Below are 144179 nucleotides of genomic sequence, written 5' to 3'. Positions count from 1 at the left end.
GTGCACCTGAATGTTTGCTTGTAATTTTTGTGGGATGGCTTGGGGATTAGAATTATCAACAGCACCGGGTGCTATCTACTTATCATTATCAATTATTCTCATGTTTATTTTTTTACATCCAGCTGAGAGGACAGGTAGACCTTCGGTTTCACATCTTATTCAAGGTATTTGGTACTACTTAATAGGTGAGACCCTGATGCTCAAGTCTGGGATTCACATCATGAAAGGAAGGTCTGCCCTTTCCCCTGGCATCATCATAACCATGTCTACTAACACTGGCCCGTCTTAATCTCGTTCCCAATTTTCCCAGCACAAAATTCCCCTCAAATGGTGAAATCAAGTAAAAGGCCAATGTGATGACGGATGCAGGAGGCAAGGTAACGTACCAGTTAACACAATACTGCTGCGGCACCAGAGGCCAGGGTTCAATTCTGTCAGTGTCTGTAAGAAGGTTGTATGTCCTCCCCACAACTGCATGGGTTTCCACCGGGTGCTTCAGTTTTCTCCCACATTCCAAAGACATACGGGTTTGAAGATTAATTGGTCGCATGGGTGTAACTGGGTGCTGTGGGCTCAATGGGCCAGAAGGGCTGTATCTCTAAATAAAAATAAGTAAATAAATAATATAAACTGTGCTGCTGCTGTTGAGAATGCATGACCCTATGTAATGTAACTCCTGGTATGTTTCCTCTATATCTGTGTGTGATTATACGTATTTTGAAATCAATACACTTTGCAGCTGTTGTTGGGTTGAGGATATCTGTGCACTGAGAATCATACGTAAGGAAGTCCTTTAAGGGAGAAATCTGATATGTAGAACCTCTTGAGGCTCAAGCCTGTGTCCGAATTGGAACATGATCAGGGTTTGGAACTGATCATGCTCCTTGAGGAAGGATGAACACCAAACTCTGAACTGGATTGGTTCTATTGAAACACTCTTTGATATGCCCTGCACAAAAGGATTGTCTATATCCTGACATTATGGGCATTTTGGCAGCCCGTACATTGGAAACCAATTGTTCTTTTGTCTGAAGTATATTTTCAGCACTTTGAGTTTTAACAAAGCTGTGGAATCTGGGAGGACTGGCACAAATTAAACTGAGGCTTTTGGAGAGGGTACATTCTCCTCGTAGACTGGTTCATAGAAAATATTGCAACACTGCTGCAAAAAGAAGCAAACTGCTGGGAGAGTCAAGGAGTCAGTCTACATCTGTGTAGGGAAATGGACAATTAACATATTGGTCGGAGGTCACTCAACTGGACTGAAAGAGAAGGAAGGTAGCCTACAAAGAAGTGAAGAGGAGGGATGGGGCAAGAGAAGCCAAGTTGTAGGTAGATGCAAATGGAGTGGCGGGGGTTGATTGACAGGTGGAGTCAGGTGAGGGAGGAAAGGGTGGGGATAGTGACGGAGGCTGAGAAGTCATAGATGGAGACAACAAAAGGCCACAGGTGGTGGAATCTGACAAGGACATGAAATGGAGCATGGAATCAAATATGGGAGTTGGGGTGGGTATTGACCATAAAACCATGAGATATAGGAGCAGAATTAGTCCATTCAGCCCATTGGGTCAGCTCTGCTACTCTATTGTGTCTGATGTACTTTCCTTCTCAACCCCATTCTCCTGCCTTCTTTCCTTCACCTCTGACACCCCTACTGATCATGAACCTATCAACCTCTGCTTTCAATATACCCAATAACTTTACCTCCATAGTCATCTGTGGCAGTGACTTCCATAGATTCATCTCCCTTTGGCTAAAGAAATTCCTCCTCATATCTGTTCTAAAGGGGTGTCTTTCTATTCTCTGATCCTGGAGTCCTCCAGTATAGGAAATTTCTTCTCCAAGTTCACTCTATACAGGTCTTTCAATATCTAGTAAGTTTCCATGAGGTCCCCCTTCATTCATCTAAACTCTAGTGTGTACAGGCCCTCATTCTTGTTACCCCCACCCCCCCGACCCTCTCCAATGCCAGCACATTCTTTCATCAATATGGGGCCCAAAACTGCTCACAATATTCCAAATGTGGTCTGACCAATATCTTGGAAAGCCTCAGCATTCTTTCTTAGCTTTTATATATTCTTCCTCTTGAAATGAATGCTAACATTGCATTTGCCTTCCTCACCACTGACTCAACCTGCAAGTTAACTTTTAGGGAATCTTGCATGAGTACTCCCAAGGCTCTTCGTGATCTCTTCGTCTATGCTTCGTCTCACTGATTCAGAAGAAGCGCTGTGTTTGGTTAATTATGTGTGTCTCCAGAGCACTGTGAATTTTAAACCGGAGGTGTGGAGCTGAGTTTTTCAACGCAAACCTAATGTCTCATGCTCTGAAGGTGGCAGTGAGACCAGAATGTCAGAGTGATCTGCAAGGTTGAAATCACCACGTTCTGGTGGTGCATGTGCAGACTAGACCACTGGCCACATTGAATGGTGCATATGAAGCTCAGCTGCATTCCCCTAAATTTCCTCTCTCTACCAGAGCACGGCTGAGTCCTAAAGCTCTCTGTCCTCAAACCTCCACTATCCACAGTTACTTTAAACTTTCAAAAGGTATCAACACATCCGGTCAAGAAAGTGTTTTTACCCTGTCCTTTCTTTTTCCCACTCTCATGCTATTCCTGATTGAGGAAGGAAGATGTGCTAAATATTGTTCCAGCCTAATGTTATTTCCTATATTAATTCTTCAGCAGAGGTTTGAGTGTGGTTTGATGAGGGGGCTGTCCCGGCAACTTCAAGATGGTTAAATAATGCTCAATGTTACGTCACTGATGACTCACTACCACAGTGATATCTTGTATGCAGTCAGAATTTTATTTCAACTTGAGAGTTAACCAGTTTAGACAACCTTATTGAAATAATGATCATTAGTAGGCATTTGTTGACTAGATTAACCCTTGAAGTCACACTTATGAAAATGCATATATATTAGCATGGCAAATTAATGAATTGATTTGGCAAATGACTCAACAATTCTGTAAAATTTCAAGAGCAGGTTATTGTTAGGACCATTAATCTTACAGTAATTAAAACCCCCAATGCTTATCACTTTCTTTCTGGGATTGGTTGGTATTGGTATTGGTTTATATAATAAACAGTGAAAAGTTTGTCTTTCATACTGCTTCTGCAGATCAAGTCATTACACACTACATTGAGCTAGAATAAGGTAAAACAATAACAATGCAAAATAAAGTGTAAAAGCTACCGAGAAACTTGAAGATCATTATGAGGTAGATTGTGAGGTCAAGAGTCCAAGAGGACCATTGAAGAGTCTGATAGCAGTGTGATAGAAGCTGATCTCACACTTTTACATCTTCTGCCTGATGAGAGAGGAGAGGAGAGAGAATTCTGGACTTGCTGGGATCTTAGGCTATGCTGGCTGCTTTACTGAGGCAGTGAGAAGCATAGGGAGAGTCCATAGAGGGGAGACTGGTTGCTGTGATGCGCTGAGCTGTGTCCACAACTCTGTAGTTTCTGGTGGTCACGTGCAGAGCAGTTGCCATACCAGGTTGTCGTGCACCCAAACAGAATGCTTTCTCAAAGTTCAAAGTAAATTTATTATCAAAATGTGCATATATCACCACATACTAACCTATGATTCATTTTCTTGGAGGCATTCACAGTAGCAGATACAATAGAATAAATGAAAAACTACACACAAACAAACATTGAGAACCAACCAATGTGCAGCAGAAGACAACTTGTGCAAATAAAAAATAATAAATAAGTAAATAATACTGAGAGAATGGGTTTTAGAGCCCTTGAAAGTGACTGTATGGATTGTGGAATCAGTTCAGAGATGAGGTGAATGAAGTTATGCACGCTGGTTCCGGAGGCCTGATGGCTGAAGGATAATAACTGTTCCTGAACCTGATGATGTGGGCCCTAAGGGTTCTAAACCTCCTTCTGATGGCAGAAGCAAGAAGAGAGCATGTCCTGGATGGTGAGGGTCACTGATGATGGATGTGCTCAACGGTGGGGAGGGCTTTACATGTAATGGATTGGGCAGTATCCACCACTTTTTGCAGGCTTTTCCATTTTTGGGCATTGATGTTTCCATACTAGACTGTGATGCAACCAGTCAGGTTACTCTCCAATGTGCACCTATGGGGGTTTGACAGAGTTTTAGATGACATGCGGAATTTTCGCAAATTGTGGTGCATTGATAAAAGTTAGTAAGAACCAATGGGAACATGTCTGCTGAGGAAGTAGAGGCATTGGTGAACTTTTATGGCCATGATGTCACAGTGATTGGACCAGGACAGAGTATTGCTGATATCCACACCTAGGAACTTCAAGCTCTTAACTCTCTCAACTCCAAAGTCATTGAGCATGTGCACCACCTCCTTTCTGAATTCAATATCCAGCTTTCTCTTTTGTTGTCATTGAGGAAATGATTTTCTTGACACTATGTCACTATGCTCTCTATCTCCTTCCTGTACTCCAACTCTTCATAGCCTGAGATGCGCCTCACTGCAGTGGTACAATATGTAAGCTTGTAGATGGAGATAGGGTTGAATCTGGCCATGCAGTCGTGTGGAGTAGGGAGCTGAGGGACTTCAGGGAACATCAGTGTTCAGAGTAATCATGGCGAAGGTGTTGCTGCTTATCTTTATTGAGTGCAATCCGTCAGTCAGAAAGTCAAAGATCTAGTTGCAGAGGGAGCTATTAACCCAGAGTTTGGCGATGACTTTGCTTGGAATAATAGTACTGAGGAGGGAGCTGTAGTTAATAAAAAAAATAGTCTAATGTGTGTGTTTTTACTGTCCAGATGCTCCAGAAATGAATGTAGGGCAGCAGGTGAATCGCAGTGGGTCAAGGTCGTCAAGGAAGCTAGAGTTGATGTGTACATGACCAGTGCCTGTCGAAGCACTTTATGATGGTAGATGCTGGAGCGATTGGGTGGTAGTCATTAAGGCATATTATCTCATTACCAGGATGATAGTGGTCTTCTTGGTGCAAGAGGTAACCACAGCCTGAAGCAAGGTGAGGTTAAAAATATCAGCATAAACCCCTGCCAGTTGTTCCACTCAGGACCTAAGGATACAGCCAGAGATTCACCCTCCAGAGGACTGATCTTATGTTTGCAATGATAATGTAGATTCGGGGGCACTGCAGACTGTCAGAGTGAATGATGACATACTTGTTCCCTTCTGTTTAAAAGATGCTGAGCTCATTGGGAAGGGATGTGCTGTTGTCCTTGATGCTGCCTGCTTCATCTTGTAACCTGTTACTGTATGTAAGTCCTGCACAGCTGACGGCTGGGTTGACACTCAGTTTTGGACTGATAATGTCTCTTAGCATCTCTGATAGTTTTACAGAGGTCGTATCATGATTTCTTATAAAGCTCAGGGTATTCCGATTTAAATGCTGCAAACCAAGACTTCAGAAGCGAGTAGATCTCCCTGTTCATCCGTGGTTTCTAGTTTGAAAACACCCAGATTGTCCTCTTTGCTACACAGTCCTCAACACACGTGCTGATAAAGTCTGTGGCGGTACTGACGTAATCATCTATGCTGCAGCTAAGTCTTTAAATATGGACCAGTCTACCGAATCAAAGCAGTCATGCTCAGAACAGTACTTTCTGACCTTCTGTTCTGGCTTCTCCCGTCATTGCTTCTGTTTGCATGCAAGGAGTCTGGTGGATTGATTTACTGAAGTGTGGACTGGGGATGGCTTGGAAGGCACCCTTGATGGTTGTGTAATGATGGTCGATTGTGTTTGGGCCCCTGGTGGGACAGGAGACATGCTGGTAATATTGTAGTAACACACCCTTGAAGTTGGCCTGGTTGATGTCAGTGGTAATGATGAAAAGGTCCTCTGGGTACCCCATTTCAAGGTGTTGACAACTAAGTATAGTTCATTGAATGAATTGAGAAGCTGTCAGGACGAATGGTGCAGTCAGGTGAAGTGGATGTAAGCCACATTTCAGTGAGACATAGCACAGGACAATCCTTCAGTTTTCTTTGGTAATTCAGTCCTTTTCTTTGTTCATCAACTTTGGTCTCAATTGCCTGGACATTAGCTAGTAGTATGTTGGGGAGGGTGGGGGGGGTGGTGGAGGGTCTTGATGTTTCAGCCTTAGCCTCTTGCCATTCTTTCAAGGTAACTGCTGGCTCCAAGGATCAGGTCTCACATTGGGTTCGGCCTCAGCCCCTGCCCCCTTGCTGTGGATTAAGCCACAGACAAAACTGATTATCCAGGGAACCTGGGGGTTCATTGGATCTAGAAATCAGGCAAGTTTGAAATTAGCTCTGTGAATTTTTAAGCACATTAATCTTCAGCAATATTTGAATGGGGCAAGGTTTAATGAGGGTTTCATGACACTAGTGGTTTGCTGGATGATATGATTCCTCAGACTGGATTCTATCTCTCAAGACTGCTTGGTGAGATGCTTTGTAATTCCGTGCTGAACATGTCCCAGGAGATTCCATGGCTGGTATTGCAGCGGGTGGTGTTTAGAAAAGTGAGAGTGGACTTGAGTAAACTAGCTCCTGTGAAATCTTGGTAAGTGGATCTAGATTCTTGTAGGAGAACCCAGAGCTGGGGATTGCTGTGGTTTTTTTTTGTGTTGAAAGGTCACCCATTTAGGGAAAGCAAGTTTTTGGTTTCAGATGGTGGTGAGTCTTTGGATCTTTCTTTCTGATGGGGCAGTGGAACGAGAATCTGAATATTTGTAAGACAGAGGCAGATAGATTCCTGATAAGCAATGGGGTGGGATGATGGTAAGCAGCATCTCATATTTGGCTATGCAATAAAGGAGGCCATTTGGTTAATTAAGTCTGTGGCAGCATTTCCAACAGTCACCTTCTCCCAATTAAGTTTCCATTCCATTAAGCTTTCATAGTGTAGCGGTTAGCATAACACTATTGCAATGCTAGGGACCCGGGTTCAATTCCCACCAGAGTCTGTAAAAAGTTCTTACGTTCTCCCTGTGACCACATGGGTTTTTTCTGCGTGCTCTGGTTTTCTCCCACATTCTAAAGACGTAAGAGTTAGTAGGTTATTTAGTCACGTGGATGTAATTGGGTAGTGTGGGCTCATTGGGCTGGATGGCCTGTTACTCTGCTGTATCTCTAAATAAAAATAGAAGTAAATAATTCACGTTAACCTCCTTTCCGACTCCCTTGTCCACCCTGCCACGCACTGATCCACTAGGGGTAATTTAAAGCAGCTGTACGATTTGGGATGTGGAAGGAAACTGGGGCATCTTAATGAAGACATGCAATCACAAGGAGACCATGCAAACTCCACACACAGAGCACGGGAAGGCAGGATTGAACAGGAGTCTCCGGACCTGTGCGGCCTTGGCTCTAAGATCTGCACCACCAGGTCTAGGCAGGAGTGTGGAGTTCAACCGGCAATTAGATCAGCCATGAATGCAGGACAGGTTCAAAGCATCCAGTGACTTCCTCCTGCCCTGTTGTGTTACTGGTGAAGGTAGGGACACTGTTCAGCAGGAAGAGACAGGAAGAGTTGAAACGACCCTTTTCACATTAAGAGCATGCTGCAGGCTTGATGGACTATCTCATTCCTCCTTGACATTTTCCATAACTAACCATGTCATGTAACTAAGTGTCAATTTCAATCATTTCAGTCCTAATGCAGGATTTTGATTCGAAACATTGATAATTCCTTTCCTCCCACAAATTCTGCTAGACCTGCTGGGTTCCTCCAGTAGATTGTTTGTTGACCGATTTCAATCTTAACCCCTCCCTAACATTTCAATTACGTCATGATGATCTCGGTCTTGTGAACTGTTATAGGCACAATACGTGTGTCATAGGGGGCACATCCAATCACTTCTGCCACAAGGGCAAAGACTAGTGAACAGGTCAAACATGGAATGGAAAGTACAGTAAGCAGCCAGTTTCTGTATTGCAAGAGAAAGTCATTCCTGAGAACAGCTGCACAGCAATTATATAGAAACTTCATTTGCAAGGATTCCCAATGGAACTCAGAGAGTTTTGAAACCCTGGATGGATGAGGATTCCTGGCTAATTTTGATGGGACCCATCTCATGTTCTGCCAAGCGAGCAAGTGTTATTTCAGGAATCAAGGGATTTCTATCTCTGCCTAATCCACCACAGCTTTGACTTGCTCTTGCTGCAGTGGCTGTAGATGACAAACTGACATTTCCAGCTATTTTGGGTTTTTCTGAACCAGAAATTAATGCTGTTCACCCAGCGGGTTGTGACAACAGAATGATGGGTTGAATCGACTCCCTCTCAGTGGGTAATGCCATTGATTCTACGAACCTGGTGAAAATCAGCTGCCCTTCAGTACATGAAAGAAGCAGTTATTGTAAAACCAAAGGCAGCAAGCACATCAGATCCAATCTGCTTGGGGAGAAAGCTATCTATATACACAGAATATAGAGAGTGATGTATAGAGAGAGCTGTAAAGACAGATACTTCCTGTACCTAATAAAGTGACTATTGAGTATATGTTTGTGGTCTTCTGCAGATGCAGCCAATTCACTTCAAGTTTTGATGTGTTGTACATTCAGAGATACTTCTCTGCACACCACTGTTGTAATGTGTGGTGATTTGAGTTACTGTCGCCTTCCCATCAGCTTGAACCAGTCTGGCCATTCTCCTCTGACCTCTCTCATTAACAAGACATTTTCACCCACAGAACTCAGAACTGTCGCTCACTGGATTTTTTTGTTTTGGTTTTTCACCATTCCCTGTAAACCCTATTGACTGTTGCATGTGGAAATCCCAGGAGATAAGCAGTTTCTGAGATACTCAAACCACCCCATCTGGCACTAACAATTATTCCATGGTCAAATTCACTTGGATCACTTTTATTTTCCATTCTGATGTTTGGCCTGAACAACTAAACCTCTTGACCATGCCTGCATGCTTTTATGCCTTGAGTTGCTGCCACTTGATTGGCTGATTAGGTATGAGCATTAACGAACAGGTGTATCTAATAAAATGGCCACTGGGTGTACAGTATATTTACTGTATATAGGGAGATAGAGATAGATTTACAAACAGAGAGAGAGAGAGAAGGAAATCCACTCAAAATGCTCATTAGTGTCAGACTAGAGAAACTATGGTCACCACTCCATTTCTATCCATGAATGACCCACTATCATTTTAGTTTGTAGAGCAGCAAAGAAGCAAGGAGTTGGAGACATTCATATATGCTAGATATTGGAGTTCTTAGGAAATGAAGTTAGGGAAGTAGATGAAGTGTAAATTGTACTGAGAACATGAGTTGTAAAGCCCTTGAAAGCGAGCCCATAAATTGTGGAATCAGTTCAGTGTTCAGCTAAGTAAAGTTAGGCATGCTGGTTCAACAGCCTGATGGTTGAGGGGTAATAACTGTTCCTGAACCTGGTGGAGTGGGAAATAAGGCTTCTGTACCTCCTTCCTGATGGCAGAAGTGAGAAGACAGCATGGCTTGGATGGTGGGGTTCTTGACGATGGGTGCTATTTTCTTGTGACAGCATCCCTTGTAGGTGTGCTCAGCATTTCCTGTGATGGACTGGGCTGTACCATCACTTTTGGTATGCTTTTCTGTTCTTGGGCATTGGTGTCTCCATTCCAGACCATGATGCAACAAGTCACGGTAGTCTTCACTGTGAATTGATAGAAGTTTGTCAAAGTTTTAGGTCACATGCCAAATCTGTGCAAACTTCTAAGAAGGTTGAGGCACTACTGTGCCTTCTTTATAATGGCACTTGTATCTGGTCCCAGGACATATCCTCTGAAAAGATAATGCCAAGGAATTTAAAATTAATGACCCTGTTCACCTCCAGTACCCGAATGAGGACAGGCTAATGGACGTCCACTTTCTTCCTCCTGTGTTCACTAGTACTGAACAACAAAGGTGTTGCTTTTTCTGAACACTTTTAGGTATACCTCATGGATTTTGGGCTGCTGATCATGAAAATCACCATGAAATTTCCTATCACACACCATTTTTTAAAATCACCTTATATTTTTTATTTAAATTCATAATTCAAGTCAATTAAAGTGTAGCCCTCAATGTAAGCTGAAAAGGTTTCTATCCTGTGCGGGCATGCTTGGGGATGGCTAGGCAGGGTGGATGCTGCATGGCAGGACAGGATTTACAGAGGCTATAGAAGTATCAAACACACACACACACATACATGTTGTTTTATGCACTGCAATTGCATGCATATTGGTTTGTGATCACATTGATATGCATGTTTTATGCACATAGCGTATTGTGTGCACTCATAATAATCAAGTATTCTATTTTCAGGAGTATTGCGACAGCAAAATGTCTCTTCAATGTTGCAACAGCTGCGATTTTTTTTGTTATATTTGTGGTGAGCATACACTTAAATCTCAAAGGTGGAGCATAACTCCTCTTATTAAAATTTTGGATGTAATCTTGGTGACCAAGACAAAGCCTGGGCTCTTCACATTTGTTGTGCAATATGCACTGTCAATCTTAGAGCGTGGCTCAGAGGTACTTGGAAGTCAATGCCGTTCATTGTCCTGATGATATGGCGAGAGCAGAAGGAGCACGTGACAGACTGCTACTTCTGTATGTCCAGTGTATCTGGGTTCTCTGCTAAAAACAAGAAATCCATTGAATACCCCAATCTCCCTTCAGCCACGAGACCTGTGCCACATGATGATAGTCTTCCAGTACCAAAGCCACCAGAGACATGGAGTCCAGAGGAGGCAGATGAAGATGCCATGATGCATGAGCCTGAAATGGAAAACAACACTGCACCAATACAGATATTGAATCCTGTATATCGAGTGAGTCTCATCTGATAACCCAATCTGAGTTAAATGACCCGGTCAGGGACTTGGGTTTGTCAAAGGCAATAGCACAATTACTGGGTTCAACACTGCATGGATGGAATCTACCGTCATCAGGCACATAAATTAAGATAAAGGATTTTGATATTTGAGAGAGATGTTTGCCAGAATAATTGAAGCCAATACTGAGAAAGGCATTTTTGTTGGTCCACAAATCAAACCAGTCATCAATGGCAGCCAATTCGAAGAACTTCTAGTGGGATCAGAGAAAATCATATGGAAGGTATTCAAGGATGTTGTTGAAAATTTTCTTGGCAACTACAGAGCACCAAACTACTTGCAGCTGGTTGACAGCATGCTTCAAGTATACAAAACCGTGAAGTGCAACATGTCACTAATGATTCACTTTCTGCATTTTCACTTAGAATTCTTCCCTGTAAATCCTGGCACTGTCACCAAGACATTGCCGTCATAGAGAAACGGTTCAAGGGCAATTGGGATCCATCAGTGCTGGCTGATTATTGTTGGACACTTAAGCGAGAGGTCTCAGTACAAATGAAAATCATCAACAAAACATTTTAGCTTCATTAAACCATTGCAAAGCATCAGCACCGTTATGTAATTAAATGCATTATATTCAATAAAAGTTAATTTCTTGTTCTTCAAAATCCTATGTGATAGACGTAGCCCAAAATTATATTAGTGTTCAGCTTCAAGCAGTCTATCATAAACAAAAGAAAATTTCTGAGGAAGCAACAGTTTTGAAAAAAAAAAATTGTTGTCCAGTGTAATCAGCTCTTTGGTTTTACTGATGCAGAGTGAGAGATTGTTGTAGCTGTGGCACCATTCAACCAGGTTTTCAATCTCCCTCTTATATGTCAATTCGTCACCACCTTTGATTTGGCTACAACAGTGATGTTGTCAGTAAGTGTAAGTGTCCTATTGGAGCTGTACTTAGCCTCATAGTTGTAAGTATAATGTGAGTAGAGCAGGAGGCTAAACACATGATCTTGTGGTATACCTGTGCTGATGATGATTGTGGAGGAGATGTTGTTGCCAATCCAAACAGACTGGGGTCTGTCTGTAAGTGAGGAAATTGAGGATCCAATTGCGTAAGGTGGTATCCTTGATTAGTTTCAAGGTGATGATGGTATTGAATGTGAGCTATAATTAATGAAATGTATCCTGATATGTGCATCTTCACTGTGCTATTGTTCCAGGGTTGAGTGAAGTCAATGAAATGGAATCTGCTGTTGACCTGTTGTGACCGTAGGCAAATTGGAATGGATCCAAGTCACTTATCAGGCAGAAGTTGATATGTTTCATGACCAAACTGACAAAGCACTTCATCACGGTGAATGTAAGTGCTGTGGACAACAGTTATTGAGGCAGGGTATTAAGTTCTTCTCGGGCATCGGTGTGGTTGAAGCCTGTTTGAAGCAGGTGGCTACCTCAGACTGCCAGTGAGAGAATAAAGATGTCAGTAAACACTCCAGCCAGTTGATTAGCACAGATCTTCAGGTACAACATCTGAGCCAGATGCTTTCTATTGGTCCAATAGCAGTTGAATATTGTGAATAGTTCTGGGCCCCTTATCTGAGAAAGGATGTGCTGACATTGGAGAGGGTCCAAAGGAGGTTCATGAGAATGATCCCAAGAAAGAAAGGGATAATGTACGAGGAGCATCTAATTGCTTTGGGCAGGTACTCCCTGAAGGAATGAGGGGGATTCTTATTCCAACCAATGAGAAGCTTAGATAGAGTGGATATAGAAAGGATGTTTCCACTAGCTGGGGAGTCTAGAACCAGGTGGCACCACCTCAGAATACAAAGACATCCCTTCAGAACAGAGATGAATATGAATTTCTTTAACTAGAGGGTGGTGAATCTGTGGAATTCATAGCCGCAGATGGCTGTGGAGGGCAAGTCACTGGGTATATTTAAAGCAGAGGCCGACAGGTTCTTAATTAGTAAGAACATCAAAGGTTATGGGGTTAAGACATGAATATGGGTTGAGAGGGAAAATAAATCACCCATGATTGAATGGTGGAGCAGAATTCATGGACCAAATGGCCTAATTCTGCCCTTTCACCTTATGGTCTTATGGTCTAAAATAAAGCAGGAATATTGCTGGTTCTTAAGTAGGTGATGCCCTTTTGGAACATTGAATATATAGTATGACTCTGAATAAAAGATTTGGCCAGATTTGGGAACAGCTTCTTTCCAACTGTGATGAGACTGCTGAACGGATCCTGCCCCGGATCTGGGCCGTACCCTCCAAACATCCAGACCTGCCTCTCAGTTTTTTTTGCACTACCTTACTTTCCTTTTTCTATTTTGTATTTATGATTTATAATTTAAATTTTTATTACACATTTGTATATTTACTATCGATTTGTACTCCAGGGAGCGCGAAGCGCAGAATCAAATATCGCTGTGATGATTGTACGCTCTAGTATCAATTGTTTGGCGGCAATAAAGTAATAAAGTAAAAGTAAAAAAAAAGGAGGACAAAGAGGGACTAGAAAATATCACCATCAGACAGAATTAAGGAAAATCTCAAGGGATTTCTTGAAGTATATTAGGAGCAAGAAGATAATGAAGGAAAGGATAGGACTCAGTAGGAATCAGAGACAACCTATAAGGAAAAACACATTAACTTTGCAAATTTCAGAGAGGGACAGGGATACTTTAGAGCATGTTAAAAGGAGGATGTAGTAGATATCTTAGTGGGTATAAAAGTCAGAAGATCCCCCAGGTCTGTTGAGATGCACCTCAGACCATTTTGTAGGCAAGGGAAGAGATTTCTGCAGCTCCACCTGTTGGATGTAGTAACTCATGTCTTGTCAAGTTCAGAATCAGAATCAGAATCAGAATCAGGTTAATTATCACTGGCATGTGTTGTGAAAGAGAGTTCAATGCAATACATAATATAGAAGAAAAAAGGTAATAAATATATAAGTAAATCAATTACAGTATGTGTGTATTGAATAGATTAAAATCATGCAAAAAGCAGAAATAATATATATATATATATAAAATGAGGTTGTGTCCAAGGGTTCAATGTCCATTTAGGAATCGGATGGCAGAGGAGAAGAAGCTGTTCCTGAATCGCTGAGTGTGTGCCTTCAGTCTTCTGTACCTCCTACCTGATGGTAATAGTGAGAAAAGGGCATGCTCTGCGTGCTGGGGGTCCTTAATAATGGACACTGCCTTTCTGAGACACCACTCCTTGAGATGTCCTAAGTGTTTTGTAGGCTAGTACCCAAGATGGAGCCGATTAAATTTACAACCCTTTGCAGCTTCTTTCAGTCCTGTTCAGTAGCTCCCCGCCCACCCTCCCCAATACCAGACAGGGATGCAGCCTGCAAGAATGCTCTCTACAGTACATCTATAGATATTTTTGAGTGTATTTGCTGACACACCAAATCTCTTCAAACACTTAATAAGTATAGACGCTGTCTCGCCTTCTTTATAACTGCATCGATATGTTGTGATCAGATTTGGTCCTCAGAGATCTTGACACCCAGGAACTTGAAACTGCTCACTCTCTTCACTTCTGATTCCTCTATGAGGATTGGTATGTGTTCCTTCGTCTTACCCTTCCTGAAGTCCAAAAATAGCTCTTTCATCTTACTGACATTGAGTACAAGGTTGTTGCTGCGGCACCACTCCACTAGTTGGCATATCTCACTCCTTTATGCCCTTTCGTCTCCATCTGAGATTCTACCAGCAATGGTTGTATCATCAGCAAATTTATAGATGGTATATGAGCTACGCCTAGCCACACAGTCATGGGTATAGAGAGAATTGCACAGTGGGCTAAGCACACACCCTTGAGGTGCACCAGTGTTGATCATCAATGAGGAGGAGATATTATCAGCAATGCATACAGATTGTGGTCTTCCGGTTAGGAAGACAAGGATCCAATTGCAGAGGGAGGTACAGAGGCCCTCCATGATTACAACTATGGTGATGAAGTGCAGTATAATGAAAAACATGCTTACAGCAACAGCACAGAAAGAGAGGGTCAAACAACACGGTATATAAATCATGACTCATTTATATATAAAATGATATCATACAGTGAAAAGAAAGATAGTGCAAAGCAAGGCCCTCATGCGAAGTTAACACACATAGTTGAACAAGTCCTGCCGAAGGGTTTTGGCCTGTCACGTCAGCTGTACTCTTTTTCTAGATGCTGCCTGGCCTGCTGAGTTCCTCCAACATTTTGTGTGGTGCTCAGACATAGTTGAAAACAAGTCCATGGATTGTGCAAGAGGTAGTGTTCTGTCACCGAGGTAGGATTAGTGTTGTGCACGTTGATTCAAGAACCTAACCATGGCAGGAAAACAGACATTCCTAAATCTGATAGAGTGGCACTTCAGATTTCTGGACCTCTTGTCTGATGCAGCATCGAGAAGAGGGCTTGATCCAGATGATGGGTTTCTTCATTTTAGGTAGTGTATTTCTGAGGCAGAGCCTCCTGTAGATGCTGTCAGGAGGGTTGTGTCTGTTATGGACTGGGCTGAGCTCAGCTGTTCTCTGTAGCCTCTTGCATTTCTGTGAATACAAAGTTGTGAAGCAACCAGTCTTTGAAGAAGCAAGAACGTTTGTTGATATGCCAAGTCTCCTTAAGCTTCTAATGAAATTCTCCGTCTACCTTTGTCTAATGATAAATCAGCCTTCCCCTAGGTCAGTGCCTTCATTTCTGCATCACAATTATTCTTTTCCTCAAAAGTTAGATATAATTTTTAAATCTCTTTTAGCCACAGGTGAAATAGCAAATGCCAGCTTTATTCAAAAGGGGCAGCAGGAATAGTTGAGGCAATTATAGCCCTTAAGTCTAACATCAGTAGTAGGGAAGCTATTGGGAAGGGTAATGTACACTTGGAAAGAAAGGATGCAAGAAAGCATAGTGTTGTTGGTGGCAATCTGATCTGACTGATGTCACCACCAGGTTCAAGAGCAGTTACAGGTACTTCCTTTTAACCATTCAGTTCTTGAACCAACTGGCAAAATCCTAATGACTGCGGTTTAACAACACTATGCACTTTGCACTAAAATGGGTTTTGATTTTTTGTTGTTCAAATAGTGTTTACTTAGAAAAATGGTGCATAATTTATGTTTTTCTTGTCAATGTTGCTTTCATGATACAATGTTTTAACATTGTACTTGTGCATATGAAAATATCCTCAACTTTGACTTCTGAAACTTACAAGAAAGTAACTATATATTTATAAAATTGTCCTTATTTTGATTGAAATACTAGCAGGTACATTAATGGTGGAGAGGTGATGGGATTTGCAGAGGGAATTTGAAAGTTCAATTCATGGCCATCAACTGTATATCACTCCTTGGCAGGATTAGACCCAGATTTTCAATAGAATGCTACTTCTTTCAGCTGATCAGTAACTTCCCAGCTGCTGAGCACTGTAGTTTTAAAAGTGCATTTGTCATCAGTGACTGAGCCACAGTGATGTTTTACAAAATGTACTACAGTTGAGCTTTGATGAAATCAGAGAGGATCAAGTTTCAAGCCATCACTCCTGCCAGAGGCCAGCCCAAGTAGAGTCCCACACCTGACATCATTTCTAGAAAATAGCAATCAGGAGTTTGCAGCTTTCTCATTGACAAATCCTGTTGAGTGTGAGTGGGCACAATGACCAGGAAAGCACACCAGTACTTCTACTTCCATAGAAAGCTAAGGGAATTTGGCATGCATCCAACAGCTCTCACCAATTTTTACAGATGCACAATAGAAAGCATTCCTTCCAGATGCAGTATGGCTTGGTATGGCAACTGCTCTGCCCTAGACCACATCATTGCAGAGTTGTGGACACAACTCAGTCCATCACAAAAACCGGTCTCTTCTCAATTGTCCCCCTCCACACTCTCAGTGCCTCAGGAAAGCAGCTAATATAATTAAAGACCCCAGTCATTCTCTCTGCCCCCACCCCTACCACCACCAGGCAGAAGGAACAAAAGCACCAGTCAGCTCAAGATCAGCTTCTATCCCACTGCTATAAGATCCTTGAACGGATCTCCTGTATGTTTAAGAAAAACTCTATCTTTCAGTCTACCTTGTCATGGTCCTCCTATCTTATTTAAAGTTTCTTATATCTTGTATCTTATTTATATCTGTGTTACACTTCATCTGTAACTCTAACACTGCATTTTGTTACTGCTTCTCTCTTGTAATACCTCAGTCATATTTATGATCTGTCAGGATGGCAAGCAATATTACACTCACCAATCAAAACAGTTACCAATTAGATTGAAATAACTTTCAGATCATGGTATAATTTGAAGTATTTATGTTGATGTGAAGCATTTTTAAGGTGAAATAAGCACAAAGGGCCAGATATTTATGTTATTTATTGAGATACAGCATGAAATAAGCCCTTCCGGCCATTGAGCAAAGCCACCAGCAATCCCCTAATTTAATCCTAGCCTAATCACAGGCCAATTTAAAATGATCAATTAACCTACTAATCGGTATATCTTTAGACTATGGGAGGAACCCAGAGCACCCGGAGGAGCCCCACATGACCATGGGGAGAACATACAAAATCTATACAGGCAGCAGCGGGAATTGTGCCTGTGTCACTAATACTGTAATCACTGTGCCAACACCCTGTGAATTTCCTTGTACCATTTTACTGCATTAATGCCATTGCAACTATAGTTGGCTTTCAGTATTGCTGCTTACACATCTGTGCATTGCATTACTAAGTCTTGACTATCTTCCTAGTGCCACAATACATCTTGGTGTCTTAACACAGGGCCAATAAGTTTTACCAGTTACCAGCTACATTTAAAGACAGTATTTGTAACATGATTGGATACCATGAACTCTCTACTTTGATTACTTTCTACATCTTTGTGCATCTCTTCCACTTCACTTTGCATCTGCACTCCTGCCCAAGCTTTCTGTAGACATTTGACCACTTCTTTTTCTGACTGTTGCTTCTGAAGTAACAAAAATATTTCCTCTGACTCTCCCTGGATCACCTCAAAGGCCGTCAACTTTCCTATGACTGTTTTCAGTCTGTCTTGTTCAACTGCCTTAGGCTGACATTATTTCTGTACTTGCTGAGACAGAAGGCCCACAAGGGGCTTTTGGAGTTTCTGAGCTGTGTCCACATTGCAATGTAGTTCTCACTTCAAGCATCCCTCTAAAAACTGCTTAAACTGGGCCTCAGGCTGGATGGCTTGGAACTGGAAGGTGGAGGGAAGCTGAGGAAATGGAGAGGGTTAGACAAGCTGACTGGAAGTGGAAGAGGATCCAAGAAGGAAGGTAGTGAGTGTAGCAGGAAGAAGTTCTACACCAGCTTGAACTCTGGGCTGAGGAAACTCACTTTAGTGAAGTCACACAGGGTGAATCTGAAACCAGAGTGTGGGGTGGTCAGATGCCAATGTGTGCCAATTGAGAGTCCACTTTAAATAATCACTGAATGCAGAACACCCATACCAGACACAACTAACTTGACAAGTTTAAACAAAGCACAAGGGCTTAACAACTCTAATTGAGAGAACAATGAACAAATACAGGTGCAAAGCCAGCAGGGCTCATGAGAGAGTTTTCTTGCTTCAGAGCCTGATCCCCAGGTATCTGGCACTCCTCACCAAGAGACACGTTTTGTTGGTTGTTGAAGTTCAATGGCCACCATATGTCATAAGAGGTCACATAGTGCACCTCTCATTCCACAATGTGAAGTTTGGAACATGAAATTGTCAGGACCTGGATGGACAATCCTCACAGCAACAGTCCTGAGCTTTATCCCCATTGTACTCAGATACTTTAACCTTGTAGCCCTGAGTAAGACATGACAGGTGGGAGATGTCACATCTCAAGAAGGATAAGTTGGTAGGTACACTATACGGTAGGAGCATTCATCCAGAAGGGACTTTTGCCATTATGTGGTGACCTTTGCACTCAAAAATGAACTAGCTAGGTATCTCAACTACTCCTCCCCATGAAGAGTGAGGACTCCAACTCAGAGGACTGTACAAGACAGTCAGCAGTGCATATACAGATGAGGCCAAAGGGGACATTACCTCACCCTTGAGGTAATTCTAACCTGCCTCCCACAGGGAGACAACTCGTTCTCTTGGGTCTCTGCAGTGCCAGAGAGAACACAACCCTCTAGTTTGGTGTGATCAGCAAGCAGGCACTAGGGAAAACTAACTCAGTGATGTTCTCCTCCTGATGAAAAACAAAAACTGAAGAACCCTAGCCAACTCTGTTTTGTCAGAAAGATAGGCAAAAGAACCTAGGGTAACAATGCTGGTCCAAACTCTGTCCCTCATTTGAATGAGAGTTCAGAAGTGTGTCCACACATCTTCCCATGGTTGTGCCAGGTAGTGATGACAGTGGGAGTGACTGCTTCATAACTTGCTCTGTCATCTCCATTCGAATAGCTCTGAAACAGCAGTGGCATTGAGACTCTACTGCAAGGAAGTCGATGTTGAGGGTCCCAAGGACATTGGAAAGATGGCTCAGCTCAGTCAGCGTGTCATTGACAACATATTGACCTCATCAACCTACAGAAACTGCACCAATTCCACAGCAATTGGATCAACCTAGTTCCACCAACATTAGCACCTATGAGGAAACTCTTGCCTTCTTTGCTAGAAATCTCTAGAAAGGCTTGATGAGAATGGCTAAGATATGCAGGAGCTAATTAAAGCCAATGCAAGAAGTTCTTTGAATGAAAATTCCACCATGCTTCAAGGGAAAAGAAATAGCTTGACAGTCACTTTAAAGCAATGGTTCAAAATAAAGGCTGTGATCTCAACAGGTGTAGAGTAGAAAGAGCATAGGAAGTTCAACTACTCACTAGCAATTGTAATGTATGGGTTCTCTGGTGCTTTCAGGAAAATCTAGTCGTATAGCCAACCTTATACAGAGTCAAGAATATGGCGTTTCTGATTTATCATTAACAGTGGCTGCTGGTAGTCACAGGTTCTCTCTCATTTGAGCACCCTCATAGCAAAAGATCTAGTTCAGCCTCACATCTATCTGAATGACAAGTCATATGTCAATATCTCTGTTGGAAGAAGTTCTAAGCCTTGCAGAGAAGTTGGGTCTTCAGCTTGCACATCTAAGAAGAGGACACACCAGGGATCTCGGAAATACCGTAATTGTGACTCTCTTCAAGAAAAGACAAATCCAACTGCATTAACTAAAGGGCTGCCCTCTTCTCTACCTCGGGTAAAGTCATCATTCTGGTTCTTCTCCAGTGATGGTTAGAACTGCTCCTAGAGTCTGTGCGCAGTTTCCCTCCAACTAACGGACATAAATCACATCAGCTCCCAGACATGCAGGAAGAAAGTTAAGAATTGAGAAAGAAATACAGTGTTGAAAGAAAGAGATTAACCATGGATAGAGATTAGTGCAATGACTAATGTAGAAATAACAGCAATGTTAAGCAGGGGTTGGGTGTTACAGAACAATGGTTACCCACTCAATTCCTGATTTGTAAAATTCTCACCCCACTTCCATCAAATGATACCAGACTTAACAGCTTACCTACATACAAGGACAAACTTATAACAGCCAATTAATTTATCAACTTGCACGCCTTGAGAGGAAACCAGAACAGTTAGGAGAAACTGATGTGTTTACAGGGAGAATGTGCAAACTCTGCTTCTTCGGTCCTGGATGTCAGGATTGAAACCTGGTTGGAGTGGCGAGGCAGAGCTCTACTAACTGTGTCACCACACTGGCAATTGTGGTGGCTTGTAATTTGTCTCAAGTAGTATGGGAAACATTGAGCTCACTTGAAGTCTTAACGTCAAAATATTGGCAGCAATTGATTACACTAAAAACATGGAAACCGCATCTGATTCCCATCTCTGGTGAGACAGCGCCACCTCCAGGCCAACCGAACCAACTACAAGCTCGAGATGCCCATGGTTGACACTTGGTTTGAAACAAGCGAAGTTAAGAAGATTTAAATGGATATCTTTGTAAACTTGCCAGTGTCATCAAAATAGCCCACAAGGAACACAATACCTGTAATTAAAGTAAAATATTGCCCTGAAATCACATCTTCAGCTGTTAACACTGGATGGATCATCTTCAAGTTATTTCAGATAGGACCACTTCTGCATGCACAGTACTGCACAATATAATAACTTACTGCACCATCTAGAGTTAACAAATGCATCTGAACTAAGCTTCCATGTGTGAGATTTGCCGTGAAATGTCAGAGTTCCCAATAAAAATAGGATAACAAATGCATTGGAACTAAGTTTCTTCCGTGTTAAAAATGAAAAATACTTGGGTTAAACAAAGTAACTTTTGTTGATTTCAGACTAATGTTAAATTAAATGCATATGATGATGCCATCCATGTAGCATCCAAGCAGTTACCACCATTCAATTACATGTGCACTAATGATTCCAATCCACATTGTTGATACACCAAAGTTTCTCATAACTAGAAGGGAATTGGAAGAGATACCAACACATCTCCCTTCATTCTCGGCTGGCCTGAGGAGGTTGTACAGCACCAAGCAATCTTTCTTGCATATAGATGAATTCCAGAATATCCACGTACCCATAACTCAACAGCCTCCCCATCCCTGGAGAATACCAATGAGAAACAACTTCACTTTACCGCAACCACTGCATTCATTAATCTAAGGAATGCTGGTTTGAAACTGATAATAGGTGTTTATTATTAAGGATGAAGTTTCAGGGTACTTGGAGATTAATAATAACTTAAGTCAAAGCCAGCATGGTTTCTGTAAAGGGAAATCTTGCCTTACAAATCAGTGAAGAGTTTGCCAAGAAAGTAACAAGCAGGGTGGACAAAGGAGAGGCAGTGGATGTCATTAACTTAGATTTTCAGAAGGTATTTGATAAGATGCCACACAGGAGGCTCCTTAACAAGATCCTATGGCATTACAAGAAGTACACTGGCATGGATAACAGAATGGCTGACAGGCAGGAGGCAGCGAGTGGGAATAAAGGGGGCCTTTTCTGGTTAGCTGCCAATGACTAATGGTATTCCTCAAGGGTCAGTATTGGGACCACGACTTTTCACATTTGTCAATGATCTGGATAATGGAATTGATGGCTTTGTGGAAAAGTTTGCAGATGATAAGATAGGTGGAGGGGTAGGTAGTGCTGAGGAAGCAATGCGATTGCAGCAGGACTTCAGACAAATTGGAAGAAAGGGCAAAAAAGTGGCAGATGGAATACAGTGTTGGGAAATGTAAAATAATCTGCACTATTGTTCCTTTTACCAAAATGCATTATCTAAATGGGAGAAGATTCAAACATCAGAGATGCAGAGGGACTTAGGAGTCCTTGTGCAAGACTCGCAGAATGTTAATTCACCAGTTGAGTCTGTGATAAAGGCAGCAAGTACAATGATGGCGTTTATTTCAAGGGGAATAGAATATAAAAGCCTTTATAAGACACTAGTTAGGTCGCACTTGGGAGTATTGTCAACAGTTTTGGGCCCTGTATCTTGGAAAGGATGTGTTATCATTGGAGTCCAGAGGAGGTTCGCAAGAAATGATTCTGGGAATGAAGGGGTTAACACGAGCAGCATTTGGCAGCTTTGGGAGGATTACTTTGTAACCGACTGAACGTTGAAAGGACTAGAGAGGGTGGATGTGAAGATGATGTTTCCTGTGGTGGGGGTATAAAGAATTAGAGGGCACAGCCTTAAAATTAAGGGGCAAGCTTTTATAACAGAGGCAAGGAGGAACTTTTTAGCCAGAGTTGTGAATCTGTGAAATGCTCTGCCACAGACTCCAGTGGAGGCAACGTTTGTGGGTACATTTAAGACCGAAGTTGGTAGTTTCCTGATTGGTCAGGGCATTAAGGATATGGCAAGAGGGCAGCTGTATGGGGTTGAGTGGGATCAGGGATCAGCCATGATGGAATGGCAGAGCAGACTCGATGGGCAGAATGGTCTAATTTTGCTCCTACATCTTATGGTCTTATGGAAAAGGTAACCCTTTATCCCATTTCAAGGATTCCCAACCCACTTTTGAAACAGCACTGTGGTCAAAAGAAATCAAAATACTAAACATTCATATGCACATCATAGAAAACAAATAAGCTCAGGAATCATTTGTCTAAAAGTTACCCCGGGCAAATAATTTAAAATGTGCTGGTGTAAAGCAGCGGTCCCCAATCACCAGGCCATGGACCGGTACCAGGCCGCAAAGCATGTGCTACCGGGCCGTGAGGAAATGATATGATTTGGTGATAGGAGTCAGCTGCACCTTTCCTCATTCCGTCACGCCCACTGTTGAGCTTGAACGCATGCGAGGTCATTACACACGCGTCATCCATGTCAGTGCGGGAAGGAGATCAACTCCTCGAGCTTGCAAATGACAGCCGGCTGAAAAGCGTGTTTGACATAACATCTCTGCCGGCATTCTGGATCAAAGTCAAGGCTAAATATCCTGAGATAGCCACGAAGGCACTGAAAACGTTGCTTCCATTTCCAACATATCTCTGCAATGAATGCAACGAAAACTAAATTGCAGAATAGACTGGACATAGGGAACCTCCTTCGAGTATTGCTGTCTCCCATCACCCCTCGATAGGACCATCTTGTTGCAGGGCTCCCACTGATTCAGCGATATTGGTGCGTTGCAATGATTTAATATGTTCATACGTGGAAAATATGTGCTGTGTTTAATATCCAAACGTTACTTAGAATGTTATGATGCTATTGACTTACATAACCATATAACAATTATAGCATGGAAACAGGCGATCTCTGCCCTTCTAGTCCGTGCTGAACGCTACTCTCACCTCCTCCCACCGACCTGCACTCAGCCCATAACCCTCCATTCCTTTCCTGCCCATATAGCTGTACAATTTTTCTTTAAATGATAATATCAAACCCGCCTCTACCACTTCTACTGGAAGTTCGTTCAACACGTACTTCAAGCTCCCCTGATAACTGGCTTATCGCTATATTCATGCGAGGAAAATATGCGCTGTGTTTAATATTAAGTTCGTTAGATAAACCCTTTTAGAAACTAAATTAAGTGTATTAGCCACTTATCACCTGTATTGCGTTCGTGATTTATACCCCCACCCCAAACAGAATCGCCAAAAACGATTTGTAGAGAAAAGTCGGCACGTACACGCATGCGCACTGGTGCCCGCGCAAGGCTTCACGGTCATTGTAGACTATTCTCCCCCGGTCGGCCGCTCCGCAAGAATATTGTCAATATGAAACCCGTCCGCAGTGCAAAAAAGGTTGGGGACCCCTGGTGTAAAGGACTTATTATAAATCTGGCACATTGGATCTACCAAATGCCCAAATGTGGAAGTCAATGAAGAACATGTTAAACCTCACTTTCAACTTGGGAAGTTACATTCATGATTCACTGAGGCTTTATTAAACTGGAAGAGTCACTGAATATTTTAAATTGCTGTAATATACAGATATTAATAAACTATTGCACAAGGTAATTTTATTTGACACACCTTATATTCCCATTATAACTTCAATTTTACTTGCTGAAGAAAACAAAGGAGATGCAAAGCTGTTCTAAGTCAACCTAATGTCCCACAAACAATAGATATCTCAGCTGAGGTTTAACATCAACTCCTTTTGATTAGGTTTATTCCACTGGTGATGGGACACAAGTACACTTCACAGGAAGTCATCCAACTTCTTTCCCGTTACTTCCTTCTGTTTGCGCCACTACTTGACAGTATAGTTGCTACTCGGATGAAGATGTTTAATGTATCCACGTAAATCCCCATGCATCTGTAATAAAGAATAAGTGTTAACATCAACAGACAAAACAGATTTAAATCAGGGTGTTAGTATAGCCTAATCAAGGAAGGGATAAAGGGATCAGGATAGGTTTCTATTTGTTCAACATCTGTTAGCTCTGCTTGGGTTTTCCTGACATCTGGCCAGGTTTCTGTAAAGTCAGCATGTGGGCGTCCAAAAATATCTGGATGCACCCCAGGTTAGTTCCTGTAGACCCATCTCCTGAAAGTATACAAGTCCAACATCTGTTGGATTTGCCTGGGTCATCCCAATATCTAATAACACACCAACAATGCCATGACTGAGCACCAGTGATCACAAATCAAGGTTCAATTCCTGCTGCTGTCTGTAAGGATTTTGCACATTTTCACCTGACTGCCTGGGTTTCTTCTCACATCCCAAAGACGTACAGTTAGGATTGGCAAGTTATTGGTATGCTACATTTACGCCAGAAGTGTGAGGAGATTTGTGGGGTACCCTCAGCACAATCCTCGGACTGTGTTGGTCGCTGATTTCGCTGCATGTTTCGATGTACATGTGACAAATCAAGCTAAAAGATTACTAGGTAAGAAGCCTGTTAAATCAATGTCTGGCTTACTTGTGAACCAGGCCTCTTGGATACAATGATCAGCAATCCTCCTGAACTCAAAGATCCTCTCAGATGTATCAAAAGATACATCCATTTGGTAACCATGCAGTTAGAAATAAGGTCAGCGTTAGCTTACAGCTGTTATACCAATACTCCAGTTTCAGAGTTGAATCACGTCTGAATAGTTGCTGCCTCTGTAGCCAACTGATTGTCCAATTAAGAAAATCCTCACTACAGTACCGGGGGTGGGAAGCACTATACCCTCATATTAACCATAGTCTCACACTTACCCAAGATATTCACTTTGTTCTTACTCTTTCCCATTTCAACAGTCTTCAACCTGAAATGGTAACTCTTTCTTTCCACAGATGCTACCTGACCCACAAGGTATTTCAAACACTGTTTTTAATTCTAGATTTCTAACATCTGCATTTTCATTTGTGTTGAATTCTCTCCCAAAAATGCAGAACTTTAAGTTCTCTTCTGGTCTCTGGCAGGATTTCCCTGTCTTTTTTGTCACGTTCACCCTCAGCAGGCATCTCAATGACAACCTTGGTCTCACTTTCTCTGCAACTAATAACCAACTTGTTTTGTGCCTTAATGGTTCTGATGAATATTCTTTGAGCTGAAAAACCTTCTTTCAAAAGATACTGCCTGACCTTTGGTGTATTTTCAACATCCGCAGCTTTTGGATTCTCTTGGTGCTTAGAGGTTTGACTGTTACAGGGGAAAAAAAACAATATATTTTTTTTTTAAAACCTTTATACATAATCACCTGAATCCAAGGGGGACCAATATCCTTGCAGGCAGGTTTGCTAGTCATTAGGGCAGATTTACAGTAATTTGGTGGGGGGGGGGTTGGGAATAGGGCAGAGGGCAGTTAGTATACAAGTCATGGAGTATGCAGTGAGACTGAGGAAGGACAGGCAGATGATGAGGCAAAATTGCAGTCTATGGGATGAGTTGGTGTAGCATGGGGTAAAATTAAGGGTGATGAATACAGTGCTGATGGTGTTATATTTCAGAGTAAGAGACAGAGTGGATATTGCACAGTTGGAAAATGATAATGGAGACGCAGTAATGGGGGATAAAAAAAAAAACCCACTGGTGGACAAACCTAGAACACAGAACAATACAACACAGGTACAGGCCATTCCGCCCACAATTTTGTGCAAAATCAGCTAAAAGGTAAATCAAAAACACCCAAATACTAATCCCTCCTACCTACATGTTCATATCCCTCCATCTTCCTTACATTCATGTGCCGATCCAAACATCTCTTAAAAGTCTCCAATTTATTTGCTTCTACCACTATACCAGGCATCCACGACTATCTTGAATAAAAACTTACCACTCACATCCCCATTGAACCTACCCACCCCCTCACCTTCAATGCATGCCCTGGGAAACAGATACTCTCTGTCCACTCCATCTGTGCCTCTCAATCTTGTAAACCTGTATTAGATCTCCCTTCAGCCTCCAGCACTCCAGAGAAAATAATCTAAGTTTCTCCAGCCTTTCATGATAGTATATGCCCTCTAAACCAGGCAGCATCCTAGTAAACCTCTTCTGCACCCTCTTCAAAGCCTCAACATCCTTCCTATAGTGGGTCAACCAGAACTGTATGCAATACTCCAGATGTGGCCTAATCAGAGTTTTATATAGTTGTAACCTAACTCCTTGACTTTTTAACTCAATGCTTAACTAATAAAAGCAAGGATTCCATAAGCCTTCTTAACCACCTTATTGACCTGTGTAGCCACTTGCAAGGAGCTATGAACTTGGATCCCAAGATCTCTCTGCTCAGCACACTGTCTCCTTCATTTGCACTACCGAATGTATGGTGCAATGCCTTACATTTATCCGGATTAAACTCCATCCTGAGGGACTTAAAGTAGCTGAAGAGATTGTGGAGGCATTATTAATAAACTTCCAAGAACCAAGAGATTCTGGAACGGTACTGGAGGACTGGAAAATTACAAATGTCACTCCACTCTTCAAAGTAGGAAGACAGAAGAAAGGAAATTATAGACCAGTTAGCCTGACTTCAGAGGATGAAAAGTCTATTATTAAGGATCAGGCACACGATAAAATAAGCTGTAGTCAGCATGGTTTCAAGAAGGAAAAATCTTGCCTGACAAATCTGTTGGAATTCTTTGAAGAAATAACCAGCAGGATAGAAAAGGTGAATCAGTTGATGTTGTGTACTTGGATTTTCAGAAAACCTTTGACAGGGTACTGCATGTGAGGTTTCTTAACAAGAGTCCATGGTATTACAGGAAAGATTGGCTGACTGGCAGGAGGCGAAGAATGGGAATAAAGGGGGTGTTTTCTGGTTGGCTGTAGAAACTAGTGGTGTCTTGTTGGGACCGCTTTTCTTCACATTATATGTCAATGATTTGGATGACAGAATTAATGGCTTTATGGCCAAGTCTGCAGACAATACAAAGGAGACAGAGGGGTAGGTAGTGTTCAAAAATAAGAGGTACAAAGGAACTTGAAAGCCCTCATTCAGGATTCTGTAAAGGTTAACTTGCAACTGGAGTCAGTAGCAAGGAAGGCAAATGCAATGTTAGCATTCGAGAGGACTAGAATATAAAAGTAAGGATATAATGCTGAAGCATTGGTTAGACCACATTTGGGAATATTGTGAGCAGTTTTGGGCTTCGGTTCAGAGGAAGTTCAAAAGAAAGATTGTAAGAATGTTAACATATGAGGAGTATTTGATGATTCTGGGCCTGTACTCTCTGGACTTTCAAGAATGAGGTGGGATCTCATTGAAACCTATTGAACATTGAAAGACCTACATAGAGTGGATGTTTCCTATAATGGGGGAGTCTAGGACCAAAGCACACAGCCTCAGAATTGAAGGATGTCCACTTAGAACAGAAATGAGGAGGAATTCCTTTAGCCAGAGTGCAGTGAATCTGGAATTTATTGCCACAGGCAGTTATGATGGTCATTGGGTGTACTTAAAGTGGAAGTTGACTGGCTCTTCATTAGTTGGGGCATCAAAGGTTACGGCAGAATGCAGGAGAATAGGATAATAGATAATAAATCACCCATGATGGAATGGCAGAGCAAACTTGATAAGCCAAATGGCCTCATTCTACTGATGTGTTATGGTCTAACATTCCTGAGAAAGCTTAGACTGAATAATCATTAGATGACACCTATTACCAACACAATGTCCTCATTGCAAATCCTACCAAAAACAGGCTATTCCAAATGCTAATCAACTGCAGTAGGAAACATTTAAAGGCACAAAGAATCTAAAAGACAGGATTGTCATTCAGTTGAAAAACTTGCAGACTTGAAAAAGAATTTGTAACAATGAGTATAACCAAGTGCTGTGGCCTTCATTAACCTTGTGTCAATTCATGGTCTAGAGATTAAAATGAATTTAGGTGAACACCATGCATTTATACAATCCCTATAAAATGTCCTTATCATATGAAGGCTGTTGTAAAGTCAGAGGAATGAAATTAGCTAAACGACTGAAAATTCAGTTCTAGATGGATTTAACAGAGTGGAGTAGAAAGGTTTCAAGGATTATCACTAAACCAAATTTGTAAAGATACCAGTGGACAAATGGAAGGTGATACAAAAAGGCAACAAATTTAGAGAAATGCAAAATTCTTGGCAAATTGTAAGGGAGGGGGGAGGAGGAGGATCAGAATATGAGGAATGTCAATTTGAAAATTGGACTACAGACCAATGAAGGCAAATAAATGCATTAGTGAGGGTGAGATGCAATCAGGATACAGTTGTAAATAGTGCTAGGCTATGCAGGATTGGAGATGGGACCCAGCTAACGTAACTATTCTGGAGGCAGATGGCCTATGAGTTCTGTGCACCAACTTCACTCTGGCAGTCTTTCATGAGCCAAGATATTTGGGGTGCTGAAGATGCAAAAGACTTTTCCTTTTATTTCTTATACACAAGTTAACTTTATACTTACGCATTGATGGGATCAAATTTCTGAACGCCATAAGCCGGGTACATCTCTGCTCGTTTGATCACCTTCTGGGTATCGTATAGCAGGAACATTCCAAAAAGCACTAACCCTCCATAGACAGCTACAGAATATAAACCAGCACCAAATACAGAGGTGGGAGGCAGGAACATGGAGCCTGAAGATAAAAGAATGTACAGATAAGCCACAAATGGATTAAAACTTTGTTTAAACAGTTGCAGCAATCTTTCTTAAGTCACTTACCTAAAGAGGAAGCAAACACTAAGCCCAGTCCAACAGCCAATGGTCCACCCATGTTCAGGAACTTCTCACTTGGGGCACACATAGCAACAGTGGAGAGACCTCCCACAATACCTGCTGTGTACCACGCTGCTCTGATCAGCAGAGGCCCACCAAGAAGGGTCACAGGAGCAACCACTGCTCCCATCACTCCTAATCAAAATACACATTAAAAATAATCAGTTTCTGAAGTACACACATTTAAAGATTTCCTTTAAACATTGGAACTGCAGAATATTGAAACAAAAACTCCTTGAAAGTGCATTGCTTAAATGTTTTTGGGAATTTAGGTGTGGCTGAAGGCCAGAATTTATGCTCATCTTTAACAGTTCCTGTGAAAGTAGCCACAAGACACATTCATGACCTGCCACAGTCTATCTAGTGAAAATGTTTCTATGGTGCCATGCCATTCCCCACCATGCCTGGAGATAAACAAGCTTCTGCCCCCATAGACGCAGCCTAACTTGCTGAATATTTATGCCATCTGCATTTTTTCTTTTGACTTTCAGTGAGATGTGTTTACCATGGAGAACCTTAAAATGGTGGTACTTCTATGTGCCAGCTACCCTTATCAGTGGTAGAACTTGCAGCTTTGGTAAGAGTTGTCAGTATAATAAGTAAATAACTTCTGTGCATTTCATTGATGGCATGCATCACAATACACTAGTGGAGGAGCAAATAAACTTTTAGGATGGCCGATGAAAAAACAAAAGCCTATAATAGAAATTTGTGCACTAAAGATAAGTCTGGAGACGTCCAGTCTCCTGAATAAATACATCTGCACCAGGTGCACCAAACTGCAGCTCCTGAGAGAATGTATTATGGAACTGGAACTGCAGATTGATGACCTTCAACTGATATGGGAGAATGAGAAGGATAAATAGGAGCCACAGGGAGGCAGTAGCCACTAAGCTACAGGAGGCAAGTAACTGGGTGACTGTCAGAAGGAAGGGAAATACATAGCCAGTGCAGAGTTACTGTGGCTGCTCCCCTCAGTAAGTATACAACTTCAGATCATATTGAGGGGGGACAACTTATCAGGGGGAGCTACAGTGACCGAGTATCTGACACAGAGTCTGTTACTGTGGCTCAGAAGAGCATAGAGGTGAGAGGACTGCAATGATGATAGGAGATTCCATAGTCAGAGGAACACAGGTGAGATTCCGTGGGCACGATAGAAACATCCAGATGGTATATTACTTCCCAAATGCCAGAGTCAGGAATGTCTTGGATCAGGTCCATGGCATTCTCCAGGGAGAGGGTGAGCAGCCAGAAGTCTTGGTACATATTGGCACCAATGACATAGGTGGACAAGGTGAGAAGGTCCTGAAGAGAGATTTTAGGGAGCTAGGTAGAAAGCTGATAAACAGCACCTCCAGGGTAGCAATTTCTGAATTGCTGGCTGTGCTATGCACCAGTGAGGGTAAGAATCACTTGGCAAATGAATGCGTGGCTGAGGAACTGGGGTAGGGGTTCAGATTCATGAATCATTGGGATCACTTCTGGGGAAGTACAAAACGGATGGGTTACCACTGAACCCGAAGGGGACAAAAAACCTTCGGGGCAAGTTTGCTAAAGATGCTTATGAAGGTTTAAATTAATTTGATTGGGGAATGGAAACCAGGGTGATAGTGCTGAGGATCAGGTAGTTGGTTTACAAACAGAGGTAGTGTGTAGAAAAACTCCCATCAAGAAGCTGACGATAGGGCAAAATTGAAGTCAATGAGACATCTCCTTGCAATGCAAAAGGTGGATAAAATTGAAAAGGGTGAATACAGGACTAGAAGTGTTGCATATGAATGCACACAGTATATGGATAAGGTAGATGAACTTGTAGCACAGTTACAGACTGGCATGTATGATGTTGTGGACATCACTGAATCATGGCTGAAAGGAGGTTATAGTTGATTGGAAAAGAATACTGGCAAGGATAATGGCAGACAAGCAATGGCTGGAATTTTTGAAAGAAATTTGGAAGGCGCAGAATATATCCTGAAGAGGAAGTAGTATTCTAAAGGCAAGATGACACAAGTGAAAGAGGGCAAAAAATAGAGCAAAAATTATGGGGAAAGTAGAGGGTTGGGAAATTCTTAAAAAGCAACTGAAAAAGTCATGAAGGAAAAGATGGAATGTGAAAGTAAGCTAGCAACTAATATTAAAGTGGATAGCAAATGTTTTTTCAGATAAAGCGTAAGAGGTGAGAGTGGATAATGGACCACTGGAAAACGATGCTGGAGAGGTAGTAACGGGGAACAAGGAAATGGCAGATGAACTGAAAGAATTTTGCATCACTCTTCACTGTGGAAGACACTAGCAGCATGGTGGAAGGAAGAGCCAGAGTGTCAGGGGTCAGAAGTGTGTGAAGTTGCTATTACCAGGGAGAAGGGAGAAGGTTCTTGGGAAACTGAAAGGTCCGAAGGTAGATCAGTCACCTGGATCAGATGGTGCACTCCTCAGGGATCTGAAAGAGGTGGCTGGAGAATTTGTGGAGGCATTAGTAATGATCTTTCAAGAATCACTAGATTCTGGAATGGTTCTGGAAGACTGGAAAATTGCAAATCTCACTCCACTCTTCAAGAGAAGAGAAAGTACAGAAGAAAGGATATTATAGGCCAGTTAGCCTAATCTCTGATTGGGAAGATGTTGGTGTCAATTGTTAAGGATCCGGTTTTGGGGTACTTAGAGGCACATGATAAAATATGCCATAGTCATCATGGTTTTCAAGGGAAAATCTTACCTTAGTAATCTATTGGAATTTTTTGAAGAAACAACAAACAGGATAAACAAAGGAGAATTGGTGCATGCTGTGTACTTGGATTTTCAGAAGGCCGGTAACAAGGCACCACACACGAGGATGCTTACCAAGCTATGAGCCCATGGTATTACAGGAAAGGTTTTAGCATGGATAAAGCAGTGGCTGATTTGCAAGAGGCAGAGTGAGAATAAAGGGAGCCTTTTCTGGTTGGCTGCTAGTGACTAGTGGTGTTCCATAGGTTCTGTGTTGGCACTGCTTTTTTTTTTAAAAAACATTATATGTCAATAACTTGGATGACAGAATTGATTGCTTTGTTGCAAAGTTTGCGGAGGATATGAAGATAGGTGGAGGGGCAGGTAGTTTTGAGGAAGTAGAAGGGCTACAGAAGGACTTAGATGGATTAGGGAAATGGGCAAAGTGGCAGATGGAATACAGTGAAGTGCATAGTCATGTACTTTGGTAGAAGAAATGAAGGGTAAGTCTACTTTCTGAATGGAGAGAAAGTTCAAAAATCTAAGGTACAGGGAGACTGGGAGTCCTTCTGCAGGATTTTCTCAAGATTAATTTGCAGGTTGAGTCAATGGTGAAGAATGCAAATGTGCTGTTAGTATTCACTTCAAGAGGATTAGAATACAAGAGCAAGGATGTAATGTTGGAACTTTATAAAGTACTGATGAGGCCTCACTTGGAGTAATGTGAGCAGTTTTAGGCTCCTTAGAATGGATGTGCTGACACTGGAGAGGGTTCAAAAGGAGGTTCACAAATATGATTTCAGGATTAAACAGCTTGTCATATGAAGAGCATTTGATGGCTCTGGGTCTGTATTCACTGGAATTTAAAAATCCAGAGGTGACTTAATTGAAACCTATCAACTGTTGAAAGGCCTTGATAGAGGAGACATGGAAAGCATGGTGGGAGCAGACAACCTCAGAATAGAGAGGCATCCTTTTAGAATGGAGAGGAGGAGCAATTTCTTTAGGTAGTGAGTAGTGAATCTGTGGAATCTGTTGCCACAAGGAGCTGTGGAGGCTAAGTCTTTACATATATTTAAGGCACAGCTTGAGGGATTCTTGATTGGTCAGGGCATGAAGAGATACAGGGAGAAGGAAGGAGACTGCAACTAAGAGGGAAAATGGATCAGTATAGGCCAAATGGCCTAATTCTGCTCCTACAACTTATGGTCGTATGGTCTAAAAATAATTGCTGCTGGCTAGTTTATTTTAAACCAAGTCTGACAGATTTCTCACCTGCATGTAACATCCAGGCTAGGTGCTTAGCATTCAGTCCTTTCTCATAAGGTAGAGATCTCACCAACATTCCTGCTCCGATCATAGCTGCAAAAGTTGCTCCTATTGCCTTTTAACAATAAGAGAGGGAAAATGGGTATCAGGAAACTAGTATCATACACAAACCTGCAGAGTGCTGCAAACTAACCAACAAAGGAAATAGCCATTCTCCAATTCTGGAATATATTACTCTCTCCAGAGAATACACCAGAACTGTTTCAGCAGTCATTTGCTATAAGACTTTGGATAAAACTCATTAGGAATGAAAGACTTGTCAGCTCATACCCAACAAGCTACTCAGTACTCCTTCCTTGGTGATTGTTATATTCCTAAATTCCTCCCTCCCATTTTCTGATATACAGCTGGGAGATTAAAAGTGATGTGGAATACTTTTTTTGCTTCACTTGGCATCTCCTTTCATTATTAATTCCTCAGACCAACTCTCAGTTTGCAGGTAGGGTACTGCACATAGTGTGGTGGTAGAGCTACACAACATGATGGAATCTTCAACATTCTTCTGTCAAATGATTGAAACATGGATAAGCAATGGTTCATTAACTGAGGGAGTACAGCAAGTGCTACCAAGACAGGGTTTTTCTTCCCCATACTTAACCAAATGCCAAGTAGCCCACAGTAAATGTTGAGGACTCCCAGGACAAGACTTATAACACTATTGTCATATTCAAACACATTCTCAGATGATAAATGCACAAGAAGCCTAACTAGCTGACAACAACACTTGTAAAAGGGCTGTGGCTAAACTAACAGCAAGTCATTCTCAAACTAGCATTTATTGAAGCAACAAAACAGAAAATATTTTGGGGAAAAAGCCAAAACTGAACATGACATTCCTTTAAGAGGATATTGAAAATAATTATTAGGGTAACAGAAAAAGCTTCCGCACAGCAAACATCAATTGGAGGTATCATTATTTTCAGCCACTTACCAAAAATGAACTCCTCATCATCAGATTCATGATCGCTGGTGACCTACTGATTGCCACAGCTGAGAGTGCTGTTAACCCCACACTTCCTGAAAAGTACATGTAGGTGGAATGAATCCTCTCTTTTACATACTGTGGCCAGATGCTGCAAGACAGATCACTTTAGTTAGCTTCTTAAGCAGATTGGACTCTAGATCAAAATTTGTTCACCACTATTTTTCAGCATCATTTTTTGTTCAATGAATCAGGCATCTTGGGAGGGCAAGATACCTACATAACTACAGTGAAATTCTTCCAACAGGTTTTTGCAAGATTACCACTACATTTTCTCTGATAAATTAACCTGCATAACTCAGCATTGTTCCTGACACTTGATTTAATAGCTAAACTTACCTGCCTCTAAACCCAGTTCTCAGACGAGAACCTAACAAGTAACCTTAGGAAATAGCCAGAAATAATGACATGGGAAAACAAACAACTTTCTAAAATTATCTTTGAGATTAGTTTTTCTTATTTGTTACTTCAGCCCATAATGACCTGTTAAATGAGTTGAATTAAAATTTCTTAATACCCTAGTTAAGAACATGTTTTATTGTATTACTATAGTTATGTTGTTGGGCATTTTATTTTCTGCAGACTTTTTTGTAAAATGCCATGTGTACTGCTACTCAAATTTTACAGTCCAGTATTTTGGTTCTGTTAACATAACATCATTTGATTTGCTTAAGAATATTGTATCAGTTCGTAACAGACTTCAAGGAAAGTTCGAATCCTGTCTGGTGCCTCTCAAGCAGAATATGCGTTCAGTGATGTGAGTAATTAAAGTGAAGCACATGACTACACATTAATGAATGCTTATGTGCACATAATAGACTGGTTTAACTGTAATGGATGTTTTTTTCTGTTGAATGTTTGTTAAAGTTGAAATATTTGTAAATATACTTACACCAAGTTTATGCCGGTTTAAGTTCCATTATTTCCTGGTGAATGATAACTTTTGCATAGGACTATATTTATACAGTACTCACCATAATTTTCACTCCCTTAATAGAACATTCCAACTTTCCTGTTTGTATTGAATCTGACCCTAGGTGTGTGTTGTTTACTGAAAATAGCCATCTCACCATTACCCATACATTGCTGAGTCATGTGGCTGTTAGTCAGAAATAGCTAACAAGCCTAATTTGTTATGAGTCACAGTGAGCGGGTTACAAGTGCAGTAACAGCAAGATGATTTAAAAAATATATGGAAACCAAAAGGCAAGTCTCTAAATGGTCTGCATGCACTGCAACAATATGCTCTAGAAGGCATCAAGTTTGACCTGCACGCAAATCACAGCTGGTTTGGCAGTGGGTCTATAGTTAACCTTTAGATTGAAAGAAGAGCAGGGCTGTGAAAGCTAGTATTCCCATTGCTGACAACCATCCAATGACTGCTACTGCCAGACCAGAACCAGTAAATGGTGCGACTTCTCTCTCATCCAATATTCAGAAATATCTGATTATTAAATTAGCATTTAAGAGAGGACCATAAAACACAAGAGCAGAATTAGGCCATTCAGTCCAATGATCTGCTCTGCCATACCATCATGGCTGATTTATTATCCCTTTCAACCCTGCCTTCTCCCTGTAATCTTTGATACCCTGACTAATCAAGGACTTAATAATATCATAAGGAGGGGTAGTGTTTCTGATCAAATTGTGTAGAACACTGTCTGAAGAGCACAAGATTGAGAACTTAATTGTTTAAAATTATCAACACTAAGTTGAAATTAAATTTCTTACAAATCAATTGTGTTATTACTCCACATAGCTACTTGCCAAGAGCGATATACTTACACAGCTTTTTCAATGGCTCCAATCTCATTGGACATTCCCAGTCCATAGTAACAAAGTGCCCCGAGGCCAAGAGCTGCTCCTCCAGCTATGAACAATCTTCCAGTGTTATCAACTGAAATTCAACAAAATCAGCTTTCAGAGCATGTTGTGAAGACAGCCAAGGGACTTTCACACGTATTAGGTTTCAGGCAATCTAATTCATCATCCATAATACTTATTTAATGGGAAAACTTACTGAAGGGTTTCCAAATGGCAAGTTAAAGCAAATTAAGGGAGTGGTATAGAGAAAGTTTTGCCTTGTTTCTAATCTGACAATGCTTGTACTGCAGCCAAAATTTGATTGTGAATAAAACCCATGCTGAGCCTAAACTGCCTTTTCACAATGTTAACACATTATTCATTGTAAGAATTGAGGAGCATAAATAATGAATTAAATGCTCAAGTTGTAGTTCATCAAGCATTTAAGTGTATGGCAATATAGAAGAAAGGATGATTGTGCAGAAAGGAATTCACAACTAAAGGCACAGAAAACTAAAGCGGTGCAACAGTCCTGTTGGAACAAACAGAAATGGAAGACAAAAGACATCTCAGTAAAGAAGAATGAATGGCTTAGGAGAGATGATCAAGAGTTGGGAAATGTTTAAATTGATCATGTATACAAGAGCAACTGTATAAAATGTACTCAATTTTCTCCTATGGACATGCCTTATTATAAGTATTGGAATGTCAAGTTTATGGACCCATTTTTTAACGATATAATCTCCAAACAATAAAACTACCCCAGTAAAAGCCCATGAATGTTTTACAGAAGGATGTTTCGCTGAACCTGGACCTTACATTTGGCTGCAGTCTCCAGTGATGGGCTGAACATTGCTTCCTTCATCTTCTCTCGCATTGTTTTTGCTCGTCGCACAGCAACACGTGACTTGGTGGCATAATTCTGGCAATGGTGAACATTCAGGTTTAGAAAAATACATTAGGGAAGAAACGCATCCGCACAGATAATAAGAATGTGGAAACAGACACCAACCAAACACATGACAATATGTATACCAATACTTTAAGCTGCCTTTTCTGTTGATTTTCTAATAACTAAAGTTCAAAGTAAATTTATGATCAATGTATACTATATATAGCTTTGAGATATGTCTCCTTACAGGCAGCCACAAAATGATCAACCATGACAGAATCCACTACAAAGGACCATCAAATATCCGATGTACAAAAAAAACAAATCGTGCAAGCAATAAAAAGTAAGTAAATAGCATACAGAACTAAAGTTCATAGCCACAAAGCCAGTCATCATTGCAGTTGATCCAGGAGTCTGTTATTGCAGGCTACAGCCACAATCAAGCAAACCTCGCCGAGCAGTGACCTGAAAACCACCACTCGCCGCTGGCCCCGACACCCTGACCTTTTCAATCTGGCCCGGCACTTAAATTTGGCCAAACACAGGCTCATTCTTTGCTCTCAGACCCAAGCCCTGCCACTTAGCTACACTCTTGGGCCCAGGCCTGCACCTAACCTTTCCAATCTGGCCCAGCACTTAAAATCAGTCAAACATTGGCTCATTTCTTGCTCTCAGGATCGAACTTCACTGCCTCAACTCTGCCTTGCCTGGCACACTTCACGTTGGATCTGACGCTTCAAGTTGGCTCCCAGTCCACTCCAGCAATGGCAAAACTTTGGCTCATTCCTCGCTCTCGGGTCCCACTGCCTCGATTCGGCCTGTACATGCTATGCCGCAACCATCCTGCACATTTGAGACTTCACACTACATAAATGCCAGGTTTTAAAGATAGTTCAGAAGCTCAACTCCGAAAGTGAAGTTACAGGCGAATGATTGCTGTGATTGTTTTCCAGAAAAAGGGAAAGTAATGGAATAATTAGTATTTTTATTTACTGCTAGTAAGGTGTCACAGTGTTTCACCAGTGCCATCTTAAAACCAAAATTAGCAGTTCTAACTGGCACAAATGCAGTGCAAAACTACTACCACCACATGTACTGCCATTCAACAAATTACTTTAGTTAACTATTAATTTTCTTAATTCAATCATTACTGGAAGAGAACCAAATGAGCAGTTCCATACAACTAACACACATCAAAGTTGCTGGTGAATGCAGCAGGCCAGGCAGCATCTCTAGGAAGAGGTACAGTCGACGTTTCCGGCCGAGACCCTTCGCCAGGACTAACTGAAGGAAGGGCTGGTAAGAGCTGGTGAGTGAAGGTTGATCAGCCTTACTGCTTGGGGAAAGTAACAATTTTTGAGTCGGATGGTCCTGGTGTGGATAGTACACTCCTTGATGGGAGAGGGACAAACAGTCCATAAGCAGACTGGGTGGGATCCTTCATGATGCTACTGGTCTTTCTGGCACTATTCTGTAAATATGCACAATAAAATACAAAATAAAATTTAGTACCTTAAGTATTACCCCTAGAAGTGCATTGCATGTTATATAGGGCAGATGTATGGCAGGAACTGAGGGGAAAAATGCAAATTTAAGCCTCTCTTCAACCTGTAGCCGCTGCCACTGTGTCATCCAGAATCTCCGGAGGGCAAGGCCCCGAGTCCTCGGCTTTGTTTGTTGCTCGGCGGCCGGGGCAGGGTCAAAGCGCTCGGCAGTGGATGGTGCTCAGTGCTGGAGGCTCAAAACTTTCAGACGAACTCAGTCGGCTGCGGCTGGGTGCTTCCAATGCATCGGCAAGTTTGCGGTGCTTGGAGGTTCATGGCAGGGAGAGTTTCTCCTTTCTACTGTCTGCGTGAGATGATGGGGCTATCGGGACTTGAGACTTTTTTTTAAAACCGTGCCCATGGTCTGCTCCTTATCAAATTACTGTATTGCTTTGCACTGTTGTAACTGTATGTTATAATTATGTAGTTTTGTCAGTTTTAGTCTTGATTTGTCCTGTTTTTCTGTGATTTCTTTCTGGAGGAACACTATCATTTTTTAATGCATGCATTTCTAATTGACAATAAACGAGGACTGACTGTCCTCATAATCTAACCAATTACTTAAAGAATCCCTAAAGTTTAATGGGTGATGTGGCAAATAAAAGGAAAGCCTAAATAGTAGTATTTCTCTTCCAAGATCACACTACGAAGTTTCTCTCTCTCTCTTCACTGTGAAAGAAATAACCAACAGCAGAGCCTTGCTTATAAGCGATAATTCCCTGCACATATTGAATTGACACTGAAGGCATGCCTGCTAAGAATGGTTGCATTTTTGCCCCCTTTCACCACCACCCTTTAACAACACATGGACCAGTGTGCTACTGCTATTCCCAGCAGCACATTATGACTCATGCATTTTAGAGTCAAGTGGCAAGGAGAAACCAGCATCCAAGAAACCTGGAAGAGGTGCCACATCAAGAGAACCAAACATGACATCAGTTCTTCTCATCATGATGCAACACTGAATGGTGTACAGGGGAAATTAGGACCAAAATGTGTGCACAACTACCAGGGGTTTATACTGATGCAAGTCCAGTGGCTGATACGCAAGAAGCTTGTGGGTTTCTTTTAGCTTATCAAGCAGTAAAGCCTTTCAGAATACCATTGTCTGTCTGTCCAGGTGCCATATCCGATGCGGACTTTGGTGACCATGGTTTTCCATATAGATCTATCCTTCGTTTTTTGGATGACTTCCATTTCCTCGATGTGTAGCCACCTGGCTATGCTTCTGATGTACATAAGCTGAGGTCTTCCTCTAGGTTTACTCCCCTCAATCTTTCCAGAGAGTATGAGTTCTTCTAGTTCATTTTTCCACATGATGTGTCCTAGGAATGTGAGTTGTCTTTCTCTTATTATTGGTATGAGTGATCGAACTGCTTGGGCTCTTCTGAGGACTTCATTTGATGTGTGTGTGGTCCATGATATTTTTAATATTCTCCTGTAGAACCGTAATTCAGCTGCTTCTAGTCTCTTTTCCATTGCTGGAGAAATGGTCCAGCATTCACTTCCATAAGTCAGGATAGAATAAATGTAGCACTGCAGTATTCTGTTTTTAGTGTACGTGCTCATCTTTCTGTCTGTTAATATGGTCTTCATTTTTTGGAAAGCTTCTTTCACCATTGCTATTCTGTATTTGATATCTGTGTCACACCTGCCGTTACTTGTTATTAGGCTGCCAAGATAGTTGAATTTGTTAACTTGTTTGATGTTTGTATTTCCGATCTTAATCACACATTGTGGGATGTTTGTCTTTCTAGAGATGACCATGTTTTCTGTCTTCTTGGTGTTGATTGAGAGGCCTCTGCAATTACTTTCTGCTGCCACTATAGTGAGTAGTCCTTGAAGTTTTGTTTCTGAGTCAGCTATTAGTACGATGTCATCAGCATAGCTGATGTTATTTATATTATGGCCTCCAATTGTGAATCCTTTGATACTTCTCAAGATATTTTCACTATACAGGTTGAATAAGTCTGGCGAAAGACACAACCTTGCCTGACACCTCTCGTGATAGTCACATACTCACTCACTTCTCCTTTTATTCTGATGGATGCTTTCTGGTCCGAATATAACTTTCTTAAGAAACGTGCATCTTTCCCCTCTATGTCAAGATCTTGAAGCATTTCCAGAAGATCCTGCTGTTTGACAGTGTCAAAAGCTTTTGTATAGTCAATGAAACATAGGTAGATGTCTTTCTGTACCTGGATAGCTCGTTCACAGATCATCTGTAGCATGAAAATTGCATTTCTGGTTCCAGTATTCCACAAAGCCGCATTGTTCTTTACTGATTTCTGGTTTTATACAGCGTCTTGCTCTCATCATGATTACTCTGAGAATAATTTTTGCCACGTGGCTCATCAGACTTATTGTACGATGTAACTCACATTCTGTTGCTCCCTCTTTCTTTGGAAGTGTGATGAACACGGATTTACTTAAATCATCAGGTATCTCCCCATGATCATAGATTTCATTTGCTATTTCTGTTATTTTCTCTATTCCAAAATCTTCTAAGGCTAGTATCATTTCAACAGTGATGTTGTCTGCCATCTTTTGCCTTTATGCATCCACCTGCTGTGCAAGGTAATTTCCCCGTTAGTTCTTCAATCTTATTGTTTCCAGGGTTATGGGTTTGTAGCATTTCTATCTCTGAGCATTTCTCATTTAGCTCTTTAGCTTGTCTGCATTTTCTTTTTATTGTCTAATCCAAGTTGTTTGTAGTCTTCGTTGTCTTAGTTTGATGGTCTGTTTTTGTTGCATCAATTGTATTATATCTGCAGTTATCCATTTCTTCTTACTTTTCTGTTCTTTTCGTGAGATGGTTTCTTTTGCAGCTACGACCATGGATTCCTTCAGTATGTCCAAGGAAAATTTGCCTCCTTCATCCTGCAGCAATTGAAAATTGTTTTTCTCCTTGATTGTGTATTCTGTTTTCAGATGAGGGTTGTTTTGTAGTTGTTGATAATCCAGTGGTTCCGATCTTTTTGGTTTTTTTAATTTTCTCATCTTTATTTTCATTTTGCAAATGACTGGTATGTGGTCGCTTCCACAGTCTGCTCCAGGGTAGCTTTTAGTAGAATTTTTGAATCTGTTATTGTTATGTAGTCGATTTGATTTTTGTTGTTCCCATCTGGGCTTCTCCATGTCCATTTTCTTCTTGGATGTTGTTTAAACCAAGTCTTGGTGATTATCTGATTGTTTGTTTTACACCATGATATAAGCTTTTCTCCTCTTTCGTTTCTTTCTCCCAATCCCTGGTCTCCAACAATATGGTCTTCTCTTCCCTCACCAACTTTTGCATTGAACTCGCCCATGACTATGATGGCTTCTTGTGATTTGTATTCTTCTAGTGCTTTGTCTAGGGAGTGGTAGAAGGCATCTATTTCTTCCTCTGAGCTTGCCATTGTGGGTGCATATACTTGGATGATAGAGATGTTGTTTTGTTGTCCTTTTAGTTTGATTAGCATCATTCTGTCTGAGATATGCCAATATCTTAGCAGGCTCTTAGATGTTTGTTTGTCTAAGATGATTGCAACACCCTTTTCATGTTTATCTCCACCAGAGTACATCATCTTGAGTTCGTCTGATTGGAATACTCCAGTGCCTTTCCATCTTATTTCACTTAGGCCTCAGATGCTGACTTCTAGCCTCTTCATTTCTAATTTTACGTTTTCTAGCTTACCAGCTTGGTGCAGGGTTCGAACATTCCAAGTGGCAATTCACAGTCTCTTGTTCTTGCAGACAGTAGTGGTATGACAATCCGGGCTCACCTGTCTGTTTACATGATATCCCGTACCGAGCGAGGTGTCCCCACTATTTGAAAGTGGGCTGCCATTTACGCTGTTGTCTTTTACATTTGTGTATGTATTAACCATGGTTGTACTAGGGATAAAATACAAGAAGTAGCTTCCCCTTGCTTGCTTCCGATGCAGTGTCTTTACAAGACAGGTGACCCTGAACATTGTCCTATTAAAAGGATCTACTACTCAGCAACTGAGAAGCAGGAACCATCGATTGTGTTACTCACAACTTGCCTTCTGCTTCATCCACCACCTGCATTCCATGGCTTCACTGTAACCCAAGTAGGGAGGTTAACAGGTGCTACACCTTGCCTAAGCGTGACCTGGAGGCAGCTGTGGTTAATGGTAACCTCATTACCCAAAGCAAATGCTCCACAGCCAGATGTAGTTTATCCTCATACCCAGGACAGAAAATACCATTACTTGGCGAAAAAAAGTTGGTGATGGTATCTGGTAGGCCAAGGTTAAAAATAATATAGAATTACAAGTATTAAAATATAAAAAGGAAAACAACAGTTACAATGAATTCATTAGTTAATACAAGAAAAATATACTAGCAGATAGACAACAAACAACAACAGAGTCCTGATGAAGGGTCTTGGCCTGAAACGTCGACTGCGCATCTTCCTAGAGATGCTGCCTGGCCTGCTGAGTTCACCAGCAACTTTGATGTGTGTTGCTAGCAGATAGAGGAGCTTTAGTGTCAAGTTGGAGCTGGAGGCTCAGCTATTGACTCCGCACTTCAGGGAGGGAAGAAATACATGTATGCTTTGTATCAAATGAAGTGTGAATATCATGAGTTGGGTATTCACTGATAGGTTGGGTACAGGGGAATACAACTGTATGAGGCTTAACCTTTGCAACTGTTCAAGTCAGTGAGGATCTTTCCGTCTGTTTGGTTAATAAATGAGAGGGTGGACACATTTGGCCTTTGGAATGAAACAACTGATCTGAGAGTGCAAATAGAAGTATGAGAAAAGGCTTAAATATGACAGACTGCGACTCAAATATTGAAGAGTACTAGACATTTAGGAAGCATGAAAAAGATGGAGGAGTAGCTCAGTAATTAATGATAGTATAAGTATAATATAAAGGGATAACAGCAGGAAAACCAGATGTAGAGAGAGTCTGGCCGTTGATAACAGAGGCACGAAGCCACTGGTGGTAGCAGTGTACAGCGTCTGTAGGCAGCAGCATAAGGAAAATATTAATATAAGTATGCCAGACAGGTAAGGTAATCCAATTCGGGGTTGAGGGGGATCAATTTTAATCCACATACTGAAAAAATAATCCAGACGTTTCAGGCCAAGACCCTTCTTCAGGACACCAGGGCAAACACCAATCCCTGAAGTAGTCCTGGAGGAGGATTTTGCCTCGAAACATCGACTGTTTACTAATTTCCATAGATGCTGCCTGACCTGCTGAGTTCCTCTTGGATTTCCAGCATCTACAGAATTTTTCATGTTTAACACACCATGAAGGCACTTAAGGTAGTAGCAACCATAATTTTAAACGGAAGTTTACATTTGTCTTGAGGGAGAAAAGAACAGTTACAAGACTAGTACTTAAACTTAATGCAAGGCAATTATAAGGACATGAAAATGGATTTAAAATGAACTGCCAAATTAGGTTATGGGATTGGTTAGAATATTAAAACATTTAAGGTAGTCTTTCAGTTTATACAAAGTAAGTATTTTTGTACTTATGACAACTTTCAGGAACGGGATACAATTTGTGATTATTTAGAAAAACTAACTATATTAAATATGTGAACTTTAAATTTTCAATATTCCTTCAATTCAGGAATTTTCCTTTAGATCAGAAAATAGAAATACAGGTAGTTTTTGAAAAAGGAGACAGACAAACAGGCCACCTAGTTTAGCAACTGACAAATGGAAAATGGTAGGTGCAATTATTGATGATTTTATAACAGCACACAAAAAATTTAAGGTAATCAGGCAAAGAGAACATTATTTCACTTTATAAATAACATAATTGACCAAGTATTTGTAGCTCCTTGGAAAAGTAACATGCACTGTGGATAACGGTGAACAGATAGAACAACAAAGCATAGGAAAAGGCCCTTTGACCCATGATATCTGTACTGGGCATGATGTCAAATTAAACTACTTTCTTTAGATAATCCATACCCATCCATCCTGAATATGCCTGCTTAAAATCCCTGAATGCTACAATTGTATTTGCTTCCACTACCACCATAGGAAGGAAAGTAAACTGCCATAGATGTTACAAAGGGATATAGATTAAGTCAATGAGCAAAGACGTGGCAGCATATTACATAAATGGTGAGAAACTGCAGAAAGGTCTAGGTGTCTAATTACAAGATTTGCAAAATCCAGTATGTAGAAAAAAAAATTAGGAAAGCAAACAGTTTGTTAAAATGGAAACTGAACACAAAAGTGGTTATAATTCCATTGTTTATGCAATCACATCTGGAATGCACTGTACAGTATTTATCTCCTTACTTAGGGAAGAATGTTAATGCTTTAGTGGCTCAAAGCTTTACTTGGTTTATAGGAACAAAAAATGCTCAAAACATTCAACAACATCAGTGGAAAGAAAAATATGATTGTTGTCAAAACTGGAAAAGGAAGAAAACATGATTGCTTGAAAAGGCAGGGACTGGGGTGGGGGAGAAGGAACCTCTCTGATAGACTCGGATACAGGCTGCTGTGCAAAAAATCTACTTAATAGTAAACTGCGTGGCGATCATTGAGACCAGTTACAGTGAGATAATAGAAACATAGAACATAGAAAACCTACAGCACAATACAGGCCCTTCAGCCCACAAAGCTGTGCCGAAGATGTTCTTAACTTAGAAACGTGCTTACCTTTAAATTTTGCTTACATTACCTTAACGTAAGCAAAATGTAAAAGTCATGAGATAAAGGCAGCTACAGAAAGTACAAAATCTGTGAAATACAGGGCTCTAGGGAATGCCAAGCAGGTCATATCATAAGAGAGAAAATTTGAGCCATGTGACAGATGGATGATCCAAGGCAGAAGGGCCCAGTTCAAATACAAATTTGAAAATTCACCATCAAATCCAGAATGTAGCATTGTGCCCAAACATACACAGGTTCTATGCTTCACAGCTTACATTTTAGGTGCATCCTAAACAAAAAAATAATTACTGTGCACAGAAATAAGTGTGACTAGTCAGATCAGCTATGGTCGCATTAAATGGTGGAGAAGACTGAAGGAGTCAAAAAATCTACTCCCACTCCTAAGCTCATTGAACTCACTGCATTGTTCTAAACACTGGAGCAGATTTGAGTGCTATAAGAACTTGGCGTTCACTTGGCATTAGCCAAGTATCAAACCACAAGAAATTCATTAATTGAATCAATTCACATGTCCAACAATACCATTTCCATGTTTCAACCCAACTATATCTCATTAGTGCTCCGTCTCCTGCAGAATTAATTCCATAGCCCCTCCTCCTCTCCACCACTCAAGGCTCCACACTATAAAAAAACATTGTATTCAAAATTCCACTGTCCGCATACAAATTATGAGACCTAATTTTCATCAATCTCACTGAAGATTAGAGAGCCAGCACAGTTCAAAACCACTGACACTCCAATTACTTAATCAACTTAAATTACACACAGCTGCCTTTAAGTGATTTAAACTCATGTCCTTGCATAATGCATGCGGACATTTGGGTAATCAGACTAGCAGCTTAATAACTGTACCATTGTATCCCCCAAGAGGAATGTGTCTTAGAGTACAGGAAGTGGAACTTAGATGAGCACAAGTATATGTAGGTCAGAAATGAAGAAGTGGCAGGGGAGTACTGGAGTAATCAGTCTAGTGTGACAGAATCCTTTGTTAGCTATGTAAATCAAGACTGGGGTGGAGATGGGCAAAGTTGCTGAAGAAAGTAAGTATTAATTGGAGAGAAAACTGAGCTCAAAAGGAAATGCAGTGTAAAGGCTGCAGTCTGACAGTGGTCAGGGGGAGATTAGCAACATTGAGAATTTTCAGCAAAGGCTCAAGTGAATAAAACGTATTCATCTTTATTATATGAACATTTTAGTAACTACTTTAACTCACCTGTTTGGGTAGCAAAAGCCATTGACTAGTCTTTAGATTATGACTCCAAGCTGGATTTTGCTGAGTGAGGGCAGGTCGCAGGCTCAGTGCTGGTAAGTTCTTCAGACAGGCAAATCTTGCCACCAACATTGTTACTACACTTTAAGTCTGATCAGTAACTGCCTAGGAAATGTTACCTGCAGAAAGAGAATGTACAATTGTAGATTTAAGAGAGCAATGCAGATCTATAACCTTTTCTAGTAATCTGGAAAACTAAACAGGATAATGCTACTTTAAAAAGTGAAAATGTTCACTTAAAGCAAGCTGTGTTTATTCCAATTCTGATCATGAGAATATCATCCACACTATAACTGAGAAAATGTTTTCAGTGAAAGATTTTGCTTGACACACTGGCAACATATTTTAAGTAAATTATCAGTTGCTTGGTTTGGTTATAGTTCATTTATCCAGAAAACAAGAAACATATAAAAGTTGAAATAGATAACTACACTCAGGATTGTGTCAGGTCCAGCATCCAGGTGTGAGAAACATTGGCTACCATTCACCAGACCAAACATTGCTAATGACTTCAGTGACATGTTCAAGCTACATGTAAAAGTTAAATGCTTATTCAGCAATAGTATATTTTGCCCACAATTAATTCAAAAGTTGATGCTGCTCACTGCTGACTGGAAGATAATCAAGTCTTGTTCCAGACAACACAAGGACAGCAGTATCCTCAGCATTTAGCTTTCTACCCACTTGGGATTCCATCCTCATAGGCCGGATGACCATAAATCTGGAAAAACAGTGCAGTCATAAAACAGTTATGATACTCATTCAGTGTGATTCTCTTCCCTATCTTAAACTGGGCAGATTAAAAAAAAAACAAATTATGGTTATTCAATCAAGGACACAACTTCAAAAAAAAAATACCTATTTGTGTTTGAAAACAGTTAAAACAGTTGCATCATGATCTGGTATGGAAACACCAATGCCCAAGAAAGAAAAGCCTATAAAAAGTGGTGGATACAGTCTAGTTCATCATAGGAAGTGCCCTCCTCACCATTAAGGACATCTACAATGAGCGCTGCACAAGAAAGGAGCATCCACATCAGGGACCGTCACCATCCAGGCTATGATCCCTTCTCACTGCTACCATCGGGAAGGTGGTACAGGAGCCTTGGGTCCCATACCACTAGGTTCAGGAAGTTACTACCCTTCAACTATCAGGCCCCTGAATCAGCATGGAGAACTTCACTCACAACACTGAACTGATTATTGAACATAACCTTTGGACTAACTTTACAACTCCTGTTCTCAGTCTTATTTACTTAATATTACTTGTTTCCTTTTGTATTTGCACTTTTTGTGTAGTTTTTCCGATTCTATTGTACTTTGTTCTACTGTGAATGTCTGTAAGAAAATGAATTTCAGGATAGTATCTGGTGATATACATACTTTGATAATAAATTTATTTTAAACTCTGACATGATGTAAAGCATTAGTGTGGGCAAGTATACCCGAGGTGACATGTCTTACACCAGGATGTGTGGGTGGCCATTTAGGACTTAAGGGCACGAACTTTCCACCTCTTCCTTAAACCAGTGCTCAACATTAGAGACTAGTGAAAATATCCAGATGGATTTATTATGGAACATCTGGGATGTGGAAAACTGTCATAGATAGTAGGCTTGGTGAATTGGTCACACTTCAGGTACAGAAAGGAGATGGGTGACCATCAGGAAGGGCAGCAAGTGCAGGCAACATCATAGGAATCCTCTGTACTAATTCCTCCACAAAAAACTGCTGAGAGTGAGACTATGGAATGGCAGGTTGTTTTCCTGATCAGGGATTTCTCTGATCAGGTACAGAACATTCTGGAGGAGCAGACAGAACAGTCAAAGTCTACTAAACATTGACAATTACATAGGTAGAAATAGGAAAGTCAGTTTAATAGATTAGGTGGATAGTTTAAAAAAAAAACAGGACCTCCCTGTTAGAAGGTTAAAAAACAGGACACTCCTGACCCATCAAATACACAAATTTGGCAGGGTAGGGGGATGTGGTAAGTCCCACTTGCTGTAAGTGGGAAGAAAAACACAAGCTATTGGGCAGAGCAGACAGAAGTAGATTAGGAAGCATGTGAGGGCTTGGGAGGCTCAACTGCATCCACTTCATTGCAGAGTCTCACAGGCAGGTTGGCTGAGTTAGAACACGGATCAACACTTAGAATTATGATATTTTAAATTCAGAATTGTTCTTCGGTTAAGGGCAAGACTGGCTTCTTAATGTTCTGGAGTGTAGAAGTTTCTGTCACGACAGAGGGGAATCAAAAAAGAGGGAGCCCTACAGCTGATTAGGGAGAACATAATATCAGAAAAGATGAGGGATCGTCCAATTAGGTGTGATGTCTAGAATTAATAAGAGAAGGGCAATCACTATGCTGGGGTTATACTATAGGCCTCCCAATAGTTAGCAGGAAGTTGGGGAATTCAGGCTGACACATTGACAATTCCCCCACACACCCCAAGTAGCTCAACCTACTGAGTCGCTCCAGGAGTTTTTTTTTTGGGCTTTGTAATTTATCACCTGTAGTCTCGAGTCTCCAGCTTCAACCATCCCCCTGGCAACTGCCCAAACTGAACAAGGCCACTTGAGATGTGGATGTCATCTTTAAATCAAAAGTGAATTATTTTTGGAACACAAGTCGATGCATTCAGACAGATTGTTGAATTCCCCTATTTGCTGCTGAATTTTTGAAAAGGTGAGTTTCACTTAACAGGAGTCGTGACTTGGAGAAAGAGGCAAGAATGTTTAAAAGAGGTAGGTCTTGGGACTAGCTGGTGAGTGTCACTAAACAGACTCTAAAAGAGGCACATCAAAAACACAAGTAATTCTGCAGATGCTGGAACACATACAAACTGCTGGGGGGACTCAGCAGGTCAGGCAGCATCTATGGAAAGGAATAAACAGTTGAGGATTCAGGCCAAGATCCTTCTTCAGAACTAAGCAGCACATTTGAAAATGGTTAATTAATAGTCATTTGGCTAATTGATTAATAGCAACCAATAAAAAGTTTGGTCAAGAAAATTGGTTATTTTGACTGTGGGGAACTGAGGCTTTGTTGTGAAGACATGTAACTGAAGTGGCAGTTGCAGGGTTTTTTGGGTTCAATGACCACATTTCTATTAGTTTTAAAAGTTCAGTTTTAAAACTAACTAGATAGAACAGGTTCACAGGTTTAAGAACTAAACTGAAGCAAGCCAACTTTGAGAACATTAGGCAGGATAGAGCTGGGGTTAACTGGGTGACTCCACTTAAAGGCAAGGGAAGTTGGCAAGTGGGAGATTTCTAAAGGGGTTAGATCAAGAGTTCAAGGGCATCATGGACCTATTAGGGTGAACAACAGACATGCCAAGTTCAGGGAACCTTGGGTGACAAAAGGCTTTGGGAAAGGATAAAGGAGGAATTATACATGTTTTGGCAGCAAGCTACAAATGAGTTCATGGATGAATATAAAAAGCTTAACATCAGGCTTACCAGTAAAATTGGAGGGCAGAAAGTGCGAGATGGATTTGGCAGGCAGGGTAAAGGTGATCCCAAGAATGTATAAAGCCATGGAGCACTAAAGCAGGCCCTTTGGTGCATTTAGAAAGTGCCAAACTGTTATTCTGCCTAGACCCATTGATCCACATCTCGACCACAACCCTCCATGCTCTTCCCATCATGTACTTATCGAAAATTCTCTTAAATGTTGCAATCAAACCTGCATCCATCACTTCTGCTGGCAACTCATTCTACACTTGCCCAACTGCCTGACTGAAATTGCTCCCCTTCAGGTTTCCCTTAAATATTTCACTTTTCACCCTTAACCTATCACTTCTAGTCTCACCCAAACTCAAAAAAAGGAAATAAGCCTGTTTGCATTTACCCTATCTATACCCATCACAATTTTGTATGCCCCAATCAAATATCTCATTTTCCTATGCCCAGGGAATAAAGTTCTGATATATTCAACCTCAAGACAGGTCCTCAAATCTGGGCATTATCCTTGTAATTTTTTTCTGTCCTCTTTCAATCTTATTGATATCTTTCATACAAGTATGTGACCAGAACTGCACAAAATACTCCAAATTTCTCCTACCTGGATACAGCAGAGGCTAAAGAGATAAGGACAACAATGAGGTGGTTGCAGGAGGCGGAGAAGTGGCTGTGGGATTTGCTTTGAGTCAGTGGACTGGGATGTATTCAAGGACTCAGAGGATCTGGATGAATACATCACAGTTGTAATGGACTTTATAGGGATTAGTGTGCCCCACAAAATCATTTAAAGTTGTCCTCAACCAGAAGCCCTGAATGAATCATGAAATCTGCAATCTGCCAAGGACCAGATCAGTGGCATTTATGTCCGGTGAGCAAGATGCAAAAGGTCCAGGTATGATCTCCAGTAAGCCATCTCACGTGTGAAGTAGCAATTCTGGACCAAACTTGAATCACTGGGGAATGCTCAACAGCAGTGGCAGGGCTTGAATGCTATTACCTCTTACAAAGTGAAATCAAGTGACATAAGTGACAACAAGGCTTCGCTGCCAGATGAGCTCAATGCCTTCTATGCTCACTTTGCCATCAAAATATGGAGGAACCTTCATGACCATCCACAGCCTCAATGACCCTGTGATTTCAGTCTGAGGCTGACATGAGAGCATCCTTCAGGAGGGTGAACCCATGGAATGCATCCAGCCCAGATGGAGTACCTGGCTGAGTACCAAAGACCTGTGCTGATTAACTGACTGGAGAGATCTTTAACCTCTCGTTTAAGTAGTCTCAATTTCAGATTAACTGACTGGAGAGATCTTTAATCTCTCGCTTAAGTAGTCTCAATTTCAGATTAACTGACTGGAGAGATCTTTAATCTCTCGCTTAAGTAGTCTCAACCAGGGTTCAATTATACCAGTGCCAAAGAAGAATGTGGTAACCTGCGTCAATGACTATTGTCCACTAGCACTCACATCCACTGTGATTAAGTGCTTTGAAACATTGGTGATGAAACATGAGAAGTGGCTTGGATTCACTCTAATTTGTCTACAATCACAACTGGTCCATAGCAAATGGCATTTCATTGGCTCTTCACTCAATCTTGGAACATCTGAACAGCAAAGATGCACACATCAGGATGCTCTTCATTGTCTACAGCTTGGCATTCAATACTATAATTCCCTCAAAATTAATCAATAAGGTTCAAGGACTTAGCCTCAATACCTCCTTGTGCAATTGGATTCTTGATTTCCTCACTTACAGACCCCAATCAATTTTGATTGGAAACAGCATCTCCTCCATAATCTCCATCAGCACAAGGCTGTGTGCTTAGCCCCCTGCTTTATACAATGACTATGAGGTTAAGCATGGCTCCAATGCCATATTTAAGATTGCTGACATCACTGTTGTTGGACAAATCAGCATCTAGGAGGGAGACTGAAAAAAGATTGGATAAAGGAGACAGATCTACTAAAAGTCAATCATTTAAAAGACGAACGATCTAAAACAGGGTCTAAACAACAGTTGAAATCTCCTCCTAAAACCAGCGAATACAGACTTAAATCTGGTAAAAGTGAAAAAAAGCGTTCAAAAAAACCTGGATCATCTATATCCGGGGCATACAAATTAGCAAAAATCATTTATTATCTAATTTCTCTGACACTATAACAAAATGCCCATTGGTATCAGGCACTACATTGTGTTGAACGAAAGAAACTGAATTGTCTATAAGAAACAAAACTCCTCTAGCCTTAAGCCTGAAAGGAGGAATGAAACAATAAAACCTTCCAATGGCTGAAAAGATGTAAATTATCACATTTACGAACATGTGTTTCTCGTAAAAAAAAATTCAATTTCTTAATATAATTAAATATCTTACTACGTTTCACAGGATGGTTTAATCATTTCATATTAAAGCTAAGTAAATTAATAGTATGGTCCACTTCAAATATTGCTTGAGAGAGGTTAGAATAAAAACCACTGGAATATATATTAAATCCAAACAGTGAGCTTTAAGATAAAGTAACCAAGCAACAACTGAAGCCAAGAGAACCAAACAGCTGATAGAAAAGAAAAAACCCACCCCCCACTCAAAGAAAAAAAAGTCAATCAAAGGGCAGTCGACAGCTAAACCTACCAACATTACCCACCCAAAACAATTTAGTGGCTGAGATCCAAAAAATTTCCAAGGCTAACTGCATTCCAACAAGTTTAAAGTGGCTGAAAGAGCAATGGCCAGTGATGTTACCAAGTGTAATTAAAGGCAAAGCACAACAAGTTTATACAGCTTTAAATGCTGAGCCAGCACTGGATTATGACATTGTTAAACAGCATATATTAAAGGCATATGAGTTGGTTCCGGAAGCATATAGAGGAAGATTCAGAAATTTGAAGAAATCAGTGGAAAAAAAACTTGTGGAGTTTGCCTGTGAGAAATCAGAGATGGGTTTCCTCTAAAAATGTAAATGGGGAGTATAATAAATTAAGAGAGTTTATTTTGCAGGAGGAATTCAAAAGCAGCATCCCTGTCGAAGTGAGAACATACTTAAATGAACGGGACACTGCTACATTGCAGGAGATTGCTAAATTAACTGATGAATATGTTTTAATTCACAAAAATAAATTTTCTCCAGGTAAAATTTTTTTAAAAAGAAAAATAGTTGAGAGTCAAGGTAAACCAGAAATTAAATCTGAAGTTAGTGAGAAAAGTAAGGATGAAGGGAGACGTGAAGGAAAGACATTTTGGTATTATTTGTAATTATTGTAAGAAACCTGGACATGTAGTAGCTAATTGTTTTCGATTGAAAAAGGAAGAGAAAGAATCCGTCCCAGATGCCTGTGTGCAGCATATTGAAAAACCTGTAAAGCCACAGGGTTCAGAAATTACTAATGAAGATGTGTTAGAGTCTGACCAAGTTAAGAAGGGATATGAAACTTTTATAACAGAAGGATTTGTATCCTTGAAAGAAGGATCCAATTCAGTACCAATAAGAATACTTGGAGATACTGGAGCTTCTCAATCACTAATATTAGACAGTGTGCTGAAGTTTATTGATCAGTCTGACATTGATGAGGTAAATTATATAAGAGGAGTTGGGAGTGCCCTTATGCCAGTACATTGACATAGAGTAAATTTAAGGTCAGAATTCATTACAGGGGTTGTTAAAGTAGGACTACAATCCAGTTTACCTGTGAATGATGTTTCTCTTTTGTTAGGGAATATTTTAGCAGGTGGACAAGTTTTTCCTGAAGTGCATTTGACAATAAATTCAAATTCTGAGGAACCACAGAGGGATTCTAACACAGATTCTTCCTGTGTTATAACAAGAGCTATGGCTAAAAAGACTGATGTAAAGGATGAGGTTGTTACCCATAACAGTTCAAATCAAGATTCGAATTTTGAGGATGTATCAGAAATTTTCTTACCTACATTATTTGATCAGGATTTTGGTGGTAAGTCTGACCAGGAAGATTTATCTTTATCTCGGAAGGAGATGATAGCAAAGCAGGGTAGCGATCCTGAGATAGTTAAATTAAAAGAACAAGCTCTTCCAGATAGTGGAATTGAAAAAGTACCAGTAGGATATTACTTTGAAAAGGGAATATTAATGAGAAAGTGGAGATCACCTACAATTTCTGCTAGTGAGGAATGGGAAGTCAATCATCAGCTAGTAGCTCCTAAAATTTATCGAAATGAGATTTTAACTATGGCTCATAGTATTCCTTTGGGTGGTCACTTAGGTGTAAAGAAAACTATGAACAAAGTTTCTAAACATTTTTATTGGCCTAGTTTAAGACAAGATGTGGTGACATTTTGTAGAACGTGTCATACGTGTCAAGTTGTGGGTAAACCTAATCAGGTTACTCCAGTGGCCCACTACAACCAATTTCAGTATTTGGTGGGCCATTCTCAAAAATCATTGTAGACTGTGTAGGTCCTTTGCCAAAAACTAAAACTGGACATCAATATTTGTTAACTATTATGTGCACAGTGTCTAGGTTTCCAGAGGCAGTAGCTCTTAGGAATATAACAGCCAAAACTGTGACAAAGGTTCTTATAAAATTCTTTACTTATTTTGGGTTGTCTAAGGAAATACAATCGGATCAAGGTAGTAATTTTATGTCTGGGTTGTTTCAGCAGATATTTATAAACTGGGAGCAAAACAGATTATTTCATCAGCCTATCATCCAGAATCACAAGGAGCCTTGGAGAGATTTCATTCTATATTAAAAACTATGATTAGGACATATTGTGTGGAAAATGAAAAAGACTGGGATGAAAGTATACATTTACTACTTTTTGCAGTAAGAGAGGCAGTGCAGGATCATTAAGTTTTAGTCCTTTTGAACTTGTGTTTGGGCATAGAGTTCGAGGACCTTTGGCTTTGTTAAAGGAACAGTGGATTAATAAAGAGGTACACACTAATTTGCTAGATTATGCTTTAAAATTTAAAAAAAATTATATAAAGCTTGTAGCTTGGCCAAGGAAAACTTAAAGTTAGCTCAAGAGAAGATGAAGACTTAGTATGATAAGGAAGCTAGGATGAGGTCGTTTAAGCCTGAAGATAAGGTATTGGTCCTTTTCCCAGTGCAAACGAACCCATTACAAGCTAAATTTCATGGTCCTGATGAGATTAAATCTAAGGTAAATGATGTAGATTACGTGGTAAAAACCTCAGATCGGAGAAAGAAAACACAGCTCTGTCATAAAAATATGATAAAACCGTATTATGAGAGAGAAGCTGCTACAATGACTGTTGTGATCAATAATGAGTCTGATCTTGATAAAAACTTAATGGAGGATTCACCTGAAACTCATTTTAAACCCAAAATTATTTCAGCCAGGTTACCAAATTCAAAACTTCTAGAAAATATTGATGAAAAATTAGCTCATTTACAGCCAGAGCAGAGACAGCAGATGAAACAGTTAATCTTTAAATAGAGATTTATTTCCAGATGTCCCTAGAACCACCATAGCTACGCATGATGTAGATGTTGGAGATGCAAAACCCATAGAACATCCGTATCGAATGGAGAGGGAAAAATGTGAACTTGAACAAAATATTAAGTATATGATAAAGAATGATATTATTAGTCATTCTAATTCGAATTGGAGTTCACCGTGTGTTATGGTGTCTAAGCTAGACAATAGTATTAGATTTTGTACAGATTACAGGAAGGTAAATGCTGTGACAAAAAATGATGCATATCCAATCCCTAGGGTAGGTGATTGTGTGGATAAAGTTGGACAAGCCAAATTCCTTACAAAAATTGATTTGTTAAAAGGTTATTAGTGTGTTCCATTGACGAATAGAGGTAGAGATTTCAGCATTTGTAACCCCATCTGGGTTATATGAATATAATGTTCTTCCATTTGGGATGAAGAACGCAGCAGGTACTTTTCAGAGGATTATTAATAGCGTGATTCAGGAATTAAAAGATACAGATGCTTATATTGATGATTTAGTTACAGCAAATAATACCTGGGAAGCACATTTTACTGCAGTGGAGAAATTATTTGAGAAACTTTCAAAAGCTAACTTAATTATTAATTTAGCTAAAAGTGAATTTGGTCATGCCACTCTGACTGTTAAGGAAAAGGGTTAAGGAAATTAAACTCCAATTTAATAATTCAGTTCAATGTTACAGGAGTACAATATTTTGATCACTTCATATTAAGGGTAAAGATAATGTGATCGCTGATTATTTATCTAGATGTTAAATGTACAATGCAAATTTGTTTTTTATGGAGTGGTATTTTAACATTTGTAACACTCCTACTGTACATTAGTTTGTAAAGTGCTGAAAGATAACACTGTATATATTCTGTATGTTGTAAATTTTATGCTTTTGATTTTTTTTGTAAATTGTTAAAATTTTGTTAAGAGACCAAAATTTTTTTGGGAGGGAGGTGTTACATACCTCAAGAAGATTCGTGATTTTTTTTGTGAGAATGATGTAATGGTCTTTTGGAGGTCACCTAATGTAATTTTCCCACCGATGTGAGGTCACGTGATGACATGTGCACCACGGGTATATAAGGGAAGACTCCAGATGATGCAGTTAGTTTTTAGTTTTCCAGCTAGAATGTGCATCTGTGTCTCTGTTACGTATTTATTTTATGACGCAGTTTCATTTTTTTAAAAACGGAGTGTTGCGTTCTGTTGCAAGGTACAATAGTGCTGGATTGGCAATTTTTGCTAGATGTGTTGATGTACCTTATTCCAGCAGTAGTACGGGAGAGTGAAGACTTTATCGAAGTACAGGACCCGAAGGATTGAGGGGAGTCGGTTTCGTTCGGCAGTTTAACAAAGGATCGACCTTACTGAGTCTTCGTTGAAGGAGTAGTGACCTGCATCGCAGATAACTCTTGCCAAAAGAGCAAAGAGTTCATGCAAGGTTTGCTCTCTAGAATTTAAGGTCAGTTGTTTTAAACTGTTTATTTCCTGCATCTTGAATCCTTCGGACAGAATCAGCAGGAAAGTCGCGTCTATGAAGAAATCCTTCTCCAGAGAAATCTCTCCCAATTGAACGTATAAATCTGTTGGACTTCGAATTTACCATTTTAAGAACTATATCTGTCTTTATCGCTTTAAGAACTGTTTTCGCATTTAACGCTTTAAGAACCAGTGCCGAGTGACGATTTGTTGAATGGATGCATAGTGGTTAACTTCTGGTTAAGGTTTTTGTTTGCTTTTTTTAATCGTTTATCCGTGTTTAATAAATGTTTGGTTGTTTTTATATAACCTGTCTTGACTGATATTCATTGTTGCTGGTTACGTAACAATAACAGAGCAAAATTAAGCTTATTTTTAAAAACTCATGAAAAACAGTATAAAATATTTTAAAAAACTAAGAAAAATCAGAACATATTAATTTGGAAAGTATTAACTCAATGAAAACTTACTAACGTTAAATTCTTAATTTTCTAAGCAAAGAAATAAAAGTACAAAAAAAAAATTAGATACGAAAGATATACCAGAAGTTAAAAAAAACAATTACTCATAAAAGAAAGTAATCAACAGATAGATTGCTGATTCAAAAAAAAAGGATCCATCAGGCAGACGTAACATAGATTTTTATGTAGGGAATTATTGAACAATTAAACTTCTGATACTGATTCAGAAATTAAGAAATCCTGCACCTCGAGTCGAATGGAACCATTTCTGAGAGCCATTTTTCAAAATGATTCTAAGACGAGCAGGGTAACGAAGAGAAGGTTTAAAACCTTTATTATACAACTCAGACATAACTTTTTAAAGCGTTCATTCAACACTCAGGTGAAAAATCCTCCACAATTCATATCTTCTGGCCTTCATAATCAATCATAACTTTCTGACGAGATTCACGAATTAAAATTTCCTTTGTTTGAAAGTCATGAAGACAAAGTATCATTAAACAGGGTCGTTCTCCTGAAGGGGGTCTTGGTACTGGCGATCTATCAGCTCGGTTTATTTTAGGTGGAGATTCTAAAATATTCCGAAATAAGTTAGCCAAAAGGTTTGCAAAAAATTCTGAAGGCTGATTGCCTTCCATTAACTCCTTAAGACCCAGAAACACACAAAGTTGCTGGTGAACGCAGCAGGCCAGGCAGCATCTCTAGGAAGAGGTGCAGTCGACGTTTCAGGCCGAGACCCTTCGTCAGGACTAACTGAAGGAAGAGTGAGTAAGGGATTTGAAAGTTGGAGGGGGAGGGGGAGATCCGAAATGATAGGAGAAGACAGGAGGGGGAGGGATGGAGCCAAGAGCTCGACAGGTGATTGGCAAAAGGGGATACAAGAGGATCATGGGACAGGAGGTCCGGGAAGAAAGACGGGGGGGGGGGGGGGGAGAACCAAGAGGATGGGCAAGAGGTATATTCAGAGGGAGAAAAAGGAGAGTGAGAGAAAGAATGTGTGCATAAAAATAAGTAACAGATGGGGTACGAGGGGGAGGTGGGGCCTAGTGGAAGTTAGAGAAGTCGATGTTCATGCCATCAGGTTGGAGGCTACCCAGACGGAATATAAGGTGTTGTTAAGACCCAGAATATGCTTCTTCTGCTTCTATTTTCTAAGTCGATAATCTTCCATCTTAATGTTTCATTAACTGTTTATCACAGATCTTTTCCAGGTCATCAATCTTCACATCCAAGATCGTCAAAGTGTATTTATTCTCCTTTATCCATTTATCATGTTCACTTAGTTTTTTTTTTGAATAGAATCCAATTTTACATCCATTCATTTAAATTCAGCGCTCAGTTGCCGGAACTTCTGCTGGAACTCCTCCGAAAGTTCATTTTTATACTTCCGAAGTGTCTCCAAAATAGAATACAAAGTTACAGGAGGGTCCTATTCTTTTTTTAGCAGCTTTGGCAGGACTCATCGTAAAACAATAATGCGTTTAAAAGTAAGTTTTCAAAACAAGTTGAAAACAGTAAATTAAGTAGAGTAAGAGCAATTATAAAAACGCTACTACTCCATCAACAGCCAGTAGGTTCTGCCGTCTGAGTCTTTAAATGTCTTTCTTCTCCATATTTACTAAGGAGAATATCATGGAAGCTAAGTGAAGATAATATGTAGTGAGGTTTTGGATCATATGCATTTGAAGAAGATAGCAATTTGCAGCGTTGAAGCACATCTAGCAAATCACCGGGGCTTGACTATACCCAGATGTTATGGGAGACCAGAGAAAATATCAGAGGCTTTCAGAGAAATTAGCTTTGCCATTAGCTACAGGCAAAGTTCCAGAAGATTTAAGGGTGGCTACTGTTGTTCTACTGTTCTAGAAAGGGAGCAAGGACAGGCCAGGAAACTATTTGCTGGTGAGTCTAACTTCAGTTGATAGGAAATCAATGGAGGAAATTTGAGGGACAGCATCTACAAATGATTAGACACTCAAGGCCTAATCAGGAATATTCAGCATGGTTGTGTGTGAGGTCATTTATCATTAATCTTTGAGTGTTTTGAAGAGTTAACGAAGGATCAGTGGATGCTGTCTATGTGGATTTCAGTAAGGCTTTGGACAAGGTCAGGCATGGCAGGTCATCTGGAAGGTAACGCTGCACGAGCTTTGGGGAGCTAATGAGCTGGATGCAGAATTGGTTCGACGACAGGAAGCAGCGGGCTATGCTTGAAGGTCGATTCTCCGACTGGAGGCCTGTTACTAGTGGGATACCTTGGGGCCAGTACTGGACCACACATTTGACCCTTACAGTATGATTCTACTGAGCAACATTTGATGCCGAGGACTGAAGGGAGGAAGTACATGATGCAAGCTTGTGTCACAGCCCGAGGGTAACCTTTTACTTAAAAATCCACAGAATGACAGCCAACAGTGACCAAAACACAGAAGCCTTTAAAGTAGCAGCTAAATTCACATGCCAGCTTCACAAAACCTTCAGTGAGCAACATCCCTGCGTTTTACACCAGAGCTCCGTTAACATGACCGCGACCAGCCCCGCCGAAGGTAAAGGAGCGATGTAGCGGCAGTCGGGCTCAGGAGCCCGGAATCGCTTGGGGCCAGACTCCTCCATCCCTGGGCAAGAAAGCAGCGGAGCAAGTGGGATTAGCAAACGGGCACAGGATTAGCGAGGGTGCGCGTCGAGCGACCGGCTACCGGGAAACACGGCCTCACGCCAGGAACTCCCACACCGGTCTCCATTCCCCTTCCCCTTCAGGCCGTGATCCTCTAACCCACTCCGAGCGAACCTCGACATTACCCGAGAGGTACAAGCGCTCTACTTCGACTATTTCCCCCTTTCCGGCATGCCGTGTACTCACCTCTCCTGAAATGCGCCACAACACACCAAATCCTTCCGGAACATTCGCCTGCGGTCACTGCGCATGCGCCTCAATTTACCTTGCTTCCTCAACTGCAACGGGCGGCGGAGCTGGTCACGTGAAATGGTGTTTACGCTTTGAATGGGACGTGTTTACGTCATTCCCACCCCGCCCTCCTCTCCCCACCCCACCCCCACTCCCGCACGGCGTAGCTAGATTATCAGTGAGCACAGGCAATTAGGTTATAGGCGGTAAACCGCGTGGTTGTGCCAACATCAACATTTATTCTCATGTCTGTTTTCCCTGGAGTGCACCATTCCTACTATCAGCACCTCCCTCAATGCTTTTTTTCCTGTAACCTTCTCTCATTGTATCATTTCTAAATGCATGTATGCATTTCTAAATGACAATAAAAGAGGACTGAGTGTTCTCATAATCTAATCCATGCCCCTTCCTCCTTTTTAATTGACCACCCTTATTTCCATGTTCTTCTTCCTCCTCCTCCAATCTCTACATCACTCTCCTCTCCAACCCCTCTTTGCTTATACCCCCCTTCCTCATCTGCCCCTTCTCCGTACAAACAGTCTGCCTGCTGCCTGTCTCCTATGACAAACATTAAGACAGCTCTCCCATCTCTTGCTTTACTCCTTTGCATCAAAGGCTGTAACAATGGAGTCTTGGTTATGACTATTGTTATATATCTCAAGGAGATCTTGTGACTTTCTTGTGCGAATGATGTAACAGTCTTTTGGAGGTCACCTGATGTAATTTTCCCGCTGATGTGAGGTCACGTGATGACATGTTCCCCACGGATATAAAAGGGAAGACCCCTGGTGATGCAGTTAGTTTTCCAGCCAGAACGTTAGTCAGTGTCTCCGTTCGGTTGCGTATTTGTTTTATGATGCAGTTTCATTTTTAAAACGGGGTGTTATGATCTATTGTAAGGTACAATAGTGCTGGATTGGTAGTTTACCCATTTCTGCCAGATTTGTTGATGTACCTTTTCAGTAGTATTGGAGAGCGAAGACTTTATCGAAGTACAGGACCTGAAGGATTAAGAGAAGTTGGTATCGTTCGGCAGTTTAACAAAGGAGCAACCTTATTGAGTCTTCATTGAAGAAGCAGCGACCTGCATTAAAGATAACTCCTGCAAAAAGAGCAAGGTAGTTCATGCAGAATTTGCTTGCCAGAAGAAAGGTCAGTTGTTTTAAGCCGTGTATTTCCTTCGTGAATCCTTTTGGACAGAACTAGCAAGAAAGTCGCGTCTATGAAGAAATCCTTCTCCAGAGAAGTCTCTCCCAATTGAATGTATAAATCTGTTGGACTTTCGAATTTACCATTTTAAGAACTGTATTTGACTTTAATGCTTTGAGAACTGTTTTCGCATTTATTGCTTTAAGAACCAGTAATGAGTGGTGATTTGTTGAACGGCCGCATAGCGGTTAACTTCCGGTTAAGGTTTTCGTTTTTTTTATTGTTTATCCGTGTTAAATAAATGTTTGGGTGTTTTTATATAACCTAACTCGATTGATATTCATTGTTGCTGGTTATGTAACACTATTCAGGATATGGAAATTGGCTGTTACAAAAAACTGGATATGAGAAATAAAATTTATTGCAATATAATTGTGATGTGATCTATTTATAGGCCCACAATTCCCCCAGGCCCCCTGCCCATAGACTCCTGCATTTGAGGATTTGCTTTCAGGAAATAGGGTGTGCGTGTTCACCATTCTTCCCCTTCACGTAACTGCTCCATTGCCTCAGCTACTCTCAATAAATGTGAGACACAAGCGATTGCACATACTCTAATGAACAATGAGCTACAGGAACTTATCAGGTTGGGCAGTGTCTGTGTGGTTTCTTTTGCACAGTTCTGACCTGAAATGTCAACAATCTTTCTCACCTTCCAGCTGCATGACCTGCTGAGTTCCTCCACCCACATCCACACAACTTCCTGGGAAAAGAGGTCTTCCTGAACTCCCCACTTGATCTCAGGTTTTCCCTTTCCATTCTCTGGACTGCATTGTAGAACAAAAAATATAGAACATGGAACAGACCTTTTGACTGACAATGCTGTGCTGAACCAATTAAATTAGAAATCAAATGGCTAACAAAACTAATCTCTTCTGCTGACACAATATCCAGGTCCTTACAGTTTCCTCACATTCATGTGTCTATCTAAATGTCCCTTAAAAGTCTCTAATTTCTACCTTTACCACCACTCCAAGTAGTGCATTCCAGGCATCTGCCACCCTGTATAAAGCCTTGTCCTTTAAGTCTCCTTTGAAAGGACCCCCCCCCACCTTAAATGCATGCCTGAATTCAACTTTTGGAAAAAGATACTGTCTGCCTACTCTATCTCTGCTTCTCATAGTCTCATGAACCTCTATCTGATCTCCCCTCAGCCTCCGCTGCTCCAAAGAAAACAACCCAAATTTTTTCCAACCTCTTGTTATGCAATACTCCAGCTGTAGCACAACTAAAAGTTTTATAAAGCTGCAACATACCTTCCTGACTTTTGAATTTGGTGCCTCAGCTAATGAAAGCAAGCATGCCATATACCTTCTTAACCACCCAATTCAACCTGTGAAACCACTTTAAGGGAACTATGAAAATGGACCCCAAGATCCCTCTGCTCATTAACACTGTGAAGGGTCTTGCTCTTAACGGTGTGTTGTCTCTTTGCATTTGACTTACCAAGGAGAGGAACTTCTCATCTGGGCAGGTTAAACTCCTTCTGCCATTTCTCTTCACTGTTGGATTATTTGTCAGTCTTCCACATGATCAACAACAGCACCATCTTCATTATATCTGTAAACTTACTAACCCACCCATCCAAATTTTCATCTGGGTCACTTATATACATTATAAACAGCAGATCCCTGTGGAACACCAGTCATGACAAACCTCCAGCTAGAATAACTCCATTCAACCACTATCCCGTCTTCTACATGCAAGCCAGTTCTGAACCCAAGCGGCCAATTCACCATGCATCTTTATCATCTGGGTGAGCCTCCCATGAGGGACCTTGTCAAATGCCTTACAAAAATCCATATATACAACATCCAATATTCTACCAGCTCAATTGCCCTCGTCATCTCATCAGAAGACTCAAGCATGTTAGTAAAACATGATTTGCCCTGCACAAAGCCATGCTGGCTGTCTCTAATTAGACCATGGTTCTCCAAATGTTCAATCATATCCCTAAGGATTCCCTCCAGTGACCCCTGCCACTGATGTGACACTCAGCACTGAATAGTTTCCAGGATTATCCTTCCCGAATAATGGAACACCATTAGCTACTCACCAGTCCTCTAGGACCTTGCCTTTGGCTAGAGAGGACACAAAGATATTGGTCAAGGCCCTAGCAATCTCTTCCCTTGCCTCTCTCAATAGCCTGGGGTATACCCCATCAGGTCCTGGGGACTTATCCACCTTAATGCTCTTTAAGAGACCCAACACGACCTCCTCCTTATCCATGAAATGCCCTAGCATATCAATATGCTCAGCACTGATCTCCCTATCCTCTATGTCCACCTCCTTAGTAAGTACTCATGTAAAGTACTCATTAAGGACCTCATCCATATTGTCTACATCCAAGCAAATGCTCCCCCTAAATGCACTCCCCCCCTCCCCCATCCTGGAGTGATCCTACCCTCTCTGTAGTTATCGTCTAGCTCTTGATTTATGTATAAAATGCCTTGGGATTCTCTTTAATCCTGGACTTCTCATGGACTCTCCTGATTTAGTTAATTCCATTCTTAAGTTTTGTTCTGGCTTATTTATAACCTTCAAGGGCTCTGTTTGATTCTAACTTCCTATGCTTTTCATACTTTTCCTTTTTCTTCTTGACTTAATTCATCACTCTCTCAACATCCAAGGTTCTCTTACCTTGCCATCCTTGTCTTTCTTCTTCCTGGAACATACCTGTCCTGTACCCTGTCCAGTTGCTCCTTAAACAGCCTTTGTATACCATGTGTGGACTTGTCCACAAACAGCTGTTCACAATTAACTCTACCTAGTTCCTGCCTAATTTTCTCCTAATTTGCCCTGCTCCAATTAAATACCCTCTTGCAAGGTCCATACCTATCCTTATCTATAGCTATCTTAAACTTAAAGAGTTGTGGTCACTGTTCTTCCAACCGTTCACCCACTAGAAGATCAGTGACCTCGTCTGGTTCATTGTGCAACAACAGGTCCAGTACAGCCCTTCCTCTTGTTGGATTAATTACATATTAATTCAAGAAACACCTAATAAATCAGAGTGGTTGCTACCTTCCTATTTTTGATTTCTACACATGTAAACTGGGTGGACGAGCCAACCACTATGTCCCCTCTGAGTGCAGCTGTGATATTATCCCTGCTAAGTAGGGCAACTCCCCCAACTCTTTTACCTCCCTCTCAATTTTTTTAAACATTGAAACCCTGAGACATTAAGCATCCATTCTTGTCCCTCTAAAACCAAGTCTCTGTAATCGCCAGAACATTATAGTTCCACATACTGATCCATGTTCTAAGTTTATCATCTTTATCCATAATACTCCTAGCATTAAGTTACACGCACTTCAAACTATTCATATCATCATATCCATTATTTTTGTTCTGCCTGTTTTTACTGGCTCTGACATCTACCTTCCTCTCCATCCTTTCACTTTCTGAACTGGTACTCTGGTTCACATCCCCTGCTGAGGAGCTCTAGTGAATCTCCCGGCCAGGATATCGGTTTCACTCCAGTTTAGGTGGAATCCATCACTCTTATGCAGATTACCCTTTGCCCCAGAAATGGTTCCAATTATCCAAGAACATGAAATTCTGTTCCCTGTACCAGTCCCTCTGCAACTCATTTATCTGTACTATCATCCTATTCCTGTCCTGACTAACATATCCCACTGGTAGTACTGTAATCCAGAGATTATTACCTTTGAGGTCCTGCTCCTCAGCCTCTTTCCTAGCTGCTTATAGTCACCACACAGGACCGCTTTCCCTCTTTACCTTTGTCATTGGTGCCAATGTGCACAACAAGCTCTGGCTGTTTACCCTCACATTAGGGAATCTTCTGCAGCCATTATGAGACATCCTGGATCCTAGCACCTGGGAGGCAACACACCATCCTGGTGTCCTTTTCATGGCCATAGAATGTCCTGCCCTCTGAGAATGCATGGGCAGGACATACAACATATGATTAACTTGTTGCACAAGATAATAAGACATAGGACCAGAATTAGGCCACTCTGCCCATTGAGTCTGCTCCTCCATTCCATCATGGCTGATTTATTATTCACCTCAACCTCATTCTCCTGCCTTCTCCCCTTAACCTTGAACACCCCGACTAATCAAGAACCTATTGACTTCTGCTTTAAGTATACCTCCACAGCAACCTGTGACAATGAATTCCACAGATTCTCCACCCTCTAGTTAATGAAATTCCTTCTCAACTCTGTTCTAAATGGCAGTCTCTATTCTGAAATTGTGCTCTCTGGTCCTAGACTCACCCACTTCAGAAAACATCCTCTCCACATCCGCTCTATCTAGGTCTTTCAATATTCAATAGGTTTCAAAGATGTCTCCGCTCATTCTTCGAAACTCCAGCAAATACAGGTCCAGAACATTCAAATGCTCTTCATATATGAACACTTTCGTTCCTGCAATAATTTTTGTGAAAATCCCCTGGACCCTCTCCAATAGCAGCACATTTTTTTCATAGAAAAGGTGCCCCAAACTGCTCACAATACTCCAAGTGTGGTTTGACCAAAACCTTATAAAGCCTCAGCATCATATTCTTGCTCTCATATTCTAGTCCTCTTGAAATGAATGCCAACATTGCATTTAGCTTCCTTGCTACCGACCCAACCTGCAAGTTAACCTTTAGCGTATCCTATAAAAGGGACCCCAAGTACCTTTGCACTTCTGAGTTTTGACTTTCCTCTCCATTTAGAAAATAGTCTCTGCCTTTATTCCTTCTACCAAAGTGCATGACCATATCTTCCCTATACTATATTCCATCTGCCACTTCTTTGCCCATTTTCCCAATCTGTCTAAATTCTTCTGCAAAGTCCCTCCTTCCTCAAAGCTTTGCTTCCTATCTTTTTATCATCTGCAAACGTGGACACAAAACCATCAATTCCCTTATCCTAATCATTAACATAGAATGGGAAAAGGAGTGGTCCCAATACAGAACACTGTGGAACACCTCTAGTCACTGGCAGCCAACCAGAATAGGCCCCCTAGTGTTGGTACATGAATGATGAAGTATAATTAGCTCTTTGGTGCAGAATTCCGCAAACTCTAGGCAGCAGTCCAGCCTTTTTGTCACATTTATCTCATGACTGTCTGGCCTTCAGTTTGTGCTCCTGCACAGAATCCCAGCCTCTGATCAGTCTTCCCCATTCCATCCTGTCCCACAGGTTGGAAAAGCTAGTCTTCCATTCACTCTCACTTTCAGAATGTCATTTTCCCTTTATACCTGGGTGTTTGAGTGTATAAGAGACTTGTTTAAAGAACTTTGGCAGAACTACAGAAATTTCATTGTATTTCTCCAAAGTAATTAATTACAATCCTTAAAAGTATGAGGTAATTCAAATTATAAAAATTAACATCTTAATAATCAAACAGAATCTCTAAAAATACAATAAAGTAGAAAATACCAATTAAAGACAAAATTGCAATGAAAATCCATCACTATCAGATCTTAATTTTGCTCCAATTGTTTGTTTAGAACAGGGATTCCCTACGTGGGGTCCGTGGGCTCCCTGTTTAATTGTAAGAGTCCATGGCGTAAGAAATGGTTGGGGACCCCTTCGTTAGAAGATGCAAAGCTAAAAAAACAGAAAGCAATTATCTTGAAATATGTTGATCAAAGCAACATCACAAGTTATCTAAGTCACCAGACAACACCAAACATACAAGAACAAACAAGGATAAAAGATGGGAAATTAATATTTTTAACTTATCATCAATAAATGCTCCTCATTCCCACCACCCCAATTCTGTCCTGGTAAAACTTTAATGTGAAAGTACAGCAGGACCTTTAACTCTAATTGCACATGAATCCAAGCTATTCCTCCATCCCAGATCTGTTTTCCTCAATCAGTTTAGTTTTCTTCTTCTTCTTCTTCTTCTTCCATTTCCGGCAGTTTAGACATATCTAGGCATACTACTGTCCTTCGCAGGATGTATAATTAATTATAGAACTTCAAGGAACTCAAATTCTCAAATATAACCTAGTCTGGACTTTGCAACGAGGTGGGAGAATGCGTTGGATCTTGTTTACACAAACATTCCCAATGCATACTGGGCAGAGCCCCGCTCCCACCTCGGTTACTCAGATCACATCTCTGTTATGCTAATCCCAGCACACAGGCCACTCGTCAGGCACTCCAGACCAGTTCAGAAGCAGGTGAAAACCTGGCCAGCAGGAGCCATCTCTGCTCTTCAAGACTGCTTTGAGCACATGTTCAGGGAGGCTGCAACCGATGGCAACTCTACCAACTTAGAGAAATACACGGTATCAGTGACTAGCTACATCAGCAAGTGCATTGATGACGTCACAGTGGCCAAGACCATCACTACATGCCCTAACCAGAAGCCATGGATGACCCGTGACTCCACCTTCAGAGCAGGCGACAAGGCAGCCCTAACAACAGCGAGGGCCAAACTGTCCCGGGCCATCAGAGAGGCAAAGTGTGCACATGCCCAGTGAATCCACAGTCACTTCCAGGACAGCGGAGACATGTGGCACATGTGGAAGGGCATTCAGGACATCACCAACTACAGGACAACATCACCTGGTGATGCCTCCCTCCCAGATGCGCTGGACAACTTCCATGCTCGGTTTGAAGCGGATAATGACGTGGCGGAGAGGAAGACCACCTCTCCTCCAAATGACCAGGTGCTGTGTCTTACCTTGGCTGATGTGGGGAGAACCCTGTGCAGGGTCAACCCACGGAAGGCTGCTGCACCAGACAACATTCCTGGCACAGTGCTTAGAGGATGTGCAGACCAGCTAGCAGATATTCTCACTGACATCTTCAACATCTCCCTGAGCAGCCCCGTCATTCCTACGTGATTCAAGGCCGCCACCATCGTCCCCGTGCCGAAGAAGTCTTCAGTGTTCAGTGCACGGGGCCTCAATGATTACCGTCCCGTTGCACTCACATCCATCATCATGAAGTGTTTTGAAAGGCTCATCATGAGGCACACCAAGACCCTGCTGCCCTCCTCACTGGACCCCCTGCAGTTTGCATACCATCCCAACCGTTCAACAGACAGCGCCATTGCCATCACCCTCCATCTGGCCTTAACCCCCCTGGACAAAAAAGACACGTACGTTTGAAGGCTGTTCATAGGCTTCATTTCAGCATTCAACACAATCATCCCTCAGAAACTGATTGGAAAGCTGAGCCTACTGGGCCTGAACACCTCCCTCTGCAACTGGATCCTAGACTTCCTGACTGGGAGACCTCAGTCAGTCTGGATTGGAAGCAGCATCTCCAACACCACCACACTGAGCACGGGGCCCCCCAGGGCTGTGTGCTCAGTCCACTGCTGTTCACTCTGCTGACCCACGACTGTGCTACAACACACATCATCAAGTTCGAACCACATCATCAAGTTCGCCAATAATATGACCGTGGTGGGTCTCATCAGCAAGAATGATGAGTCAGCATACAGAGAGGAGATGCAGCAGGTAACAGACTGGTGCAGAGCCAACAACCTGTCTCTGAATGTAAACAAAACAGAAGAGATGGTTGTTGACTTCAGGAGGACAGAGTGACCACTCTCCGCTGAACATCGACAACTCCTCCGTAGATCGTTAACAGCACCAAATTTCTTGGTGTTCACCTGACGGAGAATCTCTCCTAGTCCCTCAAAACCAGCTCCATAGCAAAGAAAGCCCAGCAGCGTCTCTACTTTCTGCGAAGGCTGAGGAAAGTCCATCTCCCACCTCCCCATCCTCACCACATTCTACAGAGGTTGTATTGAGAACATCCTGAGCAGCTGCATTACTGCCTGATTCGGAAATTGCACCATCTCGGATCGCAAGACCCTGCAGCGGATAATGACGTCAGCTGAGAAGATCATCGGGGTCTCTCTTCCCACCATCATAGACATTTACATCACACGCTGCATTCGCAAAGCAAACAGCATTATGAAGGACCCCACGCACCCCTCATATAAACTCTTCTCCCTCCTGCCATCTGGCAAAAGGCACCGAAGCATTCGGGCTCTCACGACCAGATTATGTAACAGTTTCTTCCCCCAAGTCATCAGACTTCTCAATACCCAGAGCCTGGCTTGACACTAACCTAATATACCCTCTACTGTGCCTACTGTCTTGTTTATTATTTATTATTATTTATTGCAGTGCCAGCACTGTTTTGTGCACTTTATGCAGTCCTGGATAGGTCTGTAGTCTAGTGTAGTTTTTGTGTTTTTTCTTACGTAGTTCAGTGTAGTTTTTGTATTGTTTCATTTAGCACCATGGTCCTGGAAAATGTTGTCTCATTTTTACTATGTTCTGTACCAGCAGTTATGGTTGAAATGACAATAAAAGTGACCTGACTTGACTTGACTTGACTTGATAAACACTTCAGTTTGATGTTGGTTCTCTTGATGGCCAAACAAAGATTTAATAGAAAACCAAAATAAATTTAAGCTTCTTTCAATAACATGCTTCTTTCAATTTTGTACCGATTACAACTCAGCAAAACACGTTGGACTGTCTCTGGACTACCACAGTCACAAAATCCAGTAGGATGTTTTCCTATTATCTTTAAATAATAGTTTAGCCCACAATGCCCCAACCTAAGTCGTGTTAACGTCACCTTCTACGATTAACTTCTACGATTTAAAAGGTAACAGTCTGAGACCTTTTTAATTAGTGGGTGACTAGAAAAATAATGCCTGCCATTTAATTCATTTTTCCAATCCTCTGCCACTTGTTTTAATCCTACTTCTCAATTCTGCTCTACCTAGGGGAACTCTGTTGTGGAGCTTTTAGAACAACATCAATCCCGGCATTATGTGTGGAGATGGGAGAAGTGCCTGTACATTTAAGACGAATTCAGTTGGGCCTGCAGTATTGGGCAAAACTAAATGGATTCAATCATAGCTGTCTGCCAAAGTGTCTTTTGCAGGGGAAGTCGGAGCACCAAAGTAAAATTAAAAGATATCCATTTTTAGATTTGGTTAATAAATTGGCTGTGAAATTGAAACTGACTGAGGAAGACATAGTCGACCAACTTTGCTTGCCACTTGTTCCTTTTTGGCTTTTGCCAGAACCAGAAGTAGACCTATTCCTCCTCCTTCAGCTTCAAGGAAGCAGAGCAATTTCAACTGCGTCGATCATAAATGAATATTTAAATAATAAATGGGGATCTTATTTGAAGATCTTTATTGATGGCTCATTGGACCCAGAGAGCAGTAAGGCAGGATTTGGGATGTATGTGTCTCAATTTGACATTAAGATTGGTCACCGGGTTTCAGATGGTGTTTCTTACTTTGCAACAGAATTATTAGCAATCCTCTGGGCCTTATGGTGGATAGAAGACTCTCGACCACGTATGGTTATCATCTGTTCGGATTCTGCTGCTGCCTTAGAGACTATAAAAGGGAATAAATCAAAAGCTCGTCCTGACATAGTTATTGAGATTCTCTTCGTGTTGTTTAGAGTAGGGAAGATGGGTTGTGCAGTTAGATTTACATGGATACCTGAGTATGCTGGGGTGGAGGGAAATGAAATTGTGGATGGCATTGCAAAGTCTTCCTTACAGAGCAGGCAAGTAGAAATTAGAGTTCCCCTAGGCAGAGCAGAATTGAAAAGTAGGATTTTAAAAAAAGGTATAGGGAAGAAGTGGCAGGAGGATTGGAAAAATAAATTAAAGGGAAGGCATTTTTTTTCTAGTCACCCACTAGTTTAAAAAAGTCTCAGACTGTTACTTTTTAAATCGTAGAGATATGGTGAAGTTAACAAGACTTAGGTTGGGGCATTGTGGGCTAAACTATTATTTAAAGATAATAGGAAAACATCCTACTGGATTATGTGACTGTGGTAGTCCAGAGACAGTTCAGCATGTTTTGCTGAGTTGTAATCAATATAAAATTAAAAGAAGCATATCGTTCAAGAGGCTGTCTGACTTAAATGTACTTTGTTTTTTCTATTAAATCTTTGTTTGGCCACCAAGAGAACCACCATCTGATTGAAGAGTTTATTATTCAGTTTGTGCGTGCGACTAGTTTATATTCGAGAATTTGAGTTTCTTGAAATTCTATAGTTAATTATACATCCTGCGGAGGACAGTAATATGCCTAGATGTGTCTAAAATGCCGGAAATAGAAGAAGAAGAGGTTCAATTCAATGGAGAGATGTCCAGAGAGGTGATGAATTTAGTCAAGAAGAAAAAGGAAAAGTATGTAAAGCTTTGGAAGTTATGATCAAATGGAGCATGGGAGAATTATAAAGAAGCCAGAAAAGAACTCAGGAATGGATTAGGAAGGACAGGAGAGGCCATAAAAAGTTCTTGGCAAGTAGGATTAAGGTAAATCCCAAGATATTCTGTACATACATCAAGAGCAAGAGGGTAACCAGGGAAGGGTATGACCACTCAATGATAAAGAGGTGAACATTTGCTTGGATGTAGAGAATGATTGAGGTCCTTAGTGAGTATTTTACTTCACTATTTACCAGGAAAATGGTCATGAAGGACCAGGAGATCAGTGTTGAGTTCATAATAAATATGTAAGGGCTTTCAGAAGTCAAGGAGGAGAAAGTGTTGGGCTTCCTGAGTATTAAGATATATTAAGCCCCAGGTTCTGATAGGATTTGCCCCAGGTTATTGAGGGAGACAAGTGATGAGATTACTGGGGCCCTGACCAGTATCTTCATTTCCTCTCTAGGCACATATGAGATTTTGGAGGACTGGTGAGTGGCTAATGTTGTACCTCTATTTAAGAAGGGAACAAGGAAAAAATCCTGGAAACTATAGACCAGTGAGTCTTATGTCAGTTGTAGGAAAATTTCTGGAGAAAATTCTTAGAGCCAGGAAATGAACATTTGGAAACCTATGACCTAACTTGGGAAAGCCAGCAGGACTTTGTGTGGGGCAAGTTGTGTCTTATCAACTTGATTGACTTTTTTGACAAAGTGATGAAGGAGATTGATGAAGGTAGAGTAGTGGATGTTGTTTGCATGGGTTTTAGCAAGGCATTTGACAAAGTCTGTCATGGGACACTTTGTCATGCTTGGACAATCTCTTCAATTCGTACATAAAATAACTCCCCTTTTTGATTCTGCTTCTGAAGCAAAGTGTTCTGCGATCAACAATGGCTTTGGTTCCAAATGTTCCTGCACTACTTTGACAAAGTAGTGCTCATCAGCAGAGCACATTTCTACTGGTTTGGTTGGAGCAGTTAAACTTCAAAGCAAATTGTATGTCTTTTAAACCTAATACACTTAGCAAAATTGGTGTTTGTTTCTCATTGGTGATTTCATTTGCTTCAAAATAAGGTTGAATTAGCTCAGAATACATGAGCTAGTCATCTTCTAGGTGATCAAATGTGCCAAATTTTTCCAAGGCAGCCAGTCATTTCTGCTTTTTTTGATGATTATTAACAGATGGTACTCACTGTATATGAACTTGTGAACCTTTTCTTTCTGTTCATGAACCCATGAATTCAAATTTCTGACTTTCTTTAAAAACTTGATTGTGTCTTCCCTTCTGAAGAACATGTGCTGTGCTGCTTTTTTAAAAAAGCTGGGCTACATTTTTTTACTTTTTTAAAAAAGCTGGGCTACATTTTTTTACTCACCATTGTGCTTGCTGTGATTTTCTTTAGTTCAAATGTCTCAGTAGCTACCTGGGGTTAGTTTAAAAATAGCTTGCCACCAGTGTTTTGTTTTGTAATTTCAAAACATTAACGTGATTCAAGGGAAGGCATGGGAGTCTGAAATGTGGGTCTAACTTCGTATTTACTTCAGGTGAGGCGCACACATCACATGGTAGTATGATGATGTATGCATATAACCCATAAGTATTTAAACAAGAATGCTTAATCAGGAAATATATAAAAGATTACTCAAGTATTACAGAAATACTAAATACACAGCAATGAATATTTTCAAATATACCAGCTGCTTCAAAAATGGTAATAGTGGATTGGGGGTATGTTGCGATTATGCCTGATTTTAACATGAGAAAACAAGAGAGGATAAATGATTTCTCAGTGCACACAGGTGAAATGACAGCTGGACTACTTGCTTTGCAGTGGGTGGAGGAAGTGAAACTGATGAGAGTTGTGATATTGTCTGATTCAAGCACAACAATCAGGAGTCTAAAAGACTTGCATTCAGAGGCAAGATCAGATATTATAATGCAAACCTTATTCGGACTTAAATTCATAGGACTCTGTATTTGTTTTGTGTGGAATCCAGCCCGTTTGTATTGGAGGGAATGAGCAAGTGGATAAATTAGCAAAGGAGGCACCTAGGCAAGCAGAGATGTGTACTCAAATAAATTACCATGAAGGAGAAATGAAAAACATTACTAAACGTGAAATTAAAAAAATAGAGAAAACAATGGGGATGTAGAGAAAAACTTCTTTATAATTTCCAGAAATAAGTGGGATGGTTGAGAAATGCAGGAAAGAGCAGGAGGGAGAAGGTGATAATATCGAGATTGAAGTTTGGGCGCACTGGTTTAAATACTACATAGATTTTAAAGAAGAAGCACTATAATGGGAGGTGCGAGTATTGTAATTAATAAGAAATGGTTGAGCAGTAGAGGTCAAGTGTTCAAGATATAATCAAGAGGATGGTTGATTTTAAAGTTATCATAGAATAAAACAGAGTTTAACATTATTAATAGTATTTTGTAGAAAGGGTCATAGGATTATTGCTTTATATATTTAGTGCAGTTCCTTAAGTACACAGGTCTTTATCATAGAATTTAATACAAATATAAATGTACAAGGAGGAGGAAGAAGGAAGAGGACGAAGAGGAAGGAATAAGAAGAATCAATTGTTGTTCAGACCAAGCATGAGAGTGGGGAAGAAATGTGATATAAATGACTGTGACCTTGGAATGACTGTTGGTGCCAGATGAGGTGTTTTGACTATCTCAGAAACATGGAATTTTCATGCACAACAGTCTCTAGAGTTTATAGAGAATGGTGCAAAAAGCAAGAATCATCCTGTGAGTGATAGTTCTGTGGGTGAATATAACTTGTTAATGAGAGAGGTCAGAGAAGAATAGCCAAATTGGTTCAAGTTCACTGGAAGGCCACCATAACTTAAGTAACCATGCATAACAGCAGAAGTGTGAAGATGAGCATCTCTGAATGCACAGCAATTCAAACTTTGAAGTGCATGGGCTATTATCATAGAAGACCATGAACATACACTCAGGGGCCACTTTATTAGGTGCCCTTATAAGCTACAGGAGGTACCTTATAAAGTGGTCATTGACTGTATGTAATCATTATAGAGCTCTGCAGTCCCCAAAATTAGGAAGGAAAATGAGAGATTTTTATACTTAGCAAGTTGGTATATTTAGGAATCTGTTACCTAAAAAGCTAGTGGGACCGGAGTTAAAAAGAACATTGAAAGGAACTTGTACATTATGAAGTTTTAAGTGTTTTTGGGATGGCTTCCTGATTGTCCCCCATGATATCCTCCAGCTCTGTCCTTGGAATAATAATTCTCAAATCGTATGTCTCTATTCTAAACCATACAGCTTTCTTTCAAGTTTGACATTGTAAATGATTTTATTTTTTTAAGATATTCACTCTCTTTCACACTATTTTTTTAAAAAACTGGTCTTGGATCCTCTATGTCAACTAGCCTCCAACCAGCCTTTTATTCAAAAGCTCATAACTCTGTATACTTCTCAAATCTAAGCACCAGATTTGCTTCCCAGATCTAAGTACAGCCTCTTCCCAATCTTTCCTTGATCTGACACAGAAATGTGGGCTACAAGTGAGTGCGACTTTATTGCATTGTTTCATCAGCAGGCGTTAACAAAGTGCATCAATATCATCCTCTTAATGTACCAATTCTAACTCAATTGATTCCCTTTTAGATAGAAAATCAGACTATCATTGTTAAATACTTCACTTTCACCTCTTGTGGCAATCATAGAGTCCAAAGTTTTGGTTCCCATCATCCCAATTCTATTCTCATCACGGGGTTAGTGTGCACATGTAAAATGAAGACACAGCTTTTTATCAATATTAGCTGTCTTTATTCTCCCATTACCAGCATTGTCAGATTTTACAGTGTCAGTTAAGATGCCATTTCCTGAGCTAAATAGAATTATTTTTGATGTATCTTAATGTTTTGGAATGGATTTTCAGGGCAATATTTCCAAAGTTAAAGAAGACATAAAACTTAAAAATTGACTGGAATGAGACAGGAAGTAATGTGGACCCTGAGTAAAATAATTGTTAAGCCACATCTAACTGTGTCTAATCCAAGTTATCACACTTTGTGTAAGCCTGAGAGAAATTCATTGGACTGGTCTACAGACATGCAATTTCTGATCTTGGTCTTCTGATTATTGAAGCTTAAAGGGTTTAGAATTCTGAAGATTAGTAAGAACCTGAGCGGAGGGAAATAAATAAAGTAATTTAATCCAATGAATAAAATTGGGTCCAAAATTAAATTTTCCTAAGGATGTAAAAAGATAGTTACATTCAACTCTGTCAAAGGCCTTCTCCACATCCAAAGATATCACACATTCCAATATTTCCTTAGATGGAGAATGTATAACATTTAACAAATGTCGTATATTAAAATGAGATTATCGATTTTTAATAAATCCTGTCTGATCATCTGAAACTATAGAAGATATAATATTTTCAAGACTGCGAGCCAACACTTTAGATAAAATTTTAGTATCAAAATTGAGTAAAGAGATAGGTCTATATGAAGAACATTCAGTAGGATTCTTATTCTTTTTAAGAATAAGCGAAATGGGTGCTTTGTAAAAAGACTGTGGTAACCTTCCTACCTTAAAGGAATCTGTAAGGGTAGAACATAAATGTGGTATAAGCAAGGAGGAAAAAGCCTTAAAAAACTCTCCAGAGAATGCATCGGGTCCTGGGGATTTCCCAGAATGCAATTCTCGAATAGCCTGAGCAATTTCCTCCTGGGATATAGGTTGATCCAGTTGCCTACGATCATCTATCGAAAGATTAGGAATATTTAATTGATCTAAAAATTATTCATTACAATATTATCATTAACAGAGTCAGAACTATACAATTTGGAATAAAATTCCCGAAAAGTGTCATTAATTTCAAAGTGGTCAGTTGTCATGTCCCCATTAATTTTACGTATTTCTTTAATTTGCCGCTTGGTTATAAATGGCTTCAATTGATTAGCCAGTAGCTTACCAGTTTTATCTCCGTGAATATAAATCTGGCTTTCAATTGGATACGTTAAAAGAAGATCATATTTAGTTTTGGTTTCAATACGTCTCTTATATATTTCAGGATCAGGTACCGAAGCATATTTATGGTCCAGTTGTTTTAACTGATTAGCTAGTTCATTTCTCTCTTTGTTAACTTCTTTAATAATATTTGCAGTATAAGAAATAATTTGACCCTGGATACATGGTTTAAAAATATCTCATAGAATAAGACTAGATGTCTCTTCCAACATGTTTTCTTCAAAAAAAAAGAGTAATTTGATTCTCCATAAATTTTAAAAAGTCCTCATCGGATAACAGAGTTAAATTAAATTGCCAAAATCTACTCATAGGGATAGGACCAGGAAGATTTAGAGATAAAAGTACAGGAGCGTGGTCTGAAATAGCAATTTCTTTATATTCAGTCGATCGAACCAATGGAATCATTTGACTATCAATAAAAAAATAATCAATCCTGGTATAAGAATGATGGACATGAGAGAGAAATGAATACTCCCTGTCCGTTGGATGAAGAAAACGCCAAGCATCAACTATACCGCATTTAATTAGTAAGGATTGGATAAACAAAGCTGATTTATTAAGTGTGGCTGGTTTAACAGACAAATGATCTAATACTGGATCTAACCAGCAGTTAAAATTTCCTCCCATCACAAGACAGTAATTACACAAATCTGGCAAAAATGAAAACAGACATTCAAAAAGCCCTGGATCATCTACGTTGGGGCCATAATCATTAGCAAAAACAATCTATTTACTGTCTAAACTCTGTGATACAATAACAAATCGACCATTAGGATCCGAAACAACTTTATGCTGAACAAAAGAAACTGTATTATCTACAAAAATCGAAACTCCACGTGATTTTGCATTAAATGAAGAATGGAATTGAATATCCTTCCACCAAGTAAAAAAACGTAAGCTATCACAGCTGCGTATGTGCATTTCTTGTAAGAAAATAATGGGTGCTTTTAATTTTTTAATAAAAATGAACACTTTGTTCCATTTAATGGGGTGATTCAGCCTTTTCACATTCAGACTAAATAAGTTAATATTTCGAACCATTTTAATTACCAATCACCGTGTAATTAAAAGATCTGGCCATAAGTTATTAAAACTAGAAAGCAAACCGTAGGGTAAGGTAGTCAAACAGACAATCATATAATCAACCCAACACAGTTCCCAGAGAGAAATAAGCTCTACCTCCTCCAACACCCAAAACGAGAAAGCTAACCAACAGACAGTCAGCGAGCTAACAACTAAAAGGTTCCCCCCCTTGACAGAAACTCCGGTCCTTCAAGGTCAATTATGTCCCTACCAAGACACAACATAAAAAGAAAAAATAATTCAGTATTCGAAAATATAAAAGGATCAATTTAAACAAATTCAAAGAAAGATATATTAAAATAAAGCCTCAAAAAGGGATATAACAAACAAATATCAAAAAAAACAAGAAACAATATATGAACGTAAGCTTATTGAAACTTTATTTCAAATTCATATGAACAGAAGAAAAAATTGATCAAATAAGAAATATAACAGTTTTAGACTTCAGCCTTCAGAAACTCTTTTGCGTTTTCAACCAACTTTATTCTCTTTTGCAAGCCGTTCTTCAAAACAATACTCAGACTGGCGGGAAAACGAAGAGATGGTTTAAATCCTTTATTGTAAATTTCCAACATAAATTCTTTATATTTCATATGATCAGCCATAACTTCAGGTGAATAGTCCTCCACAAATCTGACCTTGTAATCATGGAAATCGATCATTCCTTGTCGATGGGTATGGCGAATTAAAAGGTCCTTAATATGAATTCATGAAAACTTAGAATGACCGACCTAGGTCTCACTACCGACGGCAGTGGCTTCGAAGTCGGCGAGTGATATGCTCGATCAAACTTAGGCTCAGAAGTGAATAAAACAGGGAGTAGCTACTTCAGAAAATTTGCGCAGAACTTCGTAGGTTCAGTGCCTTTAATTGATTCTTCAAGACCCAGAATTCGCAAATTATTTCTCCTGTTACTATTTTCTAGATTGATAATCCTTTTCATCAATTTTTCATTGGATAAAGATAACACTTTACAGAGTTTAATTGTATCTTCAACATCCTCTTCAAGTGTCAACAGCTTTGCAGTATTTTCCTGAACTCGGTTCTCATGCTCAGTTAAAGTTTGTTGGATTGTATCCAATTTTCCATTGAGTCGTTGAAACTCCTCAGATAATTCTGATTTTTGCCGTTTATGGAAGTCACTGATTGAATCCAAAGTGACAAGGGATTCATCTTCTGTTTCCCTTTCTTTTGCAGAAGCTTTTGTTTTTTCCCCAGCCATAGTAGAGCAGTATTAAAGTATTATAATAAGGTTTCAAAAAAACTGATAGGATACAATAAAGTAAATAAGGTAGGAACAATCTAAAGTGATGTTACTCCATCAGCTGCCAACAGGGCTCTCACACCTCTCTTAAAGTAACCATGAAATTAGACTCACATTTTGGACTTAAATATATTTGAGATCTCCCCCACATATTGTCCTTGCAGTGGATAGTCAGTGCCGGTCAGATCTTCAGCAGGGAAGGGGGAGAAGAGGTGAGCTGTGATGATAGAGAATTCACTAGTTAGGAGAACAGAAAGGAGGTTCTGTGGGCGAGAACAAGATTCTCAGATGATACGTTGCCTCCCAGGTGCCAGGGTCCAGGACATCTCAGATTGAGTCCTCAGCATTCTCAAATGGGAGGGTGAACAGCCAGAGTTCAAGGTCCATGTAGGTACCAATAACATGGGTAGGATGAATGATGTGTTTCTGCAAATGAAGTTCAGGGAGTTAGGTACTAAATTAAAAGGCAAAACCTCCTGAGATGTGATCTTTGGGATTTCTACCCATGCCACGTGCTAATCAGGCCAGAAATAAGAAGATTATACAGTTTAACGTGTGGTTAAGGAGTTAGTGTAGGAGGAAGGGCATAAGACCATTGGGCTCTCTTTCAGGGAAGGTGGAACCTGTACAGAAGAGATGGTTTGCATGTGAACTGGAAGGGGACTAATTTCCTAGCGGGGTTTGCTCATGCTGAATGATGGGGTTCAAACTAAAATTGCAGGGGGATGGGAACCTGAGTGCCAGAACTGTTAGTGCACAGGTTGTGGAGACAGATGTTGGTAAGACCGCAGACAAAGTCAGGAATCAAGGGTTGAGTATGGTGTGACTGTTGCCTGAGCTGTGTGTATTTCAATGGAAGAGGTATCGTAGGAAAGGTGGATGATCTCAGGGCATGGATACCTGGAATTATGTCATTAGTGAGACGGTGCAGGAGAGGCAGGATGGGCAGTTCAATATTCCAGTGTTCTGTTGTTTCAGAGTGGGAGGGATTAAAGGAGAAGGGGTGGCATTACTTATCAGGGCAAATGTCACAGCAGTGCTCCATCAGGACAGACTGAACTCGTCTAGTGAGGCATTATAGGTGTAACTGAGAAATAGGACATGTATGAACACTTTAACGGGGCTATTTTACAGACTGCCCAACATTTTACAGGACTTAGAAGAACAAATTTGTAGAGAGATCACAGACTGTTTCAAGGACCATAAGGTTGTTACAGTAGGTGATTTTAATTTTCCGGATATTAACTGGGACTCCCTTACTGTCAAAGGACCAGATGGGATAGTGCTTGTCAAATGTGTTCGGGGGAGTTTCCTTATTCAGTACATAGAAGTCCCAATGAGAGAGTATGCAATACAGAATCTGCTATTGGGGAATGAGACAGGGCAGGTGACAGAAATTTGTGTAGGGAAATACTTTGCATCTAGTGACTACAATGCCATTAGTTTCAAAGTAAATATGCAAAAATATAGATTTGGGCTGTGGATTGAGTTTCTAAATTGGAGAAAGGCTAATTTTGATAGTATCAGAAATGATCTGGTAAGTGTGAATTGGGACAGATGGTTTTCTGGCAAAGGTGTGCTTGGTAAGTGGGACGTCTACAAAGGCAAAATTCTGAGAGTACACACTTGTATGTTCCTGTCAGAATAAAAGGTAATGATGACAAGTGCAGGGAACCTTGGTTTTCAAGAGATATTGAGGCCTTAGTTAAGAAAAAAAATTAAGGTGCATAGCAGTTATAGGCAAGTAAGAGAAAATGCGGTGCTTATGTTGAAGAAGAAATGCAAGAGAACACTCAAGAAAAAAATCAGGAGGGCTAAAAGAAGGCATGAATTTGCTCTAGCAGACAAGGTAAAGGAGAATCCAAAGGGAATCTCACATATGTCTATAGCAAGGGACAAAACTGGTTCTCTGGAATATTAGAATGGTAATCCATGTGTGGAGTCAAAACAGATGTGGTGGGAGATCATAAGTAAATTTTTTGCATCTGTATTTACTCAGGAGATGGACAGAGGCTATAGAAGGGAGGCAAAGCAACATCTACTACTTGTATCCTGTACAGAAGAGCAGATGTTGGTTATCCTGTAGCAAGTCCAGATGGATAAATCCCAGAGCCTGACAAGATGTTCCCTCAGATCCCATGGGAGGCAAGTGTAAATATTGCCGGAGCCCTAGCAGAGATTTTAAATCATCCTTAGCGACAGGGAAGGTACCAGAGGACTGGAGATGTTGGTGAGGCCAATGTTATTCCACTGTTTAAGAAAGGCTCTAAATATAAACCAGAAAATTATAGGCCAGTGAGCCTATAATTATATATGCATTTGGATAGACATGGACTGATTAAGTATAGTCAGCATGACTTTGTGCATGTTAGGTTATATCTAAGCAATCTTGTAGAGTTTTTTTGAGGAAGTTACCTGGAAAGTGGATGAAGGCAAGGCAGTGGATGTTGCCTACATGGATCTTAGCAACACATTTAACAAGGCACCCCCCCCCCCCCCCGCCCCACAGAGGAGGTTAGGAGGTTGGTCAAGGATGTTCAGTCACTTGGCATTCAAGGTAAGGTAGTAAATTGGATTAGATATTGACTTCGTGGGAGAAACTAGACAGTGGTGGTAGATGGTTGCCCCTCTGAATGGAGGCCTGCAGTGGAGTTCTGCAGGGATCAGTGCTGAGTCCATTGTTGTTTGTCAACTGGATCAGCAAATTTGTGGATGACACCAAGATTGGGGGTGAAGTGGACAGTGAGGAAGGATATCATGGCTTAGAGGGATCTGCATCAGCTGGAAAAATGGGCTGAAAAATGGCAGATGGAATTTAATGTGTTGTACTTCAATAGGACTACCCAGGATAGGTCTTGCACAGTGAATGGTAGAGCACTGAGGAGTGTGGTAGAACAAAGGATCTGGGAAAATAGGTCCATAATTCATTGAATGTGGCATCACAGGTAGATAGGGCTTGTAAAGAAAGCTTTTGGCACATTTATTGGACTTCATAAATCAATGTATTGCATACAGGAGATGGGATGTTATGCTGAAGTTATATAAGATGTTGGTGAGGCCCAATTTGGAGTTTTGGTCACCTACCAAGAGAAAATATGTAAATTGGATTGAAAGAGTACAGAGAAAATTTATAAGGATGTTGCCGAGTCTGGAGGACTGAGTTATAAGGAAAGATTTAATAGGTTAAGACTTGAATACTTAGAACGTTGAAGCTTGAGACGAGATTTGGTAGAGGTATACCAAGATATGAGGGGTATAGATAGGACAATCAGGCTTTTTCCACTGAGGTATGGTTGGACTATAAACAGAGGTCCTAGGTTAAGGGTGAAAGGTGAAAAATTTAAGGGGAACTTGAGGGGAAACTTCTTCACTCAGAGGTCTGTAAGAGTGTGCAATGAGCTGCCAGCACAAGTGCATGCGTGCTTGATTTCAACATTGAAGTGATGTTTGATAGGTACATGGATAGTAGGGGTATGGAGGTCTATGGTCCCGGTACAGGTCGATGGGAGTAGACAGTTTAAGTGGTTGGCATGGACTAGATGGGCCAAAGGACCTGTTTCTGTGCTGTACTTCTCTATGACTCTATATGGAAGACAAGCTCTGGGAAACCTGGATGAGCTATTAAGGGTTATCAATGTTTATTAAAATGTCCTGGATAGCCAAATAGTTTAGAGTCCATGAAATCCAAGGCAAGTTTGCAAATTGGATTTGAAGCTGGCTTTATAGTTGAAGACAAAGGGTTATGGTGGAGATTTGTTTTGTGATTGGAAGCCTGTGACCAGTGATGTACCACAGGTAATTGTGTTGATGCACTTGCTGTTTGTTAAATACACTCAGAGGCCACTTTATTAAGTACACCTGTACACCTGTTTGTAAATACAAATATCTAATCAGTCCGTCATGTAGCAGTATCTCAATGCATAAAAGCATGCAGACATGGTCAAGATGTTCAGTTGTTGTTCAGACAAAACATCAGAATGGGGAAGAATCTGATCTAAGTGACTTTGACCGTTGAATTAATGTTGTTGCCAGACAGGATGGTTTGAGTACCTCAGAAACTGCTGATAGCCTAGGATTTTCACACACAACAGGCTTGAGAGCTTATGGAGCATGGTGCGAGAAACAAAATCTATCCTGTGAGCGGTAGTTCTATGGGTGAAAATGCCTTGTTAATGAGAGAGGTCAGAGGAGAATGGCCAGACCGGAGGGCAACAGCAACTTAAGTAACCACGTGTTACAACAGTGGTGTGCAGAAGAGCATCACTGAATGCACAACATGTCAAACCTTGAAGTGGATGGGCTACAGCAGCAGAAGACCAGAACATGCACTCAATGGTCACTTTATTAGGTACAGGAGGTACAGAACAATAACGATCAGCTGGTAAATTAGGCAGAGTGGTGTCAGGGAATTTAATTCTGTTAAATTCAAAGTTATGCATTTTGAGGGGATGTGATACGTCTAGGAATACACCATGATTGAAAGAATCCAAGGGAATATTGGGGAATAAAGAGACACTTGTGTACCAGTAAATAAAGTTGACAGCACAGATAAATAAAGTGCTGAAGAAGGCATATGAGATGCTTCCTTTGATTGGCCAGGATATTGAATACAAGACGGTGGAAGTCATGGTACAAATTTATAATACTTTTATTAGGTTGTAGCTGAGGAATTGTGCTTATTTCTGATCCCTTCTCTATGTCAAGAATGTGGAGATTTGCCAAGATATTATGATGACAGACTGAATGGCCTGGATTCATTTTCCATTGAGCTGAGCAAGTCCTGATGGAGATATATTAAGTTATGTGGGGCCTAAATACAATAAATAGTAGGAAACTTGTCACTGTAGTGGAGCTGGCTAGAAGTAGAGCGCCTGGATCTAGTGTAAGGGGTAAGAAGTTGAGAAGGAATCTGAGGGTGATGGAATCTCTCAATTTAAGCATCTGGTCAAGGTCTTGAATCATTGATATCTAAGATGTTACTGACTAATAGATATGTACTCAATGGTCAGCATGGACATGGTGGGCTAAAGGATTTGCTTCTATGCTGTCTAACTTTGAGGTTAATGCAGTGACAATTTACCAGATTGATTCCTGAGTTTGTTCTTCTGTCCTATAGAGATTGAAAATGTGAGCCTGTACTCATTCTGAGCGATGGTTTATTTGAAGCATAAAATATTTTTCATGGTCTTGAAGTTATTGATGCAGAGTTTATGTTTTTCCCGTATGGCTTGTCTGGAATCTCAAAAGTAGTGGATAAAGATGAAGGAGAAAGTTCTTCACCTTTTGAACCTTTGGAAGATTCAGACCAAGCGGTCTCTGGAGGCTCAGCCATGGAGTATATTCAAGAAAACAAAAAATTTTTAGAATTTAAGGTGATAAAGATCTATTGGATTTGTGTCAGAAGATTATTATGCTTGCAAGAAATGCTGTTAATGAATCAGAATCAGAATCCTTTAATATCGCCAAGTATGTGGACACATACAGGAAATTTGATGCAAAACAAATGAAAAACATTTTTATTTTGAGTGAATTGTAAAGAAAGTAGGAATACTTGCCTCACAGTTGAATGCACAACATAGGAGATCCCATGATTATAGCCACTACCTATATGAACATTGCCAGTGAAAAATACAGATTAATATGACATACTAGGTGGATTTCAAACAACTTGTAAAGCCAGCGCCAGGAGATGCTGCAGCTATGGCAATATATTGTGCTGTTATCTTCATGATACATGATTAAATATGGTAAGCAAGAGATGGTGTTTCAAATGGATGGAGGAAACGGATGAGGTCCTCCGTGACTGCTTTGAATTGGTGGACTGGTTAGTATTCAAGGACTAGGCAGCTAACCTCGATGAGTATGCCTCAGCTGTCACGGACTTTATTTGGAAATGCATGGAGGACTGTGTGTGTCGCAAGACGATCCGGTTATTCCCTAACCGGAAACCTTGGGTGAATTATGAGATCAAGTCCCTTTTGAAGGCTGGAGCTGCGGCTTTTAGGTCCGGGGATACCAGTCGCTACGTGGAATCCAGGCGTGAACTCTGGAAAGCCATTAAGGGTGCTAAGAGGCAATATTGAGCCAAGTTGGAAGCCTAGGCTAACCAGAGGGATTCCAGTAGACTATAGCAGGGTCTAAATGAGATCACTGGGCGCAAAGAAAAGGCTGGGAATTTCAATAACTGTGGCGCTTCTCTTCCTGATGAACTTAACGTATTCTACGCAAGATTTGAACAGAAGAGGAGCGTCCCGCTCCCTCTGGATGAACCGGCCCTGGTGGCATCGAGATTCATCGTCACCGAGGAGGACATTAGAAGGGCCTTCCTGAAGCTAAATCCAAGGAAGGCGACAGGCCCAGATGGCATCTCGGGACGGGTTCTCCGGGCCTGTACAAACGAGCTAGCTGGAGTGTTTGCTGACATCTTCAACTGCTCCTTGCTTCAGTCTAAGATCCTCTCGTGTTTTGAGAAGGCAACAATAATCTCAGTGCCAAAGAAGAGCAAGGTGGCATGCCTGAAAGACTATCGACCTGTGGCTCTGACATCAATTGCTATGAAGTGCTTCGAGCGATTGGTTATGGCACACATCAACCACAGCCTGCCGGTCAACCTCGACGCTTTGCAGTTCGCCTACCGGAGCAACAGGTCAACGGCAGATGCCATCTCTCTGGCCCTATATTCCTCCTTCGAACACCTGGAGAATAAAGACGCAATATGTCAGGCTCCTTTTCATTGACTACAGCTCTGCCTTTAATACCATCATTCCAAATAAACTGATTCCTAAGCTCCGGAATCTGGGCCTTAGCACTCAGATCTGCAGCTGGATCTTCAACTTCCTCACAGAAAGGACCCAGGCTGTAAAAATAGGGGGCAAGCTCTCCTCTACAACCACTCTGAGCACCGGTGCCCCACAAGGTTGTGTACTCAGCCCCCTGCTGTACTCACTGTACACCCATGATTGTGTAGCCATGTTTCCATCGAACTCAATATATAAGTTTGCTGATGACACAACAATTGTAGGCCGTATCTCGGGTAATGATGAGTTTGAGTACAGAGAGGAAATTAAGAAATTAGTGGCATGCTGCGAAGACAATAACCTATCCCTCAACGTCAGCAAGACGAAGGAATTAGTTGTTGACTTCAGAAGGAGTAGCGGACCGCACAACCCAATTTACATCAGTGGTGAGCAAGTGGAACAGGTCAAAAGCTTTAAGTTCCTTGGGGTCAATATCACAAATGACCTGACTTGGTCCAACCAAGCGGAGTTCACTGCCAAGAAGGCCCACCAGCGCCTTTACTTCCTGAGAAAACTAAAGAAATTTGGCCTGTCCCCTAAAACCCTCACTGATTTTTATAGACGCGCCGTAGAAAACATTCTTCTAGGGTGCATCACAACCTGGTATGGAAGTTGTCCTGTCCAAGACCGGAAGAAGCTGCAGAAGATCGTGAACATGGCGCAGCACATCACACAAACCAATCTTCCGTCCGTGGACTCACTTTACACCGCACGCTGTCGGAGCAGTGCTGCCAGGATAATCAAGGACACGACCCACCCAGCCAACACACTTTTCATCCCTCTTCCCGCTGGGAGAAGGCTCAGGAGCTTGGAGACTTGTACGGCCGGATTTGGGAACAGCTTCTTTCCAACTGTGATAAGACTGCTGAACGGATCCTGACCCGGATCTGGGCCCTACCCTCCAAATATCCGGACCTGCCTCTCGGTTTTTTTGTACTACCTTACTTCCTATTTTTCTAATTTTTCTATTTATGATTTATAATTTAAATTTTTAGTATTTACTATTGATTTGTAATCCAGGGAGCGGGAAGTGCAGAATCAAATATCGCTATGATGACTGTACGTTCTAGTATCAATTGTTTGGCAACAATAAGGTATAAAGTAAGTATAAAGTATAAATAATGGGTGATTTATTAAAAATATGGTGAATATTAGGAGACCAGACAAAACTGGTTTATCGAAGAATTAATTCGGTTGGAAAAAATTCTCAGTTGGAAAAAAACCTGTAAAACTAAACTTTGATTGCCTTTGTGTTTAGTATATAAATATCGAGCCCACATTGAGCTAACAGACCTTTCTGCGGAAAGCGTCTCGGTACGTAAATGCCTGCTGTACCTTGTTGTGTGGAATAAAGAAGCTGCTTTGTATCTAGCAGTGACTCTGTCTCTCCAGTGATTTCATCCACGCTACAACATTTGGTGTCAGGAATGGGATACCTTCATGACCCATCATGTGGCCAGTGTTCCTAGCAGTCTAAGTTGGTGAGTATTTTTCTAAAATAACACTCACACTTGGATCTGTTCGATCGGTGGTGCACGGGACATGAGGTATCACGAACATGAGAGCTGAACTGGTAGATATGAAAGTAGTGTGTGCGTGTGCATGTGTGTTTATGTAAGTGAGGAATCTTCGCATGTTAACTTGGTTAACTTGGTGAGAGTTGGACCACCAGTTGTGAAAGGTGGTAACCAACGGTATGGTTCGAGACGCCAGAGTAGGGGCGCGTATACTCATTTGGGGAGCTGCATTTTAGTGTATGCATGTGCAAGTGTGATGCAAGGGAATACAGCAGGCATCATGAGTTCAGATACTCAAAAGTGGCCGATTGTGGAATACATACTCTGCGGTTTTAACTATATGTTGTTTAACTGGTACCCATCTTTTATATTTTGTGTAGTGTGGGAATTAATATAGAGATATCTCAGGGAGAGGTTTTACCCAGATAGATCTACCAGAGTGGCACCTATTGAGGTCAGGCAACGTCAGGTTGAGAACCCTGATGATCCGAGCCAGCCTTTGACCTTGATTACAACTATCCATAAGCCCTTCACCCCCGGGGAGAAACAGAGCATTTTGTCCGAGTTGCCCCCGCTTAAAGTCGCCTGTGAGAATTCAGAATTCTGGCGTAAACTCGAGGAAATGGTTGAAGTTCACCAGATGCACCCTAAAGATATACACGTGTTAGTGAAAGCCAAGTGCCTGAGGAATATGTGGGACAGGATGGCCCAGGGGGTGCGGGATGGTACATGGGCAACCACCGGGAGCACCAGTAGTGAAGAACGATATCGCTCTTTTAAAGGGGAAGTGAGGCAGCACCGGGCAGCACCGGGGGGGAGGCGAGAGTAGCTGGGGAATGATAATGGCAGTGATTCAAAAAGCTGACGAGACAGCCATGGATTATGCGGAATGTAAATACTGAGCATACAAGGAGTATCCAGGGTTGGATAACCCAGGGAGGGACGACCAAGTCTTCCTATAAATGCTGAAGGAAGACCTGAGCTCAGCCCACCAAGAAGTTTTAGATTTAGGCATAACGGTAGCGTCCAACTACTCTGAGATAGTTTCGTGGGCCAGTCAGATAGACCAAAGAAAATGCAAGAGAAATCATAAAGTGGGTATAGTGGAGGCAGCTGCTGTGATGTCCCGGAGAGTTTGTTTTGCTTGCCAGCAGCCGGGGCACTTAGCAAAAGACTGCTGGACCAGGTATAAGGCATTGAAGGAGTTGATATGCTATAGCTGTGGCCTATCGGGACATAGCTGGAGACAGTGTCCAAAAGGGAGGGGGAAAACCCAAGCGAAGGAGACGGCAGACACCCAGTCACTCACCCCATCAGCACCCAGTCTGTCCAATCTGACTGCTGATCAGATCATAGAGCTAGTAAAGACGGCTTCTAAGTCAGGAAAATAGCTGGCGGTGACACCCACTGCCAGCACTGGTGACCTGCTGATGTACACAACAGCATTGTTAGGGGGCCGGCAATGCAATATGTTAGTGGACATAGGGGCATCGGTAACGATAACTGACTTACCCTTACCAACAACCAGACAGGCTATTTATATTATGGAAGTAGGAGGAAAAACGGTAAAAGCTGAAAGAAGCAAATCGCAAATACTAGAAATCGGGAGAGTGCAGCTTCCAGTGTATTTCTGGGTATGTCCAAATAATGAGGGCACGATCCTTGGAATCCGCAGGGAAGCAGGAGCTGTTATAGATTCAGGAAAAGGAAAAATAATATGGACAAGTCGGGGCAGTGAACGTGCACAACCAACAGAATACGCAGCCTGGCTAGCAGAGACGCAGCTGCCCCGTTCATTAGAGACTGGAGCCAGGATGATGTCTATGGGTTACTTTGGCAGCAGTTCCCAGCTGTGTGGGCTAGACACAAGCAAGATTGTGGGCAGGTAAAGATAGACCCAGTTAAAATAGATGGGGACAGCATAAACCCCATTAGCAGTATCCTATAAAACCAGACTCAATGGCAGCTGTCCAGGGTATAGTGAAGGAATTAAAACACCAGGGGATACTCAGAGAGACTGCGGCCACAACTAACCCACCTATATGGCCAGTAAAGAAACCCGACGGGTCATATCGGTTAACAACAGACTATGCCGCCCTTAATAAGACCACGCCCAGATTGCATCCCATCGTGGCGACCCTGTGACAATCCTGAATGACCTGTCTCCAGGACATAAATTTTTTTCAGTCCTGGATATCGCTAATGAAGTTTGGGGACTCCCCTTAGCACCTGAATCCCAAGACCGATTTGCCTTCACCCTGGGTGGGCGGCAGTATATGTGGACAAGACTCCCCCAGGGATTCCACAATAGCCCAGCTATTTTTCATAAGGTCATGGCGCAGACTTTGGAAAAGCTCAGTTTAACGCCCTACTGGTCGACCATCTTACAATATGTAGATGATCTACTCATTGCTTCGGAAGATGAAGTGGGCCATTTGGGAGCGATGGCCAGTGTTTTAGAGGTACTGCAGAATGAGGGGTTTAAAATCAGTCCGCACAAGGCTCAGCTAGGCAAACAGACCGTAAAGTACCTGGGCTACACCATTTCCCAAGGGAGGAAGGACATGTCAGATGACAGACATTCGGCAATCAGCTCCATGCCCTGCCCAGTCAACGTAAGGGGAGTGAGGAAGGTGATGGGACTAGTGGCCTCGATACAGGCCTTGATTAAAGGAGGGAAGCCCCCCTGGAAGCGGTAAAGTGGGGGTCAGAAGAGGAAAAGGCCTTTACAGAAATCAGGAAAGCTCTGGTTTCTGCACCTGCGCTAGGGTTACCAGATGCAGCTCGCCCCTTTCACCTATACTGTAGTAACGAGGGAGGGTACTACAACGCGGTAGTGGTGCAGGACTATGGGGACACTAGAGGGCCAATGGTCTATTACTCTATGAAACAGGATCCCATTGCAGCAGGACTCCCCCGCTGTGTTGCAGCGTTAGACTGCGCCACGTGGGCTGTGCGAGTAAGCGAACCAGTTGTGATGATGGGGCAACTGATCCTACACACACCCCATACCATTGTAGAACTCCTGAAGACGGGGAGGCTGAGGGCAGTCACTGATAGCCGACGAGCAGCTTGGGAGGCAGTTCTCATTCCAAAGGACAAGTCAGTAACTATAGTTAGAGACACTGGGGAGAATCCCGCGAGCACTATCCTAACAGAGGGAGAAGCACACGAGTGCCAAATAGAAATTGTCAAGGAAGAAGATATCGGTGTGAAGGAAACACCTCTGGAAGGAACAGCAGATGAAATCTTTATAGATGGGTCTCAGAGGTACATAGATGGGAAACCACGAACTGGGTGGGCCGTGGTAAAGTAAACAGGTGAAGAGTTAGCTTCAGGAGCACTGCCGGGGGCTGCTCAGCTCAGGTAGCAGAACTGGCAGCTCTGGTAGAAGCTCTACGCTGCAGTAAGGGCAGACGGGTAAATATATATACCGACAGCCGGTATGCATTCGGGGTGGTGCATGATTACCTAATGGCTTGGGCACGACGAGGATTCATAACTTCAACAGGTGCTAATATTCAGCATGGGCACCTAATACAACAGCTACTGGAAGCAGTGAGCCTGCTAGAAGAGGTGGCAGTGATTAACATAAAAGCACACCAGAAGGGTGAGAGCATGGAACAGAAGGGAAATGAGTGGGCAGATGTTGCTGCAAAGAAGGCAGCAGAGGAACAAGAGGTAATTGAAATTGCAAGAGTGCAGGAGGAAACGACAGAAGCCAGTTTAGTAAAATTATATGAAGAGGTAGAGGCAGAAGAGAAGGAAAACTGGAGGAGAAAAGAAGCAAAGGAGGGATCAGATGGGTGCTGGACACATGGGGAGGAAAGAGTCGCGGTGGCCCCACCCTGTATTAGACAGATATTACTGAAGTTATATCATGGGGTGATGCATCAGGGAAGGCAGAGCATGATCACAACCCTCCGGCAGGACCGGCAGTGGCCAGGGATGGGCAGGAATGTTGAGAAATTCTGCCGCCGTTGTATTATTTGTGCCCAGCATAACCCTGGTAAGGACAGAAAGCTACAGCTGGCAAATCAGCCTCAGCTGAGGGAACCCTGGGAAAACATCCAGACAGACTTCACAGGGCCCCTGCCAAATGGATCACTTCACTCAGTGGGTAGAGGCTTTCCCAACAAGGGACTGCACTGCCGGCACTGCTGCATGGATCCTAGTTCAGGAAATCCTCCCAAGGTGGGGAACCCCAGTTCAGGAGGATTCAGATCAGGGAGCACATTTCACGGGGAAAGTGATGAAGGAAATGTGCCGACTGCTAGGGATTCGACAGCGGTTCCACGTACCCTACCACCCCCAGGGTTCAGGGATGGTAGAAAGGATGAACCGAACAATCAAGAATACGTTAGCCAAAGCTATAGCTGAGACAGGAAAGACATGGGTGGATGTATTACCAGGAATCTTGATGAGGTTGCGTGCAACCCTGAACTGCACTTTGGGTCTCAGCCCCTACGAATTATTGATGGGGCGAGCAATGTGACTCCCTTATGGGGTAATTACGGGTTGCGGGGAGCCTGGGGCCTATAGGGATAGAATGACCCAATATGTGAAAGACCTTTGTAACCAACTTAAAGATTTAAAGGATCCAGCGAAACAACAGCAACGAATCGCTGATCAGAAAAAGCCAGAGGGAAGGGGAATAGTTCTTCCATAGCACGGAGACCAAGTTATGGTGAGGGTGCTGCCAGAAAGGCCAGGGTTTGCCCCCAGGTGGATAGGACCACAGACGGTACTCTTAACCAATGACACATGTGTCTGTGTACAGACTCGGCAAGGCAGCCTGTGGAAACACTGGACTCAGGTTAAAGCAAATGACTCACCCTCTTGTTGCTCCCACAGACACAGCAGGGAACCAAGTGTATCCAGTAACCATATAATTACAGAGAACCTAAGAGAGGAACACCAGCCGGCCATGCCAGACCTGACCACAGCTGGTGAAAACATACCCGGAAAAAACGCAAAGGCAGAAAATGCCGGGAACGTGGCAGAAGACACTGAGAACGTGTTGGAAAACCACGAATAGCCCGCTAAAGTGTGATGATGATGGTACTCTGTAAAGAAGGCTGGTTCCTGAAGGTAGATAATTAATTTTATAGCATAGTTTAGAAATTTATTGGGAAATAGACGGGGAGGGATTTTTGAGTTAAAGCAGAGACGGCAAGTTCCACCACTTCGATGGTATTTCAGACTGCACTTGGCATCTGGAAGCAGTCACCCCCAGTCTGAGGAGCTGGGCCCTTTCAGCAGTTGGACCAGTGATTGACCGGACAGTTTGGAAGGGTGCCACCGGGGAGAGGTCCTTGCAGACATTTACATAGAGGCCACCCCAACCCCTTCCTGTACATCGATGAGAGAGCCTGTGGGTGCTCCTGGAAGGAGAGTTTCAGCGACCAGAGGATAAAGGGCTGAAGACAAAGGAATGTGATTAAGATGCGGTCAGCCTGCAGGGACACGAAAGCAGCTGCATTCCTAAAGAACTGGAACAGCCTCTCTGCTTAACATTTGGTAGGTAGCGATTAGGTAATGCTAGGATAGATATCGAAGTACATAAAATTGGGGGGGGCGGGGAATGTCAAGACAGGGCATATTTGCAGCCCTATTTGAGAAGATCCTCCTAGGTTGGCCTTTCCTGATACAAATTTAATTTTTGTCCAGGAAGGCCAAGAGGAGGGACTGTTAGAGTGAGTTTTTTGGGTAGATGATTTGCTTACACTTAAATGGCTTTGGCCACCAGACTTCTATTTTAACTGTTTGACAAAGGACTGTGAATTAAGTCCACCACAATGCACTTCCTTAAATGGTGTGAATATCAGATGCTTCTGGCGCCTGCTGCTGTAGTTTCGAAGACAGTATTATCTATATATTATAAATATTAATTGTCATCTATGTTAGCATGGGAAATGCCAAATAAATGTATCGTAGACTTAACTTACATTCCTAAAGGCTGTGGATACCAACCCAGACATGTTGGTGTCAGAAGGAAAGGATAGTGTGATATTTTGTATGTAGCTTCAATAAGAAGCATTGTCTATAACTTTTTAAGTAGCAATTGCTTTTGTGTTTAGCATATAAATATCGAGCCCACATTGAGCTAGCAGACCTTTCTGTGGAAAGCGTCTCAGTGCATAGATGCCTGATGTACCTCGTTGTGTCAAATAAAGAAGCTGCTTTGTATCTAGCAGTGACTCTATCTCTCCAGTGATTTCATCCACGTTACAACTATTCTTTAGCCCCAACTATTATTATTAGCCCCAACTATTCTTTCTTCTACAACAGTACCCCTCTAGGCCCAGAAAGAACAATGGGACTGAAGATTAGATCTCTTAATAAATCAGTGAGTTGTTTTGTCTATGTCTCCCCTTTCACTGTGAAAGGGTGACACCTCTCTGTCCCTTTATTAGGGAGGGAGAGAGATCCTGTGGTATGTCAAATTGTCTGGATGAACAATTCATTTTTATTGTACTGCAGATGATGGTCTTTCTTAGGGGCTTTGCTCTTGCTTACCTGGCAGGTGGAGGGTCCTGATGCTTATTTTTGATGAAGGAAGCGAGGGAGGGGAGGGTCACTGCTTTGCTGCTGTCTGTATGTGGGAGGGGGAGCATGGAGGCTTTGGGGTTCCAGCAGTTTAACCGTCACTTACTCTTTGGGGCATCTTCTGTTTTGTGGATGTCTGCAAAGAACAAGAATTTCAGGTTGTTGATTGTATACGTTCTCTGATATTAAATAGAACTACTGAACTATTGAACTAATAATACCCTTGTTAGGCCAACTATATGGCCATCCCTTAATGCCAACACTTTACCTGCACAGAAAAATAATTAAGGTCACTGAAATAAAGAACTGTATTAAAATAAAGAGAAGTTAAATCCAGGGATGGATTTGTACATGAAAACCCCAATTCCAAACACTGTCCCAAAAGGAGGGGTTCTCTAGAACCACTTTGGCCCTGCTCTAATGATCTATATCCATTTTCAACAGTGGATCCCATTTAATAGCTTGCTTATACTCCTGAATAATCTTTTCCCAATCAGCAGGAAGGAGTGGAAGGGGCAGTGGTTCTGTGGATGTGTATTTGTTCAATTCTTTGTGTCACTATCAGAAATGATAAGCTCCAGTATCTCTTCTACAGCTGGTTTTAGCAACCTCTGATCCACAATTGTTAATTCGGTTAATACATCACTGACTACCTTATTGTAGCCAGTTGGATTGCATTGCAACTGTCTCTTGTAATGTGCTCTTGCTGATGTGGAGATGTGGTAGATGTTGTTCACCAAGGAATACTTCAAGATGTTTTCATTATTAACAGGCAATATGGACAGGGAACAGATGTGGTACAGTATGTAGCAAAATCACATTCAGTCTGGTGTCTTTGCACAAATTCCTCTGAACATGCCCAAAGATTCCACCCGTAGTAACCACTTGAACAAACCACACCACTGTTGGAGACCAAGCATGGGCGAGATAATCCTGTATGATGTGCCCTCCACTTGAATCCAGTAATAAAGGATCTGATATTTCTTTGAATGGAAGACATCTTATACAGGACTAATCCCCCATGCTTGGTCCATAAGAGCAGTGTTGGTTTGTTCAAGGAGCTGCTACATTTTGTTGACAAAAAAGAATCGACAGTTATGCCAAGTAAACATCTGTCTTAGACAAAGGATTACAATGGACTTGTGGGGGAATTTAAAATGCAACATTGCTAAGTCAAAAGCAGTTTGTAGCAAGTAACGACATTTTGTCGATTTCATGCTGTGGGATTAGTGTAGGAATACAGTTTGGGATGGTCATCATTGACCATAAACTCTATAGCGTGGTGTTTGCTTAAGAATTCATTGGTAGGTTCTATTGAAATGCTGAAATACTTTGATTGTCAATATTTGAATTGAATGCTGTATGTTTGGTCTGGATCAAGCACTTGGAAAACTGAAGGTAGTGACCTTGAAGTCGGAACTAAAAGAAAAATTAAACCTATTGAGAAATCTCTAGTGAGTAGAATTGAAAGTTCTTAAAAGGAATATAATAAAATGGTCAGAATAATTAAGGATGTGATACCATTAATTTGATGTTTTATGCAAGAGAAAGAAAATGTCTCGCAAGTGCTGTCTCACTTTGAAGATGCGAAAAGTATTCATGAAGCTGTTGTTAAGCAACACAACATGTTGTCATTAATTCCTATCTCAGAGCAAGGTAAACAAATCAAAAGCTTTGAAAGTATTGAGACTTTTATTAAGCAGTTGAGCAGAGGTTGAACAATGGCTGAAACAAACATGTGATGTTGAAGGTCATGTTGTCGAAGCAAGTGAATATATTTATCAAATTCCATTTAAGTTTTTTTTCCAGACAGAGGATTTGTGTGACAGGTACGTATGAATACAAAGTCTAACTGTTTGAATCATCCTATCACTAAGATCTGTCTTCTACAGGAGGCAGAGGTTTGAGGAGCTTCAGCTCTAGAAGATTCATGATTCTGTCTTGTTAGAGAACGGTGGTAGAAGATCACTCTGTACTGGGCTAAGTGCTGGTAACCTCTGGCCTAGATAAGTGTTGCATGACTTGCCTGTAAGAAGAAAGAGAATATTTGTGTGAATGTTAAGATTGCATGTCTCCTGTTTTATTACAACTATATACTGCTAAATTATTATAGTACAATGATTAAGGAGCTGGGATGTAGGAGCCATGTTTCTGTTTTCTATCTGCATTGTGTAATTATGTTGGGCATTTATTATGTTTATTATGGTAGTTAGTCACATGGGTAGGGGTGTGGTAAAAGCGAAGAGTTTGAATATGCATTTATGCTTTGTTTTTGAGGTTCAGTTAAAGTTTGTCTTTAGTCAATTAGGTTTAGAGATTGTTGGGTATGAAATCTTTGTTGACCGCTTAATTATGCTTAAGTTCAATTAATTATGCTTATTTACATTGCAGAAAGTTTAAATGTGCTTATTACATTAAGATTGTTCTGCTATATCACTAGTTTATTTTCATTAGTTTTATCACTTCAAGATTGCTTGCATTTCTAGTTGCTTAATAAAGGATCAAATATATTTCCTCAACTTTGAACCTTATTATTGGATTCAAATGGAAGGCACATCATATGGGATTAAACCCCCATGCTTGGTCTCTAACTCCTACTGACTAAAGACAAAACTCAAACTGAACCTCAAAGCCAAATCATGAAGAGCCAAGCTCTCTGCTTTTACTGCATCCTCACCCATGTGACTAACTATCATAATAAGTAGGCAACACAAAAATACAATGCAGATAGAAAACAGATACATCGCCCCTTCACCTCGCTTTGGTGACATTGCATCAAGTTCATCTCCTTTTGAACTTGTGTAATTCAATTACGTAGGCTGGCCGGTTACTTCAGAATCAGAATCAGGTTTATTATCACTGGCATGTGACATGAAATTTGTTACCCTGGAGATATCCAAGTTCTCTCATGGTATTTTCCGACGGTATGCTTCTCATAAGAGGGTATGTCTGATTGTCTCTGTGTCAGGGAATGTAGAGGCCAGACACAATGACTCTTATTCTCACAGTCTTCATGGACATGATTAATCAGAGTGAGATCTCAAATGTAGCACAATCGGGCACCTTTAAGCACCCATTCTTACAACTGGTTGACATTGTAGGTTTTCACAAGTAAAATGGCTGAGGCATTTTGTGTTTAAGAATAAACATAGCAACTTGCTTATTAACCATCAAAAAACTGAACACAAAGCGCAGTAAGAGTCCTTTATGCATTGACCTTATGTCAGACCAGCCTCTTAAAGTGAACCCCAAACCAATGTTAGTGGTTATGAATTATGTATGTTTCCACCAATTACATTACACAATTATATGCTCCCCAGAATTCACTAAAACTGGCATTGTGAGCCTGTTCAGAGCCCAGATGAGCCACTTGGCTCAAGTCCTATGTTCCATGGGTGGGGGAACAGCAGGTGTCTCTGGCTCGTCCGGGGGTGTGTTGATATGTTCTTGGTCACGTCGTGATGGCAGGGGCACGGTAGTGGAAACTTCTTGGTGGGCTGGTTTAAGGTGATCGATCGAAACGCATTCAGGTTTGCCCCTCTTGTCTATGATAAAAGTCTTTTTGCTTCGTTCCAAATTTCAGAACAGGCCATCATAAGGGCTTAAGGGGATGTTGGTGTGCATCATGGTGGACAAAAGTAAACGAGGCTGAATGTAGGTCAACAGGAACCCAAGAGTGTTGTACGCCATGATGGGAGGTAGGAATAGGTGCAAAGGAATTGAATTTACTGAGGAGGGTGGAAAGTGTTGAGAGGCTGACCAGGCAGTCGTGACATCAGGAATAAAATCACCTGGCACTCATAATGGCTGCCCATATACCAATTAAGCCGTGGACAACTGCAGGTCCTCTTTTGGAGCTGTTCTGAGCCCCAGCAGGACCCATACAGATGATCATGTCAATGCTCAGAGCAGCAAAGCCACTCGTATAGGCCATTGGACTGCGGATGATATGTCATGGTGTGATGTAGCCTGACGACGAGGTTCTGGGCCATCCCAGCCCAGAGGTCTGATATGAATCCATGCAGGCTGCAGTCCAATCACATACGTCTTTTCTAAGGCCGTGCCACACAAACTTCAACGCAACCAGGTTCTGTGAGGCCTTCTGGTTCAGATGCGAAAGGCTGTGCATGGAGCCAAAAACAACCTGCCTCCAGTTTGTGGGCACGATGGGGTGATGGGCGACTGCTTGAGACTTTGTACAGGAGAGAAACCCCAGCTTCCCCAAACTTAACTGTTGTTCGGTAAGCCTGGACCTTTGGCCAGTAGCTTGGTTGGTTGCCATGCCACTTTCTTCTTTAGCTCTTGTTAATAAAATTAATCTTGATATAATTTATCTGTCCTTTACCTAATACATCCTTAATTGCCTTAGTAAAATTGTAGATAAGATCAGGCTATATGCGGTATACAGGGAAGGGTAGTGCCTCTGGTGAAGAGGCTTGTTATGTCCATTCCAAGGCTGCTACCTGGAATGGTCCCCATCAGACACTCAGCTCTCACTTGTGGCTTCAAGTAGCGGCAGCAGCCATACCCCGGTACAGGTGGACTAAACCAGGTGAGGGTAGCTGACAGCCTGGTACTCCAGTGAGTTAGGGATATGCCCATCCTCGCACGCAAAGTCAGCTCTGGCAGACTGGCTGGATGAGCTCTACTGTGAAATCCAATGGCCAGGAAAGTGCTACTGCAACGCCCCTTGGAGAGCAAGGAGCATGATAAGGCACAGAAGATATAGATAGATAGATAGATATACTTTATTAATCCCGAGGGAAATTTGGTTTCGCCACAGCCGCACCAACCAAGAATAGAGCGTAAATATAGCGATACAAAAACCACCAACAATCAAACAACAAAATGCAAACTATGCCAGATGGAAAATAAGTCCAGGACCAGTCTATTGGCTCAAGGTGTCTGACCCTCCACGGGAGGAGCTGCATGTTCGATTGCCACAGGCAGGAACGACCTCCCGTGCCGCCAAGTGTTGTATCACGGTGGAATGCGGCCAAAGTCCAACATTAAAAAGTTCAATATCCAGTCTGCAAATGCGTTCCTCGATCGTAATATGCCCCGGATTGCACCATCTGTTGTTAACCAGATCAGTAAGCGCCCAACTCCTTTACGCTTACCGCTCTCAGTGCACTTCTGGTCAGCCAGAACGGTATTACCCACCGAACTCCTCTTCTCCATAAGTCTCTGTTGTCTCTACCCAGTCCTCTTTCCTCGACTTTGTGATCCCCCTCTGCATCCTCTGTGTGTTTTCCTCCGGATTTCAGCAGGGGTGTCCGCCGCTCTGCTCGCTAAACCAGCCGGCATTAGCTGGTTTCTAGAATACATCATGCGACATTGCTTCTGTCCCGCGTGTCGGGATGTAACCATTTCCAGCGCTAAAAAAGACCCAAATAAAACTCTCTCTCCCAGCATGTTAGAGAGGGTGCAGCTTCAACGTGTTACCGTGAGAAAAAAAAATACAAAGAATAACGTAAATTTTAAAAAGTAAGAAGAAGAATGTAAGAATAGATCGGAATGGCTGTACAAGGCTGCATGCACGACTGGCGCATGCGCACTTCATGGTCATCCACTGCGACTTAAGAAGACCCCAGTTTGTGATGCTTGTTTGTACTATTGGACCTGGACTTCTGAGATCGAAAGAGTGGAACTGTCCCAGTGGAATGGCTATTCCACTTTAAAAAAGTTCTTCTGCACAGGTTTCCTGTCATTGTCGGAGACAATGACAAGCTGTCCAGTAATAATACATTTTGAAACAGAATGGTGGCTGCAAGAAGGCTTAATTAAGTTCCAGACTAGGTTCTGATTAGAGAATAAAATGATTTTCCATGGGTCAAACAGCAAATCCAATAATGGGTCCATGCTACAATACAATTAGTGAAGTTCCTGAAACTTGTGTGTCACAGCTGTTGCATTCCACACCTCTGCTTCTAGGCTTTGTCACCACAGGAGCACAATCCATATCTTCTCCGATCATTTTGGATCTACCCCTCGCCCTCCCAGTTTCAAATTTCTTACTACCTCTTCTTTCAGTTAGTCCTGACGAAGGGTCTCGGCCCGAAACGTTGACTGTACCTCTTCCTAGACATGCTGCCTGGCCTGCTGCGTTCACCAGCAACTTTGATGTGTGTTGCTTGAATTTCCAGCAACTTCAGATTTCCTCGTGTTTGCGTTTTACAATCCACATCTACTAGCTCTTAGCCCTCATTAATCCTCCTTCTACAACAGTGTATGGCACTGACTGCCATTGATAGTGGTGGAGACACATACGTTAGGGACATCTGGGAAACTCTTAGATAGGCACATAGGAGTTTAGTAATATGGAAGACTATAGAGTAGGGTAGGGTTAGATTGACCTTCGAGTCGGTAAAAAAAATGTCAGCACAATGTTGTGGGCTGAAAGACCTGTACTGTGCTGTAATATTCTATGTTCTCTGAATATATGTGGTTAACTTGTATTAATGACAAGATTAACAGAGGGTAGAACATTATGAATTGAGATGCGGGTGTTGAAACTAAAGCCGAGAAACTTCTTACTATAGAAGCTGAGAAAATTATAATATCTCATTCAGAAAATGTTTACTGTACTTTGGGCGATATACTGCAGGGCTAGAAGGGTGAAACAATCTTAAGTCCTCAAAGGAAGAGAAAGAGGCTAGACAGGAAGGGACAGCCGTAACATCAACAGCACAATAATGACAATGGTTTGAATAGAGCATCATTATAGGTTTTTCATTCTAGAACAAGATGCTGATGAAGAAAAAGATGAAAAGCAGAAAGTAAACTGAAGTTCCTTCTGATATTCATTAATCCAGAGCTTCCACAGATTTTTTGGCATGGCAACCCTTGCAAAAGGTGATTTCTCAGGTCAGCAGTATTCTACCAGCAACTGTGAGCATATCAAATCAGAAACAATGGCTGGGCAGCTTTCTCCTTACAGTTTAAAAGAAAACAGGGGTTGGAGAGACATTTTCAATCTTCCAGTCCTCTGGAAGAATCATTACTAATGCCTCCAAAATCTCTATCGCTGCCTCTTTCAGAACCCTAGGGGGCAGTTCATCTGGTCTGGGTGACTCATGTACCCTTAGGTCTTTCTGCTTTTTGAGCTCCTTTGTCCCTTGTAATAGTAACCGCACTCACTTCTCTTCCCTCACACCTTTCAACATCTGGCACACTGCACAGTGAAGGCTGATGCAAAATACTTACTTAGTTCACCTACCATCTCCTTGTCCCCCATTGTTACTGTTCCGGCCTCATTTTCTAGTGATCCTATGTCCGCTCTCATCTCTTATTTTTTTTTACATACTTAAAAAAGCTTTTACTATCCACTTTGATACGTTTGCTAGCTTGCTTTCATATTTTCACCCTGGAAAAATTGGCAAAGGACACAGCTGACTCCCTTGATGAGGCATGACAGGAATTTCTGAAATGTCAGCAGAGTTAGTGGCAGCATAATCTGCACCCTTGCAAAACAGAATGGCCCTACACTTTATTTCAGCTGGAAAAGGGGGTACTTGTGCTTTAATTGGGCAGGAATGTTTCACCTACATAGCAGACAATTCTGAAAATATAATTCATCTGATGGATTATATCAGAGAGGCTGCAGATAGAATTAGAAAAGTGGGAGAGCATTTCCACAATGAAAATCCCTCTGGAAGCTGGTGGCCATTTGGAATGCTGGGAGGATGGTGGCCTATTGTTTTACGTTATGGAATAACCATTGGTATAATAATAATGGCAATAATCCTATATTGATTCTTGTGCTCAGTGGTGGGCCTGAAAATAAGGGAATGTTAGAGTTTTGGGTACTTGTTGATAAAAGAGAGCCATGAGAACCAAATCATTATAGCCTTAAAGATGTAATCCACTTTGAAAATCCTGATAATATTGAATATATGTTGTCATGATGTGACAAAAAGGAGGGAATGTGGAAGTATGTATTGAATTTTGTATTTTTTGTAACCATTTGGTGTGACAAAATGGAATTGCACAAATCCCAGAATGCTAAACTAATATGTTGCAATATATGTACATGGCTAAAGGAATACATGACTGCAGGCACATAATTGAATATATGTTCAATGTACTGAATAATTGGCAAGAATAAGGAAGTAGCAGAGACGAGTCAACTGCAGGTGGCAGAGTATAACAAATGTATCAGAAGGACTGAATTCGCTGCAAATAGTAGCTGAGTCTTGTTCTTAGGTATAAAAATAACGCTTTTTAAATGGTGTGTTGGAAGTTTCCTACCCTCCCTAGACAGAGTGGAGGTGAACTTTTACCTTGCAAGTAGTAGAAGTGCTAGATAACAATCCTCTCAGTGTTGGTATTATGTTCTGTGGGATTTAGCAGAGAGGTACTCGATACAGTGTTACATTAGTAGTGAGGGATTTCAGTATTCTGTGTTCTGAGCTCTGTGTCAGATGTGGGAAGTCCGGGAGACTCCCAGCCTCCCGGACGGCCACATCTACGCCAGGTGTGTCGAGCTGCAGCTCCTTAGGGACTGCGTTAGGGAACTGGAGATGCAGCTCAATGACCTCCGTCTGGTCAGGGAGACTGAGGAGGTGATAGAGAGGAGCTATAGGCAGGTAGTCACACCGGGGACTCGGGAGACAGACAAGTGGGTAACAGTCAGGAGAGGGAAGGGCAGGAGTCAGAGGCTAGAGAGTACCCCTGTGGCTGTACCCCTTAACAATAAGTACTCTTGCTTGAGTACTGTTGCGGGGGGGGGATGGCCTACCTGGGGGAAGCAACAGTGGCCGTGCCTCTGGCACGGAGTCTGGCCCTGTGACTCAGAAGGGTAGGGAAAGGAAGAGGGTGGCAGCAGTGATAGGAGACTCTATAGTTAGGGGTCAGACAGGCGATTCTGTGGACACAGGAAAGAAGTACAGATGGTAGTTTTCCTCCCAGGTGCCAGGTTCCAGGATGTTTCTGATCGTGTCCATGATATCCTGAAGTGGGAAGGAGAACAGCCAGAGGTCGTGGTACATATTGGTACTAATGACATAGGTAGGAAAAGGGAGGAGCTCCTGAAAGCAGATTACATGGAGTTGGGAAGGAAGTTGAGAAGCAGGATCACAAAGATAGTAATCTCAGGATTACTACCTGTGCCATGCAACAGTGAGAATAGGAATAGAATGAGGTGGAGGATAAATGCGTGGCTGAGGGATTGGAGCAGGGGACGGGGATTCAGATTTCTGGATCATTAGGACCTCTTTTGGGGCAGGAAACACCTGTACAAAAAGGACGGGTTGCACTTGAATCCCAGGGGGACCAATAACCTGGTGGGGAGGTTTGCTAAGGCTACTGGGGAAAGTAATCCCCTAGGATTGTTGGGGGGTGGGAACCAAACTGAATAGACGGAGGAAGAGGCAGTTGGCTCATAAATAGAGAAAGCTTGAAGACAGTGTGAGAGGGAGGATAGCCAGGTGATAGAGAAGGGACGTGCTCAGACCGATGGTTTGAGATGTGTCTATTTTTATGCAAGGAGTATAATGGACAAAGCGGATGAGCTTAGAACGTGGATCAGTACTTGGAGCTATGATGTTGTGGCCACTACAGAGACTTGGATGGCTCAGGGACAGGAATGGTTACTTCAAGTGCCAGGCTTTAGATGTTTCAGAAAGGAGAGGGAGGGTATTGGGAAATTAATCTGGTTAGGTGTCAGGTCTCTCAGTGGGAGAACATTTTGGAGATAGTGATCACAATTCTATCTCCTTTACCATAGCGTCAGAGAGGGATAGGAACACACAAGTTAGGGAAGTGTTTAATTGGAGTAAGGGGAAATATGAAGCTATCAGGCAAGAATTTGGAAACATAAATTGGGAACAGATGTTCTCAGGGAAATGTATGGAAAAATGTGGCAAATGTTCAGGGATATTTGCATGGAGTTCTGCATAGGTAAGTTCCAATGAGGCAGGGAAAGGATGGTAGGGTACAGGAACTGTGGTGTACAAAGGCTGTTATAAATGTAGACAAGAAGAAAAGAAGAGCTGACGAAAGGTTCAAAAAACTAGGTAATGATAGAGATCTAGAAGATTATAAGGCCAGCAGGAAGGGGCTTAAGAAAGAAATCAGGAGAGCCAGAAGGGGCTATGAGAAGGCTTTGGCAGATAGGATTAAGGAAAACCCCAAGGCATTCTACAAGTATGTGAAGAGCGAGAGGATAAGACGTGAGAGAATAGGACCAATCAAGTGTGACAGTGGAAAAGTGTGTATGGAACCAGAGGAGATAGCAGAGGTACTTAATGAGTACTTTGCTTCAGTATTCACTATGGAAAAGGACCGTGGTGATTTTAGGGATGACTTACAGTGGACTGAAAAGCTTGAGCAAGTAGATATTAAGAAAGAGGATGTGCTGGAGCTTTTGGAAAGCATCAAGTTGGATAAGTCACCGGGACCAGACGAGATATACCCCAGGCTATTGTAAGAGGCGAGGATGCAGATTGCTGAGCCTCTGGCAATGATCTTTGCATCATCAATGGAGACAAGAGAGGTTCCGGAGGATTGGAGGGTTGTGGATGTTGTTCCCTTATTCAAGAAAGGGAGTAGAGATAGCTCAGGAAATTATAGACCAGTGAGTCTTACTTCAGTGGTTGGTAAGCTGATGGAGAAGATCCTGAGAGGCAGGATTTATGAACATTTGGAGAGGCATAATATGATTAGGAATAATCAGCATGGCTTTGTCAAAGACAGGTCGTGGCTTATGAGCCTGATTTAGTTTTTTGAGGATGTGACTAAACACGTTGATGAAGGTAGAGCCATAGATGTAGTGTATATGGATTTCAGCAAGGTATTCGATAAGGTACCCCATGCAAGGCTTATTGAGAAAGTAAGGAGGCATGGGATCCAAGGGGACATTGCTTTGTAGATCCAGAACTGGCTTGCCCACAGAAGGCAAAGGGTGGTTGTAGATGGGTCATATTCTGCATGGAGGTCAGTGACTAGTGGTGTGCCTCAAGGATCTGTTCTGGGACCCCTACTCTTTGTGATTTTTATAAATGACTTGGATGAAGAAGTGTATGGATGGGTTAGTAAATTTACTGAATTGGGGGTATTGTGGATAATGTGGAGGTCTGTCAGAGGTTACAGCGGGACATTGATAGGATGCAAAACTGGGCTGGGAAGTGGCAGATGGAGTTCCACCCATATAAGTGTGAGGTGGTTCATTTTGGTAGGTCAAATATGATGGCAGAATGTAGCATTAATGGTAAGACTCTTGGCAGTGTGGAGTATCAGAGGGATCTTAGGGACCGAATCCATAGGACACTCAAAGCTGCTGTGCAGGTTGTCTCTGTGGTTAAGAAAGTATAAGGTGCATTGGCCTTCATCAATTGTGGGATTGATTTTAGGAGCCGAGAGGTAATGTTGTAGCTATATAGGACCCTGGTCAGACTCCACTTGGAGTACTGTGCTCAGTTCTAGTCGCTTCACTATAGGAAGAATGTGGAAACCATAGAAAGGGTGCAGAGGAGATATACAAGGCTGTTGCCTGGATTGGGGAGCATTCCTAATGAGAATAGTTTGAGTGAACTCGGCCTTTTCTCCTTGGAGCGACGGAGGATGAGAGGTGACCTGAAAGAGGTCTACAAGATGATGAGAGGCATTGATTGTGTGAATAGTCAGAGGCTTTTTTTCCCAGGGCTGAAGTGGCTAACACGGGAGGACATAGTTTTAAGGTGCTTGGAAGTAGGTACAGAGGAGATGTCGGATAAGTTTTTTACGCAGAGAGTGGTGAGTGCCTGGAATGGGCTGCCGGCGAAGGTGTTGGAGGCGGATACGATAGGGTCTTTTAAGAGACTCCTGGACAGGTACATGGAGCTCAGAAAAATAGAGAGCTATGTGTAACCCTGTGTGGCGCGTGGCCAAGTGGTTAGGGCGTTGGGCTCACGATCTGAAGGTCATGGGTTCGAGTCTCGGCCAAGGCAGCGTGTTGTGTCTTTGAGCAAGGCACTTAACCACACACTGCTCCAGGCCACCCAGCTGAAAATGGGTACCAGCAAATGCTGGGGGTTAACCTTGCGATAGACTGGCATCCTATCCGGGGTGGGCGAGTCTCGTACTCTCAGTCACTTCATGCCACAGAAACTGGCATAAGCACTGGCCTGATGGGCCACAAGGCTCGAGAACAGACTTTACCTTTAACTAAAATGGGTAACCCTGGGTAATTCTTAAGATGAGGACATGTTCGGCACAACTTTGTGGGCCGAAGGGCCTGTATTGTGCTGTAGGTTTTCTATGTTTCTAATATGTAGATAGCTTGGGGAAATCAAGTTGATGCTGGATCCCAAGAGAGAAATTCTGGAATGCCTCTGAGATGGGTTTTTGGAGGAGCTTGTGGTTGACCCCACTAGGAAATCAGCAATTCTGGATTGGGTGTTGTGTAATGAACTAGATACGGTTAGGGAGCTTACGTAAATGGAACCCTTGGGAAACAATGATCATACCATAATAGAATTCATGCTGCAATTTGAGAGACAGAAGGTAAAGTGGATGTATCTGTATTACGGTGGAATAAAGGGAATTACAGGGGCATGAGAGAACAACTGGCCAAAGTTGATTGGAAGGGGACATTAGCAGGGATGACAGCAGAGTAGCAATGGCTGGTGGTTTTGGCAGCAGGACAGACATATCCCAAAGAAGAGGAAATATTCTAAAGGCAGGATGACGCAACCGTGGTTGACAAGTGGAGTCAAAGCCAACACAAAAGCCAAAGAGAGGACATTTAATGGAGCAAAAATCAGTGGGAAGTTAGGGGATTTGGAAATTTTCAAAAAATCAGAAGAAGATTACTAAAAAAACATAAGGAGGGAAAGGATGAAATAGCCAATAATATCAAAAATGATGCAGAAAGTTTTTTCAGATATATAAAGAGTAAAAGAGAGGCAAGAGGAGATATCGGACTGCTGGAAAATGACACTGCAGTGATAGTAATGGGGACAAGGAAATAGTAGGTGAACTTATGAAGTACTTAGCATCAGTTTTCACTGTGGAAGAAACTAGTAATATGCTAGATGTTTGATAATGTCAAGGGGCAGAAGTGAGTGCAATTGCTATTACTTGGGAGAAGGTGCTTGGGAAACTGAAATGGCTGCAGGTAGATGTCACCTGGACCTGATGTAAAACACTACAGGTTTCTAAAAGAGGTGGCTGAAAGGATAGTGGAGGCATTAGGAATGATCTTTCAAGAATTAATAGATTCTGACATGGTTCCAGAGGACTAGAAAAGTGCAGTTATCACTCCACACTTCAAGAGGGGAGAAAGGCGGGAGAAAGGCAGGAGAAAGGAAATTATAGGCCAGTTTGTCTGACCTCAGTGGTTGGGAAGATGTTGGAGTCGATTGTTAAAGATGTGGTTTTGGGATACTTGGAGGCACATGATAAAATAGGTCACAGTCCGCCAGGTTTCCTGAAAGGAAAATCTTGTCCAACAATTTTGTTGGAATTCTTTGATGAAATAACAAACAGGGTAGACAAAGGAGAATTGGTGGATGTTGTTCTTGGCTTTTCAAAAGGCCTTTGACAAGATGCCACATATGAGGCTGCTTAACAAGATAAGAGCACTTGGTGTTATAGGAAAGATACTAGCATGAATAAAGCATTGGCTGATTGGCAGGTGGCAAAGAGTGTAAATAAAGGGAGCCTTTTCTGATTGGCTGCTGGTAACTAGTGGTGTTCTGCAGGGGTCTGTGTTGAGACCACTTCTTTTTATGTTGTATGTCAATGATTCGGATGATGGAATTGATGTCTTTGTGGCTAAGGTGGCAGACAATATGAAGATAGGTGGAGGGGCATGTAGCAGTGGGGAAGCAGAGAGGTTTCAGAAGGACTTTGACAGATTAGGAGAATGGGAAAAGAAGTGGTAGATGGAATATAGTTTCAGGAAGTGTATGGTCACGCACTTTGGTGAAAGGAATAAAAATGTAGTTGATTTTCTAAATAGGGATAAAATTCAAAAATCTGAGGGACAAAGAAACTTGGGAGTCCTTGTGCAGGATTCCCTAAAGATTAACTTGCAGGTTGAGATGGTGGTACCTCATCTGCTGAGGTCTAGATCTGTGGCATTTAAGTCTGGTGACCCAGGTCTGTACAAGAAAATCTGGTATGACTTGTGGAGGGCTACTTCAAGGGTGAAGAGACTGTTTTGAGTGATGTTGGAGGTGACATCGGATGCACAAAATCTCTGGCAGGGTTTGCAAGACTTTACTTCCTACGATGTGAAACACAGTAGGATGCACTGCAGCGATGCATCACTGATGAGGTCAATGCCTTCTATGCCCACTTTGAAAGGGAGAATTTAACTGCAGCTGTGAAGACTCCTGATGCACCTGGTGACCCTGTAATCTCCATCTTGAAGGCTGATGTTCAGCTCTCTTTAAGGAGAATGAACCCTCACACGGCTGTAGGCCCTAATGGAGTACCTGATAATGCTCTGAACACCTGTGCCAGCAAACTGGCAGGAGTATTTAAGGACATTTTCAACTTCTCACTGCTATGGTTGGAGGTTCCCACCTGCTTCAAAAAGGCAACAATTATACCAGTGCCTAAGAAGAGTAGTGTGAACTGCCTTAATAACTATCACCCTGTAGCACTCATGTCTATGGTGATGAAATTCTTTAAGAGGTTGGTCATGGTTAGAATGAATTCCTGCCTCAGCAAGGACCAGGACCCACTGCAATTTGCCTATCACCACTTTAGGTCTATTGCAGATACAATCTCAAGGGCGCTTCACATGGCCTTGGGTCACCTGGACAATACGAGCACCTATGTCAGGATGCTGTTCATTGACTATAGCTCAGTGTTTGTCACCATCATTCCCATAATCCTGATCGATAAGTTATAGAATCTGGGCCACTGTATCTCCCTCTGCAATTGGATCCTTTCCTTCCTAACTGGAAAACTGTGTGGCTAGGTATAGCTCAAATATAAATTTGCTGACGATACAACCATTGTTGGTGGAATCATAGATGGAGATGGGAGGGCATACAGAAGCGAGTTATACCTGCTGGTTGAGTGGTGTCGCAGCAACAACCTTGCACTCAATGTCAGTAAGATGAAAGAGCTGATAGTGGACTTCAGGAAGGTAAGATGAAGAGCCATGAACCAGTCCTCATAGAGCAATCAGAAGTGGAGAATTGAGCAATTTCAAGTTCCTGGGTGTCAAAATCTCCAAGGATCTGACTTGAGTAAAACTGAGATGAGATTGGATATCAGACAGTTGGAAAATGATGCTGGAGAGGTAGCAACAGGGGACCAAGGATATGGCAGATGAACTCAATAATTATTTTCTATCAGTATTAACTGCAGAAGACACCTGTTGTATGCCTGAAATTTGAGTGTGTCAGGGGACAGAAGTGAGTGTAGTCACTCTTATTAAGGAAAAGGTGCTTTGGAAGTTGAAAGGTCTGAAGTATATAATCACCTGGACCAGACACACTGCATGTTAGAGTTCTGTAAAAGGTAATTGAAGAGATTGAGGAGGCAATAGTAGAGATCTTTCAAGAGTCATTAGATTTGGGAATGGATCTGGAGGAATGGAAAATTGAAATGTCTCTCCACTCTTTAAGAAAGGAAGAGGCAAAAGACAAGAAATGATAGAATGATACTGGGAATGAAAGGGTTAACATATTAGGTGTACTTGATTGTTCAGGGCCTGTACTTGCTGGAATTTTGAAGAATTAGGGGGTATGTCATTGAAACCGTTTGAATATTGAAAGATCTAGATAGAGTGAATGTTGAGGGGGTGTTTCCAGGGGAAAAGGTTGATAGGTTCTTTATTAGTAAGGATGTCAAATTTTGCAGAGTGAAGGCGGGAGAATGGAGTTGAGCATGATAATAAATCAGCCGTAATGGAGTGGCAGAGAATGGCATAATTCTGCTCCAAAGTCTTATGATCCTATGGTCATTTTAAAGGTAATGGATACTTAAAGCAAAGCCATTTCACTGGTTGAAACCTTTCAAGTTAAAGCACACATGGGAAAGTGGGATCAGGCCAGGAGGACTGAGGGTGGAATGAGGAATGGTGTGGGTTGTTTAGAAGTGGTTTGGGGCATTGGGTGGGATTAACGGTGCTGGCAATTAGATTGTGAGAAGGAAAGTAGGAAGTTGAGAAAGGTGGAGCACAGATGAGTTTGGAAAGAAGGATGGAATTCAGATGAAATAAAGGAATTGGAACTTACTGTCCATTTTGCCACTGGTGCTTAGGGCAGCAAGGAAGGTCCTCCATCATCATTGCTGTTTCTGTAAGAATCTTTTTTTTCCAGTCAGGGCTGTTAGCCCTGAGCTGAACCCCACCCCCCAACCGCAAACCTAGAAGACCGGTGGACCACTCTTGGTCTGGTCTCTACCCTTTGACCTGTTTGGCATGGGTGACCTACCAAGAATCAAAGCACAAGGCTCTGACTCCAGGCAGCATAGCTCTCCTGGTCACCAAGGCAAACAAGCCTCCAAACACTATGACAGGTTTGTGGTCCTCTTGGAGGAAAAGGATTGAAAGAGGTAGGGAAAATGTGAGAACAAGCGAGAATGATGTTAGGATAGATGGAATAAATAATGAAATCATGGCTATCTTCCTGCAGTAATAGCTCTTGATTTCTTTAATATCTGAAAACCTTTTGATTTCTTGAATAACTCAGTGTGTGGACCACCACAGCCCTCTCTGATAAAGAATTTCAAAGACTTGCTGACCTTTGGTTGAACCAACTTCTCACCTTTGGCTTGAACTACTGTCTCCTTATTTGTGTGATAGTGACTACTAATTATGAGCTCTTAAACCAGGTGAACCATTTTCTCCTACATCTTCCCTGTCAAGTACTTTAAGATTTTTATGTTCACTTGGGATCCTCTTTTTCAGAACTCCAGTCAGGATAAATCCTATTTGCTTACTCTCTGCTCATAACATCAACCTCCTATCAACACACACAAAATGCTGGTGGAATGCAGCAGGCCAGACAGAATCCATAGGAAAAAACACACTATGTTTTGGGCCAAGACCCTTCATCAGGACTAACTGAAAGAAGAGATAGTTCCAGGTATTCCAGGTATCTGTTGCAAAACTTGCGTTGCATTCTCTCCATGGAAGGTATCTTCTTACCTTGTGACCTGAACACAATATTCCAGGTGTGATCTCACAAGGACACTACATAATTAATCACAGGAGACTGATGATAAAATATGAAGTAACAAACAGGCAACTTGCTTGAGGAATCCAATGTGTCAAACAGCATCTGTGGGGACAATAGAATGGGGGCAGGAAATATTGATGCTTCAGGTAAAAAACGTCCTAAACACTCCTTCCTCCAACAGGACCACAACCTTGTCATTAAGTTTGGAGGCTTGCATGTCTCAATGACCTGGAGAGCTGTGTTGGCTGGAATCAGGGCTTTATGCTTTGGCTCTTGGTAGGGTCACCCATGCCAAACAGGTCGAAGGATAGAGGACAGACTAAGAGTCATCCTCCGGTCCTCCAGGTTTGGGAATTCAGTTCAGGGCTAACATCTGAGTGTGACAGTATTCCTGAGTATCTGGGATTCCTACCACCCATCCCACGATCTCTCTGACCTGCTACCATCAGGAAGGAGGTACCGGTGCATCATTTCCAGTCAAGATGGCCTCAATGAACAATGATTCCATTAGGTACATCTTCCAGATAGAAAATCCATCAACTCATTTAACTTTTTTCTACACCTTTTGCTTGTTATTTTTGTCTTGTTTGTGTTACAGAAACTGTTGGAGCCTGTGACATACAGTTTGGAACAATTGAAGGATCCAATGCTATGCTGTGTCTGGAGAACTGCCTCATAGAAATCATAGATGGGGGCCTGAAAAGGTCTGAGAACACAAGCTGACTCATGGAAAATACTAGAGACGAGGCGTGGGGTCATGAACGAATCCATCTCGAAGCGGCAAGGAAGATTAAAGCATCGAGGTGAATGTGGAGGGGGTCAAAGATGGCTCCCAACAGAGATAGCCAGCAGCCGGATCGGCAGTGTTCAGACCTGGTCCTGGGTCAGCATTCACACTCATGGAAGGACTGAGTTCATGCAGCTGCTCTCCTTGTATGCAGACGAAAAGAAGTTTCCCAAATTCTGAGATCTATGTGATTTGTTTCCTTCAGTTTTTCATTTTCTCTTTCTCGTGGCTGGTTGGCAGGTGGGTGATCTGTTAATTTTTGTGAGGGTGGGGGTTTGGTTCTACTGTCCCTGTTCTCTTCTGTGAGAGAGGGTGTTGGAGATCAGGGCTTGTAATGTGTAACGGGTCGGTGATTGTTATTGTGGGAGGGGGAATTTTAGGGTTTGTGAGTTTTGTTTCTATTTTCTGTCTGGGAGGAGTTGATGTCTTTACTTTCAACACCCATGATCTTTCTGTATTTCATGGCTATCTGGAGTAGACAAATGTCAAGGTTGTATCGTACATGCATACTTCAACAATAAAATGAACATTTGAACTGCCAGACTGGGTAACAGCTTCCCTCAATCTTTGAGACTAATGAATATCCTGCCACCACCGAGCTCTCGGCACTAGGACAGTGAGCTGTTTACTGTTCATCTGTGCTGTGCTTGACTTATATATTTTTAATTATATTTTATTGTTATTTATGGTACAGCATAATATTTTGGTTTATGCGGTATGTTGTCTGGGTGCAGTGTGATCTGGAGGAACAGTGTTTCATTTGGTTGTATATATGTACAATCACCTGACAGTAAACTTGATCTTGGAATCTAAGAAGAGTAACAACTTGTCAACATGCAACAGGAATCAACTCCTGGGCTGAAGCAGACTGTTCACTTTTGGAAAGGATCCACCCACTTGTTGTCATTGCTGCTGCCCAGCCACTGGATACATTCAATTAAAATATCAATTTTCATTGGGGCATTCTGTTACCTTCTTTGATCCTTTCACTCAGACTGATGTATGTTGATGAGGCTGGGTGATATTTACCTGTGGAACAAAGCCTGCTGCATTCTCACGAGGAAGGGCAAATTCCTCCAAGGTCAGGAAGTACAGTACATCTCAAAGGTTCATTTGTTACGAAAGTACACAACTTGAAAGTTGTCTTCTCTGGGTAGCCATGAAACCAATAAAGAAAAGAATTGAAGGCTCCATCTGTCCAAGTAGACAATGGATGCACCCGCTTGGGGCGCAGACATGGTGTTGAATATGGAGATCCTGGGCTGCCCAGACATCAAGATCCCCCTCTCAGCCTCGCAGATGTGATCCAAAGGAATGTGAAGCAGTACGTTTGGCATCAGCTTGGCTGCAGGAGCTGCCGGGAGGTGACGTGATACGTCATTTAACCGCCTTAGGGGCTCCACTCCGGATTTGTGTAGCGTTTACTCCTTAGCCTTCTCTTCTCCTGAAGATACCCGCAAGGCAGTGGGATCCGTAACCCTGGATAGGGGCCCATACCGGGTACTGTCAGCCAGAGCCAGCTGAGCCCGGGACTCGTGTAAGGCAGGGTCGTCACGCCCTGTAGTAGTGACCTATGGAGCCACTACCCACTACCCAATAAAGAAAAGAATGACAACACAATCATCAACCTCCCAAAACCCCCATCCCCACACAAAAGAGAAATCAAAGCAAACAGGCACATCAACACTCAAATCCCTCCTCCCGCACAAAAGAATGAGCAAAAATGGATCAGGCACATCAAATCCCAAATCCCTTCTCTTGCCCAAAAATAAGTGAACAAAATGGGACAGGCACTTTAAACCCCAAATCCCCCTCCCCACACAAAAAAGAGAAAGATTGGGCGAAAAACACAAAATATAAAAAAAAATTACAGACTAAATAAAGTCTATAGACCAAGTCCACATCCAAAACACAGAACACCTGGGCAACACTCTCTGGGTACAGTAGCTGGCTCTCCAGTAGCATAGCAGAGCAATCCTCAGTGATCAAAAGACAGGCAGCTGGCGCTCACCCTCTGCATGTGCCTCGATGCTTCACTTTCCCTCGTCCCTTTAATCAGTTGTTACGCACCCCGTAACTGGGTTGCCAAACCAGCAGAAATGGATCACTCAGTTGGAGTCTGGATTACTGGAACTAAGAAAGTTTTATTAAAGAAATAAGCAACACAGTACTCTAACCAAAAGGATAATAAATACAACAGTTCAGCAATGATAAACGCACATGTACACAGAACTAGGATAACAGGATCAATCAAGCTCTGTCGTCGTCTAGGGGTAAATGACCAGTTTCAAAGTGACACAAAGTTCAGTTCAATTGAGTTCAGTTCAGTTCACAGTAATCACTGCCGTGCTGGTGGACGGGGGGGGGGGGGGGGAAGGAGAGAGAGGGCGAAAGCCAATGAATATTCAAAACGGCTTCCACACAAACCTTCGATATTCCTCGCAGTCAACTTTCGGGCGAGCCCTTTGTAATGTCTTCTGAGGTCACCGACTGTGACCCCTCCGTTCCGGATGCGATCGTTCCTCTGCAGTGAACCTGCCACCCAGGCAAGGGCGGACACACACCAGGTTCCCGCCAATCGTACCTTTCCACCCTATGCGTCTATGGCTTGGTCCCGTGACCAGCCTTCCAGAAACTCCCACCGACTTGTGGGAGGCGCATCGCTTCCAGGGTCTCGTTACCTCGTGGCGTCGTGTGTCCTGCCTTAGCGAACCTGTCCCTTTTTATCCCCCTGCTAGGGTATTGCCTGTCCATCACACTTCAAACAGTTCAGGGTTCAAAAAGGAGCTGATTTTGACAGTTCTCAGACTGGTGTCTCCTTCCGTTAAACTCTCTCGTCTCTTCATTAACATTTCCAAATGCTGCTCCATTGTCTTCCTTATCTCTCTTTCTCCTGAAGACAGGTGGCAGATCAACTGTTGATCCCACTGGTGCCAGCACAGGACAGTTAACATCTTAGTCTATGTGTACTTTTTGTAACCCTCTTTCATCACACAGTGCACAATGGAAGCTTTAGTTGGGAGTTGAACATTGGCTTGCACCCCATCCTGTGGCCTTCCCGCCACAAGGTTCCTACACACTGACTCTGTCTCCTGGAATCCTCTCAGCTGCAGAGCACTAGGACACCCAGATAACCTCCAAACAGCAAATCACAGGATCCAGCAGTTCCAGAGTCAATAGACAATAGACAATAGACAATAGGTGCAGGAGTAGGCCATTCACCCCTTTGAGCCAGCACCACCATTCACTGTGATCATGGCTGATCATCCACAATCAGTACCCTTTTCCTGCCTTCTCCCCATATCCCTTCACTCTGCTATCTTTAAGAGCTCTATCTAACTCTTTTTTGAAAGAATCCAGAGAATTGGCCTCCACTGCCTTCTGAAGCAGAGCATTCCACAGAACCACAACCCTCTGTGTGAAAAAGTTTTTCCTCAACTCCGTTCTAAATTGTCTACCCCTTATTCTTAAACTGTGACCTTTGGTTCTGGACTCTCCCAACATCGGAAACATGTTTCCTGCCTCTAGCGTGTCCAATCCCTTAATAATCTTATATGTTTCAATCAGATCCCCTCTCATCCTTCTAAATTCCAGTGTATACAAACCCAGTTGCTCCGACCTTTCAACATATGACAGTCGCACCATCCCAGGAATTAACCTCGTGAACCTATGCTGCACTCCCTCAATAGCTAGAATGTCCTTCCTCAAATTTGGAGACCAAAACTGTACACAATACTCCAGGTGTGGTCTCATCCAAGATGAAAAACAATGTTAACACTTGTGAAGCTCTGAGGTACTCCACATGAACACAGACAAGTTCACGTTCAACTTGAGCTGTGATAGGTCAAAGGTCTTTTCTACTTGACGATATCTTCAGATCATCTACCTATCCCCAGGATTAAACATCTGGACTGGCCTGATCACCTTATCACGTGTTTCCAGTTGTTGCAGTAATATTTGGAAACTGTTGAGAATAAACCAATCTTGAGCAAGATCAACCAAGATCATGGCTGTTGTTTTCAAAAACAATCAGTGGGCAGCACCTCAGTCACCAAGTTCCAGTATTCAAATAGAAGTGGAACCAATGTTTCTTTTAAAAGCGAATGGACTGAGAACACTGTTTTGTCCAAGCTCCATGTTAGCCCACAACTACCCTTCATGGAGTTCTGAACAAAAGTGTTCTCAGACCACCCAGAAAATGCTGTTTATCTGCTTTAGTGTGGCCTGTATGAGAGCACTCCTAAAGTACCATGGCCAGGGCCATGGATATTTAGGTTCCAGGTCTAGTTGACTCCAAATAGTGTCACGGAATGCTATCTGATTCTCAAAATTTTTTTTTGGTCCATAGACAGCCTCAGACACAGGAGACAGTGCCAGGCTAAGGTCTTTGTGTAAGAGATGTCTGGATGACTCTAATGTACCTTAAGGTCAGTAACTGTTGACTGAACTTCAGGGGCTTTTATAACTTGAGAGAGTCACACAATGAGGTCTTGATTTATGGAGAGCTCATCCCTTTATCAAAGTAAATATGCAGCATTGTGTCTCTCAGGAAGTTAGGCCTGGTTCTTCAGAGTTAAATCCAAGACTTTTAAAAGATCAGGTTTCTATCTTTTATCTGCCACAATGTTGCTTGATAGCTTGGATAGGTACCCAGTGAGCCATAAAAACAGAAATTAAGAAAACAAGGAGGTGCTCCACTATTCAATATAATGTCAACTGATCGACTAAATGGGTGCTTTGTTCTCAAATTCTTGATTTCTTAGGCATGAGAAATATATCTAAATCCTTCCTATATATACTTAATAGCCTGGCCTCAACTGCCTTCTGAATTAAACAATTCTTCGGGGTCCATAAGACCATAAGACATAGAGGAATAATTAGGCCACTCTGCCCCTCAAGTCTTCTCTACTGTTCCATTATGGCTGATTTATTATCCATCTCAATGCCATTATCCTGCGTTCTTTGATACCCTGACTAATCAAGAACCTATTGACCTCCATTTTAAAAGACACTTAACAACTTGAGACCACAACCATTCGTGGCAATGAATTCCACAGACTCACCACCCTCTGGCTAAAGAAATTCCTCCTTATCTCTATTCTAAATGGACATCTCTCTATTCTGAGACTGTAGCCTCTGTTCTTAGACTCACTCACAATAGGAAACATCCTCTCCACATCCACTCTATTTAGGCCTTTCAACATTCAATAGGTTTCAGTGAGATCTATTGTGTATTTAATATTTTATATTTAAGTAATCTTGTATATATAGCATTATACAAATTCCCTTTCTTGGGATTCAGCACCAACCTGATTTTCCCAATCTACCTGCATATTGAAATCCCCTATGACTATTGTAGCATTGCCCTTATTACAAGCCTTTTGTATCTCCTGTTGTAATTTCTATCCCACATCCTGTCTACACATAGGACACCTTGATATAAGTTCCATGTGGATCTTTTTACTCTTGCAGTTTCTTAACTCTACCCACAAGGATTCTACATCTTCATATCCTATGTCACCTCTTTCTAAAGAATTGATTTCAATTTTACCAACAGCCACCCCACCTCCTCTGCCTACAGGTCTGTCCTTTCAATACAATGTGTGTCTTTGGATGTTAAGCTCTCAACAATGAACTTATAACCATATAACCATATAACAATTACAGCATGGAAACAGGCCATCTCGGCCCTTCTAGTCCATGCTGAACGCTTACTCTCACCTAGTCCCATCTACCTGCACTCAGCCCATAACCCTCCATTCCTTTCCTGTCCATATACCTATCCATTTTTTTTTAAAATGACAAAATCGAACCTGCCTCTACCACTTCTACTGGAAGCCCGTTCCACACAGCTACGACTCTCTGAGTAAAGAAGTCCTCTCTCGTGTTACCCCTAAACTTTTGCCCCTGAACTCTCAACTTATGTCCTCTTGTTTGAATCTCCCCTACTCTCAATGGAAAAAGCCTATCCACGTCAACTCTATCACTCCCCCTCATAATTTTAAATACCTCTATCAAGTCCCCCCTCAACCTTCTATGCTCCAAAGATCTTCTTTTAGTCACGACTCAGTAATGCCCACAATGCCATAGTTTCTAATTTCTAACTGCACTACAAGATCATCTATCTTATTCCATATACTGTGTGCATTCAAACACAATGCAGAGAAATACAGTCCTCTATTCATCATCCTTTTCAATGTTGCCCCCATGTTACACTTCAACTCATCCTACTCCTGCAATTTTCCCCTCTCACCTGCCTGTCCTTCATCCAGTCTCATTACACAGTACATCGACTTGTATACCAACTGCCCCATCCTCAGCTGTATCACTCTGGTTCCCACCCCCTTACCAAATTAGTTGAAACCCTGACCAACGGCTCTACAAATCCTACCTGCAAGGATATTGGCCCCCTGAAGTTCAGGTGTAACCCATCCTTTTTGCACAGGTCATTCGTTCCCCAGAAGAGATCGCAATGATCCAGAAATCTGAAGCTCTGCCCCCTGAACCACTGCCTCAGCCATTCATTCATCTGTGCTGTTATCCTGTTCCTGACCTGACTAGCAGTCCAAAGATTACTACCTGGAGGTCCTGTTCTTCAGCCTCTTCCTTAACATCCTATGCTCATTGTGCAGGACCTCTTTCTACTTTCTTCCAATGTCATTGGTGCCAAAGTACACCACGACCTTTGGCTTCTCACCCTCCTTCTTGAGAATCTTCTGCAGCTGTTCCGGGACAGCTTAGCCCCTAGCACCTGGGGACCAACACAGCATCCTGTTGTCTCTCTCGCGGACACAGATTCTCCTGTACAACTCCAACTACCAAGTCTCCTGTCACTATCGCTCTGCCTGAGCTGGGATCAGAGGAGGGGGAAGGGAGTTGGTGGGATCAGAGGAGGGGGAAGGGAGTTGGGGTGTTCAGGGAAGGTGATTATGTGGGAGGAAGGTGGAGGCTCCGAGGATCCATGATGTGACAGTGAAGCATGAGAGACTTGGGATTTGAGAGTGATGGTGGGAGAAGGGGAGCCTGGGGTCCAGTGCTAGTGAGTAAAGTCTCAGCCCGGAGGTGCTGGCAGTCAAGTCCCGGCTGGAGCTGGAACTAGAGTCTGCGTAATTTGCAGTTCAAAGATATCCGGGGTCATAGGAACCGATATTGATGGTGGAATCTGGGTTCTGGATCCACTTGGGGTCGTCGGAACATTTTGGCCACACTAGTATCACTGGTGCAGAGCTGTCAGAGCCGGGGATGGAGTCGACGAGATCTGTGGTCCTGGGGTGTTGGATTGTTGATCAGGAGGCAGCTGGGATTGCGGTCTGGGGGAACCCAGGGCTGGTAGAACTGTAATTGGAGACAGCAGGATCTCTGTTCTGGAGGTGGGTGATCTTCCGATCCTTACTGGATGTGAGGAAGGCGAAGAATCAGCAGTTGAAGGTGTAGATACGGTGGAGAATGAAATGTCAGAGAGGTTCATGATAGGCAGAGAAGAGAAAGGCCCAGAGCTGTGGCAGAGACTGAGACAAAGACAGGGCCACCAGGTATTTCCACATTGCAGAGAGGGTGGAGTGTAGCATTCAGAGGGAGAAGCCGTCAATCAAGGATGGGGCAGTTGGTATACAAGTCGATGTATTGTACCTGGGATCTTTGGTGGGTCCAAACAAGTATTAAACACCTGTGCTAATCAACTGGCTGGATGTTTGCTGAGATCTTTAACTTCTCACTTCGGCAGTCTGAGGTACCCACCAGCTTCAAGCAGGTTTCAATTATACTGGTGCCCAGGAAGAGGGTGGTGATCTGCCTCAATAATCATTGTCCAGTAGCATTTACACCCACAGTTCTGAAGTGTTTTGAGAGGTTGGTGATGAAACATATCAACTTCTGCCTGAGAAGTGACTTAGATTCTCTCCAGTTTGCCTACTGGAGCAACAGGTCCACAGCAGATGCCAACTCATTGACTCTTCACTCAACCCTGGAACATCTGGACAACAATGGTGCATTCATCAGGAAACTCTTTATCTGCTATAACTCAGCATGCAATGCCATCATCCCCTTAAAATTAATCAATAAGCTTTAAGACCTTGGCCTCAATACCTCCTTGTGCAATTGGATCCTCGATTTCCTCACTTGCAGGCTCCAGTCAGTTTGCATTGGCAGCAACATCTCCTCCATGATCTCTATCAGCACAGGTGCACTTGAACCTAAGGGGGCCAACGTCCTTGGAGGCAGGGTTTCTAGAGTTGTCGGGCAGGGTTTCAACTAGTTTGGCAGGGGAAGAGGAACCAGAGAGATATGGCTTAGCCCTCCACTCTACTCTCTTTACACTTGTTACCGTGTGGATAAACACAGCTCCAAGACCATAGTCAAGTTTGCTGACAACACCACCGTCATGGGCCAAATCAAAGGTGGTGATGAATCAGCATATAAGAGGGAGACTAAAATCTGGCTGAATGATTCCATAATAACAACCTCTTACTCAATATCAGCAAGGCTAAAGACCTGTTTATTGCCTTCAGGAGGAGAAAATTTGAGGGCATGACCAGCCCTTATCAGGGAATCAGAGGTGGAGAGGGTCAGCAAATTTAAATTCCTCTTTGTTCGTGTTTCAGAGGACCAATGTCCTGGAATAGAAAATCCAACAAAGGGTAGTGGATACAGCATAGTCCACCACAGGTAAATCCCTCCCCATCGTTGAGCACATCTACGTGAAATGATGTTGCAGGAAAGCAGCATCCATCATCAGGAACACTCGCCACCCAGGTCACGCTCTCTTCTCGCTGCTGCCGTCAGGAAGAAGTACAACAGCCTCAGGACTCACACCACCAGGAACAGTTACTAGCCCTCAACCATCAGGTTCTTGAAACCAAAGGGGAAAGCTTCACTTACCCATCATTGAAATGTTCCTACAACCAATTGACTCACCTTCATGGACTCATCATCTCATGTTCTTAACATTTATTGCCTATTTATTTGTCATTATTCTTTACTTCTTTTTCTATTTGCATGGATTGTTGACTTCTGAACACTGGTTGAACACCCAAGTTGGGCAGTCTTTCATTGATTCTGTTATGGTTATTATTCTACTGATTTATAGAGTATGACTGCAAGAAAATGAATCTTATGGTTGTATATGGTAACATTTATGTTTTTTGATAATAAATTTACTTTGAGCTTTGAAGAACCATGGCAAAGGATTCACATAGATTTTGCAGGTCCTGTAGAAGGCCATGTAGTCTTGGTCATAGTGGGCTCAAACAGCAAATAGCCCAAGGTTGCCATCATGAAGAACACTACATCTGAAAAATGCACTAAGGAGTTAAGTTCCACCTTTAACCGTTTTGGGCTTCTCCAGCTTGTAAGTGACAATGGTCCACAACTCCTGTCTGAAAGTTCAAAGCATTTATGGAAGCAAATGTTATTCAATGCATTAAGTCAGTATCATTATCATCCAGCCACTAATGGCTCTGCTGATTGATTTGTAAGCAATGAAATAAGCCCTCAAGAATTCAGTGGGAAGTGTATCCCTCAACAAGCATCTCAGCATTTTCTTACTGACATACCGCAACACACGTCATACCACTACCAAAATGGCTTCAGACACTTCATTGATGAAAAGGCAGCTTTGCACCTGGCTTGACCTGCTTGGACCCCCGAACACAAAGCAGATTGGGTTAAATGAACAGAAAACCCAAGCAGAGAGACAAGCCAAAGTGAAGTACAGAAATTTCACAGCAGGACTACTGGCCCTGAACTACATTTCTGGAACCGAGTGGATACCTGTGATATTGGTGGCACAAACTGGTCCTGTGTCATACACAGTGGAAACTAGTAACCAAAACATCTGGGAAGGTGTGTTGATCCGATGTTGTCCACTTCTGAGGCCACTGAAAGCCAACACAAGCTGACCAACTCAGATGCAGTTGGAGAAACGGGACAGGATTCAGAGACAACGACTGCAGACCCTCCGTTAATATTAAATGACACAACCAGTACTCTCCCATCACTTGTGCTCTCTGAGGTGCCCACTACTGTCAATGCAGTACACAAGCCAAGATCTATACATGCACAACCAAGAGATAAAATTACTTTAGCATCATCTCCAGGTCATTGGCACCCTCACATGACCAGACAGTCTTCAGATTGACTCTTTAGTTTAGTGGCTAACCTTCAGCACATGGGGCTGAATAATCCCCAGGGTTATGTATGGGAATGGAAGCAGTCTACCCTCCTTCCCTAGTTTAGAAAAAATTGCTGTTGGTTGAATTTGATGATTAATTCATTGAATGTTAATAGTTCAGCAGATGGTCTGTATATGGGAAAGGAGAGCAACATTTAAAATAAGGGGGGGCAGTGATAAGTTATGTATTCATGTATAATTTAATGCTTACAGGGTGCTGTCAAGCTTCACTGTGTGTTATGTACTAAATGTGAGAAGGTATTCTGGGTAGATGACCTTCAAGCAAAATAAACAGTTGCATGCTCGTTCCTCAGCTCTCCATCTCTCGTGTGTGTTACTCAGAGTCATCCGGCTTACCAGTACCTCAAACATAGCATGCACAATTCAAACTGGAATTGTTAAAGTCGAAGTTGACTTTATTGTCATTTGCACAAGAACCTGCAACCGAGGTGCAATGAAAAACCTGCTTCCAGCAGCGTTACAGACACACAGCATTCGAGAAGCAGCATACACAAGAAAACAACACACATAAAAGTTGCTGGTGAATGCAGCAGGCCAGGCAGCATCTCTAGGAAGAGGTACAGTTGACGTTTCGGGCCGAGACCCTTCGTCAGGACTAACTGAAAGAAGAGCACGTCCCATTCCCATTCTGACATGTCTATCCACAGCCTCCTCTACTGTAAAGATGAAGCCACACTCAGGTTGGAGGAACAACACCTTATATTCCATCTGGGTAGCCTCCAACCTGATGGCATGAACATTGACTTCTCAAACTTCTGCTAATGCCCCGCCTCCCCCTTGTACCCCATCCATTATTTATTTATATACACACATTCTTTCTCTCTCTCTCTCCTTTTTCTCCCTCTGTCCTCTCACTATACCCCTTGCCCATCCTCTGGGTTTCCCCCCTTCCCCCATTTCTTTCTCTCTGGGCCTCCTGCCCCATGATCCTCTCGTGTCCCTTTTGCCAATCAGCTGTCCAGCTCTTGGCTCCATCCCTCCCCCTCCTGTCCTCTCCTATCATTTTGGATCTCCCCCTCTCCCTCCCACTTTCAAATCTCTTACTAGCTCTTCCTTCAATTAGTTCTGACGAAGGGTCTCGGCCTGAAACATCGACTATACCTCTTCCTAGAGATGCTGCCTGGCCTGCTGTGTTCACCAGCAACTTTGATGTGTGTTGCTTGAATTTCTAGCATCTGCAGAATTCCTCGTGTTTGCATACAAAAGAAAAACTGAAATTCAGCATAAATTTATACATAATTTTTACAGGAAAGAACTCAATTAGAACAAAGAAAAGCAAAGTCATTTTAATGCAGAGTGGTCATAGTGTCGTTAAACTGTAGTGATTAGGATTGTGCTATTGGTTCAAGAATCAGTTAGCTGAAGGGAAGTAGCTGGTCTTGAGCTTGGGTGTGTGAGATTTAAGACTTCCCTCTCTCCTGCCGGATGACAGCAATGAGAAGATGGAGCGTCCCAAATGGAGGGGATCTTTGATGATGGATACTGTATTGCTTTCTTGAGGGGCTGCCTCCTGTAGATATAACTGATAGTGGGGAGGAATGTGTATTAGGCAGAGTTCTGATAGTGCATTACAAATTGCTGTACCAGATTATGACCCAGACACTCTCATATCTGGATTGTAACCTGTAGGTTGGGCGTATAGAAGCCCAGTGATTTCGGTTTTGAGGCGCTGAAGTCTGGACTGGTGATCGAGTGACAAGAGTTTGAATTCACCATACCAGCTGCAACTTTAATTTAAAATGATGCAATAACTCCAGATTGCAAGAATCTATCAATGAAATTATCAAATGATTATCAAAGCAATTTTGGTTCCCCATGTTGTTCAGTGGAGACAGTAGAGTCATAGAGTCAATGAACACTACAGTACAGGAACAGGCCCTTCGGTCCATCTAGTTCATGCTGAACTATTATTCTGCCTAGACCCAACAAATTGCACCTGGACCACAGCCCTCCATACTCCTCCCATCCATGTACATTTCCAAATTTCTCCTAAAGGTTGAAATCAAACCTGCATCCCTCACTTCCTGTGGAATCTCATTCCACACTTTGAGTGAAGAAATTTCCCCTTATTTTCCCCTTAAACATTTCACCTTTCATCCTTAACCCATGATCTAGTCTCACTCAACCTCAGTGAAAATAGCCTGCTTGTATCGATACCCCTCATACTTTTATATAGCTCTATTAAATCATTCTCCTAGGCTCTAGAGAATAAAGCCCTAATCCATTCAAACCTTCCATATAAATCCTCAAGTCTCGGTAACATCTTGTAAATTTTCTCTGCATTCTTTCAAAACTATTCTCTGCATCCTTCCATAAACTACAGAAACCAGACCAACCCAGGCCTGCGCAAGGAAAAAAACTGTTTTCAATTTTATGAATGTAATTAGGTACTGCTTCACTCAACCATATCACCTATGATCTTATCTGCCAGGTATTCTGCAATGGCTTTAATGTTTCTGAGTGAGTCGATGGGGTTCATTCCAAAGGATGTTTGCAACAATTTTTAGCAAAGTGGCAGGAGAACCAGACCAACCTAGGCCAGCAAAGAAAAAATTGTATTTAATTTTATGAATATAATTAAATAATGAAGATCGTTGAGCATACTGTTTTTGACATGGTCTGTATCAATTTCACCAAATCCATTTAACAAATTCTCAAACAGCAAATAGGATCCAGAGGACAGGATCCTAAACATTTTATTTCTGGTTCCCATTCCTGTTCTGACATATCGGTCCATGGCCTCTTCTTGTGCCTCAATGACACCACCCTCAGGGTCCACCTTATATTCCATCTGGGCGGCCCAACCTGATGGCATAAATATTGATTTCTCCTTCTGGTAAAAAATTTCCTCCCCCTCCCTTCTTCCTCTATTCCCCACTCCGATCTTTTGCCTCTTCTCGTCTGCCTATCATTTCCCCATGGGTCCCCTCCTCATTCACTTTTTCTTATGGTCCACTCTCCTCTCCTATCAGATTCCTTCTTCTCCAGAACTCAACCTTTCCTACCCACCTGGCTTCACCTATCACCTTCCAGCTGGCCTCCTTCACCTTCCCACCTCCTTTTTACTCTGGCATCTTCCCCCTTCCTTCTCAGTGCTAAAGAAGGGCCTCAGCCTGAAGCATCTACTGGCTTTGTTTCCAGAGATGCTGCCTGACCTGCTGAGTTTCTCCAGAATTTTCCTTTGGATTTCCAGCACCTGCAGTCTTTCTCGTATCCAGGGGAGAGGGGTAGTTTGGACCCAAAATTAGTTGAGTGGCAGGAAGCAAAGATGAGTGGATGAAGCAGGGGGCACTACCTCAATAAGTATATTTAAGACAAGATTGGATAGACTTTTGCATAGTAGGGGAATTAAGGGTACTGGGGAAAAGGCAGGTAGGTGGAGATGAGTCCATGGTCAGATCAGCCATGGTCTTATTGAATGGCAGAGCAGGCGCGATGGGCCACATGATCTACTCCTGCTCCAATTTCTTACCTTCTTATGTTCTTATGATAGGTAAGACTTTGCAGTAAATCCCCCTGGTTTCCATGGTATGAACCAATGATTTAAATTTAATTTCAAGGAGCAGCATTGCAGATGGTGCAAACATTGTACGGAGCAAGAATATATCAGAGGACCGTCAAGAGGTGAGAAAATTGGGATCAGCCCAGAAAACTGTTGGGTAAGGAAAGTTGGAAAGGCATACATGACAAGGAGTTTATGGAAACTGGCAGATAAGTGAAGAGTACACAATAATATGAGTGTATGGACACAGATCCCCACGTTTAACATTTAAATTTAGACAAATAATTTGTGACACACTTGAAACTCAGAGGATTTTTAACTTATTAAATATTTCAAAATTACAAAAGATTTGTAAACTTCAAAGGATTACCAAACATAGATAAAATTATTATAAACTAACAGGTCATACCAGGAAGTTGCAGATAATGTCATCCATCAGAAACACCAAAGGCTGACCAGAGGCTCTTCTTTCTGTCACCCCATGTTTCTGTCATTGTTACTGCTAGCTGCTTTCAAACATTTATACTGTTTTGCTTTTAATTGATTTCTTCTTCTTCTCCTCCTCTTCTTTCTTCATCTTCTTGTCTTCTTCATTTCTTCCTTTTGTTGTCTTCTTGTCTTCTTTGCCTTCTTCTCCTCCTCCTGTTTCTTCTTCTCCTCCTCCTTCTCCTTCTTCTTCTTCTCCTCCTTGTCTTCTTCTCCTTCTTCTTCTTCTTGCCTTCTTCTTCTTCTTCTCCTGCTCTTCTTCTTCTTCTTGCCTTCTTCTTCTTCTTCTACTACTTCTCCTCTTCTTCTTCCTCTTCTTCTTCTTCCCAAAGAATCTGAATCTTTCTAGCATATTCTTCCTCCCTTTTCAGTCCTGAAGAGGGATCTTCACGTGAAGCTGCGACAGTTTGTTCATTTCCATAGATGCTGCCTGACCTGCTGAGTTCCTCCAGCATTTTGTGTGTGTTGCTTTGGATTTGCAGCATCTGCAGACTTTCTCTTGTTTATCTTTTCCTATTAGTCACCTGAAACTTTGGAACATGCCTGAACGATCTGTGACTGGATATTTTTGAACCATCTGTATAGATATGTAAGAAACCATAATATCTGCACTAAATGACATAGCCTGCATGTGATGTTTTCAGGTACTTTGGTCACATGAGGTGAATACAATGTTTAATTAAGCCGATGTGTTTCTCTTAAAATACTGGCCAATGAGAACCTCATTGTTCACTTGTTTACGACAAGAGGCTGAGCAAGAAGTATTGATAAAAATTTAACTTTGTCAAAAACAACTTTTGACTTGGAGAGGTCATGTTGCTGTGTTAGAAAGCTCAGGTTAGAAATAAGCCCCTTGGGACCTGGAAAGTGAATATTCATTACACTCTTAGCGAAAACACACATAATAAGATTTATTATCACTGACATATATGTCATGAAATTTATTATTTTGTGGCAACAGTACAGTGCAAAGCCATAAAATCAATATGAATTACAAAATAAAAGAAACTGGTGGCTGAGGGGAAGAAGCAGTTCCTGCACCATTGAGTGTGGGTCTTCAGGCCCCGGTACCTTTCCCTGATGGATCTAATTGTCATGTTACCAACAGAGGAAATTGAATTAAAATCCCTAAAGTCCCTAAAGTGTTGCTATCCAAGAAGCTGTGCTTTACTTGTTTATTTATTATTATATTTTATTGTATTTATTATTATTATTTATTTTTTCTCTCTCTGCTAGATTATGTATTGCATTGAACTGCTGCTGCTAAGTTAACAAATTTCACGTCACATGCCAGTGATAATGAACCTGATTCTGATTCATGAGAAGGCAGAGGTACGATGTCTTCTTGAACTGCTGCAGCCCTTAAGGTGTTGGGATAATCCCCTCCCCCCAATGAGTCCCAAACTGGTGGGGTATTTTGAAAAATGCTTTCATTTACAAATCTCTGCCTCTTTATGCAGTTCTGGTGTGAATATGAGAAGTGGCTGAAGGCTAGACAACCTGGTGGAGAGTCTCTTCAGAACACTCTCGTCCCAATTCCCAATGGCAGGAAGCTAGGGTTGAGAATGTGGAAGATGTTGTGCAAAATATGTCTCCTTTACAGGATTTGTGATTCAAATTGAGCCTAAAACAGGGAACAGGAGCCTCCTTAAAATTATTAATTTCACGGCAGTTGATATCTGTTGGAGTGCTGACTTAAGAAAATGGTTAAAGCTGAAACAAACAGAACTTGATTAGCATGGGAACTAAACTCTGACATAAACACAAATACTTGTCTGGAAGTCTTTCCAACAATGATAAAAAATTACTGAAGGGAACACATATTGAAATGGCAAAAATTGGACATTATTTCTATGTATTTGCATTGTCAGACTGTTGCTGAAGTTTTAGGGAACTTCATTTATTCCACCCCGCCCCCCCCCCGCAGAGCTGATGTGAAGGTACTCTCCTGTATTCTCCCCATAATATGTACACTCTGGCAGAGAAGATAAAGCAGAGGTTTTGTGCTGAGTAATTAAATTTAAGGTTTTTACTTGTCATTATCAGTACACAGGTGTAAAGGAGAACAGAATGATCTGATGCAGCATATAAAAAAAAATAAGCATCAAGAGCACAATATCAAAAACAATATAAAACATATTGAATATAAATACATAAAATAAGATTAACTCATATAGTACATAGACTGATGTATGTCCATAAAGTGACCCAAGGTCCAGGATTATCTCTCCGTAAGGTAACCCTGAAAGGAAATGATGAAGTCATGGTGCCGGGGAGTGTGCCGGGATGGGTTAATGGGTGAAGGTGTTGATCAGCCTGATGGCTTGGGGGAAGTAACTATTTTTGACTCTGGCAGTCCTGGCGTGGAGACTGCGTAGCCTCTTCCCTGCTGGGATTGGGACCAACAGTCCATGAGCAGGGTGAGTGAGATCCTTCATAATATTGCTAGCCTTTTTCCAGCACCCTCCTGTATATATGTCCTTGATGGTGGGTAGGCTGGTGCTGGTGAAGCGTTAGACAGTTCTAACTACCCATTGTAGAGGCCTCCTTTCTGCTGCAGTGCAGTTTCGGTGCCACGTGGCACATCATGTTAGGATGCTCTCAACTGAGCATCTGTGGAAGATCGTGAGTATTGATGTGTGTAGTCCAGCTCACTGCAGCCTCCGGAGAAACTAGAGGCATTGGTGAGTGTGGTTGACTGTGGAGGATGTGTTCCTGCACCATGAGAGTTTGTGCGAGATGTGCACCTCCAGGAGTTTGAAACCGCTCACAGTTTTGCCTACTGTGCTGCTGAAAAGAGGGGTGTGACTGGTGCGGGTGCTCCAGAAGTAGGTAACTATTTTGGTAATGTTATTGATATTGATGAAGAGATTAGTTGTCTGGCACCAGGCCTTGAGTGATGACTAATTTAACTTGGCTGGGATAACAGCGAGAGAGATTTGCATTGAATCTAAAGTGGCTGCACAGACCTGGAAGTTCTTCGTGTCCCTCGCCATCCAAGTCATTCTCTCTTCTCGTTCCTACAGTCAATGAGCAGGCACAGGAGCCTGAAGACGCACACTCCACATTATAGGACTAGTTTCTTCCTCTCTACCATTGGATTTCCAGATGGTCCATGAACGCATGAAGACAACCACGCTACCCCTCCTTTGTCCTGTTTGTTTATGATTTTTATAACTTGAAGTAATATTTTTATGTGTAACACTGTACTGCTGCCACAAAACAACATATTTCTTGAGATACTGTATGTTAGTGATAATAAATCTGATTCTGATCCTGAGTCTGGCGGGCAGTGCAGGAACGAGCTTTGCTTGCCGTTTCACCCGAGATCCAAGTCATCACTCTACTCATTTGTCCCCTCACATCATGGCCTCAGGAACCAGACAGGGACCAGGAAAGGCTAACAACTGTTATAGGAGATTGTGATTCACACACTATTTCCTAGTTTTGTTCCTAATCTTAGGAAGGAGTGCCCTATTTCAGTTGATAGTCACTGAGATGCATGTTTATGCAAGTGCCGGTGCGCCTCAGTGCTGCCACTTTTCAAACGCCAAGAGACCTTCCTCTGAAATTTTTCTTGTACACTTCAAAATTAGTGATAAGTACAGTTCGTTTCTCAAAGCATGTCACTGTAAACTGTTGGAAAAAATGCCTCCTTATTTTTGCAGTGCTGAATATGTCAAACAGTGAAGCTGAGAGACAGCTGAATTTGGCAGGCACTGCACACAGAAAGCATGGTCAGAAACTTTACCTGAGACTGTGAAGGGAGTGCCAGAAAGAGGATAACTTCTGCTTCACATTTCTTCTCGATCCTTCTGTTCTATATCTAGTAGGTGATTAGTATGGCACCAAGAGCATAAACAATCAGGTCGTTCGCCAATTAAAATCATGTAAAACTGCAATGAAAAAAAGGCATACAAAGAAACCAGGAACACATATAACATGAACTGCAAAGTCCTCTAAAAGTGACTCCATTCCACAAACCACACCAATTAAACCTGGGCCAAGACCCAAGGATCCTGCACCTTCTTCTGGCAGCAGTGAGGGAGAAGGAGACTGGTTAAACGCAAGCAGATGGCACTGAACACCCGCTTGCTTTCTGCTCTTGTCCTCATTGATTTCAATCTCACTTGACGCTTTATTTGGGGTGATCGGTGAGTAATGGAGCCGATCACGGGTTCGTGCTCAACCATTAGGCCGCATACTCTGTTTTCAACCTCGCTCTCAACCACACCGAATTCCCTCGGAGACAGCAGAAGTGCCAGGTCGCACATTTGGCCCAATAACACATTAGTTACAGGCTCTAATCACACACAGATTAGTAGTAGAAGTATATTTAAAACTAGAGGGAGAAGAAGAAGACGTTTTGTGAACTTTCTGCAGGATGTCGCTATTAGCCGTGTTGGTCGCTGGCACCATCTTGCAAATATACCCAGTGACTTGGCCTCCCCCCACCTCTGTGGCCACAAATTCCACCGATTCTCTGCCCTTCTGGCTGAAGAAATTCTTCCTCATCTTAGTTTTAAACGGATGTCCCCTTATTCTGCAGCTGTGTGTGTGGTTTTATCACTCACAAAGGCAATCACTGTACATGTTTGATTCAATAATAATTTGAAGACTTCAATGGAGTCAGGCTGACATTTGAGATCATTCTAAGAGGTTCAGTTCTAGATAAGGAGAAAAACCGTATGAAGCTCTCATGGACCTTTATTAATGGCATTTAGAATATGATGTGTCATTCTGAAATTCCTATGATAATAAAGACATTGAAAAAGGTGCAACAATCTGTGCAAGAGTGAGATAAGAATGCAGAAGCTGAGAGTTGATGGGGTTTACGACTGAATTCCATTATGACTGCTGTAATGTATGGATCTATTTCTTTTAGAGCAATAACCTCCCCCCCCGCCTTAGCACTACATATTGATCTGTTTATGCATGTGCTGTTGTCTATGCATGCACATTGTTTTCTCTCTCTCTCACTGCAATGTGACTTTTCCAGTTAAAGCCATCTCCCACGTGTGTGCTCTTATTTAATTGACATGTAGTTATGCATAGACACAAGCGGGTGATGAACATAAGCCTCAGTGTTAGAAAAAATCATAAACTGCACTGACAGTTATGGGATGAAACAATAAGAGTTAAATAGAACAAGAAGGCTGTCACAGACGCTAACAAATGCGTGAATACTGCACAGTACATGGTAACAGTGAAAGACCCATGGAATTTAAAGTGAAAATAATGTGGCGATGGCTTCAGTTGGGAAAATTGATAAATTTGGTAGCTCTAATGGAGGTTACGGGTTGTAAATCGAGAGGTTTGAACTGTATTATAACACGAACAACATGGAGGAGCAAAAGAAAGCCCCTACGCTTCTTAGCTTAATGGGTGCAAGAACGTACACCCATCTGATGTAACATGGTAAACCCTGCAAAGCTAGCAAGCAATGTGTTCGATGAAATTGTTTCAATTTTACAAAATCGCTTGAGCCCTAGACACTGGATATAACTAAGAGATTTAGATATTACAAAAGGAACCAATCAAAAGATTTCTGAATACATTGATGAACTGTGCAAACTTTCTGAGTGCTTTGGCTTTAGAGATTGAATTGTTGTTCCATTAAGGGACAGGCTTGTATGTGGCATGCATAGTCAAAAGAGGCTACTGTCCAAAAGAGACCTAAACTTAGAACTGGCATTGACCATTGCAGTATCTGTAGAGACCACAGCAAGGGAGGCAGCAGAACTACAGAAAAAGAAGTTAGAATGTGAAAAGCACAAAATGTTCCAGAATGGTGCTAAAAGCCAAAGATGTTAGCGATGTGACAAATCCTCCAATCGATTATTGTTTCAAAGAAAAAGTCTGCAGAAAGTGTCACAAAGTCACATAGAGAGAACGTGCAAGGCAGACAAAAAGCACAATCGCGTGAAAAGTCTGAAACACAAAACTAAGCATATGCATGAAGTTACTGAATGAAAAACGGAATCAGACAACATAAAGTCTGACAAGAGTGAACTGTCATACCTAAAATAGCATAGCATTACTGAAGCAGATCACAAAATCATATGGATCACAATGGATGAGTCTGGTGTAAAACTGAAAATGGAACTGAGCACAGGGTCAGTTTTGTCTATAATTCCAGAGGCTGACTACAACAACAGATAGCATTAGAGAAGACCTCAGTGATGCTAAGGAATTACACAGGTGAAAAAGTGTTTCCCAAAAGCAAACTGAAAGTGAATGTGACGTGAGGAGGTCAAACACAACAGTTAGAGCTTTACATATTGAAAAGTGGAAGGCCAGCATTTTTTGGGCATGAATGGTTGAGAAAAGTCCAACTGGACTGGTGCTCAATCAAAGCTCTCAGTGTCACATCAACAGGCAACTGCAGCCCAAATGGTATCACCAACCAGAGGCTATCACAGCTGCTTAATGCTAATCAGAAGGTATTTAAGAAGGGAATAGATAAACAGATCAAAGACTTGGTCAGGAGTTGTTCGGAATGCCATGAAGTTCAAAATGCACCCCCACAGGTAGGATTATATCCGTGGGAGTGGCCGCCTTCACCATGGCAAAGAGTACATAATGACTTTGCTGGACAATTCATGGACTCCATGTTTCTGATTGCTGGGGATGCTCATTTGAAATGGCCGGAGGCTATACCAATGTTGTCAACCACCTCAGCAAAGACCGTCTCCACTCTGAGGACTATCTTTGCCAGAAATGGCTTACGAGAACAAATTATGAATGACAACGGGCCACACTACATGTCAGAGGAATTCTGACTGTTCATGAGGAAATATGGCATCAGACATTTTAAATCAGCTCCTCACCACCCAGCAATGAATGGGTTAGCTGAAAGGTTTATCCAAACTTTCAAGAAGACTACTAAAGTGATGGAGAAGGAGGATATTTCTCTACAGCACAAGCTGGACAACTTCCTTTTTGTGCAGTGTAATGGACAACTTCCAGTAACATCACAGGCATGTAGGTACAGACCAGACATGCAATATAAACTACACGTAAAATTCTAACATTTATTGAATAAAATAGATTTTGTAAGAGCATGATCTTAGTGCACTCCCACCATCCCATTACCTCTTCTCCAATCAGTGCCCTCTTTGCATAATTTTCAGAAGTATTTCAGAATTTTTATTTTCATTCCCAGGATCATTCTCGTAAACATCCTCTGGACCCCCTCCCATGCCAGCACATCCTTTCTTAGATGTAGAGCCCAAAGCTGCTAACAATACTTCAAATGTGGTCTGACCAATGTCTTATAAAGCCTCAGCATTACGTCCTTGCTTTTATATTCTTGTCCTCTCTCAATGAATGCTAACAGTGCATTTGCCTGACTTAAACTGTGAGTTAACCTTCAGTGAATCCTACACCGGGACTCCCAAATTCCTTTGCACCTCTGATTTATGAATTTGCTCCACATTTTGAAAATGGTCTCTGCCTTTATTCCCTTTATTCCATTGGTGCATGACCATACATTTTCCTACAGTGTGCTCCATCAACCACTTCTTTGTCCATGCTCTTAATCTGTCCAAGTCTTTCTACATACTCACTGCTTCCTCAACACTACCTGCCCCTCCCTCCTTGAATAATTCACAAATTTCTCAACAAAGTCATAATCCCATCACCTAGATCAGGGGTCGCCAACCCGTCGATCTTTGAGACTTTCCCAGTGGATCCTGAAGAGAAATCAAAAATAAATACACAAATACTGTTGTAATGTGAGCATTATAAAAGTAAGTAATACTAAATAGGATAATGGTAATATAGCAATCTTTTCGCTAAAAAGCTATTTGTAAAGAGAGATTGTTTCCAGGTTGCGAGGGTTTAGTTCTATTCTTTCTGCCCAGTGCACATGTGTGTAGTTCCCCCGCCATGCACCGCATTTTCAGTGTAGCCTGTGCTGCATCAAAGTGACCAATCAGATTAGATAAGAGTACAGACTGTTGCAAACATCAATATACGGCAGTGGTCCCCAACCTCCGGGCTGCAAAGCGTGCAGTGGTGCAGCCGTAGTCGGGACGCACACAGCACATCTTTAACAAAAAAAGCTGGAATAAACAAGCTAATTAATTAGGTGCCGCCCGGCACATAAATGTCAGCTCAGATCAGAGGCGACGCAATCAGCAATCGCTCGTGATATCCTGACAGCATAGCGGAGGCTCCACGAAAGAAGGCGAAAACATACAAATTCCATCCAGAATGGGAAGAGGAATTTCTATTTACCTTGGTGAAAGACAAGTGTGTATGTATGTTGTGCCACCAAACACAAGCACTGACTAAAAGAGGGAATCTGGAGCGGCACCACAACACCAACCACCAGGAATTTAAAGACACCTACCCCCCCAAAGAGCACAATTCGTGCCTGGAAAGTTGAGCTGAAATCGGGGTTGAAGACCCAGCAATCGTTTTCCACAAAACATGCTGCTCAAAATAAGGCTGCTATTGAAGCATCATTTCATGTAAGTCACCTTTTGGCTGAACACAAGACGCCTTTTACAGATGGCGATTTATTCAAGGAAGCAATGGTCATTACCGCAGAGACTGTTTTTAATGACTTTAAAAACAAAAACGGCATCACAACCGCAATACGTAATATACTGCTTGGCCCTGCAACAGTGACAAGGAGGGTAGAGCCACCGTCAGAGGACGTGAATATTTTTCACTACAGTTCAATGAATCCCTGGATGTAATGCAAACAGCTCAGCTTGTTGTATTTGTCAGAATGGCTTTCCAGGATTTTACAACAAAGGAGGACTTGCTCACTCTTTTGCAATTAAAGGAATGAACGAGAGGTGAAGATATTTACAATGAGTTTAAAAAAATATGTCCATGAAAATGACATCCCACTACTGATGGGGCCGAGCAATGCGCGGTGTGCACGTTGGTTTTATACCACTAAAAGTCAGTGCCTACCTCGGGTCAACTTATCTATGTGAAATCGCATTTTCAAAGATGAAAATTATTAAATCTAAGTACAGGAGCTGACTTACTGACAGACACCTCACTAAGGTTGCTAACCCAAATAACGGACAAAAGTAGCAGTCAAATCCCGGGACATTTGTGCTTACCCTGAGAAAGACTGCCGTGACCATGAAGTCTTGCACGGGCAACTGTGTGTGCATGCGCGTATGTGCCGATTTTTTTTTTACCCCACAAATTGGTTTTGGCTTAATTTTCATCACTTCTGCTTTATATAGGCTGTGTATTTATCATATCATTCCTGCTTTTACTATATGTTAGTGTTATTTTAGGTTTTATGTGTTATTTGGTATGATTTGGTAGGTTATTTTTTTGGGTCTGGGAACGCTCAAAATTTTTTTCCATATAACTTAATGGTAATTGCTTCTTCAGTGTAAAGCATTTTGGCACAAAAGGTTTCATAGGAACGTTCTACCTTAGTAGGAGGAATATGGGACAGTTGGCAACCCTACACCTCACAGACTGTCTCAGACTGGCTGTCTGTAGTTATGAGCCAAATTTTAGGGAACTAGCAGAAAGTATTCGGCCCCAGTCATCACACTGAGTGCAAAAGCCAATTTTTACTCATTTATTTTTTGTGTTGAAATAAAATTAATTAATGAAACTTAGAATTAAAGTTGTGAAGTATTGTAATACTCTTAAAGAAAGACAGCTATGGCCTGTTTGATATGTTAGTTACAGTGTTTTCTTGTTTGAATTAATTTGAAAGTTTGACAAAAGTATTTTGTGTAATTCAAATCCAATTCACCCAAATAAAAGGCCTCAAATTGGAAGTACAATCTGAGCTGTTGTTTCTCTAGACGATTTAGTAGGTAGATCTTGTCTTTCACTGAGGTCGAGGTAGGGGATCTTGGGCTTAAAAAGGTTGGTGACCACTAACCTAGATCATTAACGTAGAACGTAAGAAGCAGCTGACCCAACACCGACCCCTGCAGGACACCACTAGTCACCAGCAGCCAACCCTATATTCCCACTCTGTCTTTTGGCAATCAGTCAATCTTCTGTCCTTGCTCTATCATTCCTGTAAGTCCATGGGCTCTTCACGTTTGATTGTCATTTAACGATACATGAATATCTATGAATAAAGTCAAACGAAACAGCATTACAATGGGGCCAAGGTGCAAAACACAGTATCAACAGTTATACACAGCACAAAGCACACATAACACATATAAGATAGCAGTGAAATACAGACACACAAAGAAAAAGAGTCTAAGTCCCTGAGTCCATCAATGTTGCAGCAGTCTACTGTAGAAGACACTGTATCTTGGTTTCTGCTGAGTGAACACCGGAGAACATTATGAACTTCATCATGCATGCCATGCCTCATTGCCTCTGGAACTCCGGTAGAGCACAACAATTCTAACGCATCTCTCCTGGGTACTGCCAACAGGTGACACTGGGGTTTGAGGTGCTGCAGTGAAACCTCTGACCGCAGATTACAGGGGGAATGGGAAGAAAAACTCAGTGAGTGGGGTGACTGAGAAAACAGAATTGTTTACTATTAATGAGATGATGTACCAAGGAACATTTGAATAGGCATATTAAATCACTCTCCTGTTTTCTTCAGGTTGGTGGTGGAGAGGGTTTAGTGTGTCAGGTGATGAAATGTGTGTCACCATACACCCAGCTTGTTACCTGTTCTGATAACCACAGAATACTGGCTGTTTCAGTGCAGGTCCAGATGAAGGATCTTGGCCCAAATTGCTGACTGTTTATTCTCCTTCACAGAACCTGCCTGACCTGCTGAGTTCCTTCAGCATCTCATGTGTGTTGCTTCAGTGCAGGTGCTGATTAGCTGTGAATCCAGTATGGGAGCCATGGTAGAGATTGGGCTCTCACCCTGTGGATGTGACTTCTTTTATTGTTTCTTCACACTCCTCTGGTGGGATTTGATTTCATTTTGGTTGGATTACTACACCAGAAACATATTATAATGCCATAATACTGCAGAGAGAGTGAAACTGGTGTTATAAACCTGAATGATTTACACATTTAGTTTATAGCGTTAAATAGACTGATAAATTCTTAGTGTAATAATGATCCACTGACAGATCCCATTGATAAGATTAATTCATTGGTAGATTCTATCTATAAAGCCCATGCATTGTTGGCCTCTGTTTATAATATCAATGGTTTGGCAAATTATATTCATGAAGCATTGATTGTTTATATTACTAGTAATTCATAGTATCTATAAAATAATACTTTACAATTTTGAATAGTTGACAATTTAGTAATGCTCATTTCTGATATGTTTTGCTTATTTTCTCAAAACGTCTGCTGAATATATCTAAAATGTCAATATATTGCAGGGAATTCTATTAATATGTTACCTTCTTTCCATTCAGGGTGTCGGACAAGTTTCCACTAGGATTATCTCAAGTGAAATTGGTGGGGCCAAGCAGCATTACTCCAGCCAGAGCCTTGACTAGAAAAAGCTCCCCGCTCTCTAACTCAATCACTGTCTCTGGCAGCTACTGAAAGCACAGAGAAACTGTTTGTCATTGCAGGCTGTGCCAAGAAAGGAGGAAAGAAAGGACTTGGTAGGGAGGACTCACTTGCTCTTGATGGTGACAACTAGGACAGGCTCTTCCTTGGTTGGTGAATTCTTCAACCAGAACAACAATACATCTTATCTCTATGAATCTCTGTGGCACGTGAACAATATGGTGATCTTTCAAATGGGTAGGATAAATGATGTGGCCTTGTCCATCATCTATCGCGATCTGCTGCAGCAATTGATGCTCTGTGATCTATACGCTTTGGAAAGAATCCTGATCCCAAAGCCCCAACACCCTGTTCCGGCAACTCTCAAGCAAGTCCTTGTGTGAGGGCTTGGTGCCCATGCTAGCCAAGAGTGGAGAGAAGGAGAAGTTCTCCTATCACTTGCATCGTTGTGGGATACTCAACTTGACCTTGACTCCAGAAGCAGGTTGTGGATATGAAGACCATGTGAATAAGTCAGCTGGAGTTCATTTGACTGCTGGTGGAGCACCTGAAGATCTACCTTAAGATCATTCATCAGGTGAGGGACCCCACGGTTGTGCTGGCTTCTCGGATGGCAGCCTTCCTCAGTCATTTTGAAACATGGAAGAAATGGACCAAAGGAAAAAAGGAGCCTAATGACAAAGAGATAGATAAGGTCTGAAAGGACTGCAAGAACATCCGAGCCTCTGTGCAGCTTGGTATCAGCTTTGCTCAAGGATCGCTTCATACTTATGCGTTATGAGGACATTGCTCTAGAACCTGTGAAAAGGGTGAAGGAGATGTACCACCTTGCTGGCATTCCCTTTGCACCTGAGGTCAAGGAGTGAATTGACAAAAACACCCGAGCTTCCAGGCCTGATGCCAGTACATACTCAACGTACAAAATCGTTTCAGAGCAGTTTCAAAATTGGTGGCTCCGTCTGCCATTCAGGATTGCCAGAATGGTCCAACAAATATGTGATCCAGCAATGAAATTGTCTGGGTACAAGTTTGTCAAAGATGCCAGCAAATGCACATTAGTGACAGACCAATTGATTCGTAGAGATAGAAAGCTTTGCACAGGTCGGAGAGAAGAGTATAAAAAAGGAGTGCTTCATGGGCTCGGTGGACCAATTGATTCACAGTTCATTAGCAGGAGCAATTAAAAGTAAAGCAGGGTCAAAGCAGAGCAGCCATTGTGTGAGTGGGCCAGTGCAGGAGTGGGAACTTGAGGCTTTGACTCAAGAGGCTTTGGTGGGGAGGCACAGGTAAGTAGCGGGAAAGGCTTTTGTCGTGGTTGAATAAAAAGTCACTAAATTACAGCTAATTAAATAAAGCAGGGATGATACAAGGTCAGATGATGTGCTATAGCTGCATGATAAGGGAGCTGGTGGACCCCATTGTGGATCCTGGTGACCACATCAATAGCAAGTGTTGGCAGCTGGAGGAACACAGGCTCAAAGTTGATGACCTGGAATCTGAGCTTCAAACACTGCGGCACATCAGGGAGGGACAGAGTTACCCGGATTCTCTGTTTCAGGAGGTAGTCACACCCATTAGATTAGCTGTCTCAAATTCGGACTGTGGTCAGGAACAAGAGGGTGTGACTGCGAATGAGGCGGGTAGTGGGATCCATGAGACAGTGCTGGAGAAGCCTCAGCCCTTGAGCTTGTCCAACAGGTCTGAGATTCTTGCCCCCTGTGTGGATGAGAGTGGGGGCTGTAGGAAGGATGAGCAACCTAACTGAGGTAATTGAGGTTAGCATAGTCAGGGGAATAGACAGAGTCCTCTGTCGTGAGGATAGAGCATTCGAAAGGCTGTGTTGCCTGCCTGCTTGGTGCCCAGGTTTGGGACATCTTGCCTGACCTGCAGAGGAATTTGCAGTCTGAGGGGAAAGATCCAGTTGCCGTGGTCTATGTGGGTATCAATGACATAGGCAGAATGAAGAAAGAGGTTCTGCTGAGGGAATTTGAGCAGCTAGGGACTGAATTAAAAAGCAGAACCAAAAAAGTGGTAATCTCTGGATTACTACCTGAGCCATGTACAAATTGACGTAAGGTCAAGAAGACTAGAGTTAAGTGTGTGGCTCAAAGATTGGTGGGGAGAAGAAGGTTTAAGTTCATGGGAAATGTGCACCGGTATTAGGGAAGGAGGGAGCTGCACCAATGGGACGGGTTTCATCTGAACGTTGATGGGACCTGGATCCTAACAAATTGCATAACTAGGGCTGTGGATAAGGCTTTAAACGAAATAGTAGGGGGGAGGGTTCAACAGATTAGGGAAGTATGGATAAAGTAAAAGAGAAAAGTGTGGATAAAGATAAAAAAAAAGCAAAAGATAAAAAAAGACAAAAGTAAGAGTGGAGTAAAGAAAAGTCAAGGGCAAAAGAGAAAAAGATTACAAGATTTTAAAAGCACAATGAGTGTAAGGGCACTTTATCTGAATGCCCGTAGTATTCGAAGCAAGGTCAGCGAACTTGTGGCCCAAATCAGTATAAAGGGGTATGATTTCATGGCCATTACAGAAACATGATTGCAGGGTGGAGAGGACTGGGAATTAAATATCCAAGGATATCAGGTAATATGGAAGAATAGGTAGGAAGGTAAGGGAGGTGGAGTAGCCCTTTTTAATTAAGGATAAAATCAGGGCGATAGTGAGAGATGATATAAGATCTAAGTAGTAGAATTTTGAATCCCTCTGAGTAGAGATTCGGAATAGTAAAGGGAAATATCACTGGTGGGAGTTGTCTATCAGCCACCAAATAATAACGTTACAGTGGCACAGGCAATAAACAGAGAGATATCTGAGGTATGTAAGACCGACACAGCAGTTATCTCGGGGGACTTTAACTTGCACATAGATTGCGTGAATTCAGTTGGTCGAGGCAGTCTTGAAGGGGACTTAATAGAACTCATATGTGATGGCTTTCTTGAACAGCATGTTACTGAACCTACAAGGGAACATGCTATCTTAGATCCAGTCCTGCGAAATGAGACAAGTAAAATTAGTGACCTTGTAGTTAAGGACCCTCTTAGAAAGAATGATCATAGTATGACTGAGTTTCTTATACAAATGGAGGGTGCAATAGTCTTTTATCAAAACCTAGTGTATTATGCCTAAATAATGGAGACTAGAATGGGATGAGAGAGGATTTGACTAGTGTAGACTGGGAACACAGGCTGTATGGTGGGATGGCTTAGGAACAGTGGATGACATTCAAAGAGATTTTTCCCGGTGCTCAACAAAAGTATATTCCAGTTAAAAGCAAGGACAGTAAGGGTGGGGAGAGCCAGCCATGGATAACTAAGGAAATAAAAGAAGGCATTAAACTAACAGCTCATGCATACAAAGTCGCCAAAAGTAGAGGGAAACTAGAAGACTGGGAAAACTTTAAAAAGTAACAAAGAACCACTAAGCGAGCAATGAAGAAAGGGAAACTAGATTATCAAAATAAACCAATACAAAATATAAAAATGGATAGTAAAAGTTTTTATAATTATATAAAGCGGATCGTGGTGGCTAGAGTGAACATAGATCCCTTGGAGGACGAGAAAGGGAAATTTATATTGGGTAATGAGGAAGTGGCAGAGGCTTTAAATGACTATTTTGTGTTGGTCTTCACGGTGGAGGACATGTCCAACATGCCAAAGAGAGATGTTATGGATACGATGGGAGGTGAGGACCTCGATAAAATAGCTATCACAAAAGAGGTAGTGCTGAGCAAACTTGTAGGCCTGAAGATAGACAAGTCCCCTGGTCCTGATGGAATGCATCCCAGGGTACTGAAGGAAATGGCAGAGGTTATGGTTGAGGCTTTAATGATAATTTACCAAATTTTCTGGACTCTGGGCAGGTCCCAGCAGATTGGAACATGGCGAATGTCACACTGCTGTTCCAAAAAGGACGTAGGCAAGGGCAGGTAACTATAGGCCAGTTAGTTTAACATCTGTAGTTGGGAAAATGCTTGAAGCTATCATTAAAGAAGAAATAGTGAGGCATCTGGAAATAAATGGATCTATCAGGAAGATGCAGCAAAGGCAGGTCCTGTTTGACAAACTTACTGGAGGTCTTTGAGGATATAACAAGCGCAGTGAATAGAGGGGAACAGAAGGACATTATTTACCTGGATTTCCAGAAGGCGTTCAATAAGGTGCCGCATAAGAGACTTATCCATAAGATAAGGATACATAGAGCTGGGGGTGATATATTAACATGGATGGAGGATTGGTTAACTAACAGAAAACAGAGAGTTGGGATACATGTGTGTTACTCTGGATGGCAATTAGTGGTCAGCTGTGTGTCACAGGGGTTGGTGCTGGGCCTGCAACTGTTCATGATATACATTAACAATCTGGAGGAGGGGACTGAGTGTAGTGTATCTAAGTTTGCTGATGATTAAATTGAGTGGAAAAGCAAATTGTTCAGGAGATGCAGAGAGTCTACAGAGAGATATAGATAGACTAAGTGAGTGGGAAAGGTCTGACAGATGGAATACAATGTTGGTAAATGCGAGGTTATTCACTTTGGAAGGGAAAATGAAAGAGCAGATTATTATTTAAATGGTAAAAAATTGCAGCATGATGCTGTGCAGAGGGACTTGGGAGTGCTTGTGCATGAATCACAAAGGTTGGTTTGCAGATGCTGCAGGCTATCAAGAAAGCAAATGGAATGTCGTCCTTCATTGCTAGATGGATTGAATTTAAGAGCAGGGGGCTTATGCTGCAACTGTATAGGGCACTGGTGAGGCCGCACCTAGGCTACATCCACACTACGCCAGATCATTTTGAAAACGCCGGCTTCGAGTAAAAACGACAGGCATACACACTAAGCGTTTTTCAAAATATCTCTGTCCACACTAACACGGATATTTGGGCGAATCTCCTCTACTGGGCAAGCGCAGGACACACAGAAAACAAGCAAAGAGGAAACTTAGTGTGCGTTGTCCAGTTACAGAGTAGAAAAACTTCAAAGGAATTGCTCTTGGCTCTCGCGCAGGAGGACTTAAAACTTAAAAAAAACAAATACTGGAGTGTATGGAGGCAACTGACAGGGAGTTCACAGACAGTATGATCCGGCTGACGACGAACTTTGAAAAACTGACTAGCTCTGTTGCATTAATAAAGCACCTTGTTAAATGTATAAAACATGTCTGCATCAGTGTTACCTTGTATTTCCATACAATGTTACATTAGGCTGTTACACATCTATTGTCAGAGAAGTACTTGCATAAATAGGTAAACCACCTTCATACAAGCAAGGACAGAAAACAGGGCGAAGTGAGTATACTTATTTATTCAGTAAGCTATGGGTCAAAGTATTTGGTGAGTACATTTCTAACTCTTCTGGCTTCAGTCTCGTTGCCGTCTGTTCTGAAATTGTTAGGTTATGTGGGGGGTTGCGTTCAAGAAAACAATGAAAGGCCGCGCTGCGGCCGTCTGTCCCGGCACATCATGACAGCGTTTTTAAACAGTCAAAAAAGCTCACTTTACAATTTAACTCTCACGCCGTTCACACCGACTGCGTGTTATAACAGCCGTACGGCAGTGCTTGCACAGTACCAAGCAGAAGCAGAAAAAGCATTGTTGTTGTGGTGTTGTCATGACAGCGTTTTTAAATCTCTCTGTTTACCCCGTACACACTACAACAGATATTAGGCGTTTTCAGATTTATTCACTTTGGTGACCGTTGCTGAAAATCTCTGTTTTCGGGGGATGAAAACGCCGCTTTAAGGTGGACGGAGGGTCAAAGCAAAGAGAAAAATCTTCGTTTTCAAAATTATCCGGCGTAGTGTTGACGTAGCCCTAGAGAACTGCATGCAGTTCTGATCTGCTTACTTGAGGAAGGATATACTGGCTTTGGAGACGGTGCAGAGGAGGTTCACTAGGTTGATTCCAGAGATGAGGGGGTTAGCCAATGAAGAGAGATTGAGTCCTCTGGGACTGTACTTGCTGAAATTCAGAAGAATGAGAGGAGATCTTTAAAAAACAAATAAAGTTATGAAAGGGATAGATAAGATAGAGGCAGGAAAGTTGTTTCCACTGGTAGGTGAGACTAGAACTAGGGGACATAGCCTCAAGATTCGGGGGAGTAGATTTAGGACAGAGATGAGGAGGAACTGCTTTTCCCAGAGAGTGGTGAATCTGTGGAATTCTCTGCCCAATGAAGCAGTGGAGGCTATCTCAGTAGATATTTTTAAGACGAGGTTGGATAGATTTTTGCACAGTAGGGGAATTAAAAGTTATGGGGAAAAGTCAGGTAGGTGGAGATGAGTCCATGGCCAAATTAGGCATGATCTTATTGAATGACGAAGCAGGCTTGACAGGCCAGATGGCCTACTCCTCCTCCTATTTCTTATGTTCTTATGTTTTTAAAGATGCGGCAACACTTGCCAACAGATTTGCCAGTCTGTTCAAGAACAGAAACTTCAGAATAACCTAATTTAAGTAGAAGTTTTGATTGTCCTCCAGTCTTTGAAAGAATGCAACTTATCATCAGAGAATAAGCTTGAAACATCTTCAAAAGTGTCGAGTAAATTCAATATCTCCTAGATGGGTATGCAATGGCCTTATTAGGCATGACAATGACAGAACAGTTGCCTGAGTACAGCTGATAATGGAAACACATATATTATGCACACACATGAGAGATTTACTTAATAAGAGAACGATTATTTGAAGGAGG

The 144179-nt window shown here is 41.9% G+C and overlaps 1 protein-coding gene and 1 pseudogene across 1 annotated transcript; one reads left to right on the top strand and one right to left on the bottom strand.

Moving 5' to 3' along the window:
• Positions 1–24189: 24189 nt before the first annotated feature.
• ghitm (growth hormone inducible transmembrane protein) lies at positions 24190–60392 on the bottom strand. The gene is made up of 9 exons (XM_072282462.1): positions 60288–60392; positions 46513–46688; positions 37022–37124; positions 36185–36296; positions 34349–34490; positions 33364–33472; positions 29326–29514; positions 29068–29239; positions 24190–24508 (listed from the first exon to the last, which is right to left on the bottom strand). The coding sequence occupies exons 2-9, from the start codon at positions 46639–46641 to the stop codon at positions 24421–24423; spliced, it is 1044 nt and encodes a 347-aa protein (XP_072138563.1). The 5' UTR covers positions 46642–46688; positions 60288–60392; the 3' UTR covers positions 24190–24420.
• Positions 60393–90265: 29873 nt separating this feature from the next.
• Positions 90266–143936, top strand: LOC140212251 (carbohydrate sulfotransferase 3-like; annotated as a pseudogene).
• Positions 143937–144179: the final 243 nt, after the last annotated feature.

This window comes from Mobula birostris, chromosome 18 (genome assembly GCF_030028105.1).
Source record: "Mobula birostris isolate sMobBir1 chromosome 18, sMobBir1.hap1, whole genome shotgun sequence".
In the NCBI taxonomy this organism is placed as follows: domain Eukaryota; kingdom Metazoa; phylum Chordata; class Chondrichthyes; order Myliobatiformes; family Myliobatidae; genus Mobula; species Mobula birostris.
This window is presented reverse-complemented; position numbering and strand designations above follow the sequence as displayed.

Coding starts and splice junctions, on each gene's coding strand:
- ghitm (XM_072282462.1), bottom strand. CDS start 46,641: ATGTTGGTGGCAAGATTTGCCTGTCTGAAGAACTTACCAGCACTGAGC. Junction 36,297..37,021: donor ACTGGAGACTGCAGCCAAAT/GTAAGGTCCAGG, acceptor GTTGAATTTCAG/TTGATAACACTGGAAGATTG. Junction 24,509..29,067: donor AAATTTGATCCCATCAATGC/GTAAGTATAAAG, acceptor TCTTTATTACAG/ATGCATGGGGATTTACGTGG.